This window comes from Pantherophis guttatus, chromosome 3, assembly GCF_059756535.1.
Source record: "Pantherophis guttatus breed Tessera chromosome 3, ASM5975653v1, whole genome shotgun sequence".
Lineage (NCBI taxonomy): Eukaryota > Metazoa > Chordata > Lepidosauria > Squamata > Colubridae > Pantherophis > Pantherophis guttatus.
This window is the reverse complement of record NC_142065.1, coordinates 187,139,327-187,283,505: the sequence shown is the minus strand read 5'-3', so window position 1 is coordinate 187,283,505 and position 144,179 is coordinate 187,139,327. Positions and strand designations below refer to the sequence as shown.

Below are 144,179 nucleotides of genomic sequence, written 5' to 3'. Positions count from 1 at the left end.
ATTTGGTTAGAAGGAAAAAAAATGAGAGTATTTTACTCTTGTGTGCAGAGCTGGATTGCTAAGTATTTACTGTATTGTTATAACTATGTAGTTGAATCCAGCATGATATGAATAGATGCAAAAATAATGTTGATAGTGGATCATCTACACTTTATATATTGTGGATAGTTTCAGACCTTCATTTTTAAGCCAAACTATGAACCAGATGAGACAATCCCATCCACTGAAGTCAACATGTCCTGTTGTAACACCAATTATCTGTTCACAAAGAAAGGCCAACAAAACCATTCCTTCAGTTAGGATGAATGAATTGGTTCTTTTCAGACAATGTATTTTCAACACCACAAAGAAGGCAGAAATTATTTAACAAATTTCTCTAGCTAATCTTCTGCTTATTTATTTGAATTCTAAGGTTGCTCAACTCTACCAGGACTGTGGGTTGTGTACAATATTAAAACAATGTAAAAAAACAAAAAGATCCAGAGAGGAAAAAATAACACAATCTCTCGTATACCTTTCATGACATAAGGCCAGAGATTGATCTCTCTGTCTTTCTGTCTATCAAACAATCATATACTGATTGGACTCTTCTTTCAGACCATCAGTCATATCAAATGGAGCAATTTGAATGAATTTGAAGCATCTCAGTTGGGGTCAATACAATTTTCCAAATTCACTTTTACATATTTGATCCAAGTTGTTGATTCAGCTGTCTTCAAAGCTTCAAAGGAGCACTTCACTTTGATGATGGCTCATGCAGAACAATCAGTCAAAGCTGCTTCACAAAGCAACAAGTTTCCTTGCATCAAAATGTGAGCAAAAATTTCCCTGAGATATCCAAGCTTCTCTTGCAGGAGTGTAAGTAGAGATATCTGACTGTGTTCCAAGGTAAACCTCTCAGATAATGAGAGAGATGTCACTGAACTTTCTTCCTAGGCGGCAGCATTGAAGGTAGGCTAAAGAAAGGGAAGGGAAGATCACCTGATGACCAGTTGTTTTCCCCTGAAGCAACAGGTCTGAGACTGTTATCAATTCAGACATTCACCTTCTCATCATTTCCTTCTTCCATGAGAGAGCACAGTTGAGCACACAGGAAGTACTCATGCTCCTTTCCCTCAAAAGACTCTAGACACAGGCAAATTGCCTGGATTTCACAGTGCAAGTATGGCCTGCCTTTTCCCACTTTATCAGTTCTTTCACAAACTGAATGGAAGAGAAGAGTGAAAAGAGGAAGACAGTGGCCACACTCGCCAACAATGATCATCAAGGAAACCACTGGAGCCTTCTAAGGGTTGTTTCCAGGAGCTGCTTCTGTTGATGTGACAACTAATTTAGGAACAGTATAAGCTGAAGAGGAGGAGACAGCAGCTTTTCCTTGCCTCTCTTTAGCTACGTGGCCCCTTTTGTGCTTGAGGTACCATATTCATGTCGAGAAAACTCTTTGCTGTCATTTAGGGGTCATCTGGAATTCTGCAGACCAGATAAGGTAGGGTTTTTCTCCCTCCAAACAAACAAATGTCTTGAAGGCATAGGCAATGTTAGCAGATCCCTGGTATCTGTGTTCTCTGCATATTTATACTATATTTATGCATATATTTATAGCACTATCCATGTTATCCACATTTCTGCAATGAAGGCTTCAACAATTGAAATGTCCTAATGTAAACTTTCTTTTAAAGATTAATTTTAATAGTGCAACTATCTCAGGGATATGCTTTTTGCATATTTCACTCTTTCTGAAACATCTATTGTTTTGGGGGTATATTTTTCACAACACTCACTCACTCACTTTCTCACTTTTTTTGTGGATACTTTGGGTCAGAAAAGGAAAGACAACAGGAGATTCAATTCAATGCTGCCTCAATCAAGGCTATTTTGGTGAATTTTGTTTCCCTACGTTTGACAGCAGTCCTCCTGGATTTAGGCCAAAATATACATCAGAGTGGCAACTTCCAGCTTAGGAACACATTCAACCTCAAGCTATATACATGTAGGTTTAGATTGTCTCAGAACTTGGACAGTAATTACCTGTTTTTTCCCCTTCAGCTGCTGAGAGAAAGCAGAGGGAGACAGAAAGAGAGAAAGGAAGGTCTATGAGACAGAATATCAGCATCTCCACCCACTTTTTCATTGTCTCTAATAGCCATGGAGCCTCTGACAGATAGCCTCCAAGGAACTCAACAGAAAAATGTTTGCCTATCCATAGTAGAAATAATTTGTCACACTCCTCTCTCACACACCCTTTTCCTATTTTCTTTAACATGATATATTTAAAATATACTCTAATGAATGACCATCAATTTTTTCTTATGTGTATTCTACTTCATAAATGGAAAAACTTTTATTTTTGCAAAGAAAAAAGAAAAGAAAAAACAACAACCAGAGGCAGGTGGTGGACATGCCTAGAATGATGCCTCTGAGCAACTGAAACAATACTATTAACAATAACCAAAGCAAACAGAGAACGAAGATGGTGAGGTGGTTTAGTTAAGATAATATTTCTCAACCTCAGAAACTTTAGATTGTGTAGAATTAGACTTCTAGAACAGGGGTGTCAAACTGGCGGCATGTGGGCTGGATGTGTCATGCGCAGACTACGCCCACCCCAGCTCCGCGAATGGGAAAAACATAGCAAAACATCACGTGACAACTTGATGCGGTGAGTTTGATATCCGTGTTCTAGAATTTGCTGGCTGGAGGAATTATGGGAATTGAAGTCCACACATCTTAAACTTGTTGAGGTTGCAAAACACTGGGTTAAGGTGATATATTATTAATGGGAGATGCAGGTTCAACTCCACTCTCAACCTTGAAAGTCAATGGATGACTTTGTACCAGAATATCACTCAACCTACCTCATAAGTTTGTTGCTGTGGGGATAATAGTGAAGGAGGGACTCTAACGTATATTATCTTGAACTTTTGGAAGAATACTAAAAATAAATTAAAAAGTAAAATCTGGTTCTCATCTTGGCAATGAAAAAAGCAAATAGTAAATAATAATTTAAATATTTTAAAAACAGAAACAGACAGAAGAGGCTTGATTTGGGCATTTAACATTTTAACTGCGAACTATGATGATCAGAGCCAGTATTTTCTCAAGGTGATAGCAACTGAATATTATGTTCATTTAAATTAAACTAGTTCCTTGGATAATAACAAAATAATTAAACGAGTCACCAAGGACAGAGAACCAATTTATTTGAATCATGTTCATAAAATCTACAGCAAGAATCTACAACAAGAGCCTGAAGGTAAAACAATAATATTGTTAGGAAGGGAGAGACATTTTGTTTTTAAAAACACCTTGATATTAAAAGGTATCATAGTTTGAGAGTAATAGAAATACAGTAGCTCCTGGTTTTTATATTTGTATCTGTTTTTATATTTTTATGTTTTTAAAGTGTCTTAACCTCAAAAGTAAATCTTCCATTTTGCTGTCTTTAAAATAAAACAAAAAGCTTGCAAAGACAAAGGAAACAAAAAAGAATCCAAAAGTGCTTATTTTTTTAAAGTCAAGATAGTGACCATGCAATCACATCCTTTTTTTAACTTATGTTCTGATACACATAAAAAAATGGATACTAGAGATTAAGTTGCATAAAATGGAGAAAAAAAACTTGAAATCAGAGTACCAAAGATTCAGTTTCATACATTTGGTTGCAAAAATTGTTTTGATTTACAAATGAAATTTCCAGACATCTCTCAATGCTGTCAAATATTTATGCAAAAAGACCATCTTCTGGTGGTCTGAGGAACACAATGGTTGGCTTCCCACAATAGTGTCATTCATGTACATTCCTATTGCCAAAGGCACAAACCCTCCTTGCTGTTTTTGATGAACTCTTAGCATATTTCATTACAAGCCCTTTCTTCTCCTTTTCCAAGCCCATTGGAAGTCACTATCTGCTTATATTTTCTGTAATGAAGAAAAAAGAAATAATTGCAGAGAAACTGCAAATAAAAAAGGATTGCAAAGAATATGGCAGCTGTTATGCAAATAATTTCTCATTTCTAAAGAGCATTTTTGAAGTAAAATAGTGTGCACAAAATAAAGATATGAATATGCAATGTATTCTTTCCTTAGCAATCCTAATACAAAGCAAAGCCATCTTCTTTTTTCTTTATTGAATTGAGATTTAGATCAGATGAAAGCTGTTAAGAGTCTTCCCTGATTTGGCACTTCCTAAATGGATCACAATTCTTATAATTCTCAATCAATATATTGGGTGACAGTGGAGCCATAGAAGTTTAAGTGATCATTTGCTTCATTGAATACATAATCCCATTATTTTCTAGCTGGAGTTTTCTTCATTAAGTTTTGGCAATCCTATTTGCCAAATAATATCCTTTAACTTAGGCAGAAGCCCTTTTGTTTTGCAAGTAGAGGACTCCTGGTTCAACTCCAGAATAAGTTTCATCAAGAAATGATGGAAAATATTTGGGCATGAGAACTGTTTTCAGAATGGGAAGTAAAAATCTAGGGAGACATACAGATTTAGATGGAATCAAATCATTTCCTACTTTCCAGTTGTGGCCAAATCAGTTTTTGATATTTCCTTTAAAAGGGTTACTAAACAGAATTGGTTCAGTGGAGTCCTCATAGGATGTGGTTCCCTTGTATTATATAGAATTATATAGAATTTGGCTTTCTGGACCAATCATTTCATCCATACTGCTTATGTTCTAGATGATGCTAAAGAAAATATTACTTGAAATGGAAGAGGATTTATTACTGAACCGCCCTCATCCCTGCCTTCCATTTGCTCTTTTCTGCCATCCCCAGCATAAATTTGGCAACACTGATTGTATAAGTGTCCAACTGCCTGTCTGTCCCATGAGTGCCAACTAAGAAGGATCTTATGGTCTCACATCAGTGGCTGTGTCAGCTGCCACCTTACGCTTGCTTGTGCCTTGCTACTTTGTGGTGACAATCTGCCACGAATGCTGGGGTGGGTGATTGGGAGGGGGAATGCTTGGGGGAAAATGAATGTAACTTCTGTATCTCCCCAAGACACTGCCTCAAGGTCACCCGGCTGGGAAAAGAAGGCAGCTGCATACCAACTGTTCTGAAAACATCTTGCTTGAACCTGATTGGTCATGGAGGTGGGGTGGAGGGAAATCAGCAATGGGAATCAGTTAAGGGAGGGAAAAGTTGAACTTATAGATTTTGGTGCATGATTCTCCATTGGCTATACATTACTGCGATGCACTTGACTGAACTATATCTTTCTCAGGAAATGGAGCCAAGGATCATTTCTATAGAAAGGTTTAAGTGGTGGCAGGTCTGACAGGCTGACTGGACAACAATGAAGCAGATGCTCCAGTATTAAGAAGGAATCATTCCTGCTTCAGTTCACTATCTGGACTCTTTCACCATTTGAATGTGTTCCTTCATTTTGCCTAATGATATTTTTGGTGGCATATCTTTGTGGTTTTCTGCTTCTAGGCCAGAATTTGATATGTGAATTAGGATGGTGCACACCTTTGAAGACTGTTTTGATTTAATATAAGATGATGTAAACCACGATTTGGCAGTAGCTTACTTAAGAGATTCTCCACTCCTATGCATTCTAAACAGTGGGGTGAAATGATTACATTGCTTTGTTGCATTAAATGCACTTCTGAACATATAGGGAGCTTACCATTTAACCCTGAGCTACATATATTCTCTTCAATTGGAACAGAGATTATTTCCATCTATGAGATATCCAAGGAAGGATGTATCAGTACAGCTTCAGTAAAAGAAGTGGCATGAAGCATATCATCAAGTGGATTCCACATGTCTTGCACAGCTTTAAGACGAATGGTTTATGGCTTAAATCATTTGAGATTATCAATTATTTCATAGACAAGGTTTAAAGATCTAGCTTAGAAAAATGGACATATCTTCCACATATAAGATTATTCAACAGATTTCTTGCAGACTGTGAAAGGAAGATGACATGAAAGGAAGTTAACACAAGTTACAAATTAGCAAAGGGTCTTCTGAATAGAATAATATTTATTTCCTGCAACCTCTAGAGCAGTGTTTCTCAACTTCAGTAACTCTAAAATTTGTGGACTCCAACTCCCAGTTAAGTTCATACATCTTAAGAGTTTTCTAGGTTGAGGAACAATGCTTTAGGGAGCAGGAATAACTCACATCAGAGAACACTGTCCAGATATTTTTCTCTCATCACTTAAAACAATCCAACCAAGTGAAGTTATGGGATCCAACCCATAACCCTAGTCGGTCACTAGGACCCGAGGTTTAGTCTCACCAGAATGTGAGAGAGAAGTTCCCTAAGGATAGGCTCCAGCATGAGTCCAAAAGCTCAGAAGATATAAACCTCTGTTCCCGGTGACTGACCCAGATTGGATCCTGCAACATTGTCTTGGGACATGTATATTTGCCTCCATTTGCACATGAAGTTATCCCTGAACTTACATTCTGTGGCTAGATCTAATACAAACAATGAATAAAAGACAGGCAGTGTGGAGTGGTCTCTGATCTGTAATTCTATTCTTTCTATTGAAAGTCTCAGAAAAGGAATTAAATGATGGTCCTCATTATCCCAAGCACATATTTGCCCCAAAGATTATTCTTGTCTGCACACATGTCACCTTTTGACTTTAGCTTTGAGGCTGTCATTCTCAGATGTCTGACAACCTTATCCCCCACCCCCAGACAAACACATCACCCTATGGTGTGCTTTCCAGCATGCTAAATAGCCCTGCTGACCAAACATTCTTAAATTGTTTGAGAAGCTCAGACAGTTTCAACATCCTGCTATACCAGAGAACCCCACTTTCAAAATGTTTACATTCTTATGAATGTCCAAATTCAGTACGGTCTGTATGTGACTCTGCTTCTTCACCCTTAAAGAGCTTTAAGAAGTTGTTTTGGCTAAATAAAGATTATTTTCCTTGTTGTTATTTTCATGGTGAGCAAAGAAACAAATTTAAAACAGTGCTGAGAGAACTTTTTCTGTAGTAAGTTGTGACACTGTACTGATCATAGCTGATCTCAAATGGAGAGGAGAGCTCAAGGATATCCAAGGGTTCTTGGATCACACTTGCTAATGCGATCATAAATTGGTTAATCTTTCAGATGCCACAGTAACTGTTACAGTACAGTTTATAGCCAAATATTTTCAGTTCGATTAACCTGAATAGGATTCAAGCAGGTTCACTAAGTGCAGGATTGAAACCCTTCTTTTTTCGTTTTGCAAACTTGATAGTTGCTTTCTTTTTCTTCCAAATGCACTTATCTATTGAAGATAATCAACCAGTCTTAAAGGTTTCTCCTCGATGTCTTTTATGCAACTAGCTTTAATTGAGAACCAGCCAAATCCTTTCACCACGGATGTATTTTTCAATATTAAAATATTTCTTTAAATGCCATTAATGTAAACCGTTGCTGGGCAGGCTTCGTGTTTTATAGACTGAATCGCATAAAAGGTCATTAAAGTTACAGGCTGTGCTTTACTTCCACATGTCACACAAAAGGTGTCTTAGGGCTAATTTAATGACACGTGAAATTGGTAAACACAGGGCAAGATGGTGGCTGCCTGCGAGGATCAGAAAGCTTTAAATTCTTCTGTAGTGATGGCAACTGCCTCCTCTGTCCTAGCAACATTCTGACCTGGAAGGCTGAATCAGATGAAATGGGCCAAGGAACCAAACAGGAAGTCAAGTCAGCTCAATAATAAATCAGATAATGGTCCGATATCATTAACACATGGTCTCTTCTTGAAGTTCACATAGAATTTTCTTCCTTACTTTTCAGCATCACTGGAAAGAGCTTAGCAACCTCAAAATTACCCCTTGTCTGCTGCAGTTGTTATTTACAAAATCAGTCTACCATAAATTTCCTCTAATTGGCTATCCATAAGTCCCAATGATACAAGGGATGCGGTGGCTCAGTGGCTAAAATGCTGAGCTTGTCGATCGAAAGGTCGGCAGTTCAGTGGTTCGAATCCCTAGTGCTGCGTAACCGGGTGAGCTCCCGTTACTTGTCCCAGCTTCTGCCAACCTAGCAGTTCGAAAACATGTAAAAAATGCAAGTAGAAAAATAGGGACCATGTTTGGTAGGAAGATAACAGCGCTCCGTGCGGCTAGGGCGTTTAGTCATGCCGGCCACATGACCACGGAGATGTCTTCAGACAGCGCTGGCTCTTCGGCTTTGAAACAGAGATGAGTACCACCCTCTAGAGTTGGGAATGACTAGCACATATGTGCAAGGAACCTTTACCTTTATCTTAAAACCCAATGAAAGAAGTTCTGGTTTAATCTGAATCAATTCATCTTTAAAATTATTTGCATTCTCATTTGTTTTGTTTTGTTTTACTTTGTTATTTGGCAAATCCACCGTGCATGGTAAAATGCCCCTTCATGTTTGTCACATTTCTAACATTGATTAGAAGTAGCTTTGTACATCTTAAGATAATTCATCTGGTGTCATATCCAGTACCAATGTAAATCATTTTATAAAAGTTCTCTCTTAACACAATGTGAATTTCAGTCCTTTTAGTCACATTGTCTCCACACTTTGAGAACCATCATGCTAAGGATTGCTAGTAAGAAAAGGCTTACAAAGAATTCTACTCTATCATAGAACAATTTGCACTTGAGCAATATTTTCTGATGTAGTATTTGGAGATTTGGTAAACTATCATGGCATCCAAAAAAAGATACACCCAGGAAATCAAAATAAACTCAATCAGATTCAGCCATCGATTTTCCATATCTGGATCCAGATACTGCTTTCTAGCCAATGCAAGCCACTCTCTTCTGCTATAATAGCAATAGCAATACCACTTGGACTTATATACTGCTTTATAGTGCTTTACTGCCCTCTCTAAGTGGTTTACAAAGTCAGCATATTGCCCCCAAGAATTTGGGTCCTCATTTTACCCACCTCGGAAGGATGGAAGGCTTGAACCTGGTGAGATTTGAACTGCCAAATTGCAGTCAGCTGGCAGTCAGCAGAAGTATCCTGCAGTACTGCATTCTAGCCACTGCGCCACCACGGCTCATGTTGAGGAATAGGCTACTAGGGCAAAACTGGCTCTGAAATTGAATGGACATGGAATAGGCAATAACTGTTGACAAACATGTCTTCCTAGAACTTGCCTGCTCCCACTTTTTTAACGATCTGATGATCAGACAATATCCAATTTTAAGTACAGGATATCCCTTGTTGCCCATTAATTTCATAGAATGATTCTAATAGTGGATTCATTTTCTGCTTGGCCCATCACTAGCTCACTACTTCTCGAGTGCTGAAACTATTGCTATCTTTCCAGTCTCGGTCTCTTGCAAATGCATCTCAAAAGATGTTTTATAGCTTTGACTCACAATTGCTGTTTTCTGATCCAAGTTGTCTTAAGCCTTTTTTGTGAACGTGGTTTCCAGTGCTTTGTCGCCTTCTAGTAGTAGATCCAGCTGGCACATCTCCTTTCCTTTAGCAGCTAGTTTTTAGACTGCTGTAGTTTCTGCTATTAGATAGTTGCTAGTTCATTAACTTATTATCTTGAGGTTGATCCAATGATGCATTGTGATCAAGCAAATTGATTTGGTGGCCTGAGAAATTTCAAGTTCATGTCTATCCTTGTTAATTAAAAAAAAAAACAGGAATCTGATTTGTGACAAACCAAAATCCACAGCCTACTTCAGAAATCCAAAATCCTTGAAAGATTGCCTAGAAGAATCCACATCGCTAACAAATGGGCTAGATGGTCATCCACTTGCTAGTTAAACACTTCTGAACTGACTTTGAATGATTCTTCTACATGAGATCCCTCTTTTACTTGATGACAACTGGCATATCTCCCAGTAGTGGTCTCCAGGCTACCCAATGCTAATTGTTCCTCATAAGATGACAAGATCCTTGTCATCTTTGGGCTCTCTTTTGGATTTGCTGCCTAATTTCAATATTCTTTATAAGCTGTCATGCTGAAAACCAGAAGCAACATTCTAGGTACAGTCTGACCAAATTAGAATAGAGAGGATTTCTCCTGATTCTCAGATCGCTAGGCTGCTGGTGCAGAATCCTGGGAAAGACAAGACGCTAACGCTTCAGTCGATAAACCCGGTTTATTTACCTGCTACACAACAGCTTCTGTTGGCGCTGGAATGATAACATGAACAAAGTCAGCACTGAGGGCGTCTGCCCCTCAGCTCCACTTTATAGTTCCGCCCTCTTCTAATTGCTTGCTGTGCGCGTGTTCATAATCCCTTTTAGCTGGAGGGTGTTTGAATCTGCCCCCGGTGCAATTCAGCGCGGTCGCAGGGTTATGATGTCATCGGGGTTTCATCGCTTTCAGCCGCTATCTGACATGAGCCGCTCCAAACCCTAACATGATCTTTGCTACATCCCACCACTGGTGTGTATAATACCTAGCTGCCTAATATCAGCTCCTCCGTCACCCGTGCCAGTGACCCCTCCTGCATCGCCTATTATTCTCCTGTCAAGACGTCAGGGTGTCGAGTGTTGCTTGACACACGACACTGATTTTTGACTCAATTAACCCAGGAATCCCCAATTCCCGGGTTGTGGTCCACTACTGGGCCATCCCCTCTCCCCCCCCCCGACAGTTCACCAAGCCGGAAAGGTTGGGGACTGCTGAATTAACCCATTCAATTTTAATGCTAATTATAATTAAAATGACCTTTAACCAATTAATATTATCATCCCCCCCCCACAGTGTACATTTTATTTCACGTAACTTTTTTACAATTTGTCATAGGTGGTCTGCAGTGGTTTGCACATAAGAAATAGATAGAGCTTTGATCACACTATTGTAGCCACTGACTTGCCTTTTTTTAATCATATCCTGCAGAACCCCCTGATCTGGGGGCAACCTCTTGATATGCTGGACAATTTTTGTTTGGACACTTTTGTTCAGTGGTGGGATTCAGCCAGTTCGGGAAAACCAGTTGTTAACTTTCTGAGCAGTTTGGCAAACTGGTTGTTGGAAGAAATCATTAGGGCAGAGAACCGGTTGTTAAATTACTTGGATCCCACTACTGCTTTTGTTCCTCACCTGCATTGGGATCAAGCAAATTGACTTCGTGGCCTGAAAAATTTCAAGTTCCACAGAGAGATTCCTCTGGATAGCAGTTAAACAGTAGCAACAACATTATAGGCAGATTTTTTTTTTTTTTTTTAAAATGAAATAGTACCTTCTGTAACTTGCAGGCTAAAGAAGAGCTAAGGATTTAATTGTAATACAGCTCCATTTGCAAGGGGGGAAAAAAGAGTGTCACTCAACCTTTGCTTGCTTGCCTTTGGTGAGCTGTAATTATAGGTTGACCTGCTGACTTACATGATATACCTGAGAAAAATAAGAGAAGTTACATATATCAAAATATGCCTTTATCCTTTATGTGCTGCTCAGTGTGAGATGGCAGGAGAATCATTATTCCATGTCAGCCTTTGTTGACAATCCTGTTTGGAGTTCAGGTAATGGAAAACTATCACACTGATTTGCTTCAGTTTAACCTAATCTTCCTGTCACACTACAGAGCTTTTCCATTATGCAGAGCTTATCTATAGTGATAGGTAAACGATTTGATGAATTCTGACGCAATCTTTAAAATAGCATTCTTTTAGAATTGACAATAGCAGGGGTGAGAAGGGGGAGTGGAAATGGCATCTGTCAAATGTCTATGGTAATTTCATCTTGCAAAAGTAACGTGTGTGTGCGCGCGCATGCACGCGTACATATTACCAGTTGCAGGAGAAGTTATTTTTCAGCTTCAGGATTAAAATTTGGTGGGTTTAACACTTCCTACGTTTCCGCCTCTTGGAGGCACTTTTTCACTCGTGTCACAGAATGCTGGACGACACCCAAACCAGCAGGATTCATCTTAAATTGCCTCCTGTGCACCATTTCAATTGGGTGTCAGCCAGGGGTGCTATTCAGCAGGTTCTGGAGAACCGGTAGTGGAAATTTTGAGTAGTTTGGAGGACAAATACCACCTCTGGCTGGCCCAGAGTGAGGTGGGAATGGAGATTTTGCAATATCCTTCCCCCAGGAGTGGGGAGGGAATGGGGATTTTGCAGTATCCTTCCCTGGGAGTGGGGTGGGAATGGAGATTTTGCAGTACCCTTCCCCTGTGACGCCCACCATGCCACGCCCACGATAATTAAAAAAATTGAATTCCACCACTGGTGTCAGCCCATTGAGGTAGACCAGATGAGGAAATCAATTCCACATGCAGACCAAAATTTGACTTTATTGAGATAGGCTACAGGAACAAAATCTTGCAAGTGTTCTAATGCTTTTCCTCCCCTACTTCTGACTCAGGGACAAATCATCTCTCTCACTCTCCCTCCCCCCCCCTCTTCCCAGAATGCTTCTGACCTTTGTTGACCTAAGGATTTCTGAATATTTGCTCACTACCTCTCTATAGGCAGTTTGAATAACCAGTCGACATAAAATAAGATTCTCCCCAAGCAGCGAAATATTGAATGCCAAACTTGTGCAGAAAATATTCTGCACAAAAATGGTGTGGTACAACCTAAAACAAAGATTGTTGACTTCCGGCGGTGACGTCATCGTGCCAGGAACAAGAGAATGGTGCCAACTTTAAGAGCAAGTCGTAGGACTTGATTGATGTTTGTTTTGTATGTTGTATCGTTGTATTTATTTTTGTTTGTATTTTTAATTAATATTTTTAAAAAAAAAATAAAAAAAAAAATAAAACAAAGGTTTTGTGCAGAAGTTTCATTGAAATGAACTAGAGCAAGGTGTTTCCATTAATCCCAAATTGAAGATTGTCTATAATTACACATGGTTGAAAGGTTCTTTTTAGAATCAGGACACCCAATAGTATGGAACAATAGAACTTACTTTTAAATTTTAATGTCTATACTGCTAGATTTTCATAGACATTTATTACAGAAACATAAACTGGAATTTAAAACATTAAAAAATTACTTTAAAGCTATTGACAATGAAAAAGTCATTTGAAGGACTTCCGGTTGGTGATTTGCAGCGACAGGGTGTTGAGTGAGAGCTCGCTGCTCCTCAACACCTTTTAACATCGCGTTTTGGGGATCCCCTCGGGGGACGCAGGACCCGGAGAGCCCTGCGGGCAAAAGAGGAAGCCAGGCAAGCGGGAAGTGGGTGCGATCACCTCTCGCTGGACCAGGCGGCTCTGCCTAACCAACGCGGTGAGCCGGCCATTGATGGCGGGCGCGAAGCAGCAATAGCCAACAAAGACGGGAAGCTAAGAAGAAGATCGGAGGTGCGGTGACAGATCCAAGCCTATTCCCCTATACCTACGATCGTGCGGCAGAGAGGGGATCGGTGGTGTCGGGAGAGGAGTGCTCGGAGCGGCGAGAGGCAGAGACGGAGAGGGTGGAGCAGCTTGTACTCCCGGCGATCCGACAAGCCGAAGAGCAGACGAGAAAACGGGGAGAGTGGATTGCGTCTGCAAGGAGCTTTGGAGAGTGTGGTGTGGTGAGAGAGTAAAAGAAAAAGGAAAGACTATTGGTGTGGCTGGCTTTTGGTACTGGGATTGAGTGGAAGAAAGCAGAAGAAATACAGTGATTAGCTGTTTGAGGCTTTTAGCAAACAGGAAGTGCTTCCATTGAATCGGAAGAGTGGAACAGCAGCGGTTGAACAAGAAGACGCTCTGGCAGAGACTATTACCATCGAGTTTGGTTGGAGCCCAGCAAAGTGGGAAATTGAAGATTTCCTATTTGTACTCTAAAATTCCGTAAATACTATAAACACTATAAAACAATATACTTATACCCATATATTTATATGTTTATATCTTTCCTATCTTTCTCTTGAGTATATGTGATATTAATAAGTGAACTCTGTTTTCCTCTCTAACTTTATAATTTTATAATTAATATTAATTAGATCTCTTAAGCCATTTTATAGATATATACAAAAAAAAAAGGTTGATTATATATGAGAATTTAGATTTCTATAATTATTACTAGTTAAGAGAAAAAAGGGTTGGATTTGCATCTTACTAATTAAATTATTATACAGGATTTTATATCTACTTATATTTATTGTAATTTATTTATACCTATTTATACTTATTTATATCTATTATATCTATTTATATCCAACCTTTATTAAGATCTGAACTTAGAATTTATTAGTCCATTAACTTATTGTGGTCAACTTATACAATTTAGAATATCTATCTGTATTTATCTATATCAATACTACCCATTAGGAACTGAAATTAGAATTTATTAACTTAAAATAATTACTTGTATTGCTAGCCTATAACAATTTATATATATTACTTACCCTTTTCTAAGATTGAATTTAGATTTTATTAAGTGATTAATTGATTTGTATCGATATTTTGTCTACCTATTTGGAGGAGAACTATATAATTATATAATTAGTGATTGTTAATTGCTGGAAACTTTATAGTAGCCCGCTACAGTATTTTGGAAATTTAGAACCTAGTATTAACTGGAACTTATTGAGAGTGTAGAGAGGACCAATAAAGGAGCGAAATAAAGGTCTAAGAAAGCTCCTCAGAGAAAACGTGGCAAGTGCCACTGGATGAGAATTTGGAGAAAGATAGAGGAGATAGTAAGAGATCAAAAATTGGTTCTGAAAGAAATGGCAAGTCTGACCTCCACAATTGCAAAAACTGCTAAAAAAGCGACATCTATACCTACCCTAGCGATGTCTTCCCCAGCCACCCAGAAATCAGTAGAAGGTCTCCAGAAAATAGACAAACCCCCTATAACTCCTACACTGCAAACGGTACAAACATCCCTCCAGTCAATCCAAGAAACAATGCTTGCGATGCAAGAAAAACTTTTGAATAGTCACTCCGAATTAAAATCAGACATCCATGCTCTTGATTTTAAAATGAATGAGATTCAAACTGCTATTGCTAGTAACGAAAATAGAATTTTAAAAGCAGAACAAAGAATTGAAAAAAACGAGAAAAAACTGGACACAGTAGACCAAACTTTGTCGGCACAAAACAAAGAAACGGAAGACGCGCTGATCCAACTTGAGATGGACAAGGCCTCGTTTTTCTTGCGTTTCCAGAACATCCTGGAAGATAAAGATGAGGATTTAGGTGACAAGATAGCGGAGTTGATTGCAGAAACTCTGCAGCAAGACAAGCAGGAAATAATTCGTGAGATTGATGAGGTGTACAGGGTCCAGACAAATTACGTAAGAAGAAACAGACTCCCCAGAGAGGTCCATGTGCGCTTTGCTAGAAAAAAAGTTAGGGATATCCTGTATAACATAGCTCGGGAGGAAAAAATTACCTATGGGGGAAAAGAAATTAATATTCTGAAACAAATTCCGAGAAGAGTGAGGGAAAGGAGGAGAAACTATAGGTTTTTGACAAATCATCTAAACAGGAGAAATATAATTTTTAGGTGGCTTTTGCCAGAAGGACTGCAAATTTCCTGGCAAGGGAGGAAAATAAGAATTGATTGTCTAAGTGATGCCCAAGACTTTTTAGAACAACTAAGGGGAGGAGAGGAGGAACAAACCAGTAAGGAGGATAACGAGATAGTAAATACGGAAGAAGAGATATCCCAAGAGCAAATTACTAGGGAAGACATAGAAGAGGAGAAGAAAAAGGAGGATACTGAGGAAAGAGGGAAAAAATCAAGACCAGTGAGAGCAGTAACTTTAAAAGGTAAATAAGAACAAGAGACTAGAAACTAATTTCAGGAATGAACGATACCAAGATCATATCGGTAAATGTGAATGGATTAAACGATTACAAAAAAAGAAGGATAATATTGTCGAAATTGGTGAAACAAAATCCCGATATTATCTGCATCCAAGAGGTCCATATAAAAAAAGATGAAGCTGAATATTTAAATTGCTGTAAATTTGGTAAAGTATTTTCCTCACTAGCTGAGAAAAGGAAAAGGGGGGTTGCTATCTATGTTAAGAAAGGAATAATGGCAGAATGTAAATATAAAGATGAAAAAGGGAGAATACTCATAGTTGAAATAATGAGAGGTAACTCTAGACTGCTATTAGTAGGGGTTTATGCACCGAATAAAAAACAAGGGAAATTCTACAGGAAACTGCAGGAACAGTTGGCAAATTGGGCACATCTTGAAATATGTATGCTAGGGGACTTTAATGGAATTGTAGATCCAAAGCTTGATTATAAGTGCGATATAACCAAAAAGAATAAAAGATCTCCCTTACCAAAGTTTTTTTTTGATTTGGTGGATGAGATAAATTTAATTGACATGTGGCGTACCTTACACCCCCAGGACAGACAATATACATTTTACTCCATCCCACAGAACTCCTGGTCCAGAATCGATATGGTTTGGGTTACTAGAAAATTGGCATTAGAAATTAAGAAAGTTAACATGGACATCAATACTTGGGCAGATCATAAGCTCCTCGAAATTAGATGGTCTCATGATACGAAGAAAATACAACAGAGATGGAGCTTAAGGACCAATCTCCTAAATGAAAAAGAGTTCACACTCAAATTGAATGAAGAAATCAAACGCTTCTTCTTAGAAAATGGAAATCGAGGGACAGCCAAAGAAATTGTGTGGGACACTATGAAGGCCTATGTCAGAGGAGTAGCTATCTCATATACTGCCTTTAAAAATAAGGAAAAAAGAAAGAGTAGAGAAGAACTTACTCAAAAATTATTACAAACTGAGGCTGAATTACAGCAACGACCGGGAGATGAGGCGACGAAACAACAGTGGTTGATGATGAGACATAGACTGAATCTATTGGACCAGGAGGAGATAGCTCAAAAAATAAGAAGATCTAAACATTATTGTTTCGAGAACGCTAACAAGTCGGGGAGATGGCTCGCATATAAATTAAAAAAAGAGAAGGAAAAAAACCAAATACTAGCTTTAGAAGACCCACAGGGCATCCTGTTGACGAAGGAAGAAGACAAATTAGAAAGCATAAGAAAATTTTATGAATGTCTTTACAAAAATGAAGGAATTGAGTTAAACAAGGTAGAACAGTATTTGTTGGAAGCCAACCTTCCTCAAATTCCGGAAGAAGAAAAGGAAATGTTAAATGAAAAGATCACCATAGGGGAGTTAAGAACCGCCTTATCCAAAATAAAGAAGAACAAAACCCCAGGCCCTGATGGTCTCCCCAGAGAATTATATCAAAAATTTGATGATGCTCTGAAATTGGAATTGTTAGAAATTTTAAATGATGTTATTGCTGGTATAACAATCCCAGACTCCTGGAGGGAAGCGTACCTGACGATCATTCTGAAAGAAGGTGCCGACCCGAAGCAGATCTCCAACTATAGACCTATCTCACTGCTTAACGCAGATTACAAATTATTTATGACTATAATAGCGGAGAGATTCAAGAAAATTTTAAACCGATGGATACATAAGGATCAAAATGGTTTTCTCCCAGGGAGACAGATTAGAGACAATCTGAGAACAGTCCTAAATACTTTTGAATATTATGAACAACACCCTGGAAAACAGATGGCTTTAATGTTTGTCGATGCCCAAAAGGCATTCGACAACCTGAATTGGACCTTCATGATAAACCAAATAGATCTAATGGGATTCGGGACTAACTTTAGGAGGATGATAGAGAATATTTACCAAAATCAGAGGGCAAATATATTAGTTAACGGAGGCAGAACCCAGACATTTCAGATCCAAAGAGGAGTTAGGCAGGGATGTCCCCTATCCCCCTTACTTTACATTCTAGCATTAGAGGTCTTACTTAGAAGGATTAGAACTAATGAAAATATCAAAGGCTTGAAGATTAGGAAGGAAATATTTAAAACACAGGCTTTTGCGGACGACGTTGCCTTCATAATAGAAGACCCATTAGATACCAGCTTAAAATTAATGCAGGAAGTTCAGAATTATGGAGAAGTCGTGGGCTTTAAACTTAATAAGAACAAAACCAAAATAATTGTGAAAAATATGACAAACCTACAAACGAAAGAATTAGAAGATTTATTAGGCCTCCAGGTAGTTAAGAAGATAAAATATCTGGGAATATGGATTACGGCGAGACTCTCTTCATTAAAAGATGATAACTATATCCCGTTATTGCAGAAAACTAATCAAGATCTTGATAGGTGGAGGAGGCTTAAATTGTCCCTGACTGGTAAAATTGCGGCGATCAAAATGAATATTTTACCGAAATTTCTATTTCTATTTCAAAATATACCGATATCACTAGATAAAAAATTTTTTTTGGATCTGAATAAACATATCAGGAATTTTCTGTGGGAGGGTAAGAAATCAAGGATTTCTCTCAAGACACTTCAAGGGAAAAGAAATTTGGGAGGGTTCGGGCTCCCTGACTGGGAATTATATCAAAAGGCGGCAAAAATAATTTGGATAAAGGAGTGGATCAAATTACAAGAAGGTAGAATCTTAACACTAGAAGGACACGATCTCCTTGAAGGATGGCACGCTTACCTCTGGGATATAAAGGATAGGAAGAAAACTCATTTCCATAAACATAAAATTAGAGAGACATTGATTCGTACGTGGCTGGAAATTAGACAGAAGATATATACCAAGGTTCCTAGCTGGTTGTCGATTATGGATGCTCTAGTGGCCCCAAATAGAAGAGAGAACTATAAAATGGGCACATATAAGGATATCTTGGATGAAGAACGGAAGCTCAAACCCTTGGAAGTACTGAGGGACCAGGGGTTGATTCTGGATTGGTGGAAATATCTTCAGATTAAGTCTAGATTTCAAGAAGATAGAGATAAATGTGGTATTGAAATGAAATATGGATATTTTGACAAAATTATTTGGGGACCAGATAAGAAAATGCTATCGAAAATCTATAACTTTATATTAGATGAGGATAGAGCCGAGAAGATAGCTAAAAATCAGCTAAGCATTTGGGAGAAAAATTTAGGATATGGCCTTAATTTCAATGACTGGGAGATAGCTTGGAACAGAAATCTCAAAATAACGAAATCAGTAACATTCAGGGAAAATCACTACAAAATGCTGCATAGGTGGTACCTAGCCCCGGACAGGCTGGCCAAAATATTTCCAAATTCCTCTGCTTTATGTTGGAAATGTGGAAAGACGGTCGGCACCTTTTACCATCTGTGGTGGACTTGCCCTGAGACCAAAAAGTTTTGGTTAAAGATTCGACTCTGGCTCTCGGAAATAATGGGACAAGAGATAGCCCTGGCCCCGGAATCCTTCCTCTTAGGTATGATTGAAGATGGCCTCGACAACAATAAAACCCAACTGGCAATTCAAATTATTACTGCGGCTAGATTAGCCTTTGCGAAACTCTGGAAATCCAACTCTACCCCCTCTGAAGAAACATTAATAAATAAAATTCTAGAGTGCGCAGAGATGGCCAAATTGACGAGCGAGCTAAAAAATGAAGAGAATTTTAAGTACTACGAAGTATGGGGAATTTGGTATAACTGGTTAAAGAATAGGATAAAAATATGATAATAGGCTACGATTTGTTAGACACCCGAAATGGACTTAATTGTACAGAAATGTAGAGAATTGTATAGAACTGCATATTGTATAGCTATGGATGGAATTCATTTAATGTTTGATCTATGAAATGTGTAAACATTGCACCTCGGATCAAGATTGTGATTGTACATTGTCTTTTTAAAAATTGGAAAATTCAATAAAGTATTTAAAAAAAAAAAAAGAAAAGAAAAAGTCATTTGAAAAGTGTTTTTAAGCTCTTAAGAAAAATCAGAAAATATCTTCCTTTGTTTCAACATTCTGACAAATCTGGGGTAGCTATAGAGCAGGCTCATCAGCAAGAAAATCCATAGCATTTGAAGCCAAATCTTCTTACTGTCTTCAGAGATCAACAGAATCATATAGAAAGTGGTGTCTCTTAGATAACCAAGATTCAAACTATCTAGATTTTAAAGGTAAAAGCATTCATATTTGACTCAAAATGAATTGGCAGCTAATGCAACACTTTTATCACAGGACTTTGCCTTTTCTGTATCTTAGCACAACAGTGCTACAGTTGGTCTTCAGATCTAATTGTTTAGATAGATGTTAGAGGTGAATTGTGTCAGGACAAAGCACATATTCTTTAGGACCCATTCTTCTTTATAATAATAGAATTCTTGAAGAGCGTTCCATGTATGTTAACAAAATTTTACTGCTTTTCTGGCCAAGAGAAGAATAAACGATAGATACTAATTGACATTGTTAGATAAGAGAGTTTTTGGAGGGTTCATCATTATTAGGTCCTAATCTGAAATTAAGAACCACTAGTAGAAATGAGCAATATTTGTTCAGTTTTAAAATCAATTTTATGCTGAACTATCATCACATTTTTAATTTGCTGCATTTCAAAATAGCTATGTGAATTTTACATTTTTGTTTGTCGGTCTGCTAATTTTCACTTATTGAGCAACTTATTGTTCAATGTGGTGGGTTTGCCATGTAGGTAAATAAATTACAGGGATTCAAAAATTCCATAAGTGATAAGAATTAGGAAACCCCTAATAGCAATTGCAAAAACCAAAGTAATTGGTACCTTATGATTCTTGATGAACGTATCTTTTCTTTTATGTACACTGAGAGCATATGCACCAAGACAAATTCCTTGTGTGTCCAATCACACTTGGCCAATAAAAAATTCTATTCTATTCTATTCTTTGCTGACTATTTATTTATTTATTTATTTATTTATTTATTTATTTATTTATTTATTTATTGGTTCGATTTATATACCACCCTTTTCCAGAGACTCAGGGCGGCTTACAATACGTTAAGCAATAGCCTTCATACTTTTGTATATACCTGCTTAGTAGGGCTTTCGGCCCCCCCTAAGCAGTGTTCTTTTTAATACAAAGTCAGCTTATTGCCCCCACAATCCGGGTCCTCATTTTACCTACCTCGAAAGGATGGAAGGCTGAATCAACCTTGAGCCTGGTGAGATTTGAACTTGCAGTAATTGCAGGAAGCTGATGCTACTTAACAGCACTTTAGTCTGCTGCGCCACCAAGACATTCTCACTGGATGGATAAGAATCCTTGACATTATGGCTTCACAAAAGTGGAACTCAGAAATTCTCAGCAGCCCTGTATTGAAGATAAAAGAATCATTCTGAAGATGGAATTAAAGCATAAAAAAGAATAAAAAGGAAAAAAAAAATAAAGGCAAAGGAAGAGTTTTAAAGTAAAGCAGGTGGTGTTAAACCAAGTCATTCTCTTCTCTGACTGACAGGTATGTGTCAACAGATCAGACAGTACTTTAGAAATGATTTAGAGTTTTAAGCAGAAGTATAGCTGGATCAGAGGTGAAGATTTTTAAAGTAACCTGCATGTGGTCATTTCTTGTATGTCAGACCCACAGGGCAGGAAATGATTAATTTCTCTAGAGTAATTTTCTGCAAAATGAAATGGTGATATCTTTTTAAAACTGAAAATGTCAAGCTTGTACAAAGAATGTTCTTGGGAGCTGCATTTGATCATTTGTTAACTATTATGCTATAAAATGTAGAAAATTCATGTGTAATGCTGCAAGTCTCTAATCTGGTTTAAAAGGTCAGTAGCAGCCTAAAAGGACTTGACATTTTCCCTTTAAAATCTGACTTCTGGACTCTGAGCTAACAGCATTTTGAGCATGAATGACCTAAAGGATAAATGCAAAAAGCTGATTTCAATTGAACTACTTAGAAAGCAGGGGATCTTCTAATTTATAAGATAGCATTCACAGGGCTTTTTGCCATTATGAACTCAATCGACTGAAAAAATGATTTCTTTGGTTATTCCACCAACTTTCTGAGCTTTTGTAAATTTTACACAGGAGGGGGTCAGTGATTGAAGCTCAGGATGTGTAACACCATGCTAAGAAACTGGAAACATCAAGCAGAAAGCTAAACAAACTAGCTTGTACGGTATCCTTCTGACAATATGTCCTTATTTTAGTTACTTAAGGCTGCAGCCCAGTGCACTCATTCCAAGGAAATGAATCCTGCAAAGTAAATTAAAATGTGCTGTCTAACAAATTAGTAGTTTGTTAGAAGAGTGCCATTTTGGTTGTATTGTCTCAGTTATGGAATGCCTTGCTTGGACACTTGTTAGGTGCTCATATTTGCTTGGTATATTACCAACTCATTTATTTAACAGATGAATGTGCCACCCAACTCATCTACAGACGCTTTTAGCTGCTGGTCCTTGTTGATCCCTAATATCTAGGTGTTTAAAGTTTTAACACTCTTTCTACGTATGAACTCAATTACATTATTGAATACAATTAAATTACATGTATATCAAAGATGTAGATTGGGTGATTTTTATTTTTACTTCTCAGTATTCAACTGTTTAATAAATATATACAATCTTCTGGAGCCCTGGTGTTGCAGTGGTTAGACTGTGGTACTGCACAAAAAACTCTGCCCTCAGCCTAGAGTTCAATCCTGATGGGGCTCAAGGTTGACTCAGTGTTCCATCCTTCTGAGGTTGGTAAAATGAAGACCCAAAATGTTGGGAACAACAGGCTGACATTTGTAAACCGCTCAGAGAGTGCTGTAAAGCACTATGGAGCAGTATATAAGTCTATTGCTATTGCTTGTTCAATTAGTTATGTTCCAGCATCACTTGTGTGAATTCTGAAAACAATATTCCAGCATCTTTGGCAGACACCCAGCTGGAGAAGACTCACCTAAACTGTTCTTAATGTTTTATGACCCCAAGGAAAAATGTGGGTTAAAGATTACAGGTATACATATACATATACATATACATATACATATACATATACATATACATATACATACACACACACACACACACACACATATACGTATATATATACGTATATATATATATACGTATAGTATATATATACTATATATCTATATCTCAGGAGTATAAACTGGCGGCCCGCAAAGGCAAAAAACATTGCGATACATCACAATATGCCATGTGACATGATTGAGTTTGACACCCGTGATATAGATTATAAAGTAATCTATTCCTTTTATCTTGGGCTAAAAATCAGCTAAGCATAGGATAATCAAACACAAAGAGATCAGTTGTAGAATTAAGCTATGCCTGAAACTTCAATGCAAGTCATGAAATGGACAATGTAGTCACAATATTAGATAGGATAGGGTATTTGACAGAGGCATATAAAATTATGGGAGATAACAAAATTTAGGAAATGCTGACCTAGACATCTGGTCATTTATGCTGATGTTCTCTCTACTGCATTCTTTATACTATAGTTGCTTTTCTCAGGTTGCTATTCTCCCATCCCAACCGTATCTTGAAGGTGAGCAGGAAAAATAAAGCAGGACTAGAAATACGAAATTATGCAGGCTGTTTTCTCTTCCCAAATAAGCGGATAGCATGCTTTTATTTTTATTTTTAAAGCATGTTAAACTTTTAAAAGCTATCGGCTGGAATATGGCACAGTGAGAGGGCATTTAGATGAGCGTTCCTCAGACATAATGACTACATCTACATCAGTCACTTGGCATTGGAGAAATAGTCATTTTAACAGAGCATTATCACAGGATCAATGTCTGTCAGCTCTCCTTCAGTGTTTATTTTTGATAAATGTCTCTGCTCTAGCACAGCATTTATCCAGCAGTTAGGGGCTATTATAGTGTGACAAGCTCCTATTCCATTGTCATAGTGTCAGATTCTTGAAAAAGATAATAGGCATATTTTCTTTCTTTCTTTTAGAATGTTAAAGGGGGGAAATGACATGGTTGTCCCTTAATTTTAATAAATGATGATAGAGGTAATTATAAGATTTCTCCCCCCTCTCTCTCAACCTCAAATGTAATGTTCGTCAACATTACTGGTTGATTGACTAATTTTTATTAGCTATATTTAGCTTGAAATCCTAAACCCATTCTCAGGATGTAAATTTAATTGTACTCACTGGGACTTGTTTCTGATATGCGTAGGATTGTACTGTTATATATTGTTTACCTGCCAAAACATGGAAGGGGTTTTATACAGTAGTTGAAAATAATAGATTGCAATCCAAAATAGAATCTAAGAAAGCAGGGGGAAAAACTTCAGATACCAATTCTTCTGTACATATTTCAAAAGTGAAATAGATATGACATGTCCGTACTCTGAGAAAAGGACAATGCTTGTTTTAAGTTTTAAATTTGAGTAGAAACAATGATATCACAAGTTGACTTGCCAGTAGAATGGATTTTCCATTGTTTTAATAGGTGAATAAGGTGATAATGAGGCTTTCAAGTTTTATTATTGTTTGTGATAAATCATCATGAAGCAAACTTGAGAATAAAGATCAAGCCTAGAATTGTTCCTTCCCACTGTAGACATAGTAGGACAGCTTTGTTAGTCTACGGTGGCAAAAAATCAGAAGATGCCTCCTCGCATCATTTCTGACATGCCTTTTCATAAAATTTGATAGTTGGAAAAGACATTACCAGGCTTCTTTTTATTCCTTTCCTCTAATGGCAATTCCTATATCATGTTATCAGTTTAAATAGAAATGCTTGCAAGACAATTTTAATTAAGCATTGCTTTTCAGATGCTTAAGGATAACTTTCTATGTGCAATAGATTAATATACAGGGAGGGAGGGAGGGAGGGAGGGAGGGAGGGAGGGAGAGAGAGAGAGAGAGAGAGAGAGAGAGAGAGAGAGAGAGAGAGAGAGATACATGATTGCACCAAAGAGCCCTCGTAGATGTGGATGCTGTTTGGCTTGCCCCTAACCTGCACACGCCAAGAGCCCCACAGTTGGTGCCTGAGCTGCATGCAACTTCTCTAGTGAAGCCAGCTTGCCCCTCTCCCCCAGATTGACTCCCTCCTTGGATACTGGGGTAGACTGCTCCTTGCAAGTGGAGATTTCTTTCGTCCACCCCACCCCTTTCTGAAAACAAGCCTCAAGAAAGGCAGTTCTACCCATGCTGATGTGTTTACACATGAGCAGAAAAGTATTTGTGTGTTTATCATTGCCAATTGAAGCATCTTTCTTAAGCAGTCGACTTGTTCACAGGTTGTTCATGGCCAGATTATTGCTTTTTCACAGCCTTCTGCCCTTGAACTACAGTTCCCATCATCCTCAGTCACTGTGCTTTGACAGGTGATCAATTCAATTTGCAGAGATGGCAGGGGACCATGTTCTGGACAAGAATCCTAACTGAAACATCTGTCCATCAATCTTCTGATAGATTACAATATCATAGAGGATACCTGAGGATATCCTATATCGGACAGTTAAAATTATACTTTTAACTAGCCTGATTAGGTGGCTCAGTGGCTAAGACACTGAGCTTGTCGATCAGAAAGGTCAGCAGTTCGGCGGTTCGAATCCCTAGTAGAGGTCTCCTGGGTGAGCAGGGGGTTGGACTAAATGACCTCCAAGGTCCCTTCCAACTCTGTTACTGTTACATGAAAACACTAGTATAAAAAATAGAGAAGAGATTGATCACCGGCAAACCTGTGCAGGACATTGGGATATATTTCTTCATTTTTCTGTAAGGACATAGCCATCTGGTTGGTTTGCCCCATAAGATTATCATGTCACGTACTGTATGTGACTTGCTGTATGCAATTATGAGATCATACATTTTACCACTTCAACTCTTGATTGGACGGAAGCATATCTAAAAGGAACTTTTTCATGAAAGATTGCAGGCTGGGCAAACAATGGTTGCAAACGAATGCGAAAAGTATGACAAAGCAGAGTGTTTTTTTCGTCTTCCACTTGACAATTCTAACTCCTAAAGCATCACTGTTCCCATTGAAAATAAAATTTGACAAAAAATCGGCACAGCACTAATTTTATGTTTTACAATAAAACAGCTGCCAAATTAGTTCTATTGGAAATGACCTGTGTCAAAGCTGTAAATGTTCGCAGTGCCCTGCTGTGGCAGCCACAAATAACAGGACTGCTGCCCTCTCTATCCCTCCCCACACACCATCGCATCGCATTTTTAACCATTTAATCTCAAGACTATTTCCTGAAGTTCTTGCGACTCTTCTTTTATTCACCACCGAGTTTTCAGATGAAAGGGACAAATGATGGAGCTGGAAGTTTTTCAGAAATAATAATGATAATAATAATAAATGATTGCCTTTCCCTACCCCATCTATATAAGCAGATCTGTAAGCTTTGCATTTTTCACCATCTGGCCCACAGTGTGAAATGACATTAGTAACATGTCAGGTTTATTCTCTTGTTGAAAAGAGGGAGAGAAAAAGAAAGAAAAATACATAATCCTAATCTACAATATGAAGAGTATTAAAATGAAACATCTGCCCTACAGAAAAAAGCTGAAGATGAACTTTGCAGTCAGCTGCTGGGCTTTGTCAAATACATGATTACACTGCTGATGGCTGTAAATTTCTAAGATGTTGACACGTTCTCTACACTATCTTATTCAAATGTTTTTAAGCACATGGCTTCCTTCTTCTTCTTCTTTACCTTGTCAGCTTAATTGTTGCCAGCATTATTATTTTCCTTAAGTTAACTTTTCTTCATCCCAAAGGCAAAGAATGCTAGGCTAGCAAAGTGGTAGAGGAAAAATTATGACAGACAGAAGACAGAAGAATTTGGGTTTCTTAATTTAAAAAAAAATCCTAATGGGAGTAAGCAGCAAGGACGTTGGAAAAAAGGGGGAGAAGCATGCATCTCTTCCAAAGTATGCTATGGTTTTCAATGAACCCTACAAAAGATGTTGCACAAGTTCTAATAAAGGTAAAGGTTCCCCTCACACATATGTGCTAGTTGTTCCCGACTCTAGGGGGCGGTGCTCATCTCCGTTTCAAAGCCGAAGAGCCAGCGCTGTCTGAAAATGTCTCCGTGGTTATGTGGCCGTCATGACTAAATGCCAAAGGCACATGAAACACTGTTACCTTCCCACCAAAGGTGGTCCCTATTTTTCTATTTGCATTTTTTTGTGCTTTTGAACTGCTAGGTTGGCAAAAGCTGGGACAAGTAACGGGAGCTCACCCTGTTATATGGCACTAGGGATTTGAACCAATGGTGGGTTCCTCCTGGTTCTGCCCGGTTCCGCCGAGCCTGTAGTGGTGACGATATGACATCACCGAATTGGTTCTGCCCCCCCTGTCCCCCGCCCCCTCCCCCGCATTATTCTTACGTTTTATTTGGCCCCACTCCCAATCTATTGCTGCCTCCCGAGTCCCAGCTGATCGGCTAGAAGGAAAAAAACTGTTTAAACTCTTGCCGCGGGGCTTCAAAGGGCCGTCCTACAGCTGATCAGTGTTAAATGTCTACTCATTTGTTTTTGGAGGCACTGGTCTATCCATTTATTTTTGCAGGCACCGGTCTACTCATTTGTTTTTGGAAGCACTGGTCTACCACCACACTGCCTCCAAAAACAAATGAGTAGACCAGTGCCTGCCAACTTTTCGATCGACAACTCAGCGTCTTAGTCACTGAGCCACCACATTCCCTACAAGTTCTAATATAGACTCCCAAATGAATATGCTTAGAATATTAAAGACTTGTCTAAAAACAGAAAACTGTTGGGGTAGGTGGAGGGATTAATTCATCTTTATCACATGTCTTTTGCTACAGTAAAATTATTTTTTTTCACCATCTCTGACCCCGTTGAATAGAGTAGAATAGAATATAATTCTTTATTGGCTAAATGTGATTGGACACACAAGGAATTTGTCTTGGTGCATACGCTCTCGGTGTACATAAAAGAATCATAAGGTACAACACTTAATGATAGTCATAGGAAAACAGTCAATATAAATCTTAAAGATACCAGCAACAAGGTTACAGTCATACAGCCATAAGTGAGAAGAGATGGGTGATAGGAACGATGAGAAGATTAATAGTAATGCAGACTTACTTTTCATTTTTAAAATACTTTTCAAAATACGTTGCATTTCAATTCCTAGCCTTAATCCAATACAAGGATTTCTTTCCCTCTTCTTTCATTGAATGGTACAAATTTCCACTGCTGTTGAGTTGGGAGTTGGAGAGAACTTGATCCTGCTTTCATTCCGGTGCTCCAGGTGGAAACAGCTTAGCACCTTCAGTGATGATATCTTCAGTTTCTGGCACTAATTTCTTGAATAATGCCCAAAATGGAAACATTGGAAGTTACTGTATGCTAAGGAACAGGTTCCCACTGAGTTCAATTTCAACTCCAGGAGTCCGGTTCCTACTATTTGAACTGTGAATATGTGTGTGCATGTATACGTACACACACACACTCTACTGGAAAAAAATTGTTCAAAGGATTTTAGTACAAATTGTTTGGGCTTGATAGTTTATCTAACGGATAAATTAGGAGGAGCAACCTCAATATTATACACTGATTTTTTTTGTTTCTCCTTTTGTGTGTGTGTATGTGTGTATTATTTACATAGGTATAACAGAGGGAAAGGCTTGATACAAATTGTTTCAGTTGGAATGAGCCTTGCCAAAGAAAACAGACAGGCAGCTGTTTTCATTGCATATAATTTTTTTTTGTTAAATATGGCTGCACCTGTGTAAACACAAACTTTATTTCTAAGAAATGCCCCTGCAGCTGCAAAAGCTTTTAGAACCTTGCCAGACACGTTATTTTTATTAAAGCATGCTGCATATGAAATAGCTCTTGGCTTAGGTGCCTTAAAAAATGTATACCATTAGAAACCTTGCACATTTTTAATGCTTATATGCGCAGACCTACACAGAGAAAAATGTGCTTCATTGAACTCTGCCATAGGCTTAGCTTACTTCATTGTTTAATTTTTTACTAACTTTTTATCAGTGCCTAAATCAGCCCTTATAAAAGTTTTCAATTACAGTACCATAGTAATTTTTAATAGTCATAGCTCAGCAGGGAGATGGTAAAATCTCACTAGAATCTGTGAAAATTATTCTGTCTGAAAACTTCACCACATTCTTCAGGTTTCACAGAAAAATATGTAGAAAATTTATCATTATAATTGTACACTAATTAACTTAATAACAGAAATGCATTGATTATACCATTTTTATTTTCTTATATATCATTACTTCTACTGTATGTCCTATATAGCAATAGCACTTAGCAATAACACTTAGACTTAAATACCACTTCTCAGTGCTTTACAGCCCTCTCTAAGCGGTTTACGGAGTCGGCATATTGCCCCCAACAATCTGGATCCTCGGAAGGATGGAAGGATGAGTCAACCTTGGGCCTGGTGAGATTCAATCTGCCAAACTGCTGGCAGCCTGTGATTAGCAGAAGTAGCTTGCAGTACTGCATTCTAACCACTGCGCTACCATGCCTCATATCACCATCAAGGGTCTGCCTATCTCACAATTGTTATCTGGCAGCCATTTGGACAGCAAGAATGCACATAGTTTAAGAACCAGCATCCATGCATTCTGGTTTTCATCTTCACATTTCCCTTTTGTGCTAAGTCCTTTTAGGTTGTAATCTTGAGGGAGTGACTGGTTCATTTAACAAACTGCAAGCCATGCTTATAAAAGGAAGAAGCTGAAATATGAATACATAATTCTGCTTATCTTTGTTTAGTTATTATTTCATAACATTTTTGAAAAGAGCACTATTTTTTTCAGTACCTTACAGCAATGTTTTGCTTGCTAAGAGTGAAATACTTCACATGGCCATAGGCACATTTAGATTACAAATTTCCACTGATGTTATTTCCCCCAAAATATTATTATTATAGCTTATCCGGAAGAATTCTGGGAATTTTTGCTACAGTTCTTATTCTGTTAGAAAACTAACTTTTAGGATTAAGATACTGAATATGGAACTACAAATGACAAGCTAAGCAAATGATTTGGAAAAGCATGCATTATTTAATATACAAAAGAAACTATCTAAAATTGTAAAAATTAAAAAGGAAATACAAATGCAAAACCAAGGGAATGACCTGGATTTTTTTTTTTCTTATTGGAGCTACAAAACAGGCTTGTTAAAGCCTTGAAGAAATCTGTGTAATGGGAAGAACTGAAGAATTGAAGAAAAATTAAAACCTACTGTACAACAATATTTTATTGAATTAAATATTAAGGTTATTAGTAGAAGTAGAAGGAAGGAATATAAACTTGGCTTATTTGATCAATGCATGTTGATTAACCTTTTGCATGTTCTGGCAACGTTTTACGATTTTTTTTCTGACATCAAGGTTTAAAAGTTTGTTTTATGGATTTGCTTATAGATAAGGAATGGGATATGAGATGAAGAGATATGTTAGCAACCTTATAAAGAGTATATGGTTATTAAATGTATTTATATTTGCTGTGATGAAGTTTGGAAATCATTCTTTTATATACTTTTCTCTTGTGTTTATTATGTTCTTTCTATTCTTTTTCTTCTTTCCTGCTCTTACTATGCTCTTTTCTTTCTCTAAGTTAAGTTTGTATTAGTTTTTACTATTGTAATTAAAGTTCTTAATAAAAATTATATTAAAAATAAATGTTAATATAAATGATCCCTGATCGTTTTGTAATATAATTTTCTCTAATGTAGGTTTTTAAAAAGCAAATCAATGTAAAGCTCTTTTTAAGGAAAAAAAATCATTTAAATATTTAATAGAATGTTTTTATATTTCTTCCATTTTTATAGAATATTCACTAACGTACCATTTTATAGCTTCTGATTTTTGATCAGCAAAAGATGACCCCTAACTAGTCTGATTTCCTCTCACAAAGTCCAGTTAAATATGAATGTCCAAATTCATAGTGGGTGGAATCTGAGGTAGAATTCTTTTACAGCGACATGAATTTGATTAAGTGCCTGGGCAGCTCAATTTTATCCATTGTTTTTTCTTAGAAAGAAGTTGTACAATATATAAAGTAGATTATGATTCAGTCCCAGGTGAATAAGCCCTGGATCATAGCTCTAGGCATCTCTCTGTTATATAACACTGAGATATAAAGGGGCAGCCTCCTTTGTTGGGCTTGACTCCTGATGACTTCATGGACACTATTGTACAATTTTCTTGGTACCAATACAGAAATGGTTTGCTGCAGTTTTGTTTAAGACATTTGATTTCCCACTTAATTTAACTGCACTTGACATAATTCATATGAAACCTTTTGAAGAAGCACTATGTGAAGCTTTAGTTTATTATTATTTACTCTTTTGTCTTGAAAATACAGATTATGTGGTAAAGGCATGATACCTTAAATATCCATGTCGGGCCCTGAAAACCCATTTATTTCAACTAGCTGGGCTGGCTTGAGTTAATTTTAAATTGATTTTAAATTGGGTTGTTTTAATTTACGGCCAAAATATTTAATTATTTTAAACTGCTTTTAAATTTTGTATGTATTGTTTTTTACTTTGGCTGTTCACCGCCCTGAGTTCTATTTTGGAGAAGGGCGGTATAGAAATTTTAATAATAATAATAATAATAATAATAATAATAATAATAATAATAATGAAACTATCTCAGAAAGCAAATTAAAGTATTGTAAGAAATTTAAATGATTTGAGGTTACTTTTTAATCGTAAGGATTCTGTAGAAATATATTACAGAGGTATATAGCACTAGACCTCAGTAATACTCATTAAAATATTTTAATGGACGTTTTGCAAGTCACTTCATTCAATGATCACCTTGTTATAACGGCGTTATATGGCTATAAAGCTATTTTATAAGGAAAGTATAATAGCACTATAAAAGTATAGACTTATACTTATGTAATGGTAATAAAGAGCACGGACATTTTTGCCATGTCGCTTCTATTAACAATCCAGCTAAAATGGTGTTAAATGGAAATGCCTTTTTCCTTTACCATTTTATTGGATTTCATAGGCTTCTCAGCAGGAAAATCCCTTTAATGTAGGGGTCAGCGTCATCAGCATAGTGTCTGTTTTTAAAGCATTCTTCCTCTCCTTGAGTAAGAGTAGGAAGAGACTGCCCACACTTACATCAGTGGGCTCTCTGCTTCTTCATCTCAGCTCAGTATGGAAGAAGAGAGGAGTTGTTGTTATTAGTTGCAAAGTCATTTCTGACCCATCACGACCCCATGGACAACATTCTTCCAGGCCTTCCTGTCCTCTATCATCCTCTGGAGTCCATTTAAGCTCACGCCTACTGCTTCAGTGACTCCATCCAGCCACCTCGTTCTCTGTCATCCCATTCTTCTTTTGCCCTCAATCTTTCCCAGCATTAGGCTCTTCTCCAGTAAGTCCTTCCTTCTCATTAGGTGGCCAAAGTATTTGAGTTTCACCTTCAGGATCTGGCCTTCTAGAGAGCAGTCAGGGTTGATCTCCTCTAGGACTGACCAGTTGGATCGCCTTGAAGTCCAAGGGACTCGCAGGAGCCTTCTCGAGCACCATAATTCAAAGGCCTCAATTCTTTGGTGCTCAGCCTTTCTTATGGTCCAACTTTCACAGCCATACATTGCAACTGGGAAAACCATAGCCAAGCAGAGAGTGAACCATAGTAATACAAAGTTCCAAAAGTGTTGCAATACCATTAAAGATAAAATCTAACTTCCAATCAAATATTTATTATGGTCATAGACCATTATATAGATATAACCTCAGGGACATATCCAGGCACATTTCTTGGCAACAAGAAGGATGGGATTTGTCTTCTGGGATGTTCCCAAGTTTTCTCTGCTAGTCTTTTGATGAAGTATTAACCAGAACTGAACCCAGACCTCATCAATTAGGAGCTGCCGTTTGCTAAGGCAACTGATTTTAAATCAATGTATAAAATGAAGATTCATTTAAAACTTTTTCTGTTTCCAGACTATGCAGACTGTCTCTGCAGATGCTGTACTTTCCCCTAGTAATTCTGCAAGGAACTTTTCTATCCACAGGCAGCTGTGGAAGCAGATGCTAGCTGGGGAAAATTAAGGGATTTGCACAAAATGAAAAACACATTTTGTTTTGAGTTCAAAGCAAAGCAGCCCCATCTGGAATTTTCCAGTGGAACAATCTGAATTGGAGGTGTTCTAACTGCACAAAACTCAGACAGACTTCAGTATTCTATCAAGATGAAAATTAGTATGTCCTGAGCATTCCAGTTAAATAATGGTCATATTCCAGTATGACCTGCTTGCTCCCTTTTGACAATTAAGTCACAAAAGTATGTAGGGTCCTGCAATCCTTATTGCTGGTTGTCACCCAGAACTGAAAGAAAATTGGGTATTGTGCTAAATTTTAATAATATTTTTTAAAATCCTTTATTATCACCTATAGGCCATAAAGCAAAACCATAAAATACATAGAGCTGTAATTATTAATAAAGCTAAAATGTATGGTTGGTCACATAATCAACCAAGAAGTTTAGACTGGATTTGGCATTTTTGTCCATCTATCAAACCCTTCTCCAGGATCTGGGATAGGTAGATGTTGTTGTTTAATAGTATTAAAGGTATCATCGCAGGATGTAAGCATCGAATAAAGCTGCATTTTGCAATTGACTGTTGGTGATTTTGTCAATGTCTATGGTGTTCAAGTAGTACTCCAGATGTTTTGTGACTGCACCCAAGGCACCTATTACTATTGGTATGTTTTACTTCAATTTGCAGGTCTTTGTAATTTGTGATTTCATGACATATTCTCTTCTTCTTGACTTTAGTGTGCTAGTAGGATGCCCAGGTATTTATAGTGATTGTCTTCATCACTAAAAACAGATTCTTAATGTTTTTCCATAAGGCATCTTGATTACGGACCATGTTAGGCAGCAATTCTATTGCGGTCATCTGTGTAAAGGCAGTGAGTAAGCTTAGCAGATGTTTTTGATGTTTGATAGCCATGGTCTGACTTGTTCATTATTGTTGTCAAAGGAATCTGTGCAATGACAATAGTAATGATGATAGTGAGTCTCCCTGAAAGATTTGTCTTTTGATATTAATACTTCCCAATCTGGACCTGTAAGAAAGTTAAGGCTTTTTGGATAAAAATTTGGTGGGTCATGCAGAATGTTTTGAAGAAAAAAATTCAATTTTCTCCACAATTGTTTCTATTGGGTATAGCAAAGGGTTTTACAGTGGATGAAACAAAGTTGATTTTGTATATGATTACAGCAGCGAGATTGTTGATAGGTAAATATTGGAAAAATGAAGCTTTGCCTACCGTTCAAGAATGGATTTTGAAGATGGCCAGTTTCGCTGAGATGGCGAAGATTTCAGCATATTTAAAAGACCGCTCACAAGAGACTTATGAATGTGAATGGAAAAAATGGATAGATTATGTGCAGAACAAATATCAAACTAGGAAGTATCAAATAGCTTTTTATTGATAGTATTATATTACATTAAGATAGAAATATTTGAACTATGTGAAGATGAAAAATGATATGGGGGATGGGGGGGTTTAAAGTTCAAGGTTTTTTTTTATATAAAGGGGACAATGATGGGGTATACTCTATGGAAGTCCGGGGGGGAGGGGAGGGTTAGGGGGGGTTAGGGAGGGGGGGGTTGGGGAGTTTGGGGTGGGTTAGGGGGGTGAAAATGGGGTGAAAATGTAATTGTAAAACTTTTACAATAAAAAAAAAATACTTCCCAATCTATCATCATTGACCAACAACTACCATATTTTTCAGAGTATAAGATGCACCTTTCCCCCCCAAAAAAAGAGGGTGAAAATCTGGGTGTGTCTTATACTCCAAATGTAGCCCTGCCCAGCTTCTCAAATGGCAGTTTCAGAGGCTATAAAAAGCATCAGAAACGAAGCTTCAGGAAAAAAGCCTCCAAACAGCGTTTCAGAAGTTTTTTTTTTTCTGAAGCTCTGTTTCGTAAGCTTTCAGAGGCAGGAAAAAAAGTTTTTTCTGAAATGGAGTTTCAGAAGTTTCAGAGGCCGAAAAAAAAAGCAAAAAAAAGCAACCACAACCAAGAGCTCACAACCAAGGAACCTGTTGCTAAAATTCACCTCGGGGAACAGCTGATTGGGGGTATTCCAGGAGGCCGATCCACCTGCCAATCAGCTTTTTTCTTATTTTCTTCCCCCAAAACTAAGGTACATCTTATACTCCGGTGCGTCTTATACTCTGAAAAATACGGTCTGTTTTCCATTGTGCCATTGATCTTTCCATAAAGTTTCTCTATATTTCTATTGACTCCTGTTATTTCTAGGCACTTAATTATCCAATCATGTGGCAGCGAGTCAAACGTCTTCTTGTAATCAATCCATGCAAGAATGTTGTAATCCAACATTCAAGTTGTCTTTCTTCTCTTGCAGTTTTCCAAAATCATCTTGTCAATTAGCAGCTGATTTTTTTTTTGCTCCTTTGCAGTTTGGGCAGGTTTTTTCAGCCCAGGTGGAAAGAATTAGTTTTTAACCAGATGATAAAAACAAAGCATTTATTTACTATGAGGGAGCAGTTACTAGGACTTTGACATGAAGGCGGTAATTGAAAATAATATGAAATTAGCTGTGTTGGTCTATTCTTTTAATTACCCCCAGGATAGGCTGCATATAATTCAATTGGCACAAACCTAGATTTTTCCACCTTCTGTCTTGCTCAGGTAATAGACTATAAAGCATTTGGCCGTGGTAGGTAATTTAACAGGTGACACTGATCTTCTCTCTGGCAATGCTATAAGCATACTATTGCAAACTGAATCTGGATCGCATAATGGAACCATAATCCTGATTGCTGAAGCTGCTGCTGGTAGAAAGCACACTAAACGGCTTGGGTCTTTTCTTCTGGAAAAGGTCTGTTTCTTCTTCTTTGCTTGGGTCACTTCCAGGAATTTTCTACACTAGGGGAAATTGTCACCACAATGTTTCCTTGACCTTTAGGCTTTAGCCATACAGGCTGGCAAGCACAAATTCATACTTTGTTTCCCAAGAGGTTCAGCCAATGAACAGCTCTAATATGCTTTTGTGGTCCTCAGAAATAGCCTCTCTTTGAATTTATCCAGGGCAGAATTGAGCTTAATATATTATCTCTGTGCTTAACAAATTCAGTGTAAAGTAAAAGACTTAATTCCATTGGAGAAGAATGTCTTGAAGGAACAGATGTAAAGCTAAGTGTATCTTGAACAAGCACTGGACTACAATCTACCTCTCTTTTATGTTGTGGTGGAAATAACAGCAGAAGACTATTGGTAGGAAACTTCATGACAGCTTTGATGGCCATCCTTCACAATTAGATGGAATTTACTGTTTGTGTCTGTCCTCTGCTCAGAATCACCCCAAACCATATGGATTATAGCCAGCTCATGTGCCATCTGAGCAACATCAGCATCTTGGCATGAAGCCACATCCACCATGGGAGACCTGGAGACATCCCCTCAGTTTGCTCTGAGGATGAGAACCTATGAATGAGGAAAGAGGGGTAAGATGCTCTTGCTCCAATTCAGAAGCTCAAATGTCTGAGGAAAAGGGAGTATATGTGTTAAGGTAAAACCACTCATCGTGGTTTGATATTTTCCTCCCTGCAGTAAGTGACCTGTGTGATGAAGCTGATGTACAAGGAATTCTGATAGTTGGAGACAATCATCCATCAAACTGAAAATATGCTATCTAAAACAATAACCTGACAATATCTTTATTAATTAAACTAACACATGTTGGAACACAGACACTCTAGTTCATTGCAAATAGCTGAGGCTTAGAATAAAATTTATTAGAAAAGAAAAGAGAAAGTAACAATGGTATTGAAGATCAATGTAAGAATAGCAAGCATTTTCTAGAAATGACTGTTGCCTTATTCTCTACTACAAAAGGAAAAACCAAAAACCGTTTTTAGTTTAGAGCCCACATAAGAAATACAGTCTCCTGTGCAGAGAAGCTTTGGAATATGTAGCTCCGATCACATGGGAAAATTCATGTTTTATTAAATCTAGTCCTAAAACATAAAACATTAGTTGATTATATGTAACCAAATGCTGCTGGATGTCCATGGGCAATTATACTAAAATATTAAAAACTATTTCATTGCTTGGGAGGAGAGAGAAAAATATAAAGCCGTATAATTTTGATTTAGCTGCTTCAATTTCCATTTTTGGACATTAAAAATGTATACAGTATAAGAAATACCATCTTCATTGCAAAAGGATATGAAACTGCTTCCCCCTCCCCAAGCCAGAATATCAGACCAATTTAATGTGGTGAGTTGCCAAATGTCACAAGGAGTTGCTGCTGCTTAACCTACTTAAACAGAGACAGAGTAAATCCCTCCATTAGCTTTTATGGGACAAACCCAGCAAAAACAGCATACATAGTTTTAGAGAGATTTTATTTCAGGCAGAATGTCTGTGGATATGCCTCAAAAAAGTCAACATGGCAGCCACAACCATGTGACTGAAGCTCCATCCTTTTTTTAAAAAACCTTTTTTACTTTTTCACTCCCTTCTTGCAGACTCCCCTGACTCCAAGCTATGTTGGAACATTTCTAGAAATAATAAGGAAAGTGAATTTGTTTCTGAACCCTTATTAATCATGGGGCTTTCATTCTACCCTAGCAAACATGGCTAACAAAAGCAAGGATAATGAAATTCTGAAAAAAAATACTTCATATTTGCACAAAAGCCCATCAGTCATTTGGCACAGGCATATAGTAACAAAATAAACCAAAAACATTGGATAAGTGAGCACCTTTACCTGGTGTTTAGCTGGGACTGGTCTATTCAGCAAGTATGGACAAAGGATACTGTGGTAATGGAGCCATGGACAATGGTGAAGGAGTGCCATCTGTATTTTGAGTCTAAAACTCTTGTTTCTATCCAGGACATTTTTTTCTTCTGTATCATTATGGGCTGGAACAAGTTGATATCCCAGAAGATTCTATGGTCTGATAGTGTTAAAAGGTATTGTTGCAGGTTGTAAGGTGTTCTAAGTAAAGCAGCCTTTTGCAATTGACTGGTGGTAATTTTGTCAATGACTATGATGTTGAAGTAGTGCTCCAGATACTTTAGGGATTGCACCCAAGAAGCCTATAACTATTGGTACCATCTTTGCTTTCTTTGTTGTTCTGCTTCAATTTGCAGATCTTTGTATTTTGTAATTTTCTCCAGTTCTTTTCTGTTTTGCTGTCTCTAGGTATTGAGATGTCCACTATCCAGATTTTTTTGTCTTTCTTATCAACAATTCTTAAGTCAAATATTGCAGATGCTTGTCTGTTTGAATTCTAAAATCCCAGAACATGTGAGCTTCTTCATTTTCTATTCATTTGTCTATTTTGTATTTATTTATTTATTCTGTCATGGTTATGTAGTGTATATTGGAGGTGATGAACCTCTGAAAGCAATATGCAATGAAATTTCATTTTAATGCATGCCAAGTACATTCAAAGTAACAATAAAGTTATTCTATTCTATTGTATTCTATTGTATTCTATTGTATTGTATTGTATTGTATTGTATTGTATTGTATTCTATTCTATTCTATTCTATTCTATTCTATTTGCTAGCAAAACATCAAACTAAGATCCTTTTGAGAACAGAATATTGTTTTATTTTTGGAAAGAAATAACTGGTGCAGGAGTCTCTTGGAAAAAAAAGAAACATCTTGCTTAATAAAGTCCAAATCATTCTTTAGGTTTGCTAATAGAAGCAGCCATGGTTACGAAATTAATCAGTCCCTCCTATTACAGCAAATTGGTGAAGATTCTATTGACATGTCTTCATCTACATGTCTCATCAGAGGTGTCCGTGCCATTTAGCTACAATACCCCAGAGGGTTTATTCTTCACAGAATCTTATAATACTTCAATTAAGGGACACCAAGCTGCCAGCCAGACAGCCAAGCATTTATTTCTTGATGACTCCTTAAGTTGTGCCACAGGCCTATCATTAAGAGAATATTTTTCACAGCATGTTGCAAAGATCCTCGCGCCATTAAAAGGAATTGAAATAGCATCCAATTTGTTGTTTCCACCTAACAAAGATATTTTTCATTGCTGGAACAGCCATTAAAAACAATCTGTTTTATTGCCTTCTGAAAGATCACAGGAAGTGCACACAGTGATTTATTTCAGGGATGACAATGGTATTAAAGGCACCATGAATTTGTAGGATTTTGAATAAATATTCAGAAAAACATTAGGGAAGTTTTGTTTTTATTGGTGTTCATTTATCATGTCTCCTGCTTAACCTAAGTTTATTGACACCCCTGACTGACCCCCAAACTCACATACCTATACGATGCAGACCAATTAAAATGGAACACAATCTCTGGGAGATTCTGGAAGCCCCCACTGCTATTCATCAATTCCGTGTAAGTCTCTGTACTGCAGGCATCTGATGAACTAGATTGTGATCCATGAATTGTTATGTGATAATAAAGTTGTTAGTTATTAAGATGTCACAAGGCTTATCTTTGCTGCAGAAGACTAATTATATAACCAGAGATTGCATTTTCCATAGCTCACATTTGCCTCTCTTCTGCTCCACTTCTCAAGATGACAACCTCATGTTGCCTCAGGCTAAAGCTGCGTCTGTTGTCCACCTATGTAAATTATGTAAAGATGTCCTTTGGAATAAAAGATTTAAAAAGAAAAGGGAAGAAAGATATACACAATGCTACTGCTGTGAGACCTCCTGCATCGTACTGATGGACAATATAAGTCTCATAAGTCTTCATAAGCTATTATTTCTTCCATTCCTCCCATTCTTTGAGTGGTCAGCAGGGCTGATCAGCCATCCCAGAATGCTGCAGTACCAATAAAGAACAAGAGAGAGAGAGAGAGAGAGAGAGAGAGAGAGAGAGAGAGAGAGGGAGGGAGGGAGGGAGGGAGAGACAGGGAGAGAGAGAGAGAGAGAGAGAGATTCTTGAGGAAATAGGAATGCTGCAGGTGGATGGTAGGAGCACTTTTCTTTGAAGTACCATCCGTAAAGTCACCAATTTGCCAATAGAAGAAATGTAAAAGATGGCTTCATTTCTGATGCCTCCTAAATGGAGAGAAGCAGAACAGCCAGAAGCTAGCTGGGGATATTCCAGGTCAAAGGAGGAAGTGGAGGGATCTGAATTGATTTACCATTTACCCAATAAAGTGAGACTAGGAAGATCAACTGAAGTAGGAAGGTTGCATGCAGAGCAAAGGAAGAGATTAGGAAAATTGTGGGATGATACAGAAAGCAAGGACACTGTTGCTGTGTTCCAGTTATTAAACACTCTTTTTCTTATTCAAAAATTCCTGTATAGATGTTTCTCACTAAGGAAAGATTTGTATGTTGGGAGATAGCACATTGTGCTAGCATGAGAAATGAAAAACATCAGAGCAGATTGGTGACAATGTTATTCAAAGGAGCTATCTCCTAAAACACTTTAATACATTAAAAAACAAATGTGTGCGCTTTTCAAGCAGTATTAATTCCTGGCAACTGCCTGGACAAGTTGCTTAGTTTTCCTGGCAAAATTTTGGAAATGTTTGCCATTGCTGCCTTCCTAGGGTTGAGAAAGTGACTGGACCAAGGTCACCCAGCTGGTTTATGCCTAAAGTGGGGTTTCTAGTTAGCCATTTCTTCTTAAGCACTATACCAAAGTGGTTCCCAGTATATTAATTAGGAAGTATTGTTGAATACCAATTTTATAAAATGAATGTGTAAAACTCCTTAGACTCTAATCTAAGTAACATTTCAATATGCTGCTATCTTTTCAAAGCCTTTTTAAAAAATGTGACTTTATCCACTTTTACTGAACAGCCCTCTCATGCTATTCAACAATTGATGCAATCCTACAGCCAATAAAAATCACAAACCCCTCTGGTTAGAGTATGAGCTGGTTGAATTTAATGTTTACTATATTGCTGTGTGCTCAAAGGTCTATCTCCTATCTTCCCACTTACATACACACAAAGACGAACCCAGTCATATTTTTCCATGAGATGGTACCCATACTTGAATGGTTCTAGGTTCCTTTTCTACGGCATTCCAACAGCAATACTGAGTTGCTAGACAGTGGAATGTTTCCCAATAAGAATACTGCTTGATATGATAACATAGGTTATCATCTGAGATGAAAAATCTCTTCATTCTAACTAAGTTGATTCCCCTTAATTTAAACTGTTGAATTACGCTCATACTAAACATGTCGGAATGTCAACATTTATGATGCTTTTCCTGGATATGTGCCAACTTAACATTAATTAAATGTTATTGTGATATTTATGCCATCAGTGACATTTTAAAGGATGCTAAGAGGATGCTGTCAGATGATACTTACTTCAGCTATCAATAAAAAATCCTTCATTTTTAGTCAGCTTCAGTCGAAAAGCCAATCTTCCTCTCTGAAGAAATGGCCCAAATTATACCTAAGGTATTTCCTAATATTAAAACAAAGTTAAACATAGATTGCACATAAAACTGATATTTTAAATTATCAGGCTGACATAGAACTAATTCTGTGCTTCCTGCAGTGATTTTGAGAAATGAATTATGACGTGCTTCTCAATGTATTTCCTTTAGAAATATCTTGTCTAAAAAATACTATAACTATACAGCCTTGTGGGAATTCTATGGGACCAGAAAATCTCACTGTTATTCTAGTGGGAAAAAATAATCAGGCTGAATTGTTTAACTATTTGGAGCAGCAACCTGAGCATACGTTGGTTCAGTGCTTAAACTAGGGCCCATGCTATATCTGTGACAGTAAATAAATTTGGATAATTAGTGCTAGTTGGGAAAAGGTCTATATCTGATGAAGAGACATGCCATTTTATATGGAATATTCTTAGAATATAAAATATTCCAAGATGGGGAGATATTTTACATGGTTAAATAAACGTTGTGTCAGTCTTTTCTCATCTCATGTTTTCCATATTTATTGTACTTGCCAAAATCCAGTACATTTGGAGGGCAAGTTGAGGAAAGCTGAATTACATGAATGAGAAGGCAAATATAATTTGGAGCTCTTGATCTCAAGGGGAACTAAGGCTAAATGTAGTTCAGGGGTCTGCAATCTTAAACACTCAAAGAGCCATTTGGACCTGTTTCCCACAAAAAAGAAAACACCGGGAGCCACAAAACCCTTTTGAAAATCTAAAATGAAGATAACACTGCATATTTCATTTTTTACATTTATGCTATGTATAAAAAAATGATAGTGTGTTGCATTTATGAAATCAATGAACTGCTATCAAGAAAACAATTTTTTATTTCTGCATGCAACAAAAACATTTTGAATGCCAGAAGAAAAAGATGGGTCGAAAAGCTCAATAAATCACATGCCGATGGGTATCACACATAGGTGACTGTGATGCATATTTTGAGTGACAGGGAGCCGCAGCAGAGGGATGAAAGAGCCACATGCGGCTCCAGAGCCGTGGGTTGCAGACCCCTGGTGTAGTCCTATGTGTCCCTTGAGCTTTAGAAAAGTAGATTTTAATCAATGTGGTGCGATTATAAATAGCATTTCATGGCAAAAGAAACTAACGCTAAAGGGAACCCAAAATAAGGGAAGGTTCCTAAAAAGGAGTTATTAAAAAATACAATTGCAAATAGTTCCAAAGATGGAAAAATTCAACAAGAGAAGAAGCCAATATATAGGTACACATGCCACATAAAAAAGCTTAGTGAAGATATAAGAAGAAAAAAAAGAGAGCATGTATAGAAGATGGAAAGAGAACCAGTTAATTAAGGAAGGCTACTTAGAAGTAGCTTGGATATTAGAACATTAGGACAGCAAAATAGAAAATGAGCTGAAGCATACTAAGAATGAAGCATACAAAAGAGCTTATTCAGCTAAGTTTCAAATAATTAAATAAATAAAACAGAAGAGGATAGCAACGGTATACCAACAGCTCAATGAAGGAAGGAAAATACTAAAAGCTTCTTGATTACTATTTATAATCGTTTAGTCTTTTCCAACAAGTTAAGTATTCCATTCAACAGCAAGAAGAAGGAGAAAGACTGAAGCTTGAGGCTTAGAGAATGATGGTCAGGGAAAAAACTATTTCCTCTGAATGAGTAAATCTTGTTATATCTCCAGAACTAAATGAATTACTCTGAAGAAACTGACGGCCTGAACTTATGTAATAGCGGAGCAATTTTGGAGTAATGGTAAAGTACAGGATAACTGGAAAAGAACAGTGTGGTTCCTACCTTCAAAAATGGTAAAAAAATTAAGATTCAGACTAATCAATCTGATAATGGGAGCTTCTAAAGCAGATAGTGATTGCCTCTCTGTGGAGTCACTAAGGAGGCCCTGAAGCAAATGTTCTGAAACCCTTAGGTAAACACAGAACACAGAACCATTCCTTAAGTCCTGGGAAGGGAGACTCAGGATGACTCACTGGAGTATAATAGCAATAGAAGCCTTATAGGCAATCCATATACATAATCTTCAGGCTATAAAAGCAATTGGGACCAGGATTACGATCACTAAGTGACATCATGTGACCATATCACTTAATGAAAATCCTGGTTGCTGTCAGAGCTCCAAGGCCATGTTCCCAGGTGCTCTTTTAGGATAGAATAACAGAGTTGCAAGGGACTTTGGAGGTCTTCTAGTCCAACCCCCTGCTTAGGCAGGAAACCCTACATCACTTCAGACAAATGGTTATCCAACATTTTCTTAAAAATTTCCAGTGTTGGAGCATTCACAACTTCTGGAGGCAAGTTGGTCCACTGATTAATTGTTCTAACTGTCAGGAAATTTGGTTTGATAAGCAGGAAGAGGTGAGAATTCTGGGCAAAGGACCCCTGAATCCTCTGAGAAAGGATGATCAAATTGGAAAGAGTTAACCCTGAGAAAATTGATGTGAAATATAAACACACTCTCCAAATATCTGAAAGGATGTATATAAAAGGTGGTCAAAATTTGTTCTCTATTGTTCCAGAATTTAGGACACAGAGTTATAGACAACTGAAAATAAGATTCTGAATGTATATTAGAATAGAACACATTAAGAGCAATTTGACAATGAAACAATTACTCAGACAGTAGGTGGGTTTCTCTTCATTGGAAGTGTTCAAGTGGAGACTAAACAGCCATCTAATAGAGATGGTTTAATTTGATTTTTGCATTAAGCAGGAATTGGACTTAATGATCTAAATGACTGGTTCTGACTATAAAATTCTGTAATTCAGAGTTTAGGAGCTTCTCAGAGGCATCTGAGTGGTTTCCGGTAAAATGCCGTTTTGGATGAAAAAGGTGTAAGGGATATTTCATCAAAGCAATTATGACATTCTCTTTCTAAATTAACCTTTCAGATCAGTAATGTCTTCAAACTGCCTTTCTAATTGCATTATTTTCTTTTATCTTGTCTAATTTTTTTGGGTAATCTATCCAGAACAGATGCACCTCTTTTGGCAGAATTTTTATATCACTCTATAGAGACAGAGAAATAAATCCACCAGGAAGCATGCCTAATCTAAAAATTCTGGGAGGACATTAAAACAAGCAGGAGGAAGCTGGTCTGCTCTCTTAAAGATAATTTAATATTTAGGAGGGGGCAGAGAAAATGTTAGGTAGTTGTTTCTGCATTCCCATTCCAGCCAGAGGCCTGCTATAATGTTAATTTGTAATATCCAAAGGAGATTGCTTTACAGATAACTATAGATACAAATAAGATTATATGCATTTAGTTATGTAAAGTGTTAAAAACAATAATTTTTGAAAAATTAAAAACAGTTTATTCTCAGTTACAATCATTGACCTGCTCAAGGTTTTATAAATTGGACCAACAAAATTTCATTCCAATAGGTCTTCCCTGATCACGCTAGGGGCAAGTTTAACTAAAGCTATGGGCAGATTAATTCAGAGCCTGCCCGTTACTAACAATAATGTTCTTTTGTAATAGCCGTGCTGCACTTTTTTCTCAATTAATCTGATTAGGCTTGATTATTTTTGGATATTTTTTTTATCTTACATAAGATCTGCTTCATCTTATATTTATACAAAACTACATTGCTGAAGAAAGAAAGAGTGATATATGTGTAAAAAATTGGATTGCAACTTTAAATCCTACAATTTTGAGTCTGGTAGATACTCAAATATTCCATCAGTTAAAAGAAGAAAACGATGTATATTCTGATTCATTGATGCTCAAGAGGATTTGTTAAAAAAAAAAAGTCTCTATTGTAATTTCAGCCTTATACCATACACCAATCCTGAATTAAATCCTGAATGTATATGTGTTTTAAATATATGAATTTGATATAATGTTTTATTAATTGTGATGTCTCTTTAGCAAATACTGTATGTCTGAAAACTAAGAATATTTTGTGCAAGAAGCACCTATGTATTTTGTAGTCTTCTGGCCAGGCTCCCTCTTCAAGGGACTAAAATGCTTTGGTCGCCCCACTAATGGTACAGTAAATTGCATTTTCTCATTTGGAACAATGTAATAGATTTCTCTACAGAGTGATATATCATGCAACAATTAGGAGCCCTGGGGAATTAGATGACCATTTAAAATTTTATCAGCTTGTTTCAATAAACTGTTAATGTGACCCTAATGTTTGGGAAGCACTTTAATATAATCAGATTTTAGTTGTTCAATCTACTGGCATTAATGGCTAACTCATTAATCATGGTGTTCTCATCGAGACCTTCGACTCTGTGCTAAGTTCAGTGGGCCAGTTCTTGCAATAATAAAAACTACAGGCAATCTTGTATGGAGGAAACAAAAAAAGAACCTTATTTCACAGGAAGATATTGTTTTGGTTGGTCTCCAGCAGCTAACTGGGTCAGTTAGTAATTCATTAAGGATTCTGAGGGAGAAATTCTCTCTACACATTTTATATTAGAAAATAACAAAATAAAGTGTATTCTGTTACATTAATTCCAGAATTAGGCAATTAAATAGAAACTATTAATACATCAGTCTTCTGTACCAACACGGCTGAGGAGAGATGGTGAAAAGTAACTTATGTATTGATTCATTTACACATACACAGCACAAAGCTACAACAAATGCAACAAGGCTCTGGAACTGGAAGCATTATTATGCAGATGCTTACAGAATTGTTGAAAATGAAAGCACTTTTGATTTTATTTGGTACTGACCATGTTTGATCAGGTTGTTGTTGTTGTTTTTGCACCATTCACATATCTCAAATAGCTTGCAAAGCTTTATCCCAACTATATTTGGCTGCTTTATAGAAATCATGCTTCCTCTGTCTGAACTGTGGCGTTTCTGCAAAGCAATTCTTTGAAAAATAGTTTTTGTTAAAATATTTTACCTATACAATAAAAAGCATATTCAAAGAAAAAATATAGAAATGTGAAAGAGAAAAGGGAAAAAAAGAGACAATGAAAAAAAAACCAGAAAAAAAAAGAAAACATGAAAAAAATATAAAGTAATTCCAACCTTCCTCTTGGAAGTTATACATACTTGGAAGTTATAATCAAAGTGCATAAGGGGTTTCCAGTCGTTGATGAATGTCAATAGTGACCTTTCTGTTATCAAAGAAATGCCTTTGGCCATCTCAGCAAGTTTTGTCCATTTCACCAACCATTCCTCTCGGGGTGGGAGGTTGCAAAATGTTTCCATCTTTGTCTATATAATAGTCTTACTGTAGTAATCATATTTTGAAATAATCTTCCATACTCTTTTCCATCAATTCTAAAAGATCTGATTATGGCTTCAATTGAATATTAATTTTTAAGTTCTTCTGTATCAATATGTTTATTTGAATCCAAATTTTTTACATGTCCACCAAGCACTTGGTTGTTTGCTTACAGATGTCTCATTAACCAACTAGGTAACGTCATCAATGCTGGTGAGTGTGGGGTTTTCTCCCTGTTTTAAATAAACATGCCATATATCACTGCCATACAACAACACTGCGAGACATCAAAAACTGCCATACAAAACACTGCATACAAAATACTGCCATATGTCAAAAACACCTTAAAAAAACTTACTATTAAAATCACACAGCATTACTGTAGCATCTAAACCAACTAAAGCCTTCAAAAATATCTTAAATAAACCTAAGAACCCCGTAGCCCATAAATTAAAAGGATAAATCATCTACAATTTACAGTGTAAAGACTATAATAGCTGCTATGTAGAATAGATAGGCAGAAGACTAGCAAGGAGCATCCATTAACATATCTAGCAGTCAGAAAACACAATAAAAACTCTTTAATTTCACAACCCAAGGACTGACTCAACCATAGTTTCAATTGGGAAACTGAGCATCCTAAACCAAGAGAAATTTGATGCTAGGGAATTTCTGGAAGCTTGACACTCAGAGAAATCAGCCATCAATTTACATATTGAGATAAATCACATACACAAACCATTCAAAAGAGACAATAAAACATTTGAGAAGGGAACAAAAAGATCAGAACATATCTCTCTAGCAGACAACACCCAGGTAAACAGGGATTAACACCAGATAAACAATTAAGCAGAACAATATCCTAATCAAGGAACTACCAAGAAGAAAATCACACACCTACAAACAATGGCAGGGTAAGCTACTATACAATCTGGTATATAAACTGGGAACAAACTCCGCACTCAGGAGCACTAATGATGTTACCTAGGTGGGTAATAAAATGTCTGCAAGCAAGCAACCAAGAAAACACCAAATACTGTCAAATCTGCTTTTTCTGTTTGTACTAAGTATTCTAGTGCAGGGGTCCCGAATACCCAAGCTGCGAACCAGCACTGATCCACAGCCCACCAGGAACGGGGCCACATAAGCGAGCAAAGCCCATCCATGCATGCATGGGATCCAGGCAGCGCATGAAACCATGCATCCCTCGTCTGCAGAAAAAACATCCTGCACAGAACCGATCCCTGGCATCCAAACGTTTGGGAACCAGTGTTTAAAATCTGTTTTTTGCCTGTATCTGTTGAGCCATGTCTGTGAACCAAATTTGTTAACTTCTTAATTTACTCAATTCTATCTGTTTACTTGGCAGAATGGCTGTTTTCAGTGATCAGCTTTCATTGCAAACAAAATGGACCAATGCAGTTGTATTTACTTGCCTGTTATTAATATTAAAGAAATAGGGAAATCCCATGACATGATATTAGAACACATTGACACTACATACTGTATATAGACTGCCATCGTACTTTTATTTATTTTTATCTGCCTTTATTATTTTTACAAATAACTCAAGGTGGCAAACATGTCTTCCTCCTACTTTCCCTACAACAACCATGCAAGGTAAAATGGGCTTTATGGCTAAAGCAGGACTAGAACCCATAGTCTCCTGTTTTTGCCACTAGAACAAACTTTCTTTTTTCTTTCTTTCTTTCTTTCTTTCTTTCTTTCTTTCTTTCTTTCTTTCTTTCTTTTTTTAAATACTTTATTGAGTTTTCTAAAACAAAAAAAAGAAAATATACAATCTATCTCTCCTTTCGGAGGTGCAGAGTTTATACAATATAGTGAAACAAAAGTTAAAAAAAGACTTCATCCTTAACTATACATTATTTTATACAATACAACTATAATACATGTGCCAAGTCAAATTCTATAGTCATGTTTTCGTCTTATTGTTCAACCAGTGATACCAAATACCCCATACGTCATAATATTTTGAGTTGTCCTCGTTTTTTAACTCACTTGTCAGTTTCGCCATTTCTGCGCACTCTAGGATCTTATTTATTAGAGTTTCTTCTGAGGGCATAAGTTTGTTTTTCCAGCATTTTGCGAAAGCTAATCTAGCCGCAGTTATAATCTGGATTATCAGTTGGGTTCTGTTGTTATTAAAGCCTTCTTCGGTTATGCCTAGGAGGAAAAGCTCTGGGGCTAGGTCTACCTCCTGTCCTGTTATTTCACAGAGCCAGTGTCGGATTTTGGACCAGAACTTTTTAGTCTCAGGGCAGGTCCTTTTTTCTTTCTTTCTTTCTTTCTTTCTTTCTTTCTTTCTTTCTTTCTTTCTTTCTTTCTTTCTTTCCTTTTCTTTCTTTCTTTCTCTTTCTTCTTCCTTCCTTCCTTCCTTTCTTTTTATAAATCGGCATCATTCTTTTACATTGTACATACTGCATATTAAAATGTATTTAATAGACATGCTGTATATTAAAATGGCTAATTTAATGAAGCAACTCAATGGAATGCTGCTGTATTTGGTTGAAATTTTTTTTAAAAACGTATCTGTTTCAAATGATCATATAATTTCAGGTTATTGCTCTGAACCTCTTTAGTTAGTATCTTAATGGGAATAACAGATTACCTTGATTTACATACTTTGATTCCACAAGCTTTTTTGGTGTCATATAAGGCAGCCTTCTCTACCTGGAACCCATTAGATGAAAACATCAGTTTCTAGCTATATGTAACAGAGATATGCTTTAATGAAAAGGTAATTTAAATAATAATAAGGTAGTTGTCTTTATTCAAAAGTAGGATCTAGCTATATGTAAAGCCATTTTAATTGTTTTTTTAAATACTAATATTTTTGCAAATAATAATGTACCTTTATAATTCATGTCCTATGTCTTATATGTCTTATGTCTTAAAATATGTCTTATATTGGGGAATATTATATTAATGAATTGGGTCTAATTTGGATATTAGGCATCTTTAACAGCAATGGAAGAATTCATTTTAAAAACTGACTTTGAAGAGCTTTAGATTTCTCTAATGATACTGCAATCTAAATTATGTAATGCAATATATAAATTATTTACAGCACTGTCAGCATTGACTAATGCATATTTAGTCTACAAAGACAATTAAATAAACAACCAGTGTTAGGAAAAGTACTTTTATAGTGACCATTCACATGGTAAGCAGGCTTCAGAATTATAGGTTGGATAAAGGCTAACTTAAATCCTATTGATGCAAAGCTCGATTTTGGATCTAATCCAATGCATTAAGTTAAGTCACTAGTAATACATTACAAAAAACCTAGGTATACTTTAGTCTCATTTTGTTAAAGTTGAAACTGGAAGGTCTAAATGAATAGTCACTTGATCGGGAGATGGGCAACATATAAATTTAATAAATAAATATTTAATAAATTAAAGCTGGTCTCACTGATAAAGCAGATATAACAGAACGTTATTCTTACTCTTTAGATAGGAAATCAACTTGGTAAAAATGGAATGGACTTCAAATTTCAGAGTAAATTATGTAGCTAACAAATCAGATGAAATGGGCCAGCTACATTTAAGGACTGACATGCCTCACATTTATTAATCCAGAGCTCAAAATAAATATGTTGTTTGATGCATCAATTTAGGAGAAAGCTTCCAGGGGGAAAAAACAAACTCAAATGATTCAAGCAATTGCAAGAAGACAACAAAATTAGTATCTCTGACTCACTTCCATTTGAATCATGGTATCTAAAGATGGAGTTATGCATGAGAAATATTATTTATGAGAGAAATATCTGAGTAAACCTGGGAAGGATTGTTAGATCAAAAGTATGACAGCACTTGCTGGATGGCAATTTGAAGATGCAATGTTGGTAGACTGAAATACCATTCTTTGGAACTGCCTGGAATTTGGGGAATGGTACTCCCAACACATCTAGAGAAAACCAAGGTAGAGAAGGATATTTTATATGATTGCTTTTGGCATGTTTCAAGTTCTGCGGGTACAGGAGCGCATGATACAACTGAAGAAGCAGAAAGGTTAATGAAAAGATGAATGTGAATCAGAGATGGACAGTGCTCCAGGGAAAATAAGAGATTTTAATTTAACCTGCACTCTTCTTCTACTTTAAAGGAAAACTCTCCTCTGTATCAATGGCATGAGTGGGTTTCCAAGAGTGGACCAATATGATATACGACTTGAGTGCAATACATGACAGCTTTAGTGCACATTATCTGCAGTCCATCATGGAATAATGTGTCACATTAGCTGCTGGAGCCCTCCTGGCTTGATTTAGGTGACTTCATCTGTAGTTAGTGGGCTACTTTGAACTACTTTGGTCAACTGACTCCCAGATTACATTGCTAGTGAATCTAGTTTGTTGTATGGGCATAAGAAAGCATTTAATTAAGTAAGGAAAAGCTAAATTATGATAGGAAAGATATTCAAAACTTCAGAATTACACATCTTGAAAATTCTGCTTTTTTAAAAATGAAAATATTTAATATTAATAAAAATAGATTTTAGAAGCAGGAAATGCAGCAGCAATATTTCAAAACTGTAATATGTATGTATGTATGTATGTATGTATGTATGTATGTACATATAATATGTAGTTTTCTTCCTGCAGTTCTCTCCTTGCGTACAAACAAGTTGTACTCCTCATTAGCTGTTAGGTGAAGAGTAGACATAAATTTCCATAGCATTGACAAAAGATTGAACTCCACAATAATGCCAAAAGGAACGGATTAACAACATAATAAAAAAATAATGAAGGCTGAAGGGGAAAAAAACTTAAGTAAAATGACTTTACTAGAAGGGCTTTATTTGCCAACTTCTGGGATTTATTTGTTTAAGCATCACACTCAGTTTTTTGATTAGAATGCAATGCTACATTTTCATGTCACTCCCTTTGTCTCAGCCCCATCCCATAACAGAAGTAGCTTAAAGGTGTCTTTAGCTGATCTGCCTTTATCGTAGTGTTTATCCAACACACTTTTTGCAACAGATAGGATCTAGCACACTTTACAATGCTTGGGTTGCTAGACACTGTTTTATGGAATAATTGTGATCTGGCTGCAGGAGAAACTGGACACTTGATATCTTCAGGGGCTTTTGCTGGCAGAATTCCCAAATGGCTCTTTATACCTTTGTAATTGACTTAATTTTGGCAGTAACACTAGGTGCCATTGTGATGATTGCAAGCACACATCAATCTCAACTATTTAATTTTAACACATATGCTCTCTCTTGCTATTTCCTGGCAACTTTCAGCTACTGGCCATAATGTCAGAAGTCCTTGGTCACTACCAGAACTGCTATTCCCTTGCAAAGAATTGTCAGGCAGAAGCATCAGAACAGCCCTCTCTCGTATCATCCTGTGTTCCCCTGTCAATGGGATATCCATGTTCAGAAATAGTTCTAATGATACATAAGAGGTATGGACTACAGACTGTGATGCGAACAAGAAGTCCCTTTCACTGTACTCTGAACCTCCTTTTTTTTTCTGTCACCTATTAGTTGGGCACTTGTAGTTCTAAGTGTCAATCTAAAATAGCTCTTCACTGTTCCCCTCCATTTTAGGGAGAGGGGTTAATAGTTCTTTTCTCATTAATAGGTGATGGTTGGTGGGAGTGGAAAAGAGTATGGGGAAATATCTCGATTTACTGTCTTTATTACTGTAACAGAGTGGAGATAACAATGGGGTCATCACAATTTATGCTGACTTTTCTGGTTGCTGAAAGACTGATGGATATAACTTTAACTTGGTTACGGGAAAGCACTGGTTTTAATAGAAACATAGGACTTATTATTATAGGCTTATTATTATAAAACAACAAAATATTATTTAGGCCACTGAATTAAATTGATTGCCCAGTTCAGGAAACAAATTAAAACATCCCTGATAAATGGCTTTCTCGTCTCTGCTTGAACATATACACTAAAGGAAACCCACACCATTTTGACAATTGATTGCATTGTTGAATTGTTCAAAGTGCTATGAAATCTTTATTTTTTTTTTCTTAATTAATCTCTACCTACACACTGGAATGATAGAGGACAGATCTTGATTTTTTTCTCTTATGATATCCTCAGATTGAATCCTGCAAGACCCACTGAGTGCCGTGGAACTTAGTCCCAAGTACAGAAAAACCGAATTAAGTATCAGCATCTTTCAACAGTAGAAAACGTGTTAAATCTATTTTTAAAGAAACAAAACAAAATAAAGGGGAAAAAAACATGCAGGATGCTCAAATATAATGAATAAAATCTGCCCCACTTCATGAGGAAATGTTAGAATGCTCAACATCTATGTTCTCAATAAGTAAATAACACATTCTTTGGCTACATTATGACCAGATTATATCTATTAGTTACTGCTGTGCACCATGTAAATCTCCAGATTCCCCTGGGAGATGAGAAAATCATTTCAGACTTCAATAACTAACAATCAGTTATTGCTCTGGGCAATAATAAAGCTGAATGCAATTACCTAAAGTGAAGTTAGTAGTGTAACAAATGAAATACAGATTTCTCCCTTTCTTTCTCTCTCAAAGTAAATGTAGCATCTCCTCATCACATACAACTGCATAGTGTCATAGTGGCCTTTAAAATGCATTATTTGAACACTCTGCTTGACTCCTTGAAATATATGTGATTAAAACTTACAGAAACAAAGATAGTCTTTATACCATTACTTGTGTGGTTAGTAAATGAGTTGAAAGACAAAGAGCTATAAAATGGAAAAAGAAAAACATTCTACTAATAAAGCAGGTATCTTTAAAATCTATGTATTTTTGCATGCCCTTCTTTATATAAGTCATAGTACTTTTTTTACACATACACACATGCACACACATTTGTGCAAATACATGCTTACAATACAAATAATTATAGAATAATTACTATGGATCCAAAAGACATTACAATGCATTTCTCTAATTGCAGTCCCACTCTCATATTTATAGCAAGCTTCTCTGAAACTGAAAGGACAGTATTAAACTAGAGCTTGTTTCTCCCCTTCTCTCTTTGTTTCATGATTTTAGACTGTATATCTAAAGGCAGAAAGTATCTTACTACTAATCTAAGTAAACCACCCTGGAATCTTTTTAGTTAAAATCAAAGTAAAATGTCCAAATACATACCCATTAACAAATCTGATTTTCATTTCCTAAGGAAGCTAAAAAATATAAATAATCCCTTTGGAGTAAAAAGTTATATAGAAGACTAATTGTAGTTTCAGGAATTTGTCCTATTCAATTTTTGCTAGATCGTATTTTCATTTATATGTCAGTGCTCTGAATTTGGCTATAAAACAGAATTTGTAAGTACTGGCATGGGGAGAGACAAAAAAATAAATTAAATGCATCTTCCAGTGAAGCAAGTACTACGAAGAATTAAATAGGACAAATTCTTACTCTATCTGGTTCATTGACAGTATAAACAATGCAAACACTAGTAATAATTAAAACATAGTTTCATGCTGAGATGAAACTTTCTAGAGCCTCAGTTGTGGGAAGTTTATGATTTTTCCATTTTTGTATTTCTGATCATAATTATGTCCCTGAGGCAGCAAGAGCTGGGACTTGTCATTTCCCATTTCCCTTCCCAAAACAAGATTAATTATTTTATATAGAAATCCAAAAGTTGATGCCAGAACAATAATAACTGTAAACAAGATATTTTATTATTATCTTTAAAATCAAGAATGCATAATTTAGTGGCATCGTTGAATAAATAATGGAAAAAAAAATCATATACTCTAGACAATTCAGGGTAAAGCCAAAAGGCAATGTTTAATGAAATATTGACTCACATTGTCAACAAAATGATAGCGGACAACTGTATGGATGACAGCATTTAGTAAAATGCTATAAAATCAATAGGGTGAAAGCAAGGGGTGGAGAGAAATAGACTCAATAGCTCGGTCTTCAAATAATGGAATATGAAGCTATTTGTCCTTATTCCCCACATGAGAGAGATTTAAGTGACAGTGCTCAACTTTCTGATGGCCAACTTTATTTTCAGAGGGTTCCCCTGTGAGGAGATCATTACATAATAACATTATTATATACTATTTCAAATTATACATAGTCATTCAGTATTTATTAAACAAATGTATATGGCCATGCAACTCATACAGCAATTCCGTGAGTCCTACACTGTCACTATATCTTTTCATTGAATCAAGTTAAGAGAATATGGATGGAAAAGCAGAGACATGGGTTCATAAGTTGTGTCTCAATGTGCAAAGCTCTGTTGCATGTATACCCTTTGGTTGGTTACTGACTGATTGGTTTTTTGGGGTTTTGGTTTCCAATTAGATAGTTTTTTAAAATCTTGATATATTCATCTATAATTTGCTCAGCATAGTTGTGAAGTCAGAGCGCTTCAGAATTGAAATAATAAATATCCTTTAAAAAAAGGACTATACCAACCAGTAAACCAGTCTTCCCATGAAGCAGAGCAAGGTATCAGAGGTATTCTGAAAAAAAGTACATCTGTTTATATTTATTTATTGTATTTTCTGTTTTCCCAGCTGAAAGGGGAAAATAGGCTTGAAGAATATTTGGGGCAGCTCTGAATGCAAGGAAGATTGTTGTGTTTGGGATAACAATGTCTCCAAGGGCAAAGGTTTTTAAATATTTATATACCTGACAAGAAATAAAAGGGATACTTGGGGACACAATCCCAAAGGATGTGAAAATCTGCTCATTGTCCCTGAAGACTATAGCCATGGAGACTTAAGCTGGTGTTTGCTTGCATTGTAATAGAAAATGGACTCAGCTTTACTATTGCTGTGACTGCTACTACCACTGCTGGAATCTCTGCAGACAACTGCCTGTATCAAAAGCTTTTCTGTTACTACACAAGTACTGCATTTCACAATTGCTCCTATCAAGAATCCTCAATTTGGTCCTGCCAAGTATTCATTTATTTACTGGACTTAAATAGCAATGCATAGTAAATAAAACTTAGTTTATTCTCTTGATGTTTAACCCTATTTTTCACCAACTAGACACATCTTACAAAACACTTTCATTTGTGAAGTTGGGCAAAAGTTTGAAATGGGCACACTTATCTATTTAAATGTCCACCTGAACTGGGGTATGACACTCTCACTGCTACACCATCCTGTCACACTAGGTCAAGCCCAACTTCTGCTGACTTCATGGATGCACATCTTGGCAACAAACAGGTATTGCCACTATTGCCTGCTTCTTAGTCTGAGAGAAAGTGACTGTCCCAAAATCACCCAGCTGGCTTTGAGCCTAAGCCGTAACTTGAACATAGTGTCTGCTGGTTTCTAGCCAGGTGCCTTACCCACTACACCAAACTGGCTCTCATGACTCCCAAGTCATAATTCAGTCCAACACCCTATTTCTCCAGAACCAGATGCAGGTATCCCTCGAGTTACGACACAACTGAGCCCAACATTTATGTTGCTAAATGAAACATTTGAGTTTTGCCCCATGTTACGACTTTTCTTGCCACATTTGTTAAGTGAATCATTGCATTCGTTAAATTAGTAATGTGGTTGTTAAGTGAATCTGGATCCCCTGTTGTCTTTGCTTTTCAGAAAGTCTCAAAAGGCAATCACACAGGACACTGCAACCATCATAAACGTGAACCAGTTGCCAAGCATCTGAATTTTGATCATGTGACCATGGGGATGGTGCAATGGTGCCAAGCAGTGGTCGGTTGCTACTGGTTCGCCCCAGATCGCGTGAACCAGTAGCGGCGGCGGCAGGAGGCTCTGCCCATCAGGGGTGGGTTCTACTTACCTTTACTACTGGCTTGCAATGGGATCGTGTGTGGACCCTAACTTTGCTCATGTGTGCGCATGCGCAGATCACCAATGACGACATATGGGGCAGTGGGTGGGGCCTCCTGCCGGTTTTACTACCGGTTCTTGTGAACCGGTCTGAACCAGGGGCAACCCACCACTGCCGCCCACCCGCCCGGATGCTTCTGCACATGCACAAAGCATTGCAAAAAAGCACAAATGCACCCATGATCAAACCGGTAGCGACCGGTTTTGAAACCCGCCTCTGGTGCCAAGTGTGAAAAAACGGTCACGTCACTTTTTTTTAGTGCCGTTGTAACTTTGAACGGTCACTAAACGTACTATTGTAAATCGAGGGCTACTTGTACTACAATTCCCATCCCACCAGCAGCTGATAGGCTGACTGCTGTACAGGAGGATCAAACACATCTGCGGGTTGGACAACAGGCAACCGCGGTAAAAGGTCTCAGCAGCCGGGGCAGCAGCTGAGAAGAAGTCGAGGGAGGGCGGCTACCGCCCTTCCCCAGTCAGCGGCGCTACCGAGAGCAGCCTTTGCCTCCCGCGGGGAGCCAAGAGAGGCGGGTCGTTTCCGCCTAACGGGGGAGGCGTCTCTCCGCCACCGAAGAGCAGCGGAGGCGGCGCTTGATAGGCTTGACTCAGAAGGTACCGAGGCAATAACCGCTACGGTTGGGAGCGTGACGGCTGTGGGGGGACGGGAAGGGCCGGAGAATAAACCGCTCTCGCTTTAGCCTGACAGCCTCGCGAACGCGCGCGCCTGGCAAGCCCGAAAGGACCATCATAACCATAGCTCATTTTTGAGAAAGAGAGGGGGCGGACCATTCCGTTAGTCAAACTTCGTACGTCCTCTCTGATTGGTAGGGGAAGAAGCTCTTAGGTCGTTATTGGTTAGAATTTGCTGCCCATCTAAATAAGGTCTCGGCTCATACGTATTTTCTTCGGCGGGGGTGTTGTCTAGAGAGCGATAGAACCGCCATATTGATTTCGGGCAATATCTCTTGGGCAATGGGGTGGAAAGAGGAAGAACGGGCAAGGCAGAGCGTAAACTCTTCTCCACTGATTTAAATCTTTGCAACCCATCATTCAGCTTCAAGTCTCTCACAAAGGGAAAAGAAATACGGTTTCTTTTTTAAAGTGGGAGTTATTCCCACTTTATTCCTTCTGCCATCCCTCTGATTGTTAGGACGTCGTTTTTCTTATGGGTTTTCTTGCCAATCTTGTTTAATTGGAGGGATCGCTTTCCTAAAGTCGGATTGCTTTGGAAAAGTTTGCTGTGTTCGTCCGCAGTTTTTAGAAATCGCTAGCCAGGCATAAATAGGTTAGTGCCAACTTTGTGTCCGCTGATGGAGGAGAAAAGTAATCTTGATTATATCCAGCGGCCAAAGTAGATAGCGCTACATGGTAAGAAGTGATTGAAATTGGGAAAATACAACTCGCCGTTTTGCAAACGTAGCAACTTTAAGATGTGTAGACTTCAACTTCCAGAATTCCCCAGTCAGCAGCTTGCTTGCCAGGGAATTCTGGGAGTTAAAAAAATTTTTTTCCCCAAACACCATCACTCTGCCAAACAAATAATTCCCTCAACACTGTCAAACTATTTACTAAGTCTGCACTATTAATCTTCTCATCGTTCCTACCACCCATCTCTTTCCACTTATGACTGTATGACTGTAACTTTGGTGCTTGTATCCTTAGGATTTATATTCATATTGATTGTTTCCTCATGACTATCATTAAGTGTTGTACCTTATGATTCTTGATGTATCTTTTCTTTTATGTACACTGAGAGCGTATGCACCAAGACAAATTCTTTGTGTGTCTATTCTATTCTATTCTATTCTATTCTATTCTATTCTATTCTATTCTATTCTTTTTTTTAAATTTTGATTTATATGCCGCCCTTCTCCAGAGACTCAGGGCGGCTTACAATGTGCTCAGCAATAGCCTTCATCCTTCTGTATATTTATACAAAGTCAGCTTATTGCCCCCACAATCTGGGTTCTCATTTTACCTACCTTAGAAAGGATGGAAGGCTGAGTCAACCTTGAGCCTTGGCGAGATTCGAACCTGCAGTAATTGCAGGCAGCTGGTCTTAATAACAAGCTTAATAACAGGGTGCCTTAGACCACTGTACTACCAAGGCTTCTATTCTATTCTATTCTATTCTATTCTATTCTATTCTATTCTATTCTATTCTATTCTATTCTATTGTTTGTCCACAGATCTCAAAGTTGCCAAATTTGAAAAACTTGATATAATTCATGAGATGTATTACCCATTTACTACCGGCTTTCAGCCTGATTTGAGACAAGGCTGGCAAAAGCTTCCAGACTTGGATACTCCAAATGTGCAAACATTTCTCTTGAATACATTGGATAGGCATCACAGAATGTATAGTTCCCAAAACATCTGGAAACCAAAATTAGGCTATAGATAGGCATTATCCAATTGACTTGTGTTTTTTTTCCCTTAAGAACGCTATAAAATTTTGTTCCACATTTATCCTCTTACACTTGAGTTTGATAAGAGAGGGCACAGCAGGGAGAAGTTAATTTCTTTTTGTGTTGATGACCTTGGGTTTATAACTAGCTAGTTAATAACAAAATATTATCTTAGGGGTGATGTCTATGTAAATATGGATGCTTTTGGCCAGGATGATTGAGTTTGTGAGACTATACCCCTTTTTTTTCAGTCACAGATAGAGATAACAATGGTTCAAACAGTGAAGATCATAGAGCATGTTAACTTGTTTTCTAATTACTTACCTTTCCCATCAAATTGCACACTTTGTTATTCATTACTATATAAATCCACTAGGACAGGATTGAGGGGTGGGGATGGGTCTCTGAGCTTGCTTGTTTTGCTGGTGTTTCATTACCCAAACTAGGTAACATCATCAGTGCTAGGACTGGTGTTGATAGAATATGTTTGCGGAGTTCTAGAATGGTAAAGTTCAATTTAATTGGACCCTTGAAAGTATAGGTCCAAGATATTTTGCTGTCTATGGCAGCAATAGATAATCTTGTAAATCATTAGACAGGCTTTGACCCCAAAGTGGATGAGATCTCACATTTTTATTTTTGAGCCATGATTTCCTGACAAATCAGAGGTATAAGGGATTATACATTATCTTAAACTATAAACCTCAATAGTTCGGCTTCTACAGTGTGCTAAATCAAGAACAAATGAACTTCTGTATAGCTGCATCTGTTGTATGAATTTAGTCTGGTTCTTTTTCTGTCTATTGCTTATGCAATCACCTGTCAAAAAATCCCTTTTTGAAGAGGTCAGAGCACTTGGAACCAGACCAAGGGTCATGTGAAATTAGTCTAAGAGCTATATATTATCTCCTTCTGTTCTAGATCATCTTCCTGAAGATACTCTTAGTGGTGCTATTGCAGCTCCAGTAAGTATTTTTCTTAAAACGTTGTGTATTCTGATGGATATTGGGTGATCCATCAAGAGGTTTTTGTTTTGGCAGTGGAGGTAATGAGCTTAGTAATTTTGGGGTTGAGGAACGAGCAAGCTCACCTTTCTATTATATCTTGTAATATATTTACGAGTATGAGAAGTAGTGTCACTAAACTCCCTTTGATACTAAGAAAATTGTGCCTGTAAATAGCTGTTATACTACGGAATCCAAGCTTGTGTTGGCAGCTGTTCTGCTAACTAAATCAGGGCTGTCTTAATGCATGGGCCTGATGGGCACTTCCTATGGGCCGCACAAGCATAGGGGCCCCATACTAATCTGTATATGTTAACCCTTCAATCAGAGGTGAAATCTGTCTAGAGGTGAAACCAGATCTATCCGGCTCGTGTGAACCAGTAGCGCTGGTGGGGGGAGGCTCCACCCACCCACTGGGACATTATTACATCTTGTTTTTGACCCTCTGCACATGCACAGAAAGCTCTACGCATGCGCAGAAGAGGCGTACACGCTCACAATCCCGAACTGGTAGTGAAGGTAGATGCATTTCACTGCTGCCTTTAATGTACCTTGTATCATATACACCATATACTTCAATGGACCTTGTATCATATAAATACAACATATTTATTACATTTTACTGCATTTTTTATTACTAACATGCAAATATACTACATTTTTTAAAAACTAACATGTAAATATATGTTGAATTTTATCGACCATTTACATTTTTATTCTTGTGAGTAGTTGTCGTAGGGGCCCCAGTACACTGCTTTGCACAGGACCCATAATGCTGTTAAAACGGCCCTGATCTAAATGTATGCAAGCATATAAAAAGTCAGCCTGGTGGCAAATTGTAGAGGGAACTGCTGTTGCTCGGTGTAATCTGGGAACATTTCATTGGATGCCAATGAGAAATAAAATTTTAAAATCAAAGTAGGAGAAGGAGACTCAATATTGTTACTCTGTATTTATTACTGTATTACTGTATGTATCTAAATACTCTGTATTTAGCCAAGCTAAAAGGATCATATTGTGATATGAGTCCCTAAACAGGAAAACAATGAATTTAAACATGAGCAATGCCTTAGGGGTGCAGAGCTAATGGGATTTGGGCTTTTAAAAGGGAACAAGACCTCTGAGCATGTGTTTATTCAATACAAATATTCAACTGCCCAAACAAGTTTTGTCTGTACTTTTTAGAAACATAGCTCAGTGGTTTCAAATTTAATGAGTTCACACTAGTGACCACGATAGAGGGAAGGAATTTCCAAACCCAGCTGGTGTTTTAAACCTGTATCTATTCTTTTTGAAAACTTGGTCATGTAAATGCACCATGCATGTATCTTTGTTTGCTTTTACTAATTTTTCATACTTTATCTGTCTGACATATGCATATATAACACATTTGGCAAGTATTATTGTTGGCTGAGCTTCTTTGGCTAGGTTTGGTTTTTTGTTCCTGTCTATTTACTTTAGTGGAACTCTACTTTAGTGGAACTTTGAGAAAAGCAGAAAATCTCGGTCAGTACTTTCACACATGAAAAATTAAAAATAAAGAGCAGGGCAAACTTGAATGAATATGTATAGAGGAATTGATATTTCTTATGTTAAGTGTCCATTGAACTTTTTAATTTTAAATATATTAATGAGTTTTTGTTAAGATTACTTGCAGTTAATATTTACTGAGGAATATTGTCATAAATCCACAAATTCAGTTAGATACAAAAATCTTTAAGAATGTACATTGTGAAAATTCTCACTACTTGTTTTTTAAAAAAATATTCAATTTTTTATTTTATTACCGATAGTCTATTTAGTAAAAAATGAAAGAAAGAACAATGAAAATACACTAAAAAGAATACATTATGTGTAAAATTAATAAAAATGAAAGAAAAAATGAAAGAAAAACCTCCATGAACTGATAACCGTCAGCATATTATATATGCTGTATTATTGCTTATTCTTTTCTGTTTGTAATAAGAATGCCTCAAGAGTCTAATAACAGGTTCAGTTTACAAATATTTCATGCTGTCTTTGGCTGGATCTTGTTTCTTTTTCCAGAGCAGATGATCTTGGCAAACTGTAAATTGAAGCCAGAGCTGCAACAATTTTTCAACACATTAGCAGCAAATTTAGTGCTTATGATGAAGAGATAACAATCACATTAGGTTCAACAGTGGTGAGAGGGATGGCGTGAACTGTAGAAGTTCTGCAGAAGTCTTTATCGGCTTGTTTCAGCTCCATGTGGTAGCATTTGCCATTTCACTTCTCAAGCAAAACATGCCAGCTTGTATGTTAACTTTGTGATATACTCTTAAGAAGAGCCAATCATTAACTTTTACAGTACTAACTTCAGCAGGTTATGAATATTGAACTGTGTAGTCTGTAGTTTATTGTGACTCTGTTGTCCTAAGACAGTGATGGTGAACCTTTTTGGCACCAAGTGCCCCGGAAACCTGGAAACTCAAAGACCAGCCCTCTCTGTAGGCCACGCGCTGTTGCCACCTGGTTTTCTGGTTTCCCGCGCACGCATGCTCGCCAGCCAGCTGGCCTTTGCACGTGCTGGAGCCCCGGAAACCGAAAGACCAGGTGACTGGCGCGCGCATGCGCGCATCGGCCACCTGGTCTTTGGGTTTCTGGGCCCCCGACGCGTGCAAAGGCCAAGTGGCATGCTGGAAACCAGAAGACCAGGTGGCAACTGCGTGCATGCCCACAGAGAGGCCTCTGTGTGCCACCTCTAGCATGCGTGCCATAGGTTTGCCATCACGGTCCTAAGGCTAGGATTCTTGGGTTTTTTTCAGGATGAAGTTTTCCTTTAGTCTTGGAATGCCTGCACTTCCAAAAATAGGAAAAAAGGAAACTAGATTTGATTTTGTGCCATTTGATTAAAATTAAATGTAGAAACTACTTTTCTTCAGGCATTTCTTTCATAATTTACTGCTTCAGTTTACATGGTAGCTTTGGGAAGTCTCAGTGGGCTGTATCCAAGGCTTTTAAAAGGGTTGAATGCAACCTTGGAGACTTGGATTGTGCATCATTGCATGTTTTCAGTGCTTTAATTCTGCATTTTTTTATAAAATACATGAATGAACCGATACTATTTATTGGATCGTCTACACTTTAAAATACTGATAGTGAGCTGTTTCCCATGTAAACAGGGAAATGTATGTTGTGTCTAAACAGTCTAGATATTTACATTTTAGAATTAGCAGGCAGCTTAAGCAGTATTGCCAGTTACTATTTGAAAGGCCAGAGTTATATGGGGTCCCAAAGCAGACATAGAAATAGTGTACTGAAGCCTAATGTACTTGATGGTTAGACATAGCCTTCATCAATATCAAATGGACTTTTCTGGTACCTTGTACAATAAATAATAGATAAGATAAAATAAAATTAGACATCACATTACCAAAGTGGGAGTTATATATTACATATGGAAATAAATGAGCTGTAGTCCACTTTGGTTCAATGATGCTGCCCAGGAGCTAGAAAATATTGTCTCTGTTTCAGAAAAATCTCAATCTTAACAAGAATCTTAATCTTGCAATATTATGTAGTGATTTGATGTAGCTCACATTTGATCTACATTTGTTCTATAGAACCGGTAGTAAAACCGGCGGGAGGCTCTGCCCACCCAGCACGACATCATTGGTGATCTGCGCGTGATCCCGCTGCGAACCGGTAGTAAAGGTAAGTGGAACCCACCTCTGGTCTGTTGGTCTGCTCTGGTCATTCAGTGAGAGATACGAACCCAATCAGATGCAAAAGGATCTGCAGATGGTCTTCTGACTATTAAAATGTGGATTGATATACCAGTTATAGGCATGGAGATGTTAATACCATTTCCCTGCCTTTGAACCTTCTATTTTGCTTAATGGAACACTTCCCCCTTTCAGCCGGCGCAACGTGCAACATGCTCATTTTGGTGCAATGTATTATAATGTAATGTTATGCACATATATGTATAGTGGATTGTGTGTTTGTTAGTATGTTTTACTGGGTTAGGGATTTTCTGTTTTTCACTGTGAGTTATTGAGATGTGTTGGGAGGGTGCACTAAGGGAGGCTCAGCCAATCTCATTGTACACATGTTGTGCATTGGCAATAAAGATTTGAATTGAAATGAATTGAATTGTAATAACTATCTCAGTACTACCGATAAAAATTACCTCCCCCTTCAGGTTAGGACTTTGATTGTGGATCTTTGCTGTTACAGATATTTCAGCCTGTTAATAAATGTCAGGAAAGATCCACTGCACCTGTAGAAAAAGTATGACAATTTTGGCCCAGGCGGCTATGGGATTTAGGATCTTTCTCCACGATTATAGGCTACCTCCTCAAACCTGAATCAGCAAAACCTAATGTTGGTGTGATTTTTTCTGTTCCTATCACTAGCGTCTCTCCTCTCTGTTTGATTTCTAAGGACTGCCAATATCTGGGTTTTTTTCCCCAAATATATGGGGTAAAACAAAACTAACCTATTTTGCATGTGTTGAGGTTACCATTGGACCATGTTAGAATAAGAGGAAAACTATGTGTTTCCCCAAAAATAAGACCCTGTCTTATATTTTTTTGAACCCTGAAATAAGCGCTTGGCCTTATTGCGATGCGCTCAAAAGCCCGATTGGGCTTATTATCTGGGGATGTCTTATTTTGAGGGAAACAGGGTAGCACTATTAGAACAATAGAACAGGTAAGGATGGCTTAGGTCACCTTCTAATGGGCTAGGCACAAATGTGGGAAGCATAATGGAGATCAGGTAGGAAAAGAGGAGGTTGCTAGTTTAGACATGTTTATGTCTTGGTGAGAACATGTCCAGGCATGGAGAATTGTTTTGATAGACTTCCAAGGAAGCCCAAGTTTCCCTTGAAAATCCCTAGCTATGCTGCATCCATTCTTAAAGCTAAACTACGGCATTCAGAATTTTGATCTTTCCGGGCTTCAGATTCATTCTTCCCCATTTCTTTTTTTGTTGGTTGCCCAAAGTCTGAATATTAAAGTTCAGAGTGCAGAAACATTTTATACAATAGTATATATTAGTACGTTTGTAATATTTTTATAACATAGAAATTGCTTGGATTATTTTCCTTTTTAAATAACCCTCCTCCCTGCTTCCTATGGGACTTTTATGTCTGTTTCAATACCAAGGAGAAAGCGTAAGCTGCTCTTACTTTCCTGTCTCATTTTTACTTTGCAAAAGAGGCTTTTCTGTTGCCATGAAACATGTATTATATGGGCTTGCAACCAATATATTGTTTGACTGTCATATTTAAAAGCAAAATGCTTTGTTGCTGTTTATCAGTCTGGTTTGTATGTAGCCAGGTTTGGCAGATCACAGTTTTAGCAATAAGACTCTTGCGCTGTTGTGCCTAGAGTAAAGGGCAACTGTTGTTTTCCGTAGAATTGTGATGTTTTGGAATAAGAGATAATCCTATAAAATAAAGCACATCTGGCAATCCAGTCTGTTGTCTGCAATGAATCCATCAGCTCTGAGTTGGACAGTTGCAATGGAACAGTTGTGAACTGAAAAAGTGTTCTGTGAACTGACATATGGTCACACCTGAGCTTTAGTGCACATATATACAGCCTTCACATCAGAACGAATTCTCCCAAACTATGCAGAGTCTTCCATAGTATGGCATGTGCTCTTCCTCCTGTGCTTAAACTTTTTGAAGAAAGAAAGAAAGCTCAACAAAACGAAACACATTTTCTCTTCCGACATAAATAAAATAAACCCTGCTTCAATTCAAGCTCAGTTTATAGTGATTTCAAGCACAGCTCATGTAGGTTTTTTTGGCAAGAAAAAATGTTTTGTTATTGCTCTTCATGGATTATTTTTTTAAAAAGCTTCTGAATCTATCTTATCATACCGGAGCATCCCTTCTGAGTATGGAGTAGATCAGGTCTTTCTTAACCAGATAAGATCACATAGCAAAAGAAATTAAATTATTAAATTAAATTAATTATCTTTGAATTCCAAGCACTCTTTTGGACTGGAGGATATTCTCCTTTCTTTCTGAATTTTTGTTGAAGTAACACTGTCGTGTTCCACTAAGATCCAATGGAAAGACAGAAAAATCTCTTTCACTTCTCAGGACGATGGCTGAATATATCACTGAAGAAATATAAGCTTGCTTAGAATAGATAAGAGATCAAGAATTCAAGGATCATCATTTTTTTTTTTAATGTTCTGAATGATTATAAAATGTTCTTGTAAATCCTTACAAAATGCTCATGCTATAATCCATATCTGAATTTGGCAGTTTTGGAGGCTTATAGAATGCAATTTTTAAAAAGCCAGTCATGTCCTTTTAGGTAGAATTGTATTTGTTGATCAAATAATTTTTACTTTCCTCTGTATCCTTTTGGGTTGTCCTCTTCTGCTTTGGAAGGTTGGGTGATTCTCCAGAGCAGACTTGAAGAACACAAGTGGGGTGGAAGAAAGAAGAGAGTGAGGGGAAGATATGTACAAACAGTCAGATTGCATAATCTTGAATGTAGTAACATTATTGTAACAACTCTGCCTTAGAATATTGAATGATCTTTGGATCTAGGTGGTCTTTGATATTCTTCATGACTAGGGTGATGTCAGCACTCCAAACTACATTCACTCCAGTGCTGATATAAGGAAGAGAAGAGGACGCTTGACTCTTCACCTACTTATTTTCCCTGAAGATATTATCCCTTAGGAGATGGGATGGGAGGGGGGACATTCCTGTGAGCTGAAGTAGTAGATATGGGGAGAGTGACTTGGAAGATGGCCAATGAGACGCAGAGAATTGGGGAACGGAAAGGGAGGGTTTGGGGTTAGAAGGTCAGTGCTGACTGTCTGTCAGGTTACGATGTCGTCTCAAATAAATTGCATTTACAAACAAATAGTCTTTGATGAAATCTTTCATTTATTGAGCACAATAATCTGTCCCCGACTACATCGCAGTCAGCACTGACCTTCTGACCCCAAACCTTCCCTTTCCGAGAACAAGAGAAGTGATTTAAAACTTGCAAGCTATGTAACCTTACAATAAAAGTAGTGTTAGACTCATGATTTTGGTTTCTTGTCTGGATTACCTTGAAGGGCTAATACAGTGAGACCTCAAAGCCAGCTTGGTGTCAGGCTTTAGGTCAATAGATTTAAACCAAAATCAATTAGTTTTCCCAGGATCAAATCATACCAAATCTATTATCAAGATAAATGAAGTGAAAGGAATGGGATAACAAGGACTTCTCCAACTGAACTATTTCCCTTTTAAAACCAAAATGAAATGAAAACCTAAAATGAAAGGATTGAGGCTTTTAAAACTGTCTTATTAATGGCTTTTCTCAGAATTAACAAGAAGGTGTATATTTTTATGGTAATTACTTATTTTGCTAGTGGTTTTTTTTTTGTTTTTTTTTTTTGGAATCTGCTTTCAGAATGCTTATTAGCCTGAGAACTGACCCTTATATCAGGGTTAGATTTGCTGGAAATCGATGTAAAACAGTCACACCATCCCAATATGCTGATATTCACTCAATTCTTGTCACTCTTCTTATTCCCCAGTACCCTGACTGCCTTGAATACAAGAATGTGGAAATACAGTAGTGGCATTATGCTCTACATAGAATATCATTCACATATTTAATTAAAGTTGAAAATTCATGGAAGGGATTTCAGAATATGGCAGCAGGAGAAGCCTCCTTCCCTTACAGGCACAATTATATCCTCAGATGTTAGTGTAATTATTGATGTAAGCCTTCCTAAGCATATTTGCAGGCCTAGCAAGTCTTTGGAAGAACACTTACTTTTTTATGTGGCAGATGTTGAAAACTATAATACTACATTGCAAAAGAGAAGAGGACAGCTGAATAACATTTATGAAACATATTTTTAGTGAGCGGAAAGTATTCGTGTTGTTGATGTGCAAGTTCTATGTATAATTACACACATATGCAAGCACACATGTTTATTCAGTTATTTTCATTTCCATTAATACATGTTCTTTATGGCTAATAGTGTGATCCAGATTGGTCATTCTGTGAACAGATGGTACCCCTTCCATTTATGGAAAACACTAGGATTCAACAGAGGCTTTCCACTGGAATCAGGCTAAGTAATATAATTTTCCTTGTCACTCCTGTTGCTCTGGAGAATCCCTAGTCTGGATGAAGTTTTCCACATTGGGACAAAGGAAGATGAAGAAGGAATCTTAAAATTGTTTCCATCAGATCCTGCTCACACTTTCCTTGTTTTGAACTTACTAGTTTATAGTTCTGATTTCTGTAACCATTGCCTCCTTTGTGAATAATTAATTAGTCTGAATGACAACTCGCAGGAATTCCCTAGAATTTTTGGATTTATTTTGGTCTAGAAGTTCATAGCTTCCCAGCTATGAACTTTCTAGCTATGGTTAAGTCTGTCCGTGTATTATGAGATGGAGTTTTCATAGGGTCATTTGATCGTTACTTGTGTTCAAGTATGTGCCCTACCAGTCTTCTGTCTGTCTGCATCACCTTCTGCATCACCATTGTACACAAACCAATTAAAGGTCTCCAAAACAACTTAAATAAACCAAAAGACCCAGTAGTCCAAAAAGAAAAAAAAAATCAGAAGTCATCTACAGCATGTGTAAGCACTGTGACAGTCACTATCTAGGAAGACAATTGTGGTGACAGTATCTTGCACTTCCTTCTGTTACATACCCACAAGAATTTCTTATCGGGTATGTTTTAAATTAATGAAAGCAGAAATTTGGAAGCTGTCCATGAATCACTAAATTTTCCCTTGTATCAGCCTATCACCCTGTTTTCAAAGGTGATGGCTCAGGGAGGGGTGTCTTATCATTAAGGCATTATAATGCTTGCTCTCAGCACCTAATAAACATCAGAACACTATCTCTAAATATGGAGGGCTGATTTACCTAGATTCCTAATAAGCATGAATAGACTTACTGCTGTTCAATTTGTCGCTTTTGTAAGCCATCAAAGTTATTGACTACTGTAATATTTCAGGAAAATGAATTCCATGAACAAATGAGTTCTGTAAATTAATTATATGTTTCGTGCATTTCTGTAAGTTAATAAACACAGCTGATTGCCCAACCTCATCTTGAAAATCTCTAAGGAAAGACATTCCACAGCTCAACAATTATTCTATTGCTGAATTGTATAAAGTCAGGTTTTTTTCCTTCATTTTTCTGAACTAAAATGTGAAACTTCTATAGGAATGGGAATAGTAACTTATCCATTTTCACAGTCTAAGCATGTGTTCTCTTCTTCCTCCTCCCCTTCGCCTCACTTATTTACTTTGCCACCCATTCCCACAGACTCTAGATGGCTAACAATATACTGCAAACATAAAAAATATCCCAGAAAGCCTGCAATTCATATAAATAAATTTTAAAAAATTTAAAAAACCCTCACCAAGAAATATAAATGCTTCCGACCTCATATTCAAATCGTAGAACACACTTCTCCTGTATAACATAGGTCTTCAGTATTTTCCTCAGGCCTCAGAAAGATGTGGATGATCTAATTTTTACAGAGAGGGAGAGCAGCTAATGGAAATGCCTGCTTTTGTTGTTCCCTCATGCGGCAGCCCAGTAAGGACAAGATCTATAGGAAGTTTATTGCATTTTAACTGGTTGAATGGGAACAAATAAATACAGGAAAAGGCAGTTCTCAGATAATTGGGTCTGGACCAGTGGTGAAATTCAAATTTTTTTTACTACCGGTTCTGTGGTTGTGGCTTGGTGGGAGTGGGAGGGAAGGATACTGCAAAATCACCATTCCCATCCCACTCCAGGAGAAGGATACTGCAAAATCCCCATTCCCTCCCCAATCCGGGGGAAGGATATTGCAAAATTTCCATTCCCACCCCACTCTGGGGCCAGCCAGAGGTGGTATTTCGAACCAGAGGTGGTTCTCCGAACTACTCAAAATTTCCGCAACCGGTTCTCTGAACTGCTCAAAATTTCTTATGTGTGTTTTATGTGTTTTATATATGTTTTAATAAAGTTTATAAATTTTTATTAAAAAAAAAATCCGCTACCAGTTTTCCAGAACCTGCTGGATGTCATCCCTGGTCTGGACCATGAGAAGTCTTAAACATAGCCATCACATTGAATTGCATCTGGAAATCAACTGATTACCAACGCAGCTACCAAACCAGCAAAATCATCAGCTTCCATTATTCATTCTTCCTATGATATTTATGAAATTCCTCCTTCCTTTCGTCCACAATAAACTGTGATTATGAATGGTCTTATGGTAGTCTGGATTCCCAAGAGAGGAGCTCCATTTCAGAGGGCCAAGAGATAGCAACGTTTAGATAGTTTGGTTGGAGAAAATGGAATAAGAGAGGTCCTCAGCAATTACCCAGAGTGTATCTTTAATAATGCAAGTATAGATTTCTGTCTATAGATGAGGAACAATTAAGGAAACTGCTTGGAAATAACTATACATTTCTTTCTTGGTTTTTGGTGCCTGACAGGACTAGAACCTAATTCTCTCTATTGTCATTCCAACATCTTAACCTCCACACTATAATGGCTCTCAAAATGTAGAAAATTGAATGCTTACAGTAATTAAACACAGTATATAACATTTGTTGCTGGATCGCTACTTAAAATCTTAATTCATTTTATTAGCTACAGATTCTTAATTTTGTTTCTTTCTAATGAAGAACTACCTTTTAAAATTTCATTATCTTCATGATCAAAAACACTTATTAATATTTTATCATCTTCTGCAATTGAAGGAAAAAACATTAAACAAGATCCACTAATTTCCTGAATTTTTCTATGCCAGTAGATATTGCTATGTATACAGAATGTCCCTTTGGATATTATTATTCTTATTAATCATTTAGTGCATATAGGACCATCAACACAGTTCTGTGTTCTTGAACACAGTTCAAGAATTGTCAAGTCCAGTCCGTAATTAAATCCAAGGCAGATAACGTTGTTTCCAAAGATGCAATGTGACTCGATAGTAGTTAGTTTTGTCCGTCACAGAGTCTGAATGGCCACCTCACCCCCTTATATCCCCTGTGGGGTGGGGACGGTGACTCAGCTTAATCTCTGGCACGCCTCCTTTTCTGTTGCGTGCGCTTGTCTCTCCGACGCTGGCATGGATCCAGCCAAGACTTATCTCCTTCACTGTCCGACTGTGAGGAGATACCTGGCTCCTGGCCAATCTCTTCTCCTACGGGAGACACCTGAGGCATTGCCAGAAAAGAGGGTCCTGGAGACGGAGGCCTGGCCAACTCCTCTCCTTCATGTTCGGAGCCTTCTTCCTCCGATAAGTCGGCCTCGGGGGTTGGAGCCACAACACTTACCTGCATTGAAGCATTCTTTAAAAAGACTCCCTCTCCCCAGGTTTTTGGTTAAGATAGAAGGAGGGGCCCTTTTGATGAACAGAACATAACAGAATAACTGAACTGAAGGAGGATGGGAAAAGATGGTTTTGTTCCCTTGGATGGTAATTTTATAGTGTTTTGTTTTTTCTTTATGGAATTGTTGCTTTTCTAACTTTGTGACTTTGCTCAGGACTGTCTAGAATTGTATGGCTTAGAAATTTAATAAATAGTAAACAAATGAATAAAATAAAAAGCTCAAATAAATAAGGTGTTCCACTGGAATGGGGCTTTTGTGGAAAGAGAAAGCCTATGTAGGATTAGAACTATACATTTAAAGACATACTGGAGCAATAGAATCTCAACAGCTCAGGTCTTACTGTCCCAAAGGTGCTTTTCAAAAGGCAGCTGGACTTTCTTTGTTTTTCTCATCCAAGAAGCTTCTTCGGTTCATTCCACTGTGGAACTCAAATTGTAAACTTCTGCATTAAGGGAATGTATGACTGGCCAGAGCTCAGAATTACCGTATTTTTAGAACTATAAGACATACCTTTCTTCCCCTTAAAAGGGGGTGAAAATTTAGGTGTTTCTTATACACTGAATGTAGTTCCGCCCACCCACTGGTCCCCACCCTTTGGCCTCTGCCTCGCAGCAGTTACCTCCTTGCAGCAAACAGCAAGAAAAAACAGCTCCTTTCAGCTTCAGCACAGTCTAATTAGCACAAGTTGATTGGATCGGCCTCCCGACTCTCAACTGTTCTGCTCTCAGCTGGCAGGGCTCTGCTGCTTGCTGCAAGGAGGTAAATTGCTGGAGCAGATTTTTTTTTCCTTGTGCTAATCAAGCTATGCTGAAAATGAAAATGAAAGTAAAGCAGGCTGTTTGCTGCAACGAGGGAAAATTGCTCAAAGGCACAGGGAGATTTCTTTTTCTTCTTTTCCTCACCAAAAAAGGTAGGTGCGTCTTATAGTCTGGAGCGTCTTATACTCCGAAAAATACGGTAAATACTTGGGAGTCCTTCTCACTATGGGACTTATCTCTAAAAACCTCAATCCAGGAGGAATATGCTTTCAAAAAGAAAAGTACTGACCAATTTGATTTATGTATTTTGCATTGTTTTTAAGTAGGGTGGTCATCCAATTAAGGAAATTATTTTTATTGCTGATCTGTGCCTTAAGCAGTTCATCAGTTTATCCATTGATTGCACTAATAAATTGGAATATTAGCTAAATCCTTAATATAGACTTTTTGAGCTAGTGTAAGAAGTGTGAGATAAACAACTTAATAAAAGTGCCATTGGGGTATATTTAAAAATGTTTCATTTAAGGATGGGATATAATTACTGTTGAGAGTTGATTGAAGAAGAAAAGTACATGTGCATACATAATGGCTGGCTAATACTGGATGAAAATTGGATGGATTTCTAAGCCTTGAAACAGGATCTAACACGTTTTACTTGTAGCACAGAAGTAATACAGCATTACTTATACTACAAAAGTAAAAGAAATGTGAACCAATATAGAGAAAAAATAAAGAAGAAGAAAATAGCTACAAAAAGTGTGCAGAGATTCAAAAAGAAAAAAAAGAAAGATCAAGAAATAATTTCTGATCTTCTTTATAGCAGTTAAACTTATTCCTTCTGCTCCCTTTTTAAAATTTCATCACAATTTCCTTCTTCCCATGTTCAATCACTTTTAATTTGCAAATCCACAAATTACTAGTTCATTTCCCGCCCACCCCCCAGTTTTCAATAAAAAGTTCATAAGATATTTCCAGTCTTTAATAAAAATACGTATTGTCTTATCTCTGATTAAACAGGTCAATCTTGCCACTTGGTACCTTATGTAAGATTTTCTATAAATACAGAGTTCATGTGGTTATTACTCAGGTAAAACTTACAGTAAATGTTGGTTAAAAAATGTATAGGAAATTAAGAACAATGCAGATTTAACAAAACAAATGGTTTACACATAAACAAGGCATTGCCAATTTCTACCAAATTCCGTCAGTACACAATGCCGGAACATATTTTTTTCTAAATTCAGAAATAAAATTCCTTATTCCATAGTGCTTTGATAAAGTTTCTTTCAAATGTAGATTTACAGAAAGAGCCAAATGAACTTCTACTGCATTTCTACACACAGAGACCGGGTAGTGCTTGCCCAATTCAAAAATCAAACTTATTTCCAAATACGTCATTGATGAATACTTGGAATCTAGGACTGTTTCTAATAGAGTTGGTTCAGCAGAAAATGGGGCTGTGATGTGGAAGAACAAATCTTACATTCAGTTTTGCTACTGCTGAATATTTAAAGTTGATGGTAAAGTTCTTAGTGTTTTATAGCTTTAGCTTCACATAATACTTTGGATACTTTACTGTTATTTAATAACTCTGGTTCTTAAGAGACAGAATTGATGCATTTATATGTTATAAATTATAAATATAAATTCAACGTGAACGCTTCTTTTGGGGAAATTAGCTTTTATCCATTTTACCTTTTTTTTTTCAAAGTCACTTTTTCAAATATTTGAATCAGACTTTGAATGTAACCTCAAAAGTTACAAAGTTATGTTCTGTTTCAAAAGTTACCCCCCCCCTCTTTCTTTCCTTCTCCCTCCCTCCCTTTTGTTTATTGTGTTGAGAAATGAGTGGGTAGAAATGTTAAGATGGAGACAGTGTGCCGTAGCTGAATTGTTTCACTATGAAAAAGGATGCTGGCTCTTCTACTTTGCTCCTTATAAATTAGAAAGCCAGGGTGGGGAAAGGGAGGTGGTACTTCTCTTTTGGCATTTTGATGCAATATTTTAATCCCAAACCAAACCCTTATTTCCACTATACATTGCCAGAGTAAAGAAAACCATTTACTTCTGCTATATTTGCCATCATTAGGACTTTCTCATGTTCATACAGTAGAATAAGGGTTGAACTCATTTCTTCTTAAAAAAAAAGGGAAGGAAAAAAGAAGGAAGCTGGGTTAATTGTATAAAGAGGAGATGGTTTCCTTTGTAAAATATTTCATGAGCTGGTATGATGATTACAACAAAATTGTTCCTCAACAGGATGAATAAATAATCAACATTCTTTTCCTTATGAATCCATATTTTAGTTAACAGGCTTACAGCAACTTGCAGGATTTTTTTTTTTTTTAATCAGGGAAAGGTGATGAGCTTTGGTCCCCTGGGAATTCAATTGTGAAAACAATCTTGGTTTTGTACATGCTAATATAGATCTGTTATTCCCTTTCCACATCTATTGCAAGACATTTTAAATTGTGGCTGATCTTTTATGCAAATAGCTGTCTTATTAGACATTGTGGCTGCATGTGCTAATGTCTCAGTGGGTTTCTTGGGAGTTTGCTATCTAACTATCAAAGCAGTTGAAATGAATGATGATTACTGAGCAGCTCTGAAGAACAAAGAAAAGTCACAGCAGTTTTAGAGGTATTGGCTGCTACAAAATCAGTGACAGTTTGAAGCACATACACCTCTAAGTGCTTCATCTTACTAGCCCAAACTTCTTCTACTTTAATAATAACATTGACATTATGTTCCATTAAGTATTTTACTGGAAGTTAAAACAATTTTTTTTCATTGCTGATGTTTTGTGGCAAATATTAAATTGCAGTAAGCATTTTTTTTTAAAAAAAGTTAGCTCTTTCTGATGAATGAAATAAACTATAACTTGGGTATAATACCTATTCATCTAATTGTCTGTTTTTATTTCTTTTTGTTCCTCATATCTGAAATTGAAGGTAGGATAAAGAGGGATGAAATAAAAAAAATGCATTTATGTTGTTTATCTGTAGTTCCATTGTGTGCGTGCGTATGGATGGATGGATGGATGGATGGATGGATGGATGGATGGATAGATAGATTGATTTTGTACTTACATTATCTGTAGTTCGTGTGTGTTTGTGTGTGTGTGTGTGTAGACAGATGGACAGAGAAACAGAATCAGTAGGGGCAATTATAAATGTTCCATACAGGATTTATGAATAGTTTATGAATGATGCTCACAATTCAAAGAAAAGGGGATAAATCTATTAATATCTCTAGTGTATCTTTGAAGAGTTAAAAGATAATTAGAGCTTTCACAGAAGCTATAGTGTAGTTATTTTGAAGGACTGATTCTTTAGAATAATGTTGAAATGCCTTGTTGATGCAGGCATTCATCTGATATTCCATGGTTTAGAGGTTGTGAATGGCTGTAAATATTACAGATCAAGTTGATTTCTCCTTGATTTGCTAGTACTCCCCCACCCACCCGCTGTGTTGTTTAAAACTTCACAAGAGTTCTGCCTCCCACCATTGACAAGAGAAGGAGGATTAAAATAAGTCATGGACTTTTATAAATATGCTTTTCTTCTTAAGGAGGGTGAAATTTGCTGGCAGGTGACTGGTAAAACCTTAAAGAAGCTAGCACTTGTTGCTTGGGTCATTGAGAAAAAGAGGACAGAGCTGGACCTTTCAGGAATGTTAGGAAGAAACAATTGGAAAATACAAATACAATCAGGATAAATTTCATTTTGTCAAGCTATGTAACATATGTGACTTGAAAGAGATAGATTTAGTTTCAGCACCAGTCTATGCTGTGCCTTGAGGTTTTTCAACTCTATTTTAGATTTTATGATTTTCTCCATAACCAAATTCTGTCCTGTTTATATTTTTCCTGTATGTATATAATTTATTGATTGATTAGTTACGTTGATGCATGAGACCTGCATTAAAAATGGCTGTGAAGTTTCTTAAGCATTTTTTAATCTTTTACTATAGAGTTCATAAACACGGAAAAATGGGTAGAAAGGATGCCTCTTCTGCAAAAATACCTATGGATCAGTACAGAAAACAAATAGGTAAAACTTTCTTGGATTTTATCTTTATCCCATCTCATCTTACATAAAGTTTTGCATTAATACAGTTTCCTAATGAAAACACAGTGAATATTAATATAAATTTGCTTTCTTTTTAAACAAAAATCATGGAAAAACAGAATTGCTATTATGTTTCTACAGTGTTGCTTATACCAGAAGTCTTTGGATTGGGGTGGGTTACAAAAATGGTAAATAAATAAGAATAACTGAATGAATATAGACCGTATATATACATATACATATACGCACGCGTGCATACACACACCAGTGGTGGGTTTCAATTTTTTTTACTACCGGTTCTGTGGGTGTGGCTTGGTGGGCATGGCAGGGGAAGGATACTGTAAAATCTCCATTCCCTCCCCAATCCAGGGAAGGTTACTGCAAAATCCCCATTGCCTCCCAATCAGATGGGACTTTGGAGGCAGAGAATAGATGGGGACGGGGCCAGTCAGAATTTTTACTACCAGTTCTCCAAACTACTCAAAATTTCTGCTACCGGTTCTCCAGAATTGGTCAGAACCTGCTGAAACCCACCTCTGACACACACACACACACACACACACAAACACACACACACACACACACACATATGAGAATTAAATGTTTAATAATAATTGTAATAGTAAGCCATATCAAAAAGCATTATTAGGGAATCCAGGTATTATATGTTCAGGATAATTTTATGTTCAGTTGGGATAAAGTACGACTAACATATAACATATTAATTAAACTAATCCCTGATAAGGGCAGTTAGGAAGCTGTTGAGGATAGCAACAAAATGACAAGTGATTATTTCATTGTGCAGCCAGTCTTCCAAATTCTAATATGAATTCAAAAATTCATATTAGAATTTTAGCCTCCCACCGACCGGTCCGCTCGCACAGAGAGGGCCTCCTCAGGGTGCCGTCGGCCAGACAGTGCCGGCTGGCGACCCCCAGGGGGAGAGCCTTCTCTGTGACAGCACCTGCCCTCTGGAATGACCTACCCCCTGAAATACGCACGATATCAGACCTCCGGATTTTTCGTCGGGCCCTGAAAACACACTTATTCTATCTAGCCGGGCTGGCTTGATCCCATCCTCTCAGTTTTAATTGAATTCAGTTTTAATTGAGTTGTTTTAAATTTTGGGCTGAAATTATTTAATTGTTTTTTAAACTGTTTTTAAATTTTATATGCTATGTTTTATCTCGGCTGTACACCGCCCTGAGTCCCGCAGGAGAAGGGTGGTATAAAAATAAAATAAAATAAATAAAAAGAAATAAAAAGAAAAGAAAAAATAAGGAAAAACAAAAGTAGCAAACATTTAAAATGAATTTTTACTAATCAAAGAGTCGAAGTCAGAGAATATTTTATGATGCTCTTTCCTGTCTCCTCTATATGGGCTGTAAACCCATTTTTAAAAATTTACTAGCAAAAGAATAAAATGCTGCATGAAAAGAAGATTACAGCATTTATTTTTTTTGTTCTAACAGTATATGTTCAGGAGCTTCAGCAACACAGGATTGAATCTACACTGGCTGCTGTGTGGTTTTTCTTTGGTTTGCGGTGAATAATAGAAAGTGCTCCACAGTTTGTTTGTAGATACCTTTTCAACTGAAAAGCACAATTAAGATCTAGGAAACATGTTTCAAGGCACTGTGGAGTTTTCTGTTGTCCATTTTTAATGACAGATTTCCTTGGAAACTCTGTAGACATCAATGTGAATGTTCAAAAAGTCATAGTTTGTCACAGCAACAGAGTGGTCAATGCCTAGAATGCACTACCTGACTCTGTGGTCTCATCCCAAAACCCCCAACATTTTAATTTAAGACTCACCCCATTCCTAAGAGGTCTGTAAGGCCATGCATAAAAGCACCAGCGTGCCTACCATCCCTGTCCTAATGTTTCCTCTATTCATATCTATTTTATGTATTCAATTCATGCTTATATTTATATTTATTACCTAATACATTTTTGACAAATAAATAAATAAAATGAATAGTGACTTCTGTACCAAGGTATTTATACTTCCCCAAAACTGATTTTTCCTATTTGCATATTTGTGCAATGAATAGCCAACCCCACCCTGAATTTACTACATGTTGCTTATTATCATATCTGCATTACAAAAGGTGCAACAAACCTCAGTGAACCTGACAACATTTTTGCTGCCTTTAAATGAGATGTTAAGTTTTCGAACTTGAAAATAGATTTGAACTCCTTAAACATTTTTCTTCTGATATGAAAATACTCAGTCATATCAAGTTCAGATGTTCCCTTTACCACACTTTACACATCATTCCATGTCTAATTTGGGGAAAGGATTTCAGCAGTCCACTCAAGAGTTTGCACCTCTAATTTGATGAAAGTAAAATGTCTTTTTCTTGTTTTCTCTGCAGTTCTAATTATCCTCTGAAATCTGTGTCTGTCTTGTTGGGTTGCAGAACCAAACCAGACAGTTATAGAAGTGCAGATGACAGACTCAATAATTCCTCTGTAGAACTGTATCAAGAGTATAAAGTGAAACTTGCACTGATGATGAAAAATAAGTGATTCATTCCTATCTTAGACTAGAATATTTTGTTTACACTCACTGCTTACTCTGGAGAAACAGATTGTCTTATTCCCTGATGTCTTGAATGTTGGAAGAGCATGGTCCAAGGACATGAAGTACCTAATGGCAATACTAGATGCTAAGTGTCTAGGATGCTACTCTTTCAAGGCAACTGGGACAGTTGGAGAAATGCCCACTAGCCAATTAGAATATACAGTAAAGATGGTTCTGGGTGACTGGTAACTGAATTGTAATTTTGCAAAGCATCAAAAGCTGTCAAAGTTCGCCTCCAAGGCATATCTTGGTATATTTTACTGATGAAATTACCAGCAAAAATCTTGGATAAATATTTCCAACTCACTATTGACTATTAAACTCAGTGTCATGACTTTGAGGAGAGATGCTGTATATATTTGTTTATGTATCATCACTCTTACATCTTAACTCAGCAGCAGACACAAACTGAATGTAGATAATTACCTCTGTGAGCAGCTGTGGAAAAGACAACTCTGAGAACTACTACAACTCAGAAAGCTCAAACTGCCCAAGGAGCTGCTGGTATAATTCTACAGAGGAATTATTGAGTCTGTCATCTGCACCTCTATAACTGTCTGGTTGGGTTCTACAATGCAACAAGACAGACAGACTTCAGAGGATAATTAGAACTGCAGAAAAAACAATTACTACCAATCTGCCTTCCATTGAGGACCTGTATACTGCACGAGTCAAAAAGAGGGCTGTGAAAATATTTACAGATCCCTCACATCCTGGACATAAACTGTTTCAACTCCTACCCTCAAAACGATGGTATAGAGCACTGCACACCAGAACAACTAGACACAAGAACAATTTTTCCCCCGAACGCCATCACTCTGCTAAACAAATAATTCCCTCAACAATGTCAAACTATTTACTAAGTCTGCACTACTATTAATCTTCTCATTGTTCCCACCACCCATCTCCTTCCACTCATGACTGTATGACTATAACTTTGTTGCTTGTATCCTTATGATTTATATTGATATTGTTTCCTGATTGCTTACTTGTACCCTATGACTATCATTAAGTGTTGTACCTTATGATTCTTGATGAACGTATCTTTTCTTTTATGTACACTGAGAGCATATGCACCAAGACAATTTCCTTGTGTATCCAATCACACTTGGCCAATAAAAAATTCTATTCTATATATCCTATTCAACTGTGCAAATCCTTTGAAAGAAAGGATTTGCACTATACAAGCAGATGTGCATTAAAAATACCTCCTTTCTTAAGATCATTAAAGCAGCTGTATCTTTTTCCACGCTTGCACAGTTGCTTCATAATCTGTTACTGTTTGTCGGTGCATTCAGTTAATGAGGCAGTTCTACCAATTTGCATATGGCTGCTTCAATGTTTCAAAGAGATGTGCTTGTATGAGCTTCTGCACGATCACTTTGAAAGGATTTGCATAGCCCTAATACTTGCTAAAAACAGGGATTAAATATCAAACCCATATCATAAATATGGACTGTTTCCTAAAAAAGAGAAAAAAATTGTCATATAATATTGATAAGAGAATAAAAATATATCAACCTGAAAAAGGTGTCCATGATAGCATGCTAATGCTGTGAGTGTCTGATAAAAATGTCTAGAAAACTCCCCTTGTAATCGAGTTTTACAATAGATAAGTTTGGAACACTACTTAATAACTTTTAATAATTGAACTATTTGATGAACTTTAATTACGGCAGAAAGTTGTAATTAATCACTGAATGAATTAATCATTATCAAAAGTGTTCAATTGATGTCCAATTTTGCCATTAACCAATATTATGATTTAATTACTTGGGGAAACGGATGCTTTTGTTATAGTATACCGTGCAAAACACATGCAGTAAACATTAATGGAATAATCGACACAAATTCTTAAACATATAAGTATATCTTCATAATAAGAAGTTATCTTCATAAAATGTAGATTAAAAATGCTGCATATAAAATACATACTGTATGCTGTAATGCAACAAATATATATTTTAAAAATAACTTTTATTACCATTCAAACTGAATTTAAGTGTCCAATGTTCCTTTGTTCTTTGCCTTGCAAAGATAAGTGAAATAAAAATTCTTTCGCACATCTATATAATGGCTAGTTGTACAAACTGACTGTTCACTGTCAAAAGATAAATCCAGTAATTCACATTTTAAGAAACCACTTCTATTTTTCACATCCTTGTATTAATTTCGTACATAGAGTTAGAGTTAGAAGACTGCATTGTAAGAATGTTGGGATGTATACTATTTTTTACCAAACTCAGGAAGAACTAGTCAAGATCCCTAGTGGATCTATGATTGCATCATACATTGAACTTTTTTGTTCCACTGCCCTAGAATTGTATTTTCTAAAGTCTCCCACTGTTATCCATAGTTTTTCCTTAGCTGTAAGTAGTACTGGAGAAGGAGATAAAAATTTCCAGTAAATGCCCAAATGCCATGTTTAGCCCTTCATGTCTGGACTGTGATATATATACCCTTAGGCATGACTAATTCTAGGGAAGTTTTCTGCAGATAAAAAAATGAAGGTGCCTTTGAATGCCAATTAGAAGGAAGCATGGATTCCAAATATATAACAGCAAAAATGGAATTTTGCAAAATTCTCAGCAAGTTCCTTGCTACGGTAGATTACCCACTGGAACATTAGTTCTGGTCACAAGATGAATGGATCAGAATTTTTGGTTATCAAATCCTAGCTTGGCGTTCCCTCTTTTCATATGACATAGGACTAATAACCTGCTCTTACGTAGCATTTGACAAATGTATGCTGTAAAGAGAGGGGTGCGGTGGCTCAGTGGCTAAGATGCTGAGCTTGTTGATCAGAAGGTTGGCAGTTCAGCGGTTTGAATCTCTAGTGCTGCGTAATGGAGTGAGCTCCCGTTACTTGTCCCAGCTTCTGCCAACCTAGCAGTTCTAAAGCACGTAAAAAATGCAAGTAGAAAAATAGGGACCACTTTTGGTGGGAAGGTAACAGCATTCCATGCGCCTTTGGCATTTAGTCATGCTGGCCACATGACCCACGGAGACGTCTTCGGACAGTGCTGGCTCTTTGGCTTTGAAACGGAGATGAGCACCGCCCCCTAGAGTCAGGAACGACTAGCACATATGTACAAGGGGAACCTTTATATTTACCTTCGTTCTTCATCTACCTTTTTCTGTTGCCAGTAGTCAAAAGTCAGGAAAAGAAAACAAGATATGCTTGCAGGAAACAGTCACTGCAGATGAATTGAAACAAGAGCCACAGTATTGTGATACACGTATTTTAACAAGAATGGATGCTGTATTCATCATGACCAATGGTGTAGTTCAAAAGAATTCACAACAGAATGATTAATACTTTTATTTTGTTGAATTAAATAAGAAATACATGACTGCATACTTATGATTAAATTTTGCCAAGCATCCTTTGAACTGCTACATCTATCAAAATGATACAGCAGAAATGGGCTTGTTTCCAAGCAGCACTTTGTAACAATACTGTATTTTTAACCTGTCAACTACCTCAGTGTCGCTGCTGTATCTTCAGTACAGTTATGAACAATAATATATAGTTTGAATTATAAAAGAAAAACATATCCCCTTGTTCATTTGTCAATACAATGATTGATGAAACTGCTCTAATGTCACAGAATAAAGATAAATATTCCCATCAATAAGACTGTTCGTCATGAAAAAATAATCCAAAATCTATTACTAAAACAATTATTATATTGTCTCAAAATGGATTCTATAGTACCTTGTTGTAGAAAAAAGGGCTATCCAATGGAATACATTATTTGATGAGATACTAAAAGATGTTCTTATTGAGCCAGATCCTTGATGCACCTAATGCATTATTTTCAACATTGACAGAAATCTCCAGGCTTCCAGTAGAGTGTTTCTAATTCTTTTTGGTAATATCAGAAAATGAACTTAGAATCTTCTCATACAAAATATACACTTTACTGTTTGATGCAGGTTGCATTACTATTAATCTTCTCATCGTTCCTATCACCCATCTCTTCCCACTTACGACTGTATGACTGTAACCTTGTTGCTGGTATCCTTACGATTTATATTGATTGTTTCCTAATATGATTTGATTGCTTATTTGTTCCCTGTGACTATCATTGTGTTGTGCCTTATGATTCTTGACTAATGTATCTTGTCTTTTATGTACACTGAGAGCGTATGCACCAAGACAAATTCCTTGTGTGTCCAATCACACTTGGCCAATAAAGAATTCTATTCTATTCTGTTCTAGGCGGAGTTCCTAGATTAGAGATATTAACCACTGTGTCAGGTTTCGATGTCGTCTCAAATAAAATAAATTGCATTTACAAACAAATAGTCTTTGAAGAAATCTTTCATTTTATTAAGCACGACAACCTGACCCGATTCTGGCATAGCCAACAATGACTTCCTGACCCCAAACCTTCCCTTTCCGTTCCCCAATTCTCTGCGTCTCATTGGCCCTCTTCCAAATCACTCTCCCCATATCTACTACTTCAGCTCCCAGGAATGTCGCCCCTCCCATCTCATCTCCTAGGGGATATTATCTTCAGGGAAAATAAGTAGGTGAGAAGTCAAGCGTCCTCTTGCCAGCTGCCCCCTCTTCTTCTTATGTCAGCACTAGAGTAAATGCAGGTTGAAGTGCTGACACACTGTTTTCTGCATGAGGGTATGAAAGAGGAGTGGTGGAAAGCAAGGAACCGAGGATGTAGTGGGGAGAGGACTGTCTGTGTCTAAGAAAAGCTTTACATAAAAGAACAATAGTGGATTTTTGCTAGGAAGTAATAATAAGGATGTGATGAGTTTACCTTCATATTGTGATTAAATGTTTTGTTTCCAATTCACAAATAGCTTTCATATAATAAGAATATCAATAGACTACATGAGAGAAACCTAGAAATAATTCCATTCTCATCTCTGCAAATACAAGAACTCTCTCTTTTTTAAAAATTTTATTTAAAAAGTTTATTTATTATAACACAGTAAAACAATACAAGACATATAACACTTATATACAAGACTCTTTTTACAGCTTTTTAATAGTGGTCCTTCCTTACTATTTACTATTTCCATGAATTTTACTTCATCTTATTCCATATTACTATCTGTCCCCATCATTTCATTTACAATATATTTCTCTTTTTCATTTCAATCACTAAATTGTATTTTCCCAATTTTTCCCAATTTTGTTTTTGACATTTCTTTAACTCCCTTATTTTTCTTCTTCATTTTTCCTTTCCTCCAACCACTCATACCATCAATACCAAATTTTATAGTATTCTGTATTCTCTTTATCTTTGAGTTCTTTTGTCAATTTATCCATCTCTGCGCATTCCAATTTTTTTTTTATCAACTTCTCCTCTGTTGGTGTATTTTCTTTTTTCCAATTTTGGGCATAAGCTATGCGGGCAGCTGTTAATATGTGTAATATTAAATATTTTATTTCCTTTGTATAATTTTCTGTAAAGATCCCTAGCAAAGAACTTTCTATTGCCTTCAGATAAGGAGATTGGCATTCCCACATGTAAATTCCGTTTTTCTTCCTCTATTTTGACATATGATATACAGAAATCCCATTCATTTATTGGAAATTGTTGTGTAATTCTCTCTCCATTTTACTTTATTTTAAAATTTTGTTCTGTGCCATGCCATGATTGGTGTTCAATTTGTTCAATCTGTTCAATCTCAGAAAGTGATCTCTCTTTCTCTCTCTCTATTCCTCCCTCCCTCTCTCTCTAACACACATGCACACACACACGGAAAGAGAGAGGTTACATTAGTTTTCAAGTCTGGAAAGTTTTGCAATTGTGCAAAATAAATATTTTATTGAACAAATAAAAATTATGAGGTTTATTTATTTAACATTGTGCTGTGAGGGAAATATTTTTGCAATATATTATTATATTAATCTTATAGTTACCTTTAATTCTTTTCCATCGGTGGAAATTCTATGTACTAGGGTTGAATGCGAAGTAATGCCTCCCATATTATAAATAATCAACAGATGGCAGTACTGATACGCTAGAAGCTCTGACGTGTTCCTTAGCATCTTTTCTTTCATTTCAGTTGGTGGACAGTTGTTGTAAGAAAACGTTGTGTTGCTGTTGTTTGTGAAATGGAAACCGGCAGTAAAATAATCATTGGTATGGTTTAAGCAACCTGCCATGATTGATTTTTGATTGCCGAAAGAGTTGAAATTCACTGCCAAAGGCAAGTTGTTTATGATATTGATTATGTTGTTATAAGTGTATCACTAGGCCAGAAGAAGATGGTGAATTGGAAAGAGCTTTTTTGGGTGATCAAGAACAAAGTGGATGATCTGTGACAGAAACTGACAAGTTTCATTCGAAAAAGGTTGAACTGATTTAGGTCAATTGGTGGATCTTTCAAAAGAAAATTGCTGTCAAGTTTCACAGAAATGTGTTGGGTACATTACTAATGTTCTACTAATGTTGGAAATTTTGTGCAAGACAAGTTCCTCACATGGCAGAAGGGAAAGCTTCAATAGTTGAAATTTCTCAGCAGTTATCCTGCTATGAGAATGAATGTGAAGAATATCTACACAGCATCATGACAGCTGATTAAATATGCCTTTGTCATTGTAACCCAAAAACATTATCAGTCCACGGAGTATTAACACAATGTTTCACCTGTGGGAGGAGGAAAATTATAACTCCAGTAACAAACCCTTGTTTAAATCATGATAATCAAAAATAAACTCTATTCCCAATTTTAAATATCAGGCTGTGCTCTTTCAGCTGGTTTGTTTGCCTATAGAAGCAAGCAAGAAGGTCCCATTATGAGTCTATAATTCAGGATTTTAGACTCATTATTATTACATATAAATAAAGCTAGACAGCTGATTTTATCCAGGTGCTAGACTTCTGTAGTTTTGGACACGTTTTGTGGTTTGTTTTGTTGGGAATGGGAGTCTCTGTGTTGAAGAAGATAGTTTCCTAGGAATATTTTTGAGAGTTCCACTTGCAAGATTCTGGTTAAGAAGTTCCTGGTTGTAAGTTACATCTTAGGGTTCCAACTGGTTTTGCGTAACTTTCTTTGATTCATCCGTTTTCAGAATCCTGGCAGTTGGTCTGAAATAGCTGTTATAATCTCCCTTCTTAGATGGATTGTTTGGATTTGTTCTACTGGGTCTACTGGTTTTATTAATAAAACCTATTTTGGTTCAATTTAGGGGTTTTTTTGTACTTCTTGGTACCATGCGCCATATGGTGGCATCCATATACTAAAATAAATTGGGCTTCAACACACAAAAAAAACAACCCTATACTTTCATACTGTGAAAGGAATAGAAATCAGATAGAAAAAGGCATAATATAGTGTTCAATCTGGTGGAGTAAACAAATCTTCTCAACAATTTGTTTGGATTAATTAGTATTTCACTGAAAAAGCCTCAAAAGAGATATTATGTGTTAATTTCTACTTGTATTTCCCACTGAACTAAATCAGAGCTTTTGCTGGGGATTTCTGAAACCACAGCAAGCAAATCCATTAATGTTGTTTTCTTTATTTCAAATGAATGTGAACTTCGTTTCATTAAATTTTTCTTTTTTAAACATCCTGGACATCTTCAGTGCACTATTGCCAACTTCCTGTCTATCTGTTGGCAGAGCTAAAATTTAAAAGATACACTTTTTGAATCATTTTAGAAGCAAACATATAGATGATATTTAGATAAAGTGGGATTTTTATTTGCCGTTGTTTTTCCCTAAAAGTTTAAATTAGGTTTGCTCTAATAATAAAAACTAACTTGCTCAGTATTTCAGCAACAAAATTCATGAAACAAAAAAGTTCACAGTTCAGCAACAAAGCTCATCAATAAAGTTTTTCAGCAGCAGAATTTTTATTACGTTCATTAAACAGCAGTGAAATTGAGCACCTTATAACTATTACAATTTTAAGAATGTAATTCATATAAAAGCAAAGACTAGCCTCTATAATGTCAAGATCAGAGAAAACAATTTTCTTCTCTATTATGTGTTGTTCAGACAACATATAGAATACACCATCCAGTTTTGGACTTCTGAGGACGCAATGATCGATTGAAGCTGACTTTGTTTTCAGTGGAACCAATGTAGCAGAACAAGGAGCTCTAGTGAATGGATCAGCACCTCAAAATTCCTCTCGATATGGGTGAAGATCTGGGATCTCCCACAAGTGAGCCATACAGAGGTTTCCACACAGAAGACCATAAAACAGTGGTCTCTGGTGGGATGTTAGAATTCTGAGAGCCAAGAAAATCCAGCTTTGCCTAAACCATGATTTGGAGCCTTCAGACAGACACTGGGTTTGCCCATTTCCTTTCTTAATCACTTCTGGAAATTGCTTGTTAATTGCGTTTTGGATTTTAAAAATCTTCAAAATGACAAGTTTTATCATACTGGATTGCTTTCCTTCAATTCTCAGTTTAAAAAGTTTCATGTAAGTTGAAGCTTAAGCAAAAGGACCACTATAACACTGATTTTGGAAACTCATAAATAGATTAAGGGGCCAGATGAATGGAAATTTTTTTGAAATTAATTATAAGAATCCATCCTGATGGTTGCTTAAAATCCCATTAAAATATATGAATATTTTGAATCTAAATGTAAGAAATCTTCCTGTGGAAAATGTGGATTAGAGAAAACCTGATAAGAGGAGACTTTGAAGGCTGAATACTAGAGGCAATGAGCAAGAACTATAGAGACCCACTAATGCGGAATGGAGAAAACACTTTAACTTCGGAAGAATTCAAGGATATTTGGGAACAATGCATGTAAAATTTCTCTTAAGATTATCTGCTACCATAAAAAAATGGATTTAAAAGAGGAGATTAGAAGAGGATACAATTGAAAGGCAGACTGTTTTGGATGTGGATTTAAAAATGTCAAGTTACAAAAATGAAATGGAGAAAGATGCTACACTGCATTTACAAACTGACTGATCTCTTAATAACTAAAAGAGATATTTGGACAACTTTCTTAGACTTACAAAATACACATCTTAAACTTATGATGGAGTTTCTGAGCAGAGACAAAGAGAAAATGAAAAGAAGTAAACTTTTGAGACATTATTTAAAGAGACTATAGATTTCCTTCTAAACATCTAAACACAAAAGGAAAGAATTTAAAATTGACTTATCTGATCAAGCTTGAAATAGATATGGTATTCTTTCTAATGGCTCTTATTGGGTTTTTCTTGACCAGGACTAAATGAGCAGGTTTTAATAATGTGTTTATAGAAGAGATAGGTAGAAGACAGGTGTTTTTTTTTTTGTTTTTTTTTTTTTTTGTATTTTCAGAGAAAGTAATAAGTTATAGTTTAAAAATAAAGAAAGTAAATTAAAGTTGGCTTATTTGATTACGGTTAAAATGTAAAAGTTATTGTTGGTAACTCAGGACTTTTGCTGATTAGGACTGAATGATAAGGCTTTAAAATTGGTTCAGAGATGAGATATGGGAAGAAGAGAACTTTTGTTGGAATAATATGGGAAGAAGAGAATATTTGTTGGAAGTTGATAAATTCTAAAATTGTACTTACCGTGATGAAGGGGGACGTAATTTCTTTAAATATCTTTCTTGTTTTTCTTTTAGGATTTTTTTTACTGTTTACAATTTCTTTATTTTCCCCTCTTTTTAAAAATATTTTTTCTGTCTGCACATTTTTACTTTATATTTTCCTTAGTTTGCATTAGTTTGCAAACTTTAATAAAAAATATTATATATAAAAAAGAACACTGTATCCACCTGAACTACACATTTGAAAATTCACAACCTGTGTAGATGGAGATAAAAGCATCAGAATGATAAAGGGCCAGAAAGGAAAAACTTAGGATGAATGGTTGGGAGTACTGGATACATTTAACTTGAAGAAAAAGACATCATAATTGTCTTTTTCTTCAAGTATTGAAAAGCCATCATGTGGAAAACAGGGCAGACTTGTTCAACGTTTACAGAGAACTGGCTGAGAAACATATTTACATTGCAAGGAAGTATATTTCAGATGGCTATTAGAATAATTTTGTAATGATCAGAGCTTTTACAGCAGTGAAGGAGATGGCCATCGAAGGTGTAGGCTCTTTGCTGAAATCATTGACGCAAGATGTCAGAGATTATTTAGTAGTGGATTCTTTACATTGGGCCTGATTCTTATAGCCATTATATTCTAATTCTGGGTAAAATTATCATTTTGGGCAGTTCAGAAGTTCTTCTGGATGTTAAAAACCAAGAATGCCTTCATAACAGATATTGTAAAATCTCTTTGAAATGATCAAATGTGTTCCAGCCAATCAAACCAACCCAGTATAAAATTGGAAGCCTGCTGGAAAGGAAATTAATAAACAGTGGAATAATTTGAAATTACAAATGGGCGAGCCAAAATTTTGCCCATGGAAAGAAAACAACTTGTTAGAATTGCTGGAATCAATAGTCAAAGATTGTTCCTTGACTTCATTCCATCACATGTCCTTGCCTGTGCCATCTGTGCTCTATATCAAACGGATAGAATTTGCAGGTAGATATTTCCCAGTGGCCTTCTGACAATTATTTTGTTGAAAAACCCTTCCCTTACCGAAGTCTAAGCCCCAATAGCTAAACAGAAAGACTTTGGAGTGGCATTTAACACCTAGGTAAACAGATGCGGAGTAATATTTAATTTTTATTCTGCATTCTGCACACACTGACATTTTCATGGCTGTCACTTTTCCATGATCTGAGATATGTTAAAATTTGCAAAGGTAGCATTCCATCCATCATTTTCAACACTTGCTTATTCTGTGCTTTTTAAAAAAACATGTCCAGTACAAATCATTCTCACAGTCCAAAGCTGCAGTCCCTTACTTGACTGATATTTTAGTTAATATTTCTCCATACAGTTGGAGCACATGGTTTTGCATTTCTCTGCTCATGCTCCATCTGGTTATAAGTATCTACAGCCTCTATTCTTTTATGTAAACTAATATTGGTGTCATTTATTTTATGGTTGAATTGTTAAGGCCTGTCAAGTGACATTTATTTTGAAGGAAAGTAGTTTAGAATTACAAGTTCCCTGAAGATGATATAGTGCAAAAATTATGAGTGATCCAGAGAGATTGAGATGATACAGTAGTTTGCACTGAGGGGAAAAAATACTGTTAGCACAATTCCAAATAATGCCAATGAAGAGGAAAAATATGGAAGACAGCTGGGGAAGCCAATGTGGTTGCAGAAAAAAACTTTCTGAATACATGATGGCAAGAAATACATGTCTTCAGGCAGAAGCTAGATGGCCATTAGTCTACAATGCTTCCATTTGAATTTTTTTATTCAGTTGTATATTAGCATATTTGCTGAAATGGCCTCATGTAACTCTACAATTTTTCTTTTCTATTATTATTCCTCACAAGTAGATTTAGCAAGAGATAAAATGGATGCAGGAGTAAATCCATTTCATATGAGCTCTGTGAAACATCTTTGGGAAAATATTACCAATATTTCTCCAGTTAAGTGCCACCTGCACTTAATACCTTGTCCTTGTTTCTAAATCCAACTAGAAATGAACTATAATAGTAGCTGATACCAGGGGCAAATTATATGTCATAGGAGCCTTCATTCAGAGAGCTGATTTGAGCTGGCCACAAAGACTACTGATTATAGAATTGAAAAGTGTCAAATCAGAATGGCAGCCATGACTGTGCAAAGCCTGTTGGACTTACTAGTCCATGATGGCGAACCTATGGCATGCGTGCCACAAGTGGCACGTGGAGCCATATCAGTGGACACATAAGTATTGCCCTGGCTCAGCTGGAGCACACATGCGCACACAGGCCAACTGATTTTCGGACCTTCCGGGCCCACCAGAAGTTTGCAAATAGTCCGTTTCCAACCTCCGGAGGGCCTCCAGGCGGGTGGAGAAGGCCGTTTTTGCCCTCCCCAGTCTCCTAGAAAGCGTCTAGAGCCTGGGGAAAATGGGCCTACCAGGCCCACTGTGCCATCATATGTCAAATGCGGGGGGAGCACGGAGGGGTCGCATGTTCATGCGCGGGGGGTGGGGCGCATTGAATTGTGAGTGTGGGCACATGTATGCGACCCCCCCCCTCGCTCCCCTGCTCTTGGCACGTGACAGCAAAAGGGTTAGCCATCACTGTACTAGGTAGACCAGGAAACATGACAAGTTAATTCTACTTTATTATAAAGCTACATTAACAGAACCTTGCAAATCTAAAAGTACAATTCTCATTTGCAGCCTAAGACATTAGGCTCCCATCCAAGAATCTTGGCCTACCCACTATCCAGCTGCAGGTTATGCTGCCTCTTATTTGACTGTTCCCTAGGCATCATCTCTTCACCTCTTCTCCCAATGTCTTTCCCACATACCATTACAAAGTAATCCCAAAGGTGCTTTTTCTGAAGGCAACTGGACTTTCTTGTTTTTTCTTTTTCTTTGAAGACATTTCGCTTCTCTACCAAGAAGCTTCTTCAGCTCTGATAGGATAGTGGGTAATGGAAGAATTTATATTCCTTGCAGACAGCTGGTCATTTGCATCCTTTTAGAGGGTCGTTGAAGCACTTGGAGGATTATTTCTGTCCTCAGGGTCACCTGTAGTCTGCATTTTTCCCCCCTCTGGAAATCCATTCCTACTCCCACACCATTCAAAGGGTGTTCATCCCAAATTGTATAGCTAAAAGTCTGTAGAGATACTCAGTCTCAGCAGACCATGACCTGGATGACTGAGACTCTCTACAGACCATTACAAAGTAATGCATCACATGTAAACAGAAAGATATAAGCCTAATATTTAAAACTGCTTGAATGCGGAAAATGGTGGGAAGCTTTACATAGTATACACAACAATGAGATTCGTGGGCCTTTTGGATCTCTTTTCCCAGTTGCTCTCTTTTAGTATGCAACATAGAAACAGGAGCTAGAGGTAATCCTTGACTTATAACCTCAATTGGAACCAAAACTTCAGTTACTAAGCAGTGCAGTCATTAAAGCCAGTCATCACATAAAGTGGACCTGATTTCACAACCGTTTTTACCACCATCATGAAGTGAATCACACAGTTGTTAGGGTTAGGGTTAAGACAATCATATCTTTAAGCAAATCCCGATTTCTCCATTAAGTTTGCTTGTTGGAAGCCAGCTGGCAAGGGCCTAAGTAGGGACGCTTCAACCATTGTAAATGCAAGCCGGTTGCCAAGCACTCAAATTTCAATCATGTGACCATAGAGGTGATGCAATGAGTGTAATTTTGAGGATGAGTTATAAGTCATGTGTTTCAGTACCATTGTAACTCTGAACTGTTGTTAAATGAATGTTTGTACATCAAGGATTATTTTTAAGCATGGATACAAGTGTGATTGCTTTGCAGAATCTCCACGCTAGCAGCAGAATAGAGGTGGTATTCATCAGGTTCTGACCAGTTCTGGAGAACCGGGAGCGGAAATTTTGAGTAGTTTGTAGAACCGGTAAATACCGCCTTTGACTGGCCCCGCCCCCATCTATTCTCTGCCTCCCGAGTCCCAGCTGATCGGGAGGAAATGGGGATTTTGCAATAACCTTCCCCTGGAGTGAGGTGGGAATGGAGATTTTTTTATTTGATTTGATTTATATGCCGTCCTTCTCCAAAGACTCAGGGCGGCTTACAGTGCATTAAGCAATAGCCTTCATACTTTTATATATTTTATACAAAGTCAGCTTATTGCCCCCACAATCTGGTTACTCATTTTACCTACCTTAGAAAGGATGGAAGGCTGAGTCAACCTTGAGCGTGTGAGATTTGAACTTGCAGTAATTGCAGACAGCTGATGTTAATAACAGTGCTTTAGTCTGCTGTGCTACAGTATTCTTCCCTTGCCACGCCCACCAAGCCACGCCCACAGAACCGGTAGTAAAAAAAAGTTGAATCCCACCACTGCAGTAGACGTACTTGGTCCTCAGGAAAAGATTTAGGCGAGTATGACCCGTGATAGGTTGCTTTGATTTGCATGTAGTACTTTGTATCGATTTGGCTTTCTGTATTTGTACAAGTTTTCCAACATGATGCCCTTCAAATTCATTAGGGCAAACATCTCCCAGAATTCCCAGTACCCAAACTGGGAGAGATCAGTTTGGGGAAGCTCGCTTCAGCATATAGAAAAGGATTGCCCTATGGATTTAAAATTACAGTTTAACTTGTGCAAGCAGATCTCTCAGCTGAAACTGCAGAGGGAAGGGAATTAATTGAAGGTATACATATTGCTATACTCAAGAAAGGCTTTTATTCAGGGAAAGAAACCCTTGGTGATAGCATAAAAGAAACTTATTCACTTTAATGCATCCTTCTTGTTGGCTTAAAGCTGAAATACAGTTACTTGAAAATTAATTTACCTCTCATGAATGCCTGGCTGGATTATCTTTGTGGCATAAAATGTAATGATATGTCAGCCCTGAGCTCAGAATGCCTGGTGTCTGCTATAAAAAAAAAAAGTTGTTCCTGAGCACTTAATGTTGTGTTAAATGATGATGTGTCCTTTGCAAATGTATTATTAGTGTCAAGCTGTTCCATCTCTCAAGATTGAGAAATGGCCAATGATTTGAGCTACCATTAAACCTGAATTAAAAAAAAAGAAAGAAAGAAAGAAAGAAAAGGGCTGTGTGCTGGGAAGGAGGTTCATGCACACTTGAAGTACTTACGCTCTGGCTATATTCAATGCATATCAAAATGTTTCAGTTAGCAATAGACTCCAAAAACATCTTTAATCACAGCAATTGAAACTGTATTAAAGCAAATCTCTCTTCCTCTTTTATAAAGGAAAAATCCCCACATATCTATGGGTGTTAATAGTAAGATCCAATAAAAAGGGCACTGTGATATTGCTGATGAAGTTATAGTTTGATAGGTTTGCTATTAATTTAAATGCTAGTGTAGCTGGAGTCCTTTTATTTGAAGTGTGAAGTTTCATATTACTAATACAATTAGCTTTGTGAATATTAACATCCCATCTCCATAGGCTTCCAAAGAACGCTTTGTAATAGTGCCTAGCCCAGAGGTCTGCAACCTTAAACACTCAAAGAGCCATTTGGACCCTTTTCCCACAGAAAAGAAAACACCGGGAGCCACAAAACCCTTCCCGTGCCTGACTATTTCTTGAGCGGCCACAAAACTAGCATATGTAGATGAATTAAACGTTCTGTTTTCTTCTGAAACTTTTCTTTTTTTGGATTTATCCATGGTTGGCCTACTGGGGGTTGAAAAGATCAATAAATCACGTGCCGGCGGGTGTCGCACATTGATGGTTGTGACACATATTTTGAGTGACAGGGAGCCGCAGCAGAGGGGTGGAAGAGCCATATGAAGCTCCAGAGCCGCAGGTTGCTGACCTAGCCCCATGGTATTAGTCAGAGGAAAACAGGGACCTGATACCGTAATGAGTCAACTGTTCTTCCATCAGAGTTTTGAGAAAACTTCCAAAAATAGGATTTATATATCATCTCTTCTTCGACAACTCATTTTAATTTAAAGGTATTCTTGCCAGCATAGAGAAATGTGAAAATAGATTATGATTAACTAGCATGTCAATTCACTGCAAAATAGCTTAAATGTTTCTTGTATGAGGTTGAAGTTGAAGTTGTCCATATCTAGGACAATCCCATATATTTAGCACAAACATCAAATGTCGAATTCCCTTGCATGTAAATATGTTTTTCAACTTCATAGCATTAACGACGCCCAGATGGTGGGCAGAGAAACCTATCTTGATGCCTACAAAACCTACAAAACCTTCTGCCCTATTATGATTAAATTTCATACAGAGCCTTCTTCTTCCTTTTCCCTTTTTTCTTTTTGAAAAATAGAAAGTTGTGATGCAAAGGACTCCTCTCTAACATGATCTTGTTTCTAAAAATGCCTCCAGGTTTTACTAAGCATTCTTATTAAATAACAATCATGACTGTAACCCAATGCTTCATATCCACTTGCTCTAGAAACAAATAGAAAAACAAGTTGTTCAATTTACCCCAAATTTATTTGGCTTCTCACAGTGGCTGAAAACAAAGGACTGTGGTTATAGTTATAGTTTATAGTTTATTATATTTATATACCGCCCTTCTCCCGAGGGACTCAGGGAGGTGAACAGCCAGCAAATAAAATACACAGATGCAAAATTTAAAACAATATTAAAATCCAATTAAATCAATTTGGCCCATAGTTAAAAACCCTATATTAAAACCCCTAATTTTTTAAAACAATTCTTTTTAAAAAGAGTAGGTCAGGCCAGCCCGGCTTGATGAAACAAAAACGTCTTTAGGGCAGTTCAGAAAGCAACTCGTTCCAGAGGGTAGGTGCCCCCACAGAGAATACTCTCCCCCTGGGGGCCGCCAGCCGGCATTGTCTGGGCGACGGCACCCTGAAGAGGCCCTCTCTGTGGGAGTGTACTGGTCGGTGGGAGGCTACCGGTGGCAGAAGATGGTCTTGTAAGTACCGGGGTCCTAAGCCATGGTGCGCTCTAAAGGTGGTAACCATTGAGAGTTGATAGAAGATGCTGATTTGGGTTGAAGGTTTTTGTATTTTATATTTTTATTATTATACAATATTGCATTGTTAAGTGTTATGAGCCATTGAGAATTCATTCATGATTGTGGCAGGACACAAAATTAATAAATGCATAAATAGAAGTGGTATAGGGAGTATAATGGAGTATGATAACAACTATGGATGGATTGTTTTCTGATAAATTGCTGTTAAGGCATCAACAATGTCTATCTAGTATAGCTCTTTGATAAATGATAAGCCTTATTTCACTCACTAAACCAATTAGAAAAGAACTTATTTGAAGCTGATAAGCTGGCAGTGATGATATAAACTACCCCAAGGACACTAAATATGTTTTAAATATTTTTCTTTTTTAAAATATATGTCAAATATTAAGGGCATATTCTAAATATTGGGAATGCAGGATATATTTTCAGCAGTAATGATAAATTCAGAAATGTGTCTTTTTAGATTACCTCCTTCTCTGTAGATTTGCCTTGTGTCCTGTGAATACTTTTAACGATGCCACATCCAATAAATAAAATAAATAGGTAAAATTATACTAGGAAAAGAGCTCATAATAAATTCAGACAGCAAGGATATTCAGTGCACCATGGATGAGAATGTGCTTGCTTTCAACTTTGATGTGTTTCATGAAAGAGAGATATTGAAAATAAAACCAGGGGGGAAAAAATCACAATTTTAGCAAAGACATCTGCAAATTAAACCACACTTAAAAGGGAGCACACACTGAATAAATTAGTAAGTAGGAATTGGTGTTGTAGGTATCAAATTATCCCTAACATTTAGAGACAAAGAAGTAACAGCTGACCTCCCAGTGCTGGAAACACAAAAGCTGACTGAGCATTGATGCTATATTATCTTCTATTCCAACACCATATGTGTGCTTATTTTGTCTTCTGGAGTGGCAGGGTTATATCCATTTAATAAAAGATAAAATAAAGAAGATAAAATGAGTTACCTTACAGAACAGGATGCATAGAAAACTTAAAGGAATGTAACAGGACAGCCTGATGTAGAAAAATCATGAATTTTTTAAAAAGTCCTTAATAAAAATTAAATATTAGACAACCTAAGCTGCATTGTATAGAAAACTATGTATTTTTATTACTGTGGTACAAGCACAAAAATATTCAGGACAGCAGTTTTTTGGCAGATATAAATTGGAGAGAAAGTGCTGAAATAGATTTTAAATCTGTAATGTTGATTTCCTTTACTGTATTTGTCAGTTTTTGGCATGCAGTAAATAACTCATTTTCAGATACTTTGCCTGCGTAATTAAATTTAGATTGTACATTTCGCATTTCAAATATTTTGACTCTTCCTTGTTTGTCATTCAATTGTGGCATAATTGGTGTGGTCTGTATAAATGGGCAATAAATTTTGGACTTTTGTTTGGGAGATCGAGCAATGAATAGAACTTGGTAATCATCCCAGGAGGAATTATCTTGAACATGCACGTGAGAATTAAAGAACTGAAATTAGTTTTGTTTTTGAATTAAAGACAATTAGATATTTCCAGGCGCCCATAAAAGACAATGAATTGAGGAACAAGTTAGAAGCAAGTCCATTTGCAGGTGAAAAGAAACGTTTTTGAATTTGAACCAGCTGTATTTTCTATGAAAGAGAGTGTTTGCCTGATAGCATAATGTGCTCCTACGCATCGTACACTGTGATGATACTCAAGAAATAGTAATGAATTAATTTTTAGAGTTGCAAATGCAAGCAAGGAACAGCTTTGGCTGAGGATCGGGATGAAATGCTCCCAGTTCGGACTGGATCGGTCCGACTGGAGGCGGGTGGTTCGGAGAACTGGTAGCAAAAATCCCTGCCCCCCCACATGCCCAGCTAAGCCGTACAATCATCAGTGGCTTTTTTTAAACTTTCAAAAGCATTTTTTCTACAACCTCTTTGGCCAAAAAATACTTTTAAAAGTAAAAAAAAAAAAGTCTCTGATGATCGCGCGGCTCAGCTGGGATCGTCAAAGTCTTTTAAAAGAAAAAAACCCTTTTTTTCTTTTAAATGCCTCTGATGATCCAAGCTGAGTTGCCTGATTGGCAGAGGTTTTTAAAAAAGCCTCTGCCGATCAGGCAACTTAGCTGGGATCGTCAGAGCCTTTTGAAAGCATTTTTTTACAACCTCTTCGCCGAAGAGGTTGTAGAAAAAATGGTTTTAAAAGTAAAAAAAAAAATTGGCCATGCCCACCCAGTCACATTACCCCCACCACCAAGCCACGCCCACAGAACCGGTAGTAACAAATTTTAGATTTCACCACTGCTGAGGATAATAATAATGTCTGTGTGGGCTGGACCAAGGGCAGGAGCTCAAGTGTCAACTAAGGAAGTCCTGAAGCTTACACGTTTGTTGTTCGTTTATTTTAATTTGTCAAACAAAAACAGGAATAATATAAAAATATAATGACAGGGACGATAGACATTTTGGTGCACATGCACGCCCCATCTAGGAACCTCTTAAGTATGACGTGAGGTCCACGGAAGTCAATTTGTGACTAAAATTGTGAAAATTAGTAGGTGAGACAACTGAAACAGGTAAAGCATTCCAGGCTTTGACAACAATATTATAAAAATCATATTTTTTACCGTCAACTTTAGAACAATTTACATTGGGTTTAAAACGGTTGTTCGTGCGGGTATTATTGTGATTAAAACAGAAAAATTCATTTACAGGTAAAGCATTACTAGGTATAATTTAGTATGCAATACCTAAGTCTGATTGCAAACGACACAGTTCTGAGTTATCCAGACCAAGAATTTTGAGCCTAGTAGCATAGGGAATTATATTATGTACAGAAGAGTGCAAAACTTTTCTCATAAAGTACTTCTGAACCTGCTCGATCGTACTAATGTCAGATATATGGTAGGGATCCAAACAGTTGAACAGTACAGAACAAGTCATCTGCTAGATCAATACCACCCAGCTTATACATTAAAATGTCACCAGATCCTAATAGGCTAGTTATGCTTGGATTGCAGTAAACACAAAACACAAAGTGGAAGACCTGGTTAATAGCTGCAATCAAGACATAAAGGAGAAAAAAAACACCCTGATAAAGTAGCTTTAAGTCATGGGTGTCAAACTCTATTTCATTGAGGGCTGGATCAGCATTGTGGTTGTCCTCCGGGAGCTGGGGGGAGGAGGGGCATGGCCATGGTGGTGGTGGGCCATGTGGGATGGAGCAGGCACATCTGGTGGTCTACATAATGTGCCTCCCCCCCAACTCTGCCTGCTGCTGGTGCTGCCTGTTTCTTGGAGGGCCAGCTGCGGAGCCCCTGCTGCCGGAAAGCTCCCCCCTATGCACACACACAAGCACACACACACCTGAAAGGCTGGAGATTCTGATGTGAGTACGGCACTTATCTGCACCCACACTGAAATCAGGTGGGCTGGGCTGAGGCAACGCTAGCCTAATGCCTCCTGTGTGCACAGGCTCAGCCCATTCCAGGCACATGTGCACACAGGAGGAGGCGGGCCCACACCAGCCCATGCCATCCCGGCAGGCGTGTGTGCGCTCCGCCTCCTGTGAGCACGTGCGCCTGCCCAGATGGCATGGGCCAGAACTGTGAGGGCGTGCGCCCACCTCCTGTGTGCACAAGCATCCACCCGGATGGCGTGGGCTGGGCCGAAGCAATGCGGACCAGCTCCTTACAGTTTCTAGGATGCTGGGTGGGCCAGATCTAACCACCTCACGGGCCGCATCTGGCCTCCGGGCCTTGAATTTGACACACCTGCTTTAGGTGATTACTTAAGGCCAGTCATAAGCCAACTAAAATTCTAGGATATTTCCAGAATAGACTGATGTAGGGAATCTGGCTAAACTGTTGAACAAGTTTGATCCCTACAAAGACCACAATGTGAATAATCATAACAGACTAATAAGTGAAAAGTGATGGCAAGGTATCAAGGCACTTGATCATATTTCTTAACTCTGTTTTTTGGAGTGGAAATATATGCAATGATATAGAGCTGGGGGACAGACAGAGTATGCTTAGTTTGCATTTATTTATTAAATTGATTTATATAGCTGACCATCTCACCAGTTGCAACTCTGGGTAATGATCAGCAGAGTAAAAACCAGCCAGGCATTTAAAAGCCCAATTTGAACAAATACTTCAATCAAAATGCATTTATCACTCAAAACATGCAATTCTTCAAATTTTGTTGTATGTATTTATACATCTAGTCAAAAATGCAAATATTTATGTAAATTAACAAAATGAATGAGAAAAATTAATGCATTACCACCATCTTGACTTTTTTTTGACTCCTTCCGGATGTCCCTGTTCACACTTAGTAGTTGAAGCTGACTCAGTAGCATATATGGCTAGACAGATCTTGTTCCTCTACTTCTATGTACAGTTGTACTGTAATATTGGAAGATTACATAAATACTTGATTTAGCAGTGTGTGGCATTCATAGTCTGCAGTCTAGCCAGTGGACTCTGGAGAAGTGGGGGACTGGAAAATTCAGTGGAACTACTGACTGAAAAGTGGTTTGTGGGGTGAGGTTATCTGTTAGTTAGACAGACATAACAGCATGTGGTTTAGTAGTTATGCACTGGTAGTCCTTGACTTATGACTGGTCACTTAGCCATCATTCAAAGTTCTGATGGATCTGTTTGGGTGGGTACTTACAACCCAGATTAGAAGTTCCAATGGTAACCCTCACTTGCAGTCACATGACTGTACTTCGGGAGCTCATCAACCAGGCCACATGTATGGCCATTTGCAATGGCCCACGATCACATGAGCATGTTTTATGACGATTTTGCCAGTTTTTGGCAAAACTGACCCATAAGCAACTATTGATTTGCTTGACAACATTGGCACACACTCAATGACCGCTGCAAAAAAGTTGCAAAAATCAAGTCAAGCCAATTCCCTAAATGACCATCACTAATTAGAGCACGATGGGTAGACTCTCCATTATGGTCACAACTCAAGGACTACCTGTACTTTGCACATTTAACTACTATCACTTTCATTTACCTGATTAGCCCAGATGAATGAAAATGATCACAAATTCAGTTGGATACCTCTGGAGATCATCAAGTGAGAAACACTGATCTAACAAATGTATAGTTTGAAGAACTTTCAAATGCATTTGTATTGCTTGTATAAGCTAAATATTTTGGTTGGCAATCTTTTGGATTCATCTGGTAGCTTTGCCATGCAGGTGGCTAGCTAGGGATTTTTATTTTTTGTTTTAAAAAAGGATGAGTCAAATATTTAAAGGAAGTTACTATTTTTCTTTTATCTTTCATTATGTCTTTTGTAAATTTTTGCACACAATTGATTCAAACTTGTATTCTCTCTTATGATTTTAATACTTAAAAAGGAAAGTGAAAAAAAATTAATCACAGATGCTTTGTTTTTGAGATTTACCAGCTGTAGATTCACCATAAAAATAGATTGTTTATAGTAAAGGTGGTTTCAGTTCTTCATAATGATGTTTGCCGCAAATGTAGATTCAAGTTGTTAACACTGACTTTAAATTCCGTCTGCATATATTGCCAATTATAAATTGATTCACAGTCAGATTTAGGAAATAATAATAGAGAAGATAAAATTTATTTCAGCAGACTACCTGAAACCATTTACTGATATGTTGCCCTGATTAATGGGCTCTTTCTGGATACTTGGACATAGTCATGCAACACATCAATAACCTTTTGTTGAAAGCAACTGATTCTTCTTAAGACATAATGGTACCGATTAAAATCTTGTATTACTTCTCCTCAGATGGATCTGATGTGCATCCAATGCACGTAATTGTCCTTAGACCTTGTGCTTCAGCCCAAACTATTTTTATCTGCATTTAAATTTATTGCTGCAGAAATTATTCCTACATATCATTGTTTTCTACTGCATAATTGCTTCGAAGATGAATGATTTATTGGAAGAAGAAGGTACTTTGTTTTATAGCTTTCTACTTAATGGAAAAAGAAGGTATATTGCTTTAGGGCTGATTCAAATATCTCTCCTAATACCACCTTATTTAAGGGTTTTTCGTGAAAGAGCAAAATAATTTTTGATTATTATAGATAGACCTGCAGATCAGTATAATGATAAACCAGGTGCTAGTTGTTGTTTTTTTTAAAATTATGTTTATATGTTGCCTTTAGACTAAACATTTATTTCAAGAAGGCTTAAAAATCCTATATCTAAAAATGTGAACTAAAAGTGGCTGGATAAAATACATATTAAAACAATAACTTAAACTAAATATTTAAACCATTAGTTTCTTGACAACAAAATTAAGGTTCATTAAAAAGCAGTTCCCTTCAACTCTTGCTATGCTACCTCATTGTCATGGGGACAGTCTTCCTGGGAAGAATGAGCAATGAATTTGTGGAAGTAGCGCCAAGAACTCCTCAGACTCACCCAAGGTGTGAAAGTTATCCCAAATGGTCAAATAAAGCAAGTAGGCATCTATATTGAGATGCAGATAAAGGAATATGTTGAAAATGGATGACCTTAAGTGATAATAGGAAAAATCACATGGCTAGATAAGATAAACTGGCTGACAATATGTTGCTGCATGATGGGCCCACCATCATCATTGGATGGCACTCAACATGCTACTGAGGAGCACCTGAGGAACCTGTGGTATTTGTAACATAGCTAGAGAAAAGCTTTTGGAGTATCTAGTTGCTGATGTTGCTTTGCAGGAAAAGAACATCAATAGCTGCAGAGATAGAATTACTGTGGGGATGTGGAATGTAAGAAGCATGAACATGGGAAAGCTCAGACAATGAAAAATGAAATGAATCAGCTACACATTGGCATATTAGGCATCAGTGAATAGAAATGGACTGCAATTGGAAGCTTTCATTCAGAAAATCATACTGTTTATTACTTGGAACACAAAGAAGATATGTTGCTTTTATAGGAAAAAAAGGACGGTACTTAGGTGGGGTCAATGGTGAAATAATACCAATTACACTTGATGAACTACCCTTTAATAAGATGGTGATTATATTCAAGTTTATGCTTCAACCACCGAAGCATAAGAGGCTGACAGCTTTTATAGTTACTGTAAGTTCAATATGATGTTGAAAGAATGTACAAGCTACCATAGTTGTCCTTATTGCAGTTGTGGTGCTGAATCGCAAACTATTAAACATATTGTGCAAGATTGCCGACTGTGTGTTCCCTAGAAGATCTGCACGAAGTAATACCAGGATAGCTGAATTGGACATCCAGTTACGAGATCATGCTGTATCCCCATAGAAGTTTTGTATATACTTATGTAGAGTGTGTGTGTATGTTTACTCCTCTTTTGTCATGCTGTCATCATACACTAAATAAATAATAAGCTACCATAGTTGTCCTTGTTGTGGCTGGAGAATGGAATGCCAGTTGGAAATAATGAGAAAAGATGATTGAACTCTATGGCCTTGGAATGACGTGCCAGATTGTGCACATCCAAATATTTTTTCATTGATGGAGATCCAAAGGAACTGTGGAATTAAATCAAGGAAATTGTTAAGGATGAATACTAAGAGACTCTAACCCAAAGTATGTCAGCAAATCTGGAGAACCACCAATGGAGAACATATTAGAACAGGTTAACCTATACATCTATATCAAAGAAAGGAGACATAACAGTCTGCAAACTATCGTACAATATCTTTCATTTCATATACTAGCAAAATAATGCTTAGGAACATCCAAAATAAATTACAGCCCTAGTTAAAAGGAAGATATCAGAAGTTCAAGCTGGTTTTAAAAAAAGCTGAGGGGAAAGGAACTAGCAATCAAGAAAACCACCACAGACTAGCATTTGATAGGGTAGATTTGCAGAAATGACATTTAAATTTGCGTTCATTGTGGAGTAGGACACTTTTTTTATATAATGTAAGAATTCTGAAGAGTAGATTCATGGGAAAATCTTTTTTTAAAAAAATGACAAATAGCTCTCCGCAGTATCAAAGCATATTATGAAATAGATTTTTCTGATACCTTTTGCTGATCTCCCATTTCTTGCCCCAAATGGTATATTACCATTATTAAACTTGAGTCTAACAAATACTTGGCATGGCACTTATTGTCAATATATTTGCCTATGATTGTAGCCTAAACAACAACTTTATAAAATGTAGCTTTCCGCTAATTTGACTCTGCTAAGGCAGAAAAGCAAACTGCTATAAGTTGTCAAAACCCATCATTACTAAGGACGAATGCATCTTATTTTAAGGACTGAATATGGGAGTGGGGATAATCATCTTTTATATACAGTAGAGTTATTTCCAAAGAGTATAGTTTTTCATGGCAAACAGATAAAGTGTGTTTGTGGATGGCTCAGGGATTATGGGAGTTGAAGTTCACAGGTCATAAAGTTACCATAGCTGCCCATCCCTGCTGTGAAGTTACATCCCCCCCAGATACCCAGAGATTTGTGTGACTCCCATCCTAATGACAATTTGGTTTTTTCCCATGGGTCTTGGAAAAGAATGATTATGGTCTCTCCATGATCTTGAGGTTTTTTTATTGGTAGTGTAGATAACTTCCAGTCTGCTGTAATTTTTTCTATATATATTGTTTTTCTTTTTTAATTGCAAGCGAGCCAGAGTTATTAAACAATTGGGTGGCCTCAAAATGTAATTTAATAAATTAGCATGGAAACATTATATGCATTTTGATTATGACTGGAATTGGCATGACAATGTGGTATGTTATGGCAGCAGTGTTTTAGAATTGTATGTGATCATCCCAAGCACAAAATAATAAATTGTTTCAGACTAGAGTCTCATGTAACCCCCATTTAAGCAAATATTTCAGTGTGGTTCCAACTAGCTCTTTGTGGCTATTAAAGATAGCAATTGTGACTTTTTTGGGATACTCCACAGTCATTAAATTATTGTCCCTCATTTACTCTGGAGGGCATTCAGTGATACCTATCCCCCCTTCCTCAACAGGAAAACAAGATTATAAGAAAAACAAACCAATGTTAAAAGCAGCAAGACTGAAAGCAGAGGCCAAAAAAACTGCACCAGGCATAAAGGTATGACTAGTATATATTTACATCAATATCCAATAAATATTGAGTTTCATTTCTCCAGAAAAAAGTGTTGGGTGAATATTGTTCTTTAGAGATTGTTTATGACATTGATGTTTTGTTTGAGAATTAGTTTATGGCACTGCTAATTAAAACTGAATTCCAGAATCTAATATATTCATTGACTTAAGCCACCCAACAAACTACAATTACCAAAAAAACAAAAAACAAAAAAAACCCAAAAAAAAACCCTGTAGTTTTGTTTGAGAGTCAATCACTGAATTTTATGAAACATATTTTTGGGATCAACATGCACATAATTGATAAACATCCTTGTTTTAAAGTAATTTATGAATTATAGTAGATGAAAATAAATATTGTCCCATCTGTACATCTTATTGATTTATTTAATGAAATCTAAATCCCATTGACTTCACTAAGATTTACAGAGAAGTTGTGTGTATGGGGTTAAAGTCATTCTAGTCATTATGTCATAGAATCATAGGGCTGGAAGGAACCTTGGAGGTCTTCTAGTCCAATCCCTGCCCATGGCAGGAGACCTTATTTCATTGTCCAATCTTTTCTTGAAAATCTTCAGCAATGGTGCACCCACAACTCCTGGACAAAAACTGTTACATTTGTTAATTGTTCTCACTGTCAGGAAGTTTCTCCTTATTCCAAGTTGGATCTCTTTTTAATGAACTTCCACCCATTGCTTTTTGTCCTTCCCTTAGGAGCTTTGGAGAATAATTTAATCTCTACCTCTCTGTGGCAACCCTTTGTGTACTGGAAGACAGTTATCATGTCACCGCTAATTATTTTCTTCATTAGGCTAAGCATATACCTAGACCCCTTAACAATTCCTTGAACGATTTATCCTTATTATTTAGTTGCTCTTCTCTGCACTCTTTCTAGGATCTCGGCATCTTTTTTGTATTTTGGTGGCCAGAATTGGATGCAGAATTCCAAGTATGGCCTCAGTACTATCTCTCATTTGATGCAGCCGAGGACTGCATTAGTTTTTTTGGCAGCTGTAGGAAATGCTAGGTATTGCTACGTTGGATGATCTATTATTGTTCAAAATGGAACTCTAATTTCATTACATTTCAGAAAATACTCAGTGAAACATTCTTTCAACATTTACTTTGTTTATTGTGGTGATTGAATTTTCATTAGGAATGTAGGTGTAGGAGATGACCAGGCTGAGCCCAAAGGAGGGGTCAAGCACGTAATCAACTATGAATCCCTTCGTGCTTACAAGAGATCTAAATCCAGCCCATTGTGAATTCTTTATCTCCCACCAAATTGCTTGATCGTTAGTAGTTCAGATTCTTGTAGACAGCTTAATCTTACAATAAATCTTTATACTCATTTGAACTGCCTGGATCTCCTGATTTCCCTGGTGCTTGAAGTAGGTTTACAAAAGTTTGCAAAAGTTTGATTTTTTCCCCCTGAGTGTATGGTCTTAAACTTTTCTAAATCAACCCCAGTGTGATACTTTTGATTTCATCTCTAGCATGTTAATTAGTTTACTCTGGTATATTTTGATTGCCTGCCATTTTCATGTAGGCTTGAAAATAAAAAAGTTTCATTTAGTCATTGCCATTTAATACTTTGTTAATTTCCCCAAAGAGTGATTTTTATCTATGTTGATAATGTCAATGTAGCAACTTGTGAGCAATAAATATCCACTATTTTTTACTCTTCCTGAAGAAGGATGACTGTTTGATTGCTGTATTTATATGCTTTTTGATACATATTATGAGCTATTCGTGTGTTGATAGTTTCAGTATTAAAATGCTAGTTTCATGGGTATTGTTTTTAGCTCTTCAACAAAAATCACACCTGCATCCAAACCGTGGCCATCATTGATAATTTCTCCAAGTTTAGAAATGAACAGTTTCTTGCCATGTCTCACAAGATGTTTTGTTAAACACCTCATCTGCTTTAACATAATGACCTCATGCACATTTGCACTAAGCCAAAGTATAGTTTGTTTATTTTTGGCATATGTTGAGCAAACTCAAGTAGTTGTAACTTATATTGAAAGCCGTGGTTGAGTAACTATGGCTTAATGTGATATGGGAGAAAAGCCAATGGATTTTCTTAAACGTCTAAGAATGCTTAACATATCCACTGATCCAAGAAACTGGAATTTCTACAACTGGAGGGCATCAGCTTGATAAAGGCTGTTGCAAAGATCAGGAACATGCTTAGGAATCTTCAGAGGAAACATTAAATGGTTAAGATTTACTGCTAACATCTGAGAACAGAAAACATGTAATTATGCTGACATGCATAAACCTTTATTGAAACTTGAAACAGAAGAAGAACAAGCGGAAGACTCTATGAGAAGATGGACTAAGAACTTTGAACATAACATATTGATTGAACACCGTGAAAATATGTGATTAAAAGGATTAACATTTATATGGTGTTATAACTTAACAGAAAATTTTTTATAAAGTAATGTACCAGTGGTGTTTGACTCTAGGAAAATTGTCTAAAATGTATAAAGGTACTTCAGATTTAAGTTGGAAATGTGGACAACATGATGAGTCATTTTAACATCATGGTGGACTTATAAAAAAGCCAGAAATTTTGGGGTTCAGTTATTTATTTATTTATTTGATTTTTATACCGCCCTTCTCCAGCAGGACTCAGGGCGGTGAACAGCCAAGGTAAAAACCTAGCATACAAAATTTAAAACAATTTAAAAAGATATTAAATAGTTTCGGCCCACAATTTAAAAACACCCCAATAAAATCAATTACGAATTAAAACCGAAAGATGGGATCAAGCCAGCCCGGCTAGATGAAATAAGTGAGTTTTAAGGGCCCGACGAAAAGTCCAGAGATCTGGGATCGTATGTATCTCTGGGGGTAGGTTGTTCCAAAGGGCGGGTGCCGCCACAGAGAAGGCTTTCCCCCTGGGGGTCGCCAGCCGACATTGTCTGGCCGATGGCACCCTGAGGAGGCCCTCTCTGTGCGAGCGTACTGGCCGGAGGGAGGCTATTGGTGGCAGAAGGCGGTTTCGTAGATACTCAGACCCTAAGCCACGGAGCGCTTTAAAGGTAATCACCAACACCTTGAAGCGCACCCAGAAGACCACCGGAAGCCAGTGCAGCTCGCGCAGAAAGGGTGTCACATGGGAGTGCCCCTTTGCTCCCATAATCCCCCACGCGGCCGCATTCTGGACCAGTTGGAGCCTCCAGGTGCACCCCAAGGGGAGCCCCATGTAGAGAGCATTGCAGTAGTCCAGGCGGGAAGTGACGAGTGCTTGAGTGACCGTGCGTAAGGAGTCCCAATCCAGAAAGGGACGCAACTGGCATATCAGGCGAACCTGATAAAAAGCCCCCCTGGCCACGGCCGTCATATACTCTTCTAAAGACAGCCGTGCATCCAGGAGGACGCCCAAGTTGCGAGCCCTCTCAGTGGGGGCCAATGACTCACCCCCAATAACCAGCAAATGGCACCAGCTGGCTATATCGGGACACCAGAAGCCACAGCCACTCGGTCTTGGAAGGGTTGAGTCGGAGCCTGTTTCTCCCCATCCAGGCCCGCACGGTCTCCAGGCACCGGGACATCACTTCAAGGGCATCATTGGGGTGGCCTGGGGTGGAGATGTACAGCTGAGTGTCATCAGCGTACTGATGAAACTCCACCCCAAAGCCATGGATGATCTCACCCAGCGGCTTCACATAAATGTTGAACAGGAGGGGCAAGAGGACCGACTCCTGTGGCACCCGACAATTTAGTTACATATAAACAGTGGTGCAATTCAGCCAGTTCTATCCAGATTGTGCGAACCAGTAATGGCGGCTGCAGAAGGCTCCGCCCACCTGCCCTGATGTCATTTTTTATCTCTGTGCGTGCGTGAAACACTGTGCATGCGTGTAGATGGAATAGGTAGAACGCTCTGTAGGTGGAACGCTCTGCGCATGCGCACTCACATTTGCGAATACCACCCCTGCATATAATGATAGAAAACTTTTTATCAATCAATGGTCAACTAAAATCAGAACCTTTTTTTGCTGGCTTAATAACAGTCAGTTAGAAAAGAACCATGGAAAATTATGTTTATATAAGATTATAGCTGTGAAAATGTTATATGTGCAAAAATGGAAAGACTCTGAAATACATGTTGGATGGTTGGTCTGTGAAGATGACCGAACTAGCAGAGATGGCAAAATTAACTTGTTTGATTAGAAAAAGATCAATAATTGTATTTATTAGTAACTGGAAACCCCTTGTGGACTTTGTTGAAAAAAAGAAAAAAAGAAAGTTGTGATTTATGGTAAGATCTAAAAAGATAGCTTACAGAAAAAAATTATGATGTAACCATAGAGAGAGAGAGAGAGAGAGAGAGAGAGAGAGAGAGAGAGAGAGAGAGAGAGAGAGAGGTACAGTATCTATAACCACTTTCAAGAAGATCAGAAGCCTTTAGAATCTTCCTTTTCTGTCTCGTCTCTTCTCTTCTCTTCTCTTCTCTTCTCTTCTCTTCTCTTCTCTTCTCTTCTCTTCTCCTCTCCTCTCCTCTCCTCTCCTCTCCTCTCCTCTCCTCTCCTCTCCTCTCCTCTCCTCCCTTCCCCTCCCCTCCCCTCCTCTCTCCTTTTCTAGTTTTTCTTCTCTATATTTCTTTTTCATTTCTTATTACTTTTCTTTATTCTTCTTTAATTCAACGTTTGTAGTTTTTAATTCTGTTTAAAATTTTCAATAAACATTTTTTTAAAAAAAGAATAAAAAGCATGGAGTACCATGCTGCAAGGTGAAGTCAACAAACTGACTTTAAGGCAAATTTGGATACCATTGCTATTTTTTTAGTAAGAAATTCTGATGACATTCTAGTTCTCAGTTTAAAAACACCAGTGGAAAAGGAATGGCATTTCCTATAATTTTCAGAGGAGTTCAGTGCACAATGGGATTTTGGTGAGGTTTAATATAATGAGAGAAATACATAACAACAAAGGCATTAATCAACCGGGTCCAATTTTGAAGCTAGTTTAGCCTAGGGAGAAAGCGAGCTACCAGGCAAAATGAAATGGGAAAAGCAGGCACAGTAGAAACTATAATATCCAGGAAAATAGTAGGATCTCATTATCTGTTTCTGATCAGAAGCAGCTTGTAGTTGCATGCCATTCATCCATTGTGTTTTCCTGAGATGCTGGATGATCTGCCGTTTTGGTTTACTAGAATAATTTTGGAGATGATCTGTGTTTTTACTTCTATTAGATGAAACCAGAAGATGATACTGAAGCTTAAAATAGCCTTCTTACATTCTTTACAAAAAATGGAGATTGGTAGTAGAACACCAGCAATATACCGTAAATAGGTTTTTTTAAAAAAAGAGTTCATGAGTCAAATTATTTGTGTGGAAAAGAAAATTTGGGCTATCTGCAGAATGATAATCCACAAAGAACCTTAGCCCAAGGAAGCTATAACCAAAAAGTGTGTAAATGGCATATACTGAATTATGCATTTAAAGTACTGCAAAAATATAAAATGGATTCTTGTAAATGTGAGTAAAGTATGTTAGAGAAAAACATGTCAGATCAGCCAGCAGATCTCCCCATTCTCAGGGGTTGACAGAAATTTAACTCTTTAGAACAATGTTCATCCTTTTAAGTTTGGATATATATTTTTAATGTCCATGAAAAGAAAATCATTGCTTTGAGAAAATCATTCAGTCCATTCTGATTTATGTAATGCAGAAGAAATCTGTTTCCAAATCCCATTTATCTCTTTTCTCCTCCTCTTGTTACTTTATCTAAACCATTATTGATAAAATGGTGATTTATTTTATTTAAAAATTGCATATGGTGTCTTCTCAAGTGCTTCATGCTGCAAATTTGAGACCTGAGTGATAATTATACCCTCCATAAAGTTCATATCTTTCAACAAGTTTTACGTACCTATTATGGATTTCAGTTGTTTTGCAAATACAGTAGGCAAGTTGCTTTTTAAAGCTGAGAGAATTTAAAGAGCTATATTCTTTTATGACTGGATGGCATGAAATATTAAATGAGCCTAAAGTCTTCTGTGAATTCTGCCTCTCACAAATTAGAATGATTGCCCATTGTTGAAAACATTTTTCAGAAGGAAACTTTGTAGGCTAAACAATTACTTAACCAAAACTATCATATGTGTGTATATATTCCATGTATGCCAGTACACACACACACACACACACACATCAACATGAATCAGTCCCCTGCAGAATGCATGTCCCAAAGGTGCTTTTTCAAGAGGCAAATTAACTTTCTTTGTTTTTCCTTGAAAATGTTTCGCTTCTCATGCAAGAAGCTTCTTCGGTTTTGGCTGAATGACGGGGAATTCCCCACCATTCAGTAAGAACCGAAGAAGCTTCTTGGATGAGAAGCGAAACGTCTTCAAAACAAAGAAAAACAAAGAAAGTCCAGTTGCTTCTTGAAAAAGCACCTGGATGACATCAGTCATCCATGACCTGGATGACTGAGAATCTCCATATCCTGCAGAATGAATGCCTCTTCATTTGTTTATATATATATTTTTTACTCTAAGCCTAAGTGGGATTGATTGGTCCAAAGTCATCCAGCTGATTTCCGTGCCTAAATGCAGAATAGAACTTGGGTCTACTTAGTCCAGACTAGTACTGTAACTAGTACACTACATAGCCTCTTATGCATATGTGAAATCATGTTGATGCCCACCAATAGAAAACATTGCTGACCCCTAATATAACTGTATAACCACTCTGTAGAGAATAAGCAAGACTGAAACCACAATGAGGGTGATCCTGATTCCAGTCAAAAATGTCCCTTGGTAACATAAAGTCAGGCAATAATAAGAGCTTTTATTCCAGTTTGAAACAGCATCCTCTGACAAATTGTGTGTCTAGTGGGAGGTGAGAAATGAGTTTCATTAAGATTGTGGCAGGAAGAACTAAATTCCCCATCTGACTTATGTTTCTCCAGATCTCCACATAATATTTCAGGTGTGTTTATGATATGTCATTTTATAGTCTAGAACAGGTTGGAAACCATAATCTGAAATAGTTTTGTGCTGAAGTATAACACCTCAAATCCCTCACCACTGACTGAATTTTCAAGAGTTACTAACCAATCTCCCAGCTTTGCTAACCAATTTCATAGCTTTGGTCTAGAAAATATTGGAAAAAAGTAGCTGTTTCAAAATAATATTGTGTTAAGATATAGGCTTCAGAGTAAAAACAAAAACTCCCTCAAATCTTCTGATTATGTAGATGTATTAAGTTAGTTTACTTGATAGCAATACAGAAATGGTTTGCTGTTGCCTTCTTTCAGGATTGTTCTTAAAAGAATTAGTAGTGCAGACTATATTCCTTAAATTTGCTCATAATCTTCCATCCAGATAGATATTGCCATGTGTTATGATTCTCTTGGATATGAGATTAAAAACAAAAAACTTTCAATACAATACTTAACATATATTTTAAATTGCAGGATTATGGTCTGTGTTAAAACTATTTGGAGGATCTCACTGGCTATTACTGATTATAATCTTTATATTTATAAATGTAAATATCACATCAGCTCTTACTTAACTTAAAATGATGCTTAATTCTTTTTTTCTTTTCTTTTTAATACAGGAAGTCAGCCTTATCCTTGTGGCTATATTGGTATTTTTATTGGCATGTTATGCTTTCTTTTATTTTAATCTTTCTGAAGAAGACGACCTAGGTCTGGAAAAGGATGGAAATTAGCCAAATTGTTTTTGAAGATTTCTTCTAGAAAAGCATTACTCTTGTCGACTTCAGCCATGAACAGCTGCTCGTCATGAAAGTGGACAAAATGGGAATCAGTTCCTGCAAATCTGAAATTAATAATACACTTGAGACTATCTCAGCCAGTCTTATGGATATTAATGAGATTCTTCTCCTTTTCAAACTGTAGTTTATTGGCTAAAGTTGACCTTTTTCCTCCTTTCTTTTTTAAGCTGGAAATATTTCATTCCAGAAAACAATTTTCTATATTCATTAGTGTTATTATGTGGGTGAAAAGAATTAGATTTCCTTAGAGCTTGGCAAACAAATACAAATTACAGATATGACTCAAACACAAACTAATATAATCTGTGAAATCTGTACACATATTTCTATTACTTCCAGGTTGGACTAATTGTTGTGAGTGATTCGGCACGTTTTTAATTCTTATCTCCAACACAAAAAGAATTTATGTGTGCTGAATGTATGTAAGTCATGCATGATATTTTTTGGATTAAAAACTGTATATAGCTGGTCCTTGATTTACGATTGTAATTGAGCACAGAATTAGAGTCGTAAGTCATGCCACTTTTTAAGGGGTCACTATATGACTACACCCAATGTTATGACTGTTTTTGCAGGTGCCGTTAAGTGAATGCTGCCGTTGTTAAACAAACCTATTATACCCAATGGGCACTTTTTGCTAGAAACCAGTTTCTAGCAAAATGCCAATTTAAATGCTGGTTTCAAGCTAAAAACATAAATCGCCATGTGATTGGTGATGTAACTATGGGATGCTGCACATGCAGGCCAGTCACCCAGAACCAAAATGTGATCATATGACCGATTGGGGCGGCCATTGGAACTGCAAAACTGGATCATAAGACATGCTGAGGAAGTCCATCATAGCAATAGCACTTAGACTTATATACCACTTCACATTTCTTTACAACCGCTCTCTAAGTGGTTTACAGAGTCAGCATATTGCCCCCAACCTGCTAGGTCTTCATTTTATTTATTTATTTTATTTTTATTTTATTGGATTTCTATACCGCCCTTCTCCCGAAGGACTCAGGGCGGTGAACAGCCACAATAAAACACATAAATGCAAAAATTTAAAATAGAATAAAAACAAATTAAATAATTTGGCTGAAACAAATTTAAAATACTTGATAATTTAAAAACAAATTAAAATTTACATTTAAAAGGGGAGAAGATTTAGGCCAGGCCAGCTTGATGAAATAAGAGAGTCTTGAGCGCGCGACGGAAGGTGCGCAGATCCGGGATCTTCCGTATCTCCGGGGCGAGCTCGTTCCAGATCGTAGGTGCTCCCACAGAGAAGGCTCTCCCCCTAAGGGCCGCCAGTCGACATTGTTTGGCCGACGGCACCCGGAGGAGCCCCTCTCTCTGGGAGCGTACTGGCCAGTGGGAGGCTATTGGTGGTAGCAGGCGGTCCCGTAGATAACCAGGTCTTAAGCCATGGAGCGCTTTAAAGGTGATGACCAAAACCTTGAAGCGCACCCAGAAGACCATCGGGAGCCAGTGCAGCTTGTGCAGGAGAGGTGTTACATGGGAACTCCACATCGCTCTCATAATCACCCGCGCGGCCGCACTCTGTGCCAGTTGGAGCCTCTGAGTGCACCTCAAGGGGAGCACCATGTAGAGAGTGTTACAATAGTCCAGACGAGAGGTGATGAGGGCATGAGTGACTGTGCGTAGGGAGTCCCGATCTAGAAAGGGACCTTTTACCGATCTTGGAAGGATGGAAGGCGGAGTCAGCCTTGAGGCGGTCAGGATTAAACCCCTGGTAGTCAGGATTAGCCTGCAGTAATACATTCTAACCACTGCACTACCACGGCTGATCATCATAACTTCTAATGGTCATTTAATGACCAGTCATAAGTTGAGGACTACCTGTAGCATACTTCGTTTTATAAGTTAAATTGATTTGCCGGGAAGTGAGCATCTTATGCACAGTTCTATCATTACAACATTATAAGGGCTTCCTCTTTGTACCATAGGACCAATGTATCAAAACCATATTTCATATACTTTTGATTTTAATAGGACAGAAAATCACATGCCTACGTTCCCCTTCATTTGAATCTTTTAAAAGTTTATTTTTTGTAGTACGCAATAATTGATGTTAATATTATGTAAAAAACCTGCATATTAGCCCTGTAGCAAAGCCCTAGAAAGCAAAAATTTTCACAGTAGGTCTATTAGGAGTAGAATACAGAGCACAGTCTAATTCAAATAAAAGGCCTTTGACTTAAGTGGAAACCACTGAAATACGCATGTTCAAAAATTCTACCAAGCTGGTTGCACCTCTGCAAGTGCAGATGTCAACAAAGTACTTTTTATTTATGTATTTTAAAAACAATTTCCAATGGCTACCTTGACTTCAAAGTTTCTTTTAGAAAAAACAACAACTGGGGATTCTATTAGAATAATAGTTACATTAAACCAAAACCAAGAAGATCTCAGAGATGTGCGATATATTTAAATGTATTTCCAAACACCAAATTAAACAATGTTTGAATACTGCTGTTTGTGAGAAAAACCAGAATCAATAACAAGGGAAAGTTATCCCAAACCCTCTAATAAAAATGGAATGGGTACTATGCAATATGGTCTCACAGAAAGGGCAACCTCAAGCTACCATTGACTCATGTTCTACTACATCTTTTTATGGAAAGTAAAAAGTTTCACCGTAGTAAGAAATAAAACCTTTGTGTTTTCAAGAGAAGCTGAAAGAAGAGATCAAATGGTCATGTATTACTCATTTTTAATTTCAACATATCTATATGGGGGCTACATCAAATCTCTCTGCTCAGGAAAAAAAAAATCATTCCCATCTCATCACCACTTCGGCGCAAATTTATTTTCAGCATTCTCCTGACTCCTTTATAGCTGGGTATCAGCAGTCATATTTTTTGTGTATTGCCAACTGTTCAGAGCACATGTGTTCTGTCAGAAATGGCACCTGGATGATAGAAACACTAGGATTCACATATGCTCTGAAGCAAAGTTCCTTCCTCTTGGGCTAACTGAAAGCATGTAAATAGAAAGTTCACTCAGTGTTGATTTTAATTAGTACAGTGCTTCATTAACATAAAGATGAAAATTCTGTTTTAATCGTATCATGCAATATCAGCAAGAAATACAAAATATATGGTAGCTTTAAAACAGTTTTCATCTCAGTATTGGCTCTGAAATCTTTCTTGTACAGAAAACAACAGTAGAGTTTCTTTATACTTTATTGAAAGATATTATTCTAGTTATGTTATATCACGGCTGCCCCCTCTTCCTAACCTTCATTACAAAGAAATATTATTTTAAAATATATATGAACAAAGTATTTGATTGGTATTTTTCTGTTCAGAAATGTTGGCTACAAAGATTATAATGAGGTCCACAAACACGGATGCTTACACTAACCATATAGCATTGGGGTGCTAACATGACCCTAATTATTGATCAGAATTAGGAAGTTTAGTAAATAAGGTTTCAGTTGGACTTCATTTATTAGCATGGGATCACAATACTTCTTAGTTCTATCCACAAGCTAATTTGAGAGAACGCTGATTATTCCAAACTGAAAGCAACTACTTTAAACAGTAAAAATGTGTGGAGTATATATGTAGATTTGCACAATCATGAAAAATTGTTATGATTAAGCAAATGATAATACGGTTCTTTGAGACAGAAAAAAAATTATAGTATTGGAAATGTTTCTCTGATACCTTGCTAATAAATTCTGATATTATGGAGAATGAACACTTGAATTCATTCTAGTAAATCAGTTGACTGGCAAATGTTCCCTCTCATTGAAGGGGCCACTTTTATCACTATGCAATCATGACCTCCACCTTGCACAGTCTCTGCCTTTTGTAAGGCAATTTACAGTGATTAGGCTACATAATTGATCACTTTCTATGGTCAAGGAGGGATATGTATTTCTATATGTGTCCATTACCACTGGTCTGCGAGTTTATATGATTGGGCCCCAGTTGGATATGATCATTTTTTAATGCAAATCTTATTTAATGTAATTCAGAATTCCATGTGTTGTATAGTAAATGCATTTTATATATACATCTTTTTATGAAAAGACGTAAACAATTTCACATAGCACACCAGTATACTAACAACAGCTTCTCCTCATGTTTATTAAAAATCCAAATTGGTGAGGAAACAGCCAAAATGTTAGGTGCTAGTATTTCTCAAACAGATGTCTCAGCATAATTTTGTCACGTGGTTGGAAGAATAAACATGCATAATTCTGAATTACTACGCTGTAGGTGCCATTTATTTGTTTATTTTAATAGTTTCCAGTTCTGTAAATATCAATAGCAGATTTTGCCAGTTTTTGGAAGCGATAGCAGCCCTGCCCTGTAATTACTGGGATGAAACAAGTAGCTAAGAATTTCATAAGAACTCACATAAGCTAAATGTTGGAATTACTATATAATTTCACTACATTTCGTTTGCCAATTTAAAGACTATATATGCCATTGTTAAAAATACCAGATTACTCTCGCTAACATATTCTGTACTTTCTACTTTTTAAAAAAATAATCTCGGGATTCAAGAATAAAGAATAAAGATGAAGATAAAGATACTTTTTCCAAGTCTACTAATTAGCATATGGAATTTATTAGTAAGATAAACCTGTTTGCTGAAGGTATTTGGTAGAATGCGATTTTAAACAATTCAACAGTCAGCTTTGGCTAAATCTACCTGGCAAAAGTGATGAAGACCAAGTTTGTAAATAAAGCTATCAATCTTGATCAAACTTGCTACAACTAATTTTTCAGATTTGTACTAAAAATATTAAAAAGAATTGAGCTTGACTCCTGGTGATTTTTTGGCTATGTCAATATGTTGATCTTGTCAATAGTAAAAAAAAGTGGAATGTCACTATTATCATCAGATCTTTTGTAGTCTAACCTACCCTCCCAAATCTTGTAATGTTGTCACATCATTTGTTAGGCTGGGAATCGTGGGAGGGATGAGCAAACTGCTGATACTATCTTCAGCAGGGAGACTCATTCCAGGTGCCCAGATAAAGTAAGCAGGCAATAATATGCTGCTGATAAATAAGAAGATGCTGATCAGTTTTGTGACAGTGACAAAGGCACCATTTCATACTGCATGGCAGAAGGCAATAGTAAGAAATTCCTAATTTTACTACGAAAACATGGATAGACAAGTTAAAGTGATTGATGATATAATGCTAGATGATGGGCCTCTCAAATCTGATGATAGTAAAACATGCTACTGAGGAGCAGTTGAGTATATTTGAGAGTACTAATGGTGCTTATGATGTGCCTAAATTAAAACCTTTGGGAAGTCTAGTGGTTGATTCCTTTCTATGCATGAAAGAAAATCTAAAGCTGCCAAAATAGGGTTATAGTGGGAACATGGAATATAAAAAGCATGAATATGGGAGAGCGTAACACTGAAATGAAGCAACTGTACATTAACATCTTAGTCCCGTGATGGCAAACCTATCGCATGCGTGCCCGAAGTGACACCCAGAGCCATGTCACCAATTCCTCTTCCAGGTTTCTGGCATGCATGGGCCCACGACAATCAGTTGGCCTTTGTGTGTGCGGCAGTTGCAGAAACTGGAAGAGCTGGCCTTTCGTTTTCCTGCGTGAGCATGACAGTAATTGGAAGACTAGCTGGTGTACTGGAAACCAGAAGTTCATTTTTGGGGGGTACGCATGCACCCTGGGCAGCTCCTCTTCCGGGTTGCGGCCCTGACGAGCGCACACTCCCTTTTTGGCACTCGGTGCCAAAAAGGTTTGCCATTACTGTCTTAGTCATTAGTAAAGTGAAACAGATTACAGATGGAGACTTTCAGAAGATCATACTGTGTACCATTTAAGACATGAAAAAAAAAAGGAATGGCATTGCTTTCATGGGAAGAATGTAGAAAGGACAATGCTTTTGTATGATATTATCAATGATTGAAAGGTCAATTAGAGTTTGTTGAACACTCCAACATAACGATTATCCAAGTTTATGCTCCAACCACTGAGGCAGAAGAAGGGGTTGACAATATGATGTGTATGAAGACTGGAATTCAAGGTTGGAATGAAGAAGAAAAAACTAGTTCAACTAAAACCTGGCCTAGGAAATTGAAATTAAGTAGCAGGAGAATGACTTCCCAGTTTCTATCAATTATTGTTCCATATTTAACACAGACTTCAAACACCAAAATGATATCAATGTACATGAACATCTCCCTACAGAGTACACCAAAAATTAGAATAACTTAAAAGATCTGATTTGGATAAATCATTTACTTACATCTACTCTACAACATTCAAATACTTCGGCCTCATTAGGTTAATGAGAAGGAAGGACTCACTGAAGAAGAGCCTAATCCTGGGAAAGACTGAGGGCAAAAGAAGGGGACGACAGAGAATGAGGTGGCTGGATGGAGTCACTGAAGCAGTAGGCATGAGTTTAAATGGACTCCAGAGGATGGTAGAGGACAGGAAGGCCTGGAGGAACGTTGTCCATGGGGTCGTGATGGATTGGACACAACTTCGCAACTAACAACAACAACACTCTACAACATGGTATTTCCTGATCATCTCCCATTCAAATAGTAACCAGGTATGACTGCTTGGGTTTTTAAGATCAGCCAAGTGTAATTTTCTTCAAAGAGGTGCCCTCCAGATGCAATGGACTGCAGTATTCTCCACCATCTATGCTCATAGATGTTAGACATTACAGCTCAATGTATTTGGGCACCAGATTGGCAAATGCAATAAACGCTGGTCTTGGACCACCATTGCATATCAAACAATGTTTACCTAATGATATGAAGTGCATAACCAATATTATACACTCAGATAAGGAACTTGTGATTAATGAAAGTAATCAAAGTTCCATTTTTAGCCATATATCAGCCATATGCATTAAGTTTTGCCAAGGAAATTTAAAATGGAGTTCTACATAGGCTCTGGAGCAAATGTGTAGTTTCACCAAGCTTCTTATCGTAACTCAAAAGAAGGCCAAATAGAAGCTGTGCCTAAATGAATGTGCCTTAGCTTTGTTAATGCAAGCTCTGTGTGACAAATACCTTGTCAAAGTGAATACATCTCTGCAGATCAGGTTTCGGAAGGTACTGAATTCTCAAGTGACACAGGGGAAAGACAAAACTGCCCTATTATGTTGAAATCTCCTCTCAGGGTATGTGGCTTAGATTTTAGATTCATTATTAGTCTTTAATGAGGATACAGCCAAGCCCTGGAACTCCTGTATTTTATTTATCACAACTTGTGTCAGTTGTGGGAGAGCCCATGCGAAGAATTGCCAGAGAAGAGCAGCTTGAGAATAGTGAAGATTAATGAAGAGATAAAGACACATATGATTGCCTGTCTTTCCAGCACAGGCAGCTACCAGCTCATTAAGCCAGCGAGAACTCTTGAGACAGTTGTTACAAACAGCCTTGCTTTGATGAGGGACCGGTGGCATCTCTGGCCACATTTATAAAAAGGCTTCTTGCATGACAGCCAAGGAAGCAGCTTTAAAAACTGCACATTTTTTCCAGAATGTCTGTGTTTAAAAGTTGAGCCTAAGGAATTGATTTTTTTAAAAAAAAAAACCTTACCTATTCTTTAAGCTGGAGATGGGGATGGGAATTCTGTGTTTAAACTTTATTGCAACCAATTACAAATAAAATGAAGCAGTAATTTTCCTCTGTTGGCTTAAGCACATTTACTATACATCCCAAAATGTTATTAAGCTACAGAATTTGTACATTGGTGATTAAATGTTTCACTTTATTTTAAAACATAGCTATAGTTAAAGAGCCACTTTGGAATAGTGGTTAAGGCAGCAGACTAGAAACTGGGACACTGTGAGTTATAGTCCTGCTTTAGGAACAAATCCAACTAGGTGATCTTGGGCCAGTCACTTTCTTTTAACCCTTTTAATTCTGCTTTTATTATTTTTATAAATAACACAAGGTGGCAAACATACCTAATATTCTACCTCCTGTTTTTTCCTGTGATTGGCCGAAAGCCTTCCTGGTTTTCATCCCTAACAAGGGGCTAGAAATCTGGTTTCTAGCCTGCTGGTAAACCAGGCAAAGCAAACCACTTCCAGAATCTTGCCAAGAAAACTGCAGGGACTTGTTCAGGCAGTCACCAGAAGTCAACACTGACTTAAATGCAACATCCCACAAGACCCCTTTAGTTAAAGAGCAAAGCCTTTCATCTTGATATCTTGGAATTTGTTGATGTTGTTGAGAAAGAGCAGTAAAACCAATGTCCTTTGTGTTGTCATTATTCATGGACCCTTTTAGAATTTTCTGATGGGAGAACATGGGACAGCTACATAACAACCGCATGGACAGGTTCTCCAGGTGGACTCCCGAATGTCAGCTTCCACCAAAAGAAAGAAGCATTTTGTTGAAGGCCTCCTAGCCCAGATGAAACAAGGCCCCCAAAGGGCACGTTCCCCATATCTGGGCTTTTGGGTATATTTCCCATTCCATCCTTAGCAGTTTTCCCAACTGAAAACCTCCAAAGAGAAAACTACAATTGCCAGAATTCCAGCAGCTGGCTGGATGATGCCATTCAGGCAGTATGGCCAATAAATATATGAATGTGTTTTACAAGACCAATATTAAAAGTGAGAGCCTATTTGATGCAGTGGTTAAGGCACCAGGCTAGAAACTAGGTGACTGTGAGTCATACTCTCACCTAGAGCACAAAGAAAGCTGGATTGCTTTGGGCAGTTATTCTCTTAGGCCTAGGAAGCAGGCAATGGCAAATCACTTTGGAAATCATGTCAAGAAAAATGTAGGCATCAGGCAGGAGCATACACTGAATGAAGGCACAAAAAATGAAAAGAAATGACCTGTTACAAGACCTGTTAAGATATCCCCAACATGAATACTCATCAAGAATATAGGAAACACCCAATAGTCAGGCTTTACGATCTTATATTTGTCGTGTACTGCCACTGCAAACATAAAAATATACCTTGTAACTAGGTTATCATGAAGCTGATAGAATAAATGAATTCCTTAGTGCAGCTGTTGGTAAGACAGCAAGAACAATGAAAGAAATTGAAGCTCTTGACAACATAAAAATAAGCTTCAAATAGCTGCTCTCCATGGGATCCTGCAATTTGGGAAAGTGAGGTATAAATCAAATAAATGGATAAATAAGAATACTCCAGTATTACTGAATCAAGGTAACACTTTGTTTTCTGGATATATCTGCACAGGTGGTGAGTTGAATGATCTCCCTAATATTTTATCACCTTGGGAAGTTTCGTCTTTGTTTTAAAAACAGAAAGCATTTTGTCGGTTCTTACAATTTAAGAAATAAAACTGAAATTTCACAGTGCCAAAAGACAACTTACAAGTCACAGGAGAACCTGAGGAAAATTTCCAATAAATTTTGGGGTACCATATGAAAGATTACTATTTTCCACCTCTGTAACTAGCAGGTGATTTATTGTACACATAGAAAAAGAAATTCAAATGTGTGCTATTTATATCACTTACAAAAATTCAGTTTTCCTTCTAAAAGGTCAATTAAATTTTAATTTAATTTTTAACACACAACACTAAAGTTCAAACATTATTTTCTGGAGCATCTGTCTTTGTTGCTTGGTATAAATAGCAAATATCTCACACATGTTCAAGCTGTAAAGCAATGAATCACTAAATGTTACTGACTCAATCACAGATTCTCTTGTACATCTGCTGGCAAATACTTAAAAGAAACTCCAAAGGTGATGCTTACATAAGCTTTTCTTTCCCTTCTTTCCTTTATTTATTTATTTTAAATCAAAAAAAGTTACATTGAACTGGTAAAGTTTAACTTGCCCCATAATTTTTGATGTAATTTTTGATTCTTTTTTTTTCAGAAACCTTCTCAAGCTAACCTATAAGATCTATTTTACTGTGCCATCCAATACATGATTTATATACTTTTATTATTTAGGAATAAATAAATAAAATGGAAACTTATTATTTAGGAATAACTAAATAAAATTGAAATATGAACTTTATACTTCACATTCTTTTGTTCTAAGTGTCAAATATATGTAGCATCTGATCCTGGAAAGAATTTAATCTCATATTTATATGTGACATGTCATTAAACACCTTCTTCCAAAATAATCTAAATCTTTATTGCATTCCCACCAGAGGTGAAATAACATTCTCCTCAATTTACAGCCTCCCCAGCAACTTACTGAATATTTTTTTTTTTAAAAAATGAGACTTTATTGGACTTGGATGCCACCAATGGAAAAGTTTAAGATATATTTTCTGTATAGATGCTGATAACAATATCTCATCCTGCCAAAGACCGTTATCTAAATCTTTTGTCTAAATCTAGGCCCAAGATTTAGCCCTGAGGTAGATTCACTATAATTTATTTCAAATAAAATATATATTTGAAATTATGTCTTTAGATTCTATGAAATAATAGTCTCGCTACCAAAAAGTGTTGATGTCTATTTGCAATCTCTACCACTTTTTATTTTGTAAACAAACTTTAAAAAAAACAAAACAGTAACAACATGGTAATTTTTGTTCTAATTGTTCAATTTGCTGTTAACTGAAAGCTGAGTTTTTTAAGCCCAAAATGTTGGAAATGTAACCATTGTCAAGGTACCTTCTTTCATGCTTGGTGGCTATGTCCTGAAGCGAAAAAGTACTCGACTAAGCTACAAGGATGGCTACAAGAGCTAACAAAATGTCAAATAGAATTAAACCCAGAAACATTTCTCCTGGGAATACTTAAAACAAAATTTGATAGAAAGATAAGATATTTGATTCTACATATACTAACAGCGGCAAGAATTGCGTTCACGCAATACTGAAAGGAACGCACTACACCACCAGAGGGATTGATCATTCAGAAGATATATGAATGTGCCGAAATGGATAAACTGACCCTAGAATTAAAAGAAAAAGATGATTCAGAATATTATGAGGTTTGGGGAAAATGATATACCTGGATAGATAATAGAAATAAAAATTGGAAATATACAGTACATAAGGCTATTGAGGATTAGATACTTAATGTATATAATGTATATATTGTATGGAATGTTGATCCAAAGTATATGAAAATGACACAGTCTGTTGTTTATGTATTAGAGTTGTGTAAAGGAAAAATTGTAATAAAAAATATTTTTTTAAAAAAGAAAGGTGAGTTTTTATAAAAGTTTTTTATTCTATAGAAAAACTTTATTTTTCCATGGTTTCCACTGTATGACTTTAATGACATTTGGATATGTCTCCAAAGCTTCTTTTTCCATATTTGGTATATTCTTCAGTTGTTTTCCGAGACAAAAGTAAAATCAACACTGCACATTCTTTCCTTTATTTTCTTTCTCCTATTCTATCATCAGCACTCACCCAAGATACAAAAAATGCTTCAAGAAAGACAGACGGATTGATATAATACTAGGTAGCCCCAAGTCTGTCCATTCCAGTGTTTAGATTAGAATTAGTCCAGCTCAATCACTTTTGGTTACATTGTATACAATGTGATTTAAATTATACACAGTTAATAACCTGTGTAAAACAACTGAACCCAATAGTAGGGTGAGGGAGAACATCTCTCTTTGCTCTGAGACAGGTCTCTGCTATAGTCAATAATGAGGGAAGCTTAAAGCTGTAGTTCAAAACATCCAGTTTATGATCCACCCCAACCTGTGTCCTCTAAAAGTGATGGGCGTGACCCTGTCCTTACTCTTTGGTAGTTACAGCAGTCACCAGTCTTTGCCACAACAAATCAAGTGTTAGGTTAGAAAGAGGCACTTGACACCCCTCTTTCTAACCCAGTGTTTCTCAACCTTGGCAAGTTTAAGAGGAGTGGACTTCAACTCCCCAAATTCCCATCCTGGCTAGTAATTTCGGAGTTGGGAATTCTCTTAAACTTGCCAAGATTAAGAACCACAGTTCTAATCTTCCCTGTAAAAGAGGATGCTATAAACAGTTTCATCATGCAACATGAAGCCCACCCATGCTAAGCATCCAGCCTCTACATCAGTGATTCCCAACTTGGACAACATTAAATTGGCTGGGAAATTCTGAGAGTTGAAGTCCACATATCCTTAAGTTGCCTCGGTTGAGAAATGTTGCGCTGCACTCTGGAAAGCAGGGTGGGGGCTTTCAATCAATGAGGACTCAGTTCTACAAGTCAACAGTCCTCTACAATACCGTAGAATCACATTTATCTCAAATCTGATGTCAGATATTCCCTTTTATTTCAGAGGAATGCCAGAGGGGGATAAAAAAATATTTTCAAGAGAAGATGAAAATTAATTCCCAAATTTATTTCTGGGAGGGAAACTTTAAGGCTACATTCCTGTGGTTCCTGAGAGGATATTCCAGGAGGTAGAAAGAATTTGTTTGTTTGTCTTTAACCACAACTATTCACTCTGCCAATGTGAAAAGCATCATACCTAGGATCTTTCACTTGTTCTTATAATCAGAGTGTTTCATTTGTAGGATATTAATAGTAAGTTGTTTATTATTATTATTATTATTATTATTATTATTATTATTATTATTATTATTATTATTATTATTATTATTATTCATCATCACACAGTCAGCCAGATGTTCAGACTGGTTTGGCATTTTTGTCTACTTATCGAATGTTTACCAAGGACCTGGGATAGGCAAATCTGGATGTTTGACAGTGTTACAGATATTATCGCAGGATGGAAGCAGTTCCAAGTAAAGTTGCCTTCTGCAATTGACTGAGGGCAAATTTGTTTAATAATAATAATAATAATAATAATAATAATAATAATAATAATAATAATAATAATATTGCAGACGGGTAATAACAGACGGATTGTCACTTGGAACACAACACGCCAGATATCACAATTGTCAAAAACCGAAACGTACAATTTATTGACATCGTGGTACCAGGAGATGCCAGAGTTGAAGAAAAAGAACTGGAAAAAATCATGAAATTTCATGACCTGGCATCGAAACTACATGGCTATGATGAAACATGTATACCCATGTCATCAGGGCACTTGGTACCATGTCCAAGAATTTTATAAGATACATCAACAAATTGCAGCTTCCTGCAATAACACTAGCGGGATTGCAAAAAACTGTGCTACTTGGAACATCATACATCTTAAGAAGGTACTTGGTTGATATCTAGGATGCTGGCAGCAACCCTTATCAACCATTAGTACCAGTCAAAGGTATTTGTGATGCATTTTTGAATGTTCAGTTGACCGAGTTTCATGTTTAATGAATAAAGTAAATAATATTGCTGTTGTTGTTTATTTGAAGGTGCTTTTCTAGCTTGGATGGAAATACATAACAAATAGCTATTTTGCCCTGCCCATAAATTGTGGAAAAACAAATGAGGGGCTATTCCAAAATTATTTTTCCCCACATGGACACATTTCTGGAAAACAGCTGACCTTTAATTAACATTCCGCTCATTCATGGGTCTAGGAGCTGCCAAAAAAGTTTTAGAAGACAAAATCCAGAGGTATAAATATAGTTAGAGAGTCAAACTGATTAGTGGCCAGCCAGCCGTGGTCTCCCGTTTGTTCCCTAAAAATTCTACAGAGCTGCCATCCCTGAATTGCAAACATCCGGATGGCCATTCTGTCACTGTAGAGAGGTGTTTTTCTGGCTCTCGTTTCTGCTGCCAATAAGAGCCGAGGGCAGGAGTGGTGCAGAAGGAAGGTGAGATCAGTGGTGGGTTTCACTTACCTTTGCTACTGGTTCGCTCGCGAGCGCACCCTCACTTCACTCATGCGTAAGGTGACCAGATTTTAACATTGGTAAAGAGGGACATTGTGGGCGTGGCTTATTGTGTGGGCGTGGCTAGCTGGTCATGTGACTGGGTGGGCGTGGCTAGCTGGTCATGTGACCGGGTGGCCATGGCTATGTGTATAGGGTAAGGTGAACAGATTTTAACATTGGTAAGAAGGACACCATTGTGGGCGTGGCTTATTGTGTGGGCGTGGCTTGGAAGCCATGTGACCGGGTGGCCATGGCTATGTGTATAGAGACTACTCAGAGGGCTGAAAAGTCATTTCTGACAGGTCCTCGCACTTTTGACTGGTCCTCACACTTATGACCATCCTCACATTTATGCCCGTGCAGCATTCTTAACAACCATGTCACTCATTTCACAACTGCTTCTCTTCACCATGGTGACAAGATAGGGCAAAAACGTAAAATGTGAGGACAGTCGTAAGTTCGAGGACTGGTCAAAAGTGTGAGGACCAGTCAGAAATAACTTTTTCAGCCCTCTGAGTAGTCCATATGCATAAAAGGATACAGTAATAGAGAGGGATGAAGGAAGGGAAGGGAAATTAGAGTAGGAGGGAGGGTAAGAGAGGGAGGAAGAGAGGAGGAGAAGGAGAAAGGAAGAGGAAATAGGGAGGAGAAGAAGAGGGTGGGGGGAAGAGAAAGTAAGAAGGAAAGAAAAGAGAGGTGGTAGGTTTGAGGAGAAAGATTGCTGTACAATAAAAAAGATGAAAGGGAAGAAAGCCAACCCCAAACAAATATAAAGATATTAAGATAAAGAATGAATTGTTAAACTTTAAAGAATAAAAGAGAACAAATATGAATAAATAGCAATAATTAGAAACACACATACAAACATACAATGTATTTTCTTTGAACAGAATATTTGGCTGGTTCACAAATTTAAACAGTGTTTAGTCATTTCAATTTAATTTACAATTTCTATATTTCCTTTTTGCCATATTTATTCCTCATCTATTTTTTTAAAAAAACAATATTACCCTTCATCCTCATCTCTAATCTTAAATCAAATTCAATTTTTCCCTTCTATTCTATATTATACCCCTTCCCATTGTCATCTATTTTTATATCCATCCTCACATTGGTTTATTATGTAATATGAGTTGTTTAATACAAATTCAACATTTTAATATAAATCAATTAGTTATATAACTATCTTTTTTGTATATTAATCAATATGAATATGAATATTCCAATTATTTCCATGCAATCCAATTTCTTACAAATCAATTAATTATATTTACCAATAATAATAAACCAAATAATTTCCCCCATATATTCCTCCAAACCACAACTTAACCATTTCTGCTTTCAACACAGTATACAATTAATAGTATCTCAATTATTACAATTCCCTAGTTAAAAAGAGCTTTTTTTTCTTTTGTGTTTTAAAATCTTGAACTCTCCTCTTTTGCCCTAAATAATTTCCCATTGTTTGCACCTACCTTTTTTGGTGAGGAAAAGGAAAATAAATCTGCTGCCTAATTTTCTAACGTTGCAAGCAAACAGCAAAGCCAACAGCCTGTTTTACTTTCAGTTTCGTTTTGAGCTTGGTTTGCACAAAGAGAAAAAAAAAACTGCTGAGCAATTGAGCAAGAGCAGAGCCCTGCGCAAATCAGCTGAGAGGGGGAAGCCGAGCTAATCAACGTAGGGCGGCCCTTTGAAGCCCCGCGGCAAGAGTTTAAACAGGTTTTTTCCCTCTAGCCATCAGCGGGGACTCAGGAGGCAGCCGGGACTCAGGAGGCAGAATGAAAAATTGGGACTTTTTTAAAACGCCGCGGGACGCGGGACAAATTGCGCAAAAGTGGGACTGTCCCGCCAAAAGCGGGACGTCTGGTCACCTTACTCATGCGTGCACCACTTCTGTGCATACGCAGAGGCTTCTGCACATGTGCAGAGCGTATTTGATGACGTCTGGGTGGGTGGATGGAGCCTCCCGCCACCGCTGCTATCAGTTCGCCTGAACCGGGGTGAACTGGTAGCAACCCACCACTGGGCGGGAGGTCTCACCATCATTTTCAAAGCAGTAAGGGATTTTTGAATCTCTTTCAGCATTTCGGGAAACACACATCTGAAGGAAAAGAGCACAAGAATACGATGGAATAAGCTTTCCAGGAAATGAAATGGAAGAAGTAAACTTTCAACTTTGAGTTGGGGTTTGGGGGTGCAGGAGCAGGGAATACTGCAGGAGAAGGTTTCTCACCCCAGGGGGAAATTATCTGAAACAGTCGTTTTAGGACTACTGAGGAATCCATTTAAGTCCCCGAGGAAGCCTAGGTGAGGATAGTTTTCTCTGGATAGCTTTTTTTCCTAAAGCAACACTACAGGAATGCAAACATTCAGGGTTTGACAACAAGGTCCCAGAAACAATAACTATCACAAAGCGACTGCTAATAATGTATATTTTTCTTCTTTAACTACCATCCACACTGCTGTCCCACTTCTAAGCAATACAGCTGTGAAGGTAATTAATGTAGGAAGAATGTTGAATAATAGCACAGGCCTTCTCACTGGCTGATGGTATCAGCCACCATGCTGATCACAAGTCCCCTACCATTGTTGTCACCTCGCTGGAAAATTAGCCTTTAATTAACTTTAGAGATCTATGGAATTCTTGCTATGCAGGCCTTATTTGTATCTTTCAAAACCTAATTCTTTTTATATGGAATAAGACACTCCAGATGTCCAGAGGAGTTGACTTTAGGAAGAGGCAGTCAGGCAGTCATAATCATAACTCTGGGTTTAGGAGCAAGAAGAATTAAATATCCTATCTGCTTACCCATATCTGCATGATAACAAGAAGGGAACACTGGTTTTAACATTTTCAAGTTTACACTTAATCTGAGCTACTTCCAACCTCAAGAATGCCAAATTGTGAAGAATCTAATGATATGGCCTTTCCCCACTCTTGAAATGAATTCTATTGCCCTTTCTTGGTTAACAGAAAACTACACTTGCAGGAGATGTGTTGTCCCTATTCCTGTGCCCTATCTTGCTTTTATTGTCACTGCTATATTACTGCCAGACACCTATATTTCCAAACTAGGAGGTGACAAAGCTGAACAGATTTTATATGCCTTAAGGCTGCCGTTGGAAACTCAGATTATGGTCTGTGGTGAGCTCTCTTAACGCTGGTATAGGAAAAGGTGGGTTACGTTTTCTGACTCATAGGATGGAGAGGAATTTAGCAGAATATCATGGCAGAAAATAATTACTAGAGTATGTTCATGCTGTGATTAGGTACAGGTGAGCATATGACAAGAATATGGCCCTGAACATTCCTTTGCATTATTCCAATCCTTTTAATACAGTTTGATGGGGACAAAACTTTTGCAAAGACAAATGTTGACAAGAAAATTTCAATAAAATTTTCATGGATAGGCTGACTTTACTTTAACAATGCGAAGGCCAAGGGCTATCTGTGATTGTACTGCTATAATGCAAATTATGTCATTTGGGCCTTCAGTCATCCCAGCTTCTCACTTTTCATTTAAAATCCAGAGAAAGATATGAAGCAATTTATTCCCTTGGACTTTTTCATATCAGCTATCCAATTTAATAACAGCAAAAGAATTTCTGAAGTTCTGAGAAGTATGATCTAGGCTTGCCAGGTGTCCACTATTTGAGCGGACAGTCTGCTTTTTTCACATTATGTTCACTATTTTTTTTCACAAAACAGTGGACATTTTTTTTTATTCAAAAGCTTTATGATGAAATGGTACGTAATCTAAAGCTGTACAGTCTAAGAGAATAAGGATAGGAGAATCGTGTTTTGTCTTTTTTTTTCATAAGTTAGAATGAGACAAAGATCGAATATCCATTGAACTCGATTCTCCAAAAAAAATTAATGATGAGATTAAGAAAATATATAATTTAATTGTAATTTTTTATATTTTTTTACTACTTAACCACCACCACCACCACCCCGCTTGTCCGCTATTTTTGGAAGCAGACCTGGCAACCCTAGAAGTACCTTTCACAGAGAAAGTTGAAGGGTGATCTCAGTGCAGTACTATTTAATACAATTATAACATGAGACTGTTTTTGCCCCTTGACATTAGCAGTTTATAGCTGGAACACTGGAGCATCTTTTCAATCCCTATCTGATTTGTCTTCCTATTCATTTTATCGGTGAATTAACATTTCTGTGTACAATTTCTTTCTTGAGTGCATTGCTCTTCCTTTTAAAAAGCAGCTGAAACTCCTAGTCATAGGTTTAACTAATTTCAGCATCCTGTTTCCATTAGCGAAACATTCAGTAAATTCAATAAATCTGCAAGGACAGGAATATAAAATCCCAAAACTAATACATTGCTTCTGAATCTGAATGATTCTAGATCTATCATATGTATAATAGGCTTTGTCAGATTTATCTTCCATGAATTTATCTAATCCTTTTCATAAGAGATATAAGACTAGCAGCCATTACCATATCTTGTGCTGTGAAGTTCTATAAATGAAGCAGGGAAAATCTTTCACTTTATCTTGAATCTATTCCCAATGTGGCTGACCATTTATGTATCATCAAAAGAAAGGACAACTGACACCCACTTGCATTACATTCAGGAACTAGTTTATTTGTATATACCCATATTTTTCAGACTATAAAGACGCACCTGACTATAAGACACACTTAAATTTAGAAGAGGAAAAGAACCAAAAAAGGTATTTGGCCTACCTTTTTTCTGCCCTTTTTTCTACCCTTTTCCAGTCTTTTTTCAGCCTGTTTCCGAGGGTTTTTTCAGCTTTTTTTTTTTAACGGCCTGAAAAAAAGCCTCAAAAACAGGCTGAAAAAAGACCCCAAAACGGACTGAAAACAGCCAAAACAAAACAAACAAACAAACAAAAAAAAAAACCAGGCCCCCAAAGCCTCAAAAACAGGCAAAAAAAGCCTCGAAAATGGGCCAAAAAAAAAAAAAAAGGAATACCTGAAAAAGGCCAAAAAAGGGTGTGCGGAGGCCAAAAAATGGCTGACTGGTGGGCCAAACTTCGGCAATATTCAGTCTATAAGATGCACAGACATTTTCGCCCCCTTTTGGGAGACAAAAAAGTGTGTTTTATAGTCCAAAAAATACTGTAATGACAAATTTGGAAAATTTATGTAATTTAATTAAAAATATATCTTGCATCAGTAATGGGGAGACTATGTGTTCTGACCCAGCTCCCCAAATATTTTTATTTTATTTATTTATTTATTTATTTTATTTCGTCAACCATGTATTTTATGACTGATACAAGTGTAAACATAATTATAAATACATTAAAAGGATACAAATAAAAGAAAACATTAGGACAGGGATGGTAGGCACACTGGTGCGCCTATGCACACCCCTTACAAACCTCTTAGGAATGGGGTGAGGTCTACAGTAGACAGTCTATAAGGTTTAAAGGATTTGGGGAACAAACCATAGAGTCAGGTAGTGCATTTCAGGCATTGACAACTCTGTTACTGAAGTCGTATTTTCTGCAGTCTAGTTTAGATCGTTTTACCATGAATTTGTATCTATTGTGTGCTCTTGTATTGCTTTGGTAGAAGCTGAAGTATTTATTGGCTGGTAGGACATTGTAGCAGATGATTTCATGTACTATGCTTAGGTCAGACCGAAGACAGCGAAGTTCTAAATTGTCTAAGCCCAAAACTTCGAGTCTGATGGCATAAGGTATTTTGTTGCAAGCAGAGGAGTGGAGGACTCTTCTGGCAAAAGTTTTGTATGCCCTAGTTTGCAGTTCAATATTACCAGAGAAGAAGCTATGCAAGATTAGGTTACCAACTCTTAATACTTTTTGAGCAATGCTGTTACAGTGAGCTCTGGCACTTAGATCATTTGAGATGAGTACTCCAAGGTCTTTGATAGACTGAGGGTCATCTGTTAGGTTGTATCCGTCCAGCTTGTATTTTATATTCTAATTTTTTTTTGTCAATGTGTAAGACAGAGCATTTGTTGGCTGAGATTTGGAGTTGCCAGTTGTTTGACCATTCTGACACATAGTCAAGGTCTTTTTGTACAGTAGCAGCATTGTCAGTGGTGTTGTATAGTTTTACATCATCCGCAAAGAGAATGGAGTTGCTTATAATATGATTGCAAAGGTCATTTATATAAAGTATAAAGAGTGTGGGTCCTAAAACGCTGCCTTGGAAGACACTGCTGTTAACAGGTGCAGTGTTAGATGTTCCCTATTTTGACTACTTGCTGCCTGTTTGATAGGAACGCAGCTATCCATTTATGCAGGAATCCGGAAATGCCATAAGATTTTACTTTTAGAAGTAGCTTGTTCTGTACCACTGAATCGAAGGCTTTACATAAGTCTGAATAAATTGCATCTATTGATTTACCCTGGTCGAGTTTTGAAGTCCATATGTTTTTGCAGTGCAATAGTTGCAGATTGCAGGACAATTTTTTTCTAAAGCCAAATTGCTTGTTAGAGAGTAGGTTGTTAGTCTATAAGTAGAGGGTAATGGATTGGTTTATGATTGATTCCATGACTTTGCAGGTGACACAAGATAATGAGATTGGTCTGTAATTATCACCTAGGCTGGGGTCACCCTTTTTGAAGATAGGGTTGACCGTAGCTAGTGACCATAAGTTAGGTAAGGAGCTGGTTCTGAAAGATATTTCGTAGATTATGCTAAGTGGTTCTGCTATGGTGGTTGAGAGCTTCTTTAGGAAGTAGGCACATAAACATGACAAACCCTTTTGAAGTGAACTCAAAAGATTCCTTTATTAGGAGTGCCAGCAGCTTCAGCAAAAAGTTTCTCTCTCAGGCTGACAAGTCCGGCTGGCCAGAAGTTGAATAGTTGTCTGCTACACCTATTCATCTCCACCCCTCTGCCTTTTATCCCCAGAGCTAGGGTGGGGTCTCGCTAGGAGCAGTAGCTCTTGCTTCCCCAGGATCAGCTCACGGCTTTCCACTGTTCTCCTCTCTTCTGCCTTCTGCACAGCCGCGTGTCAGGCACTGGACCCAGCTATTCCTCCTCTTCTTCATCAACCACATCCAGACCTGGGGGCTGTTGACTCTTCATCTGAGGGCTGACAGATGGCCCAGGCTCAGCCTCTGTCTGTGTCTCTCTGCCAGCTCTATTCCCTCTTCCCACTCGGAGCTCTCAGGTTGCCTTGAAGCTGACCCTGACTCCTAAGCCTCCTCCTCCTCTGATTCTGCTGCTGGAGAGGCCAGCGGCCAACAGACCACAACACTATGGCTTGTGTCCATCTGGATTACACTGTTGAAGTACAATTTCAACACTCATTTTATGGTTTCTTGAAGCAGACAGAGGTTAATGGTTTTTGGCATCCTTGCAAGGTAGGTCCATTGTTCATCTGCTGGCCATCAGCTTCTGGAAGCAGTAGTATTACAGAAGATGGGGCTTTGTCAGAAATAAGCCTGACTAATGTCTTACTTTGAGCTCTGAGTGTGGGGCCTTTAAAGCAGGCTGTTTCTTAATGGAGGAAGCTGTAGGGAGTGGCAACAGGACATTATGTCCTCATTGAAAGGGACAGGTGCTTGTGTTGTGAAGGGATAAGTCCCAAGGGATGGTAGCTCATTCCTGCCATTACAACACGTTGACAGGTAGAGCCTGACAGCACCCATCAATCTCTCCTTTAACAGCCTGAACTTTTGCCATTTCAATTCCTAAGAGAAGCATGCAAACTGCGATGGGCTGTCAGTGAGGTAAAAGTCCTTGGTGTCAGAGCTTTTCCTGAGGGGATTCGCTACTGTTGTACATTTTTCAGCGAAGAGCAACTGTCCTCTTTTTAAATGCCTATATTATTATTAGGGTTGGTTGCACAGTCAACTCAATGTTTAGGCTGGATTTGGTTTTTTTATCCACCTATTGAGTCCTTGCCAAGGACCTGGGAGAGATAAAATTATTGTTTGATAGTGATAAAGGTATTGTTACAGGAAGTACGCTGTACCAAGCAAGCTATCTCTCACAATTGACTGATAGTGATTTTGTCAATGCCAGTGGTGTTCAAGTAGTGTTCCAGATCTTTTGCAATTGCAACCAAGGTGCCTATTAGTATTGATGCTTTCTTTGCTTTCTTTTGCCAGTAGTTATCCAGTGCATCTTATACTCTGAAAAATAGGGTATCTTCATATTTACTTAATCAAATCTGGTGTCTTTATTTAAATACCATCTTATTTATTAGCACTAAAAAAGCAGAAACAAACCCCAAAGTCCAACGAAAATTGCCATGTTTTCCTTCTCCTATTCTTTTTTCATAACTTCTCCTTTATCTATACTTATTTGTTTACTATAATTGTATTATTTTCTTTAAATACTTGTTCTAAATTTCAACCTCAAAACAATCCTGTCGGTTTGCTTACAAGAATTGGTAACTGGTTCAGGGTTCTCGTATGAGATTCATACTGAGGGATTTCCTAGGCAAGATCAAATATTTGTTTGGTTAAACTTCTGGCTTTCAGAGCATTGCTTCTTCTGCAGTTGTCTTGATTATAATTCTCCATCTTTAATAGCACTACTAGGATTGAGGGGAATCTGATTAAGATGTTTTTTTTGAGAGGGCTACACATGAGGGTGATGTGATGATTAAATTCAAAGTTGATTTGATTGAATGTTTGAATCGTATTGACTTTCTAAATCAGATTTAAATTGAATGGTTAAATTGAATCAGTTTTCTGAACCAATTCTATGATTTAATATTTTTTTTTTGCATGTACAGAAGCCTTCGTTTCTGACCCAAATCATCTTTCTGAATTGGATTGACCCAATGTGACTATTTGATTCAGAAATCCAAATTGGATCATTCAAAGCTCCTTTAATGTTTTAATGAGATTTGCATGCTGCCAAGGAAATCTGCAGGAACACCAAGCATCTCCATTCCTTCAGAAGACTTGTAAAGAAGAGAGGCAGAGAAGAAGAAGGCAAGAATCTGCTAATTGAGGAAAGAAGTCTGCAGCTCAGACCCTAATGGGTATCAAACTGGTAGCCCGTGGGCCAAATGCTTCACGTGCAGGCCATGCCCATCCCAGCTTCGTGAAAGGGAAAACCATCACAATACTTTACGTGACGGCAATGTAATGCTGTGAGTTTGAGACCCGTGAATATGGAGTTTTTGGTCTAGGCCGAGTGGACTAATTCTGGCTTTGCAGCTGTCCCTGTAAATAGGGTGAAAATACTGGCTAAAGAAGCAAGTCTTTTAAATGGGATTTATTACATTGATCCCATTTCCCTTTCTTTCTAGATAAATGTAATACCCACTTTTTCAGGGCTTCTCATGAAATATTGCTACATCACGTGAGAAGACTGGGTCAATACTTAGAATATCCCAAGAGCCTGTGAGCAAAAGATTCATGCAGCGGCAAGTATAATTCAAGCCCCTTTAATAAGCCTTTGTGTTATTGTAGGTAAGTCCTGCAAAAGTAACATCTGTAGCAATTTCAGCTTTATATATTAAAAAAGGAAAGGAAACAGAAATCGGGAGTGCTTTGTGGGAAGAAAATATTGTATTGTTAATTGTTTATAATTGTTTTACTTGAAAACTGTTCGCTGTAAATGTGGATTTATTTATGATTTAAATTAATAGAATTAATAGAATTAATAGAATTAATAGAAGAGGAGAGGAGAGGAGAGGAGAGGAGAGGAGAGGAGAGGAGAGAAGAGAATTCTTTATTGACCAAGTGTGATTGGACACACAAGGAATTTGTCTTGGTGCATACGCTCTCAATGTACATAAAATAAAAGATACGTTCATCAAGAATCATAAGGTACTACACTTAATGATAGACATAGGGTACAAATAAATGATCAGGAAACAATATCAATATAAATCGTCATACAGGAAGGAGATGGGTTACTGCTATACTGTTAATTTTGGTGAGTCACAAACAGGACTAACCTACTGATATACAGGAGCTTCTTCATACCTAAAGATCTAGTCACATAAAGAAACAAAGAGAAAAACTGAGTTTGGCTGTTGATTCTAGAAATGAAACAAAACATAAGCATCCCTGTTATTTTAAATGTAGATCATTCTTCCATTCAGAATTTCCTGGGTGATATTATGAAGGTGGTTTTGTCTTATTTTATGTAATATTTTTCGAAATGGAAACTTGCTTTGAAAGAGTTAATTGGAATATTTCACGTGCTTCCTTTACAAAGCGAGAAAGCAGATGTACTGGTTTGAACAATAGCTGGGTACAGTTTGCCCAACTGGGGTGTTCTCAGAAAGGTTCCTTTTAAAAGTATGATGTGATTTATAATTTTGAATTAGAAAAGAAAAGGGAAAGCCCAGGACTCCTGGTAGAACGGCTGGAAGTTAATAAGGTGTTAATTGAAGCACCAGCTGACAGTAGCACTTCTGGGCTTAGTTGACAACTGAATTTGATAAGGAGGAAAGTGGAAATAAAGAATGTTTACAATATATATTGGAAAAAGAAAATAACAGAAGTATCATAATCAAGAAATAATTGATGGACACAATCTTGAGGACCATTAAGAGAAAATGGGTTAAATTGTGAATTATGCTTTCTCATTTCTCCTAACGTGTGTTCATTTGAGGTAATCTCCATTAAATTTCATATTTTTTTTTATTGTTACAAACATATACATTTCTTCTATGTAATTTGGCTTAACATATGCAATTTTGCCATTTTTCTCATTATAGTTGTTTGCTCTTTTTACTAATAATCACATAAATTTTGACCGTAAAATTACATTGCACTAGTCAAAGAAGTACAAATAACAGTTTTATTTGCATATTGGTACAGAAAATGTGAATTAAATAATTTTCATTTACTGAACCTATTTCCCTAAACATTAGGCAGATGAGAAAAGTATGAATTCTTTCCAGTTTGGATTGTCATATTTTACAAATACCTTCTGATATTTACCATATGAGCATTATGAGCTTCATTATGAGGTGATAATCAGTGGTGGGATTCTGGGGGGGTTCTAGGGGGTTCAGCCGAACCCTTTGTTAAATTGCTGGCTCGCCCCGCCCCTTGCCCCACCCCTCCGCACTACTATTTATTCCCAATAAATGGGCCGAGTGAGCCAGCAATTTAACAAATGGTTCGGTGTTTTTTTGTAATTTATTGACCCCGCAGCACACCGAACCGTTTGTTAAATTGCTGGCTCGCCCGCCCCTCCTCCCACCCGCGCGGCGCCAGCCTACCATAGCCAGGGGTAGGCAATTGTGGCTCTTTTACAACCTATGGACTTCAACTTCCAGAATTCCTGAGACAGCTTGGCTGTCTCAGGAATTCTGGGAGTTGAAGGCCACAGGTTGTAAAAGAGCCACAATTGCCCACCCCTTCCCTAGCCTGAGTTCCACTGCCTGGGATCCACGTGGGCTGCCACGTGGTTCCCCACCGGCTCCGGACGCAAGAGAGCAGGATGGAGAAAGCAGCTTCCACGCCTTCACTCACCCTCACTCTCTGCTCTGTTGGATTGCCGGCCGTTCGCTTACCCTGCCCACTCCCAATCTATTGCTGCCTCTGGAGTCCCAGCTGATGGCTAGAGGAAAAAAAACTTCAAATTCTTGCCACGGGGCTTCAAAGGGCTGCCCTATAGCCAGTGGTGCAGCCGAACTGTTTGTTAAATTGCTGGCTTCCACCGCCCCTCTGCACCACTATTTATTGCCAATAAATAGTGGTGGGCGAGGGGTGGGCGAGCCAGCAATTTAACAAATGGTTCGGTGTTTTTTTGTAATTTTATTGGCCCACGGAGCTTCAGCATAGGCTAATTAGCCCCTTGATTCTGTTGGCTTCCCGTCTCTCAGCTGATTTGTCTCAGCTGTTTTGCTCAGGGCTCTGCTGCTTCTTTGCAAAGAGTCCTGGAGCAATTTTTTTTTTATGCTGAAACACGAAACTGAAACTGCTTTGCTGTTGCTGCAAGGTTGGAAAATTAGGCAGGCAGAATTCTTTTCTTTTTCCTCACCAAAAAAGGTAGGTGCAAACAATGGGAAATTTAGGGAAAAAAAGGAGAGTTCAGGATTTTAAAACACAAAAGAAAAAAAGCTCTATTTAACTAGGGAATTGTAATAATTGAGATACTATTAATTGTATATTTCTGAAAGCAGAAATGGTTAAGTTGTGGTTTGGAGGAATATATGGGGGAAATTATTTGGTTTATTATTATTGGTAAATATAATTAATTGATTTGTAAGAAATTGGATTGCATGGAAATAATTGGAATATTCATGTTCATATTGATTAATATACAAAAAAGGTAGTTATATAACTAATTGATTTATATTAAAATGTTGAATTTATATTAAACAACTAATATTACATAATTAAACAATGTGAGGATGGATATAAAAATAGATGACAATGGGAAGGGGTATAATATAGAATAGAAGGGAAAAATTGAATTTGATTAAGATTAGAGATGAGGATAAAGGGTAATATTGGTTTTTTACAAAAATAGATGAGGAATAAATATGGCAAAAAGGAAATATAGAAATTGTAAATTTAATTGAAATGACTAAACACTGTTTAAATTTGTGAACCGGCCAAATACTCTGTTCAAAGAAAATACATTGTATGTTTGTATGTGTGTTTCTAATTATTGTTATTTATTCATATTTGTTCTCTTTTATTTTTTAAAGTTTAACAATTCATTCTTTATCTTAATATCTTTATATTTGTTTGGGGTTGGCTTTCTTCCCTTTCATCTTTTTTATTGTACAGCAATCTTTCTCCTCAAACCTACCACCTCTCTCTTTTCTTTCCTTCTTACTTTCTCTTCCTCCCCCTCTTCTTCTCCTCCCTACTTCCTCTTCCTTTCTCCTTCTCCTCCTCTCTTCCTCCCCCTCTTACCCTCCCTCCTACTCTAATTTCCCTTCCCTTCCTTCATCCCTCTCTATTGCTGTATCCTTTTATGCATATGGACTACTCAGAGGGCTGAAAAAGTTATTTCTGACTGCTCCTCACACTTTTGACCAGTCCTCGAACTTACGACTGTCCTCACATTTTACGTTTTTGCCCTATCTTGTCACCATGGTGAAGAGAAGCAGTTGTGAAATGAGTGACATGGTTGTTAAGAATGCTACAATGGGCATAAATGATGACCAGTCATAAGTGCGAAGACCGGTCAAAAGTGTGAGGACCTGTCAGAAATCACTTTTTTCAGCCCTCTGGGTAGTCCTTTTGTGCATATGGACTACTCAGAGGGCTGAAAAAGTTATTTTTGATTGGTCCTCGCACTTTTGACCAGTCCTCAAACTTACGACTGTCCTCACATTTTACGTTTTTGCCCTATCTTGTCACCATGGTGAAGAGAAGCAGTTGTGAAATGTGTGACATGGTTGTTAAGAAAGCTGCATGGGCATAAATGTGAGGATGGTCATAAGTGTGAGGACCGGTCAAAAGTGCGAGGCCCAGTCAGAAATGACTTTTTTCAGCCCTTTCGTAGTCCCTATGGACATAGCCACGCCCACTCGGTCACATGATGAGCTAGCCATGCCTACACAGTCACGTGACCAGCTAGCCACGCCCACCCAGTCACATGATTGCCAAGCCACACCCCCAACTAAGCTACGCCCACAGAACCTGTTGTTAAAAAAATTGAATCCCACCACTGGTGATAGTTATGAGCCTTCATTGGTGTATCCTTCATTGTTACCTATTATATTAATATCTGGATTTCCTTCTAGTAATCTTAATATTCCAGGCATACCTGGAAACAGACTTCATTTGATTCTTACCACAACCCTGTTGAGTTGAGAAAAAGTGATATGCTCAAAGTCACATAACAATCTCCATAGTTGAATGGATATCTTGTACCTTTAAATTATTGTCCAACATCAACTATAACCATACCATAGTGGTGCAGTGGTTAGAATGCTGTATTGCAGGCTAATTCTACTTATTGCCAGAAATTCAATTCTCAGCGGCTCAAGGTTGACTCAACCTTCCATCCTTTCGAGGTCCGTAAAATGAATCAGATTGTTGAGGGAAATATGCTGACTCTGTAAACCACTTAGAGAGGCTGTAAAGCCCTGTGAAGCAGTATATAAATCTAAATGCTATTGCTATTGCCATTGGTCTCACAATATTGTACATATCCTACAGCAGCTGTTTCTCATACATGACCTACATTTACACATTCACTTAACAATCTTCAGGTATATTGAATTGCAAACTTCAAAAGTCTCCTAAACACAAATAGAAATTGCCAGAGTGGGAGAAGCTATTATAAATAACATTATTTTATCCAAGAAAAACTTTGATTTACAAACACTTGTAAATTCACCAATAAAATAGAGGATTACACTATGCTACATCAAACTATTGTATTTGGGTCAATCTCTACTAGTTTTAAAAGGCTCTGTTCTTAAAAAAATCAATTGATAATTGTCTAGAAGAGTTTATGAGGTATGAAATTATATATTCATAACTTGATTTGATTTTTCTATTTTGCTTCTCTCATGTCACATTCACAGTAGACCTTCTTCACTTTGAAATTATAGATCTCCTTCAGCATGCAACTGCCATGTAATAATCTTTTTATACTGTATTACAATTGCAAATTAAAGCTATCTTTAATTTAAAGGTACCCCTACCCCCATTTTCATTATATAATGGCTGTCACATCATAAATTATGTGGGTGTATAATTCTCCTGGGTACTAGACCTGAAACACTGGATGAAATGAAAGATACAAAGCCTGAATTTTGACATGAGAATAAATCAATAACATGCTGCATAAATATTGAGACATTGAGCATAAAACAGTTCATGTGAAAATGCAGCTTATTTAATTCCCTTAATTTTTATTAAATCCGCACACATACTCCTGCTTTTTTTAACCCAAGGGCACAGTAAGCTGTGTGTCTAAATGGGCTCAGTAGGAGAGCAACTTGTTTTTTTATAAATTCCTCAAATTGGATTTCTGTTTTATATTAAATACAAGATAATATATTTCTTCGCAAAATGTCTTTTGGGGGCCAGACTTTATATTATGACAAAAATTTGGCTGCTGTTTTAAAAAGACATTCTATCTTGTGTTTTCCCTTACATTAGCAAAAGGATCTTATGGCCACAGGGTAACCTTAATATCACTGGCCACATATTTTGCTGCCACTTAACCTATTTATCCATCATCAATCCACCTGCTAAGAGACTACTGTCATATGGAAAAACTCAGTGCATATCCATCTCTGTATAGTATCTCATGGCTGCAGTTGCTCTGGTGCCTGCATTCTCAATTGTACGGTATTTGATAGGGTGTGACCCCCAGTTGCATCCAATGCATGAGGGAATCTCTTCGTTGCAGAGGACATGAGAGTGTAGGAAGACTGATTTTAGTGATATCCCTGCTAATTTAGTCTAACAAACAACTAAAGAAAGATTGAGGGTGGTGGTGGTAAGATAACAGTCTTCCAGTACTTGACAGGCTGTCACAGACAAGAGGGGATTGACGTATTCTCTAAGCACCTGAGGACTGGAGGAGAAAGTGTAAGGTAACTAAAGAGAAATCCAACCTAGAACTAAGGAGAAATTTCAGGGATAATTTAGAATAATCAGTGGAACAACTTGCCCCAGAAGGTGCTCCATGACTGGAGGTTTCTAAGAACGGACTGGACAGCCATTTGTCCAGGATAATATAGGGTCTCCTACTCAACCAGGGAGTTGGGCTAGAAGACCTCCAAGGTTGCTTTCAACCTATCTATGTTCCATGCCATACAAATAGGGCTTTGAGGATCATCTAAGATCAGGGGTGTCAAACTGGCGGCCCGCAGGCCAGATGCCTCACACACAGGCCACGCCCACCCCAGCTCCATGAAGAGAAAAAAACATTACAAAACATCATGTGACAGCAGTGTGACACCACAAGTTTAACACCAGCGTCTTAGATAATCTTTTGCTGATGTGTATTGGCTTGAGTAGTTAAACAAGGAAAATGGCTCTTGCTGCAGCTGATATAATAGATAGCACTGGTGCCTTGTTATTTTGTGGATACAAGGTCAACATTCAAATTAATTCTAAAACCCAAAACTAAATTTTGGGAAGTAATCATTCCCATGAATGGCTTCATTTCAGTCATTTTTTGTGACCTTGTGCAACTTCTGCTTAACTACTTTTTCTGTTCCTACAGATATACTTATTTTTCTCTTTGCAGGGGAATCACTTTAAAATCACTTTCCTTCCTGTTTCTACATATCTGTGGTTAAGAAACATTGGTTTTACATATCTGGAAGGTGGCAGGTTTGGGAAAACTGGTGTATAGTTTATGTTTATAAGACTGCAAGAAAACATCACTTCAACTGATATGAGACATTGCCACTAGGAGAGAAAAATATAACTATTCTGGACAGATTGTTCTCACCTAGCTTGGAAGTAATTCTATTACATTTCCCAATTTTTCCTACTCAACAACTGAGTTCTATTCTTTCAATCAGCACCAAGCAGGGGGTAATCATTTGTAGTAGCATTTGAACAAGTATATTTTAGCTTTATTTGTTTTGTGAGTTCTGCCTGTTCAATTTACAGAATGTTTGCATAAACCCACAAAAAAGGGTTAAGCCAGTATGCAGCAGTTCAGTTAAACGTGGGTAGCCATGTCATGCAAATACAACCTGAGCATTACCCATTTCACTTGGCTATGACTTAATTGCTTTTAATTAGGTTTTCCCAAGAAGATTGTTTTGCCTTTCTGACACAAAGCAAGGTCATTTGTGTGTCATTATTGTTTTCCTCCAGGCTGTGGGGCATCGGTTTTTGGTTAATTTGCCAGGTATGTAGGGAGACCAACAATGGGAGGCATTTTGTAGCAGATATTTCTCGAGGAAGGAAAGCAGGTGGCACATCATTATATCTGTCTCTGACATCCAGGTGTTCAGTAGGTGAACTTTGACATCAATCCCTTTATATTCTGCTCCTCTGTCCTGCTCTTTCCTTTTGTCATTTGAACCTTAAAAGGCTGAGATATCAGCTTCTACTGCTTAGACAGGATAGTTGTTATCATCCCTGGAAACTCATTAAAAAATAAAATCAGATTCAATGAGTAATTTGTTTGCCTACGAGTGCTATTTTAAAAACTATGCCATTCAAAGTCTTTTGAATGAATGAAGTCCAATTATATGAATCTCTTGGGAACCAAGTGCTTTTGACAGTACTATTTTGAGTGACAGGATCCCTGGAAGGAAGTACTTGATATTCACATCCGCATGAATGTCACTAATCCTGGTTGTTGATCACTATTGGCCAAATGGATAAGGAAGCTAAAAGTATTTCTCTTAGGGTAGTGGTTAAATGTTGGATTTAAACCAAAGAGATTCACTACCATTTTTCAGTCTAGACCAGAGGTCTTCAAACTTGGTAGCTTTAAGACTTGTGGACTTCAACTCCCAGAAGCTATGCTGGCTGGAGAATTCTGGGAGTTGAAGTCCACAAGTCTTAAAGCTGCCAAGTTTGGGGACCCCTGGTCTAGACTCAACAAGTATCCCTTGGAACTTTAGTTCTAATAATAATAAAAAACAATAGTCAAAGTGCTAACAGTGTCTGCAAGATACTCTTGTCTTTAAACTGTTTGACATTAGGATAGCCAGGTGCAAAACAAACAAAGTTAAAACCCATCCATTTTAACAATATCAAACATCTCATAAAACCTGAACAAAAACAAAAATCTTGAAAATGGCTTTAAAATTACGCAATAATTTATGTGTGGTGAAGGAAGAGATTCAGAAATTGGGGCAATAGACAAACATTCAGGACCCAATCTTGGTCACCAGGTCAAGAGGTTTAGTTTTCAGAGCTTTCAGACTCGTGCTGGAACCCATTCTCAGGGAACTTCTCATTACTAGAACATAGAAGTCCCCCGAGGATGGACTCCAGCATGAGTCCTGGGATATGTACCTTTGCCTTAGTTCATGAGACAAATGTTCATTTTGTACATATTCCACAAAGACGTCTAGGGCATATGTTGCCACCCATTAGATTTCTATGAATTGTCAGCATTAGAGGAGATGGCAGGAAGACAATAACACGAAATTCAGTTGTTTTAATTATTTAATATGTTAACAAGGACACCTTGAAGATGGTCCAAATTAACTCATTAGATGAAGCCTGCATGGTTTGTTGCTGAATGTGATCAAAGGAGTAAATCACTGAGATCGTAACAGGGCTTTTCCTGAAGTTTCCCAGAATACCTCTTGCTCTAATGGGTTACTAATAGAGAACAGCACATGTTTATTCAGCTAACAGAAGCTTAGAGAACTGAGTCTATATGTTCAGAATATAAACTATTAATATGATTTGGAAGCCACCTCAGTACTTTTACCAAATTTATAGTAGTATAGAAGTTAAAATTAACTTTGTTCTAAAAAAGCTACATTGGTATGTTTGTATGTATGTATTTACAGCATTTACATGGCTGCCTACCTCATATAATGACTCTTGAATGATGAGAAAATATGGCTTATTTCTTTATGCCTATTAATGTCTTATTTGTCTTAATGCCACATTTCCACAGATTTCCTATATGTTTCACCTGTAGATGTATGAAGAAAGATAAATATTATACAATGAATTCAAGAAAATCAAATCTAATCTCCCTTTTTACAAAATCCCTGTAATCCCTTATTTCATGGTAGAATCGGGTGACTGGATGGAGCTGAGTATTTTCTGGCCAGATGCCCTTTTGAACACCACATGAGTTCACAAGAGATATTCTTTTCTTTGCTCCCTAGGAGAGAAACATCTGCTGCTACCTAGGATTGAACTCTCAACCTTCTGAGTGGGAAGCAAGCATCTTCACTACTAGGCCATCATACCACTTGAGAAAATCAAACGTAAGTACCTGCTTTGCATTCATAAAGTGCCAGATTTTGTTCTTGCCCAGGTAGAAATAGATGTATCAGTAGAGGCTTCACTTGTCT

General features: G+C 37.3%; 1 protein-coding gene and 1 long non-coding RNA gene across 6 annotated transcripts; one reads left to right on the top strand and one right to left on the bottom strand.

Moving 5' to 3' along the window:
- Positions 1-3,178: 3,178 nt before the first annotated feature.
- LOC117668501 (uncharacterized) lies at positions 3,179-7,595 on the bottom strand. The gene is made up of 3 exons (XR_004592303.2): positions 7,150-7,595; positions 5,645-5,926; positions 3,179-3,918 (listed from the first exon to the last, which is right to left on the bottom strand). It is a non-coding gene; the product is annotated as an uncharacterized LOC117668501 (long non-coding RNA).
- Positions 7,596-56,488: 48,893 nt separating this feature from the next.
- TRIQK (triple QxxK/R motif containing) lies at positions 56,489-116,377 on the top strand. Of its 5 annotated transcripts, none has more exons than XM_060681902.2 (6): positions 56,489-56,730; positions 59,448-59,491; positions 63,115-63,205; positions 75,617-75,696; positions 103,723-103,808; positions 111,408-116,377. In XM_060681902.2, exons 4-6 carry the CDS (start codon positions 75,636-75,638, stop codon positions 111,519-111,521), a joined length of 261 nt encoding a protein of 86 aa, XP_060537885.1. In that variant the 5' UTR covers positions 56,489-56,730; positions 59,448-59,491; positions 63,115-63,205; positions 75,617-75,635; the 3' UTR covers positions 111,522-116,377. The 5 variants fall into 5 exon arrangements, with proteins under 5 accessions (XP_060537885.1, XP_034278323.1, XP_060537887.1 ...); XM_060681904.2 differs by having other exon boundaries at positions 56,715-56,942; XM_060681905.2 differs by lacking the exon at positions 56,489-56,730 and adding an exon at positions 57,072-57,486.
- The last annotated feature ends 27,802 nt before the right edge of the window (positions 116,378-144,179 follow it).

Excerpts from the sequence above, each read along its gene's own strand:
- TRIQK (XM_060681902.2), top strand. The coding sequence starts at position 75,636 with ATGGGTAGAAAGGATGCCTCTTCTGCAAAAATACCTATGGATCAGTAC. Across the intron at positions 75,697-103,722 it reads TCAGTACAGAAAACAAATAG|GAAAACAAGATTATAAGAAA; the intron begins GTAAAACTTTCT and ends CTTCCTCAACAG. Across the intron at positions 103,809-111,407 it reads AAACTGCACCAGGCATAAAG|GAAGTCAGCCTTATCCTTGT; the intron begins GTATGACTAGTA and ends TTTTTAATACAG.